We start from the raw sequence: 144,179 nt of genomic DNA, 5'->3' as shown, positions 1-144,179 counted from the left end.
GTTGTATTGCTGCTTTGTGGACTATCAGAAGGCTTTTGATAGTGTTAACAGACAAAATTATTTTTTTTAAATTAGTTCGCAATGGAATTGTCGGGAAAATGTATTCAGTGATCAGATATATTTATACTAGTATAAAAATATGTGTGAAGTATAATGGTAGTATTTCAAATTTATTGATGTGCAAAATGGTTTCATGCAGGGTGATTGATTAGCTCCATTTTTATTTTCTATGTACATAAACGATTTTGAAAACTACAGACTGTGGACAAAAGTATTCGCACGATCGCGTCATTTTTTAAACGTGTTTATCGAGTATCATACATTGCGGGTTATCTCTCTTTGCACACACATGAGTTATCCTTTCACTGATGATGTATTTAAAAAATTGAAGGTCAATTATGTGACGTAATGATGTTTGTGTTCGCCTGCAACTCTGTTTATACATACACGATAGTGATTAGAAAACATGGGTTGTAAACATCGGAACTCGGTATAGGCTTCTAAGAAAACACCGTAGAATTAGTTCAGGGCTGTAAAAGTTCCGGGGAAGTTGGACAATTATTAAGAATTCCTATATTAACTGTGCATAGTGCTTGGGATACGTTTCGAGTGCGAGGTACAACAGAAAATTAACAAAGAAGTGGACGAAAGACATTAATGAGTGCACGTGTTCAACGGAGACTTGTTAGACACAGTTGGATAGAAAAAGACCACTGTCAGGCGTTACAAAAATGTAATGAAAATAGCAATGCAAATATTTAAAAAAAAACTGTTTGGCGATGTTTAAGACAGAAATGGACACTAAATATGTGTTTGTATCAAGAAAATACGGTTCGAGTTGTGAATCGTGTAAAACATGTGCAATGATGTGCGGGTAAAATAAACCGGACCGTGGACAATGAACGGAAAATGGTAATTTCTTCTGACAAGTGCCAGATTGTCTTTGGAAAATACTGTCGAGTATATATATGGAGAAGAAGTGATTTAAATATTGACTGTCGGACTGTATTTCCCCCCGAAACTGGTAAATATTTAGGGATGCATTACGTGTCATGGCGTTATTACTCTTTGCAGAGTCAATACATATAGCAACATGAATAACTCTGAACAATCCGTAGATAACTTGTAGCCTGTATAGCAAAACTCTTTCAAGATGACAATTATCTGTTTATGGATGGCCATACACCTGTTCATTTATCCTGTCTTTCAACAAATTACAAAACTGACAAAGTCCAGCACTGAAGTGTCTCACACAATCACCTGATTTATGCCCCGTTGAAAATATATGGCTGGTAATTAAAAGAAAATTTCATATCACATTCGTACATTAAATTCTGGTGATGAACTGTATCACAAAATTCTGGAAATCAGGACTTCATTTAGAGTAAATTTTACAAAATATTCATGCACCCTTCCACAACGAGTGCGCCAAGTTCAAAGGGACCGAGGGTATATCACGGAAGTATTAAGGTACTTGGCATTCTTTCATTTATTTTTATTGATTATTGATAGAAACAAATTGTTTATTTACAATATGTTTGCATTTACAAGTTATTTGTTCTGTTCAGACACTCCAAAAATATGTTTGTTTACCGTCAAGCATGTTCGATAAACAAAATGGCCGCCATCGCCCGTGCGAATACTTCTGCCCACAGTCTGTACTTTATTGAAACCACATTAGAAAACGTTGAATTGAATGACTTGTCATTATTTCTGTTCCTTTATGCTGATGATACTGTATTAATTGCTGAAAGTAGAAACGCATTACAGAACATGTTGGATAAATCATATACGGCGGGTGTGACCGGTCAACAGGGGATGCTTACTCCTCCTAGGCACCTGATCTCACCTCTGGTGTGTCCAGGGGTCCGTGTTTGCCCAACTATCTATTTTGTATTGCTTATAGGCAGTATACCTTATGCTATTGAGTTCGTATTTCAAAATGGATATGTGTGAAGATATCCATGTAACCTATCTCCCATATGTATGCAACAGTGATATATGTATGTAACAGTGATATATGTATGTAACAGTGATATATGTATGTGACAGTGATATATGTATGTAACAGTGATATATGTATGCAACAGTGATATATGCGTGAAGTGAAAAATTCATAATTTTTTTTTGTAATCAACAGTACATATTTGAGAGCTTCTAAGTTTACCGATTATCGTATGCTGATATATGATGTTCATTTGTATGATATCACTTCCAAAGTGCATGGATATGTATTGTTGAGGATTATAATAATATAGATATGGTGAAGATATTATCTAATTAGATTTGCTTTACTACCAATACTCGATTTCTAGATCGAGTTGTGTAGAGTACATCCCATAGAAGTTATTGTCGAAATGATACACACCGAATTGTATTGTTGAGTAGATGCAGATTTTGCAAATGTTGAGGTTTAGGTTCAAACTTCTAAATACCGGTAAATAGACTTTCAGGTTAGAAAAAGTACTTTCAGGAACTTAAATTTAGAAGTGTTCATCAGTGCATGTTTGTATTAGAATGCTGAATTAATTTCTAATGTGTGAAACTTTGCATAGTATCAAACTGCACTGCATTAAATTCATATTATAAGATTTGCTGATTCCAAAATTAAATAGTCCTGAATTTTGTGAACAAGTACTATATGCTACAAATATCTGCATACAGTTTAGTGCCCGAATGTTACAAACATGGGAAGTAATTTAAAATTCATCTGCATAATCGAACACAAATAAGAATGTAAGTAAGTGTATAGTTTATTATAGTGGCATGTGTTTTATACATTACAGATTTGAAAAATACATTAAACAGAATGATAGGAATGTAAACACCAGGCCCATCGGGCCTTTATGCCACTTTTAACAGAACACCCCAGCCCCCCCCCCCCCCCCTCCCACATTAAATAATAAATACAGTGGTACATGTATTACGCATGACTTTTACTATTATGGTATATGATAGACTGTCTGTAAGTGTATGCAGGGAACAGAAATTTTGCAGTTTGTCTTGGGAAATTTAATAATAGAAATTTTGTTTTGTCTAAATCTGACATATTGATCACAGTTGGGTTAAATCCGATACTGGTAAAACAAATTACTCTAAGATTTGAATAACAGGAACAAAGAAGTAAAAAGTGACATTCATCTTCTACACTACCTGAAGAACATAAACTGCACATTCTATCAGATAACGCCTCCCCCTTATACCGTCCTGTTTCAATTATTATAGGTAAGACATCACATTTGAACTAGGCAAGTATAGAACGATGACTTTTTGGAATATCCATGATTACATATTTTTCTGTTTGAAAATCACTCATATTTTTTACGGTGCGGTAGGTTCTAAGTTTTAGAACGTTATGGACCTGTACATGCCAGTCATTCATAAAATCCCGACGAAGTTTTTCTTCCACTGTGTTCAAGTTAGAGACCATACGATTTAGGAAATATACTGTCATATCAAGAGATTCAAAAAGGATCTGACTGTATTTGACGAATTTATGTTGTGTGATTGTTTCATATCACACATGATTTTTTTTTTTTCGTAAGCCTGTCGTCCGGCACTGTAACGAGTCGATTCCATAGGCGTAAACTATTAATTTGATGTCGATAAAATAAAGGAAGCATTGCATTCTTACAGGCCAACTGCCTTTCTATTGGTATTAGAAATGCTCATTAAATCTCAAATTATAAGACATAAATAGAGCGGCAAGTTAAATCACCACTTATGGTGGTACATCTAGGTACTAGAGTTTGTCATAATTGTGTACTATGAACAATGATCTATTACTGCAACATCGTTATGTTCATGTGAATATTATAAGTAGAAGATGCATAGCATTATTTGTTTTCTTCTGTCCGAAATTTGCAAAGGCTAGGGAGGATTTCTTTGGTCATTTTTAAAGACTTGATAAAACTCAAACCGTTGACACCATATGTTTTATGAGACGATCATTCGTATAGTGTTAAATTATTTTGTATTTTTCAAAGATATATTAGAAAACCTGACAGAGTCAGCTAAGCTTTGAATTGAAATGTTCTTAAACAAATAATACTAATATTATTACACATGTACAATGTCCTAAAATGTGTTGTGACTGATAATGTGTATACACATCTGATAATCTCCATCTACACTGTATGTAGAGAGAGAGCAACATAAGTTTTCAGAAATAATCACATTGTATATCCTTGATACTATTATAGGACATGATAAAATCAACACTCATTGGCATACATGCATAATTATACATGTATGCAAATTACATATTGATTGCTAAATCAATCAATCAATTGAGCATATTCGAAAAAAAAGTCCAATTGGCATATTTCATGCAATTACTTGCATGTGCGAACGTATTTCACATGCAGACATAAGTGTCTAATTCTACCACCTGACTATATTATTAGTCATTGAAATCTTAATTTATAGTTTTCATAGTTTTGAAATTATGAAAATAAAAAAACCGACATTCTTAGTAATGCACATGCAACGTAAAATCTGCGTAAATAAATGACTGTATACAAATGTCCCAGTTAAGGTTTATGTTCAATTCAACCCCAACCCCTCATGCACTTATTTTTAATTACAATTAACTTCGATCTTTGTTTCTATGCGGTGACAAAGCTGGACATTATTCTTCCAGTTTACCTTGTGTATTTATCTCTATTGTTCCCATCACGGAGGAAAAACCTTGCAATTAACATGGAACTAACAAGAAATACACGGAGCAATTAACTGAAGTACACAGGCATGCTAGCTTGTCAAACGTAACAACACACGGAATATACTTTGTTTTCTGTATCTCATTTCATATCTGTTTTGTTTAACTGAAAAAACTCTTATAACAATATGATGTATATAAAGTGCTTACTATTTTTCTCTCACTTACATTTTTAAGTTGTTGTGTGTTTTTTAAATTCGCATTTGAATTATTTATTGCATATTATTATTTTAAAGACCTCCGAATTTCAGTTAAGTTCCAGCATTGCGGAAACCATTAGGAACCATAGCCTACAGTTTCAGGAGACTGAAACTCGACGGAAACTATATAATCGTTTACGCACGGCATAAACCATACGGGAAACCTCAACTTCAGGTTTCTGCAGACTGAAACTTGACGGAAACTTGCGGAAACTATATAATCGTTTATACACTGCGGAAATCATATAGGAAACCTCAAAGTCAGGTTTCTGCAAGGTTTCCATATGGTTTCAGTTTTGCGGAAACTAACGTTTTCATTCAGTGATTGCAAGCATTTTATTAATTATTGGGATTTAACTCATCGAAGTTAAATCGGTTGATCAAAGCTAAATATGATTATTTATAACTACTCTGTATTACCGCGATATTTCCGGATGCCAGCTATCCTCTATTTGGGTATTAGTGATGCCATAATTACGTCACCACCACCGTGCAAGATTTCCCAGCAGTTGGTACTTGGGAATTTATGTAACTCTCGGTGTATAAAAAAGAAAGAAAAGAAATAAATTAAAAACGTTGTAGCTACAACAAGACGTTAGGCCCTTAGCGTTAATTTGGTTATTTTTGTCTGTACCGATTTTGTATTTGTGTATTACGGTAAATTTGAAAAAAAAAAGGTTTTTAAAAAATGCATTTATATTACCTCAATTTCCTTTGCACTGTGATTGATTAAATTTAAATTGCTTACATATTGTTGAAGAACAAAATGCCAAAGAGAAAGGGAGAAGCGCAACCTTCGTCTACGGGAAGAAAGTGGAAAATCCCCGTTGTGACTGTGAGTGAGCCCGAGCGTATTAACGATCAGGGTCAGGCTGCGGGTGTTAATGAAAACCCTCCTCCACGCTTTACTGACGAACAGATGCAGCAAATCACATATGCTATCTCTGCGGGCATGACGGCCAGCTTAACCAAGGCCCCCATTCCAGTCCGGGCCACGGACGCAAGTGTGAATTGCAAGGCTACTCCGCCAGGTAATGCAGACTTGGACTTTATTTTCAATGAAACTGGGGATAATATTTACTCGCCTGAGGAAGCTCCTAGTTATAATCTCGAGGTGGGCTACAATGTGCCCAACAAAATAAAAGTGCAAATTTCTAATGAGCAATATGTCAATCTAGCCAAATTAATGCATAATTACTCTGACCCCGATGATGAAACCCAATATATAGCACTTCAAGATGGTAACTTAACAAGGGACAGAAAATCTAAGGTCAAATATATCACAGATACCCAAGTCTGGATAGATTTATTCCTTGTTTACGCTTCAATATTTGCCACTGTGAATCCAGAATACACCACTTCATTATTTAAGTATATGCACACAATTCGTTTGGGCGGTAGCAGGTCACCTGGTTTGGGCTGGCGTGATTATGATATTCAGTTTCGTTTAAAGAAAGAGCAAAACCCCGTTATGTAATTTGTTAGTGTCGATCAGGAACTGTGGTTGTTGTATATGCAAGCCCCATTAGTACCCCCCCAGTAACAAGAACAGGGACCAAATCAACAAGTGTTACGATTTCAATTTCCGGGGAAATTGTCAAAAGAAGCCCTGTCCATATAAACATCTCTGTATGCGATGTTCACGCAATCATCCCTGTATCAAGTGTTTTTCATCAACCCCCCATTCAAATCGTTTCAGTTCTGGACCCAACACGCCACATACATCTGAACGTGTCCCACAATCGACACCCAACAATCCAAAACCAGGCCAGTCATTTAGAAATTAATATCATAGCAACTACGCCAATACAAACTGCACATTTACAAAATTATTTAAAGCATTACCCGGATAAAAGTACAGCAGGGGAACTATTAAAAGGGTTTTCACTAGGTTTTTGACTTACTTACAATGGTCCAAGATATGCGACAGTTTGTCGTAACCTTCGATCATTGGAGGGGCTTGAAGATCAAGCAATTAAATTAATCAATAAGGAAATCCATCTAGGCAGAGTGGCGGGGCCATTCCCCATCCCGCTTTGTCTAACCTCAGGTTATCGCCAGTCGGGTTAGTCCCCAAGAAGGATGGATCATTTAGGCTTATTTGTCATCTATCATACCCCCACAGGATTCAGAGTTAACGACTACATTGATAAAGATTGTTACTCAGTAACTTATACGTCTTTTTACCAGGCCCTCAATATGTTGGCTAAATTAGGAAAGGGGGCCCTCGTAGCACGTCTTGATATTAAAAGTGCATTTAGACTTTTGCCAGTACACCCATCTGATTTTAACCTGTTTGGATTTAAAGTTCAAAGCAATGTCTACATTGATATGTGCTTACCATTTGGCTGTGCAATCAGTTGTGCTAAGTTTGAAAAAGTTTTCTACTTTTTTAGAGTGGACCCTAAAGGAAAAGTCTGCAAGTGACAATATGATACATTATTTGGATGACTTTTTGTTAGCAGGGAGACCTGGTACTACAGACTGTGTAAACCCCATGTTGTGTTTTTGTTCTATCTGCTCAGATATAGGTGTACCTTTGACACATGAAAAGACAATAGGTCCTACATCAGTCCTGACCTATCTGGGCTTAGAAATTGACACTATCAAAATGACTATTAAGATCCAACAAGACAAGTTAGGTCAGCTTAAGACTGAGTTGCTAGGTTTCTTGTCAAAAAGAGGATTCGGAACCAAACCGGAGCTCTGCGTGATGTGGACGTACGAAACAGGACCAACTCTCACCCTAATACTGACTGGAGATCATTACCATTATTTCAATTGCTCCTATTAAATATACCCAATCTTATTTCTGGGTCGACCTCGGTCACATTTTGACAAATTCTATGGATGAGTTATTCTGTAACATTGATATAACATCGTATACATTCTTCCTCCGTCTTTCTCAAAAAAAAATCTTATACTTTGAATGTTTCCGGAGAAGTTTTGGGATATACTCGTAGATGCACTAATGACATTAAGAGGAAATCCAATACCTATAGATGAAAAATAGATAATATAACAGCAATGTATTGCAATTTACTTATATAAAATATTTTGTCTAAATGCTGATTTAAAATCAGTATTTCTAACCTGTCATGACCCCTATGAAAATAATCAGGAACTCCAGACCTGTCGCTAGGAAACAAACACCAATTCCGATCGCTTATAACAGAGCACCACAACACCCGCATATCCTTGTTCCAAATTTTAAAACAAAAGTACCAGTCACAAAACCTGAAAAAAATTGTACGAAGAATGATATTGTTTGTACATCAATAGTCAGTCAGATTTTTCACCTCCAACACTCTTCTGATGAATTGCGGCGTTTGTCTTCTTCATTTAGTAGCTACAGAACCGTAGCTCTCTGAAAAAAAATATTGTGATGGAACAGAGAGCTACAGATCCACCCCTTCGATTTACGGCGCACAAAAAGTTGCGCACGGTTGAGGCCGGATATCGTTTTATTCTTGTGTTGTCTCATAGATTCAACATTAAAAAATTCCTAACATATTTTCCTACTATACTTGTGTCCACATATTCCTTAAAGCTCCATACGACCCGAAAACTCACAGGTTTTGATGATTTCGTTCGTTCGACCTAATGTTGATAGGGCGCTATATAAATCTTTTAATTACAACTGTCTGATTTTACCGTGATAATTTAATACCGTTTTTAACTTTAAAATGTAACAAGATTTAATTGTACGAAACTAGAACTAAAAGAGTAAAGGTCACTCCTCTGGCATTGGATGTTGTATTGTGCAATGTTAGAACGTCTTTGATGTGCATCTTATTTAGAAGATACTGCATCAAAAATTTCTTTTAACATCTGTCCTAAAACCAGATTTTGGTTTGGACAGATTTGTGAATTATGGTTTGGTTTTTTTTTTCAATTATGTTCAATGATTTTATTAACCCTATCAAACTAACAAGTGCTATGAAGATAATGCTAGTGCTAGAATTATGTATAAAATTATGATAAAAGGGCTGATATGTTCCAAAGTAGAGGTAGATGGTTAGAAAAAAGGCCGAGGTCAACCCTCGCCTCTGCTTTAATTAATCCAGTGTTACTCTGATTATTCGTAGTCATCCTGGTCTGAAAGTCCTTAGAAAACATACAAAAAACCTGAAAATCTTGCAGAATGAGATTATCAAATTTATTCTTAATCTAGAACCCAGGACCCATATTACTTGGGATATTTGTAATTCTTTAATTATGCTACCTGTATCCGAGAGAGAAAATCAGCTTAGACTGAATAATGTTTTCAATATATTTCAAGGACTTCCTCTTGTTTATGTTCAAATCAGCATTTTACATCAGAAGATAGGGTGGGTGGGTTTCAAATACGAATTTTCAGGTTCCTAGGGTTTGGACATATAACAAATCAAACTTTTATTACATACAAGGGCATCTTAGATTGAAACTCGCTCCCTGTTAACATCAAAGTCATTTGTTATAAGGTCAGTTTTAATGGCGGTAAAACCACATCTTTAAATGACTGCTAAAGGAAGACGGCCTGTTTATATATGAAGTGGTTTTATATTGTTCATCTCTTATATTGTTTTTAATACATCGCATGTTTCCAAAGTATACAAAATTATATGCATTTTGTCTTTTTTATGCTTATAGTAAATTATATAACATTTGTGAGCTTTGGTAAACCTGGTCTGTGTGAAATGCCTGTGATATACAGGTATTTAATATTCATTATACTTAAATCCAAATGTGATAAATAATCTAATTATGAAACATCCTTTATTTTTATAATGTAAATTGTTACACAATAATGTGTTGCCAGAATAAATATTATTTTGTTCAGGCTGATAGTTACAGACTAGGTAAATAATCTGAAACAGACTATAAACGGGGACACCTATATGTGAGAATCACAATTTTAGCGAAATGTTCCGGGTTACATTTGTGAAAAATATCTAAGTTTTGCCGGTATTTTGTTTTCCCAGTGGTGCAGGATCTGAACCCAGGGCGGGGCCAAACTTACCGAATAGTGTTTATGTGTAAAATAAAAAAAAAAACCCTTAAGTAACATCTTCTTTAGTGCTATTGATACTAAACTGAAACTAAATGGATATTTAGAAAGAGTAGGTAGTCCTTTTTCGAAATTGCAAATTTGATGATCAAAGGGGTAGGGGTTTTGGTATTATGGTGGAACCAAAATGGTCAGTTATTAAATGTGTGAACAAGAGAAATTGCTAACTTCTTGATAACTACCATTCAGTTTCTTTTGAAATTTGGTATGAAGCATCTATTGAATAAGGGGGACTTACATTGTAAATTTCAGGACACCTGCACCGCTGGGGCCATAGAGGCGGGGAAGAACTGCCCAAAATTGACCAGTTTTTTTAAAAAACTTTCTTTTCTACAACCGCACATGTGTAAGAAAAACTAAATGCATAGCGATGTAGAGTAGGAAGGCTTCTACCAAAATTGTAAATTTGATGATCCCTGATATAGGGGTTCTAACCCCAGGGTGAGGCCAAACTTAGTAAGCAGTATTTATTTGTAAACCATTTGAATAACATCTTCTTTAGTGTTATTGAAACAAAATGGATATTAAGAAGGAGAAGGTAGACTTTTACTAAATTTGTAAATGCCATGATCATAGGGGTAAGGGTTAACTTTGGTTTCAGAGTAGTGTCAAAATTATGATAACCATTTGAAGGACTTACATGTATATGAGTTTAGTGATACTATATAAAATATAAATGCATACTTAGAAATAGCAGAAAAGGATGTACACAAAATGATGAATTTCACAACCTAGGATTTTGACTCTAGGATGGGTCCAAATTAGTCATATCTTTTAATGTAAATGCGCATATTATATTATGTAAAGCCTTTCATCAGTGTGCGCACTTTTGAGGGCAGTGAAGATTTAAGAACACATCTTGTTTTGTTGCTGAACATTAGAATTTAGCTCAGAAATTCAGGACAGGGATTGTTATTCTTGATTTTATAGCCCTTGGGAGTAGTGATACTTTTAACTAGTACTCAGATGAACGATAAGTCCTGTGAGCCTCGATCTTGGTTTTACATATGTGCAGTTGTATGGAAGAAATTGTTTGAAAATTGGTCAAGTTTTGACAGTTCAGGTCCCAGGGGTGGGTGCAGGAGTCCTGAAATTTACAATTATGTTCCCTTTGTCCCAATGATGCTTCATACCAAATTTGAAAAAATAATTGGAATGTTAGTTATCAAGAAGTTAAAAATGTTCAATTGTTGACGCACGACAACGGAAGTAGACCAACTGCAATAGTGTGCGCATCTAAAAAGTGACAGTTAATAAATACGAAACCTTCTCTTCGAACCAAGCTCTAAGTCAAATTACTATCAAAGTTTCTGGAAATTAATACAGATTTAAGTTTTACCTCCAATGAAAAAGAATCATGTACATACATACTGTACCAATGACGTTTCTGGTTTGCTTCTCCCAAAAGCTCGTAAAAACTCCACAAACAGGACGGACATATTGAAAGGAAAACCGCCGGTAATTACCATATTAACGAAACTGCTGACCAACACAAACCATTTCCTGATTTCCACGTGAGGTTTCCTGCTTTCTCCTGGTAATGTAACGCTTTAATAAAAATGGGGGAAAATGAAACACACACACTCAAAACATTGCATTAAGATGATACAAGAATAAATATCTTAAGCGCTTGTATATTATTATTAGTATACTGACAGACTTCAGCTGGATTAGTCCGTCTATCTCTGACCTACTTTAGGACTGAAAGTAGGTCAAATGTTTTTCCGGATTATCGCCCTGAAATGTCACAAGCTTCTTCTCCGAAGACTCTAAGCTCATTTTGCATTTCAGTTGAATCGGTCTGTCCGTGGGTCAGTCCAATATCATGTTTTCCGGATTTTTTCCGTAACGAATGGATATACAGCGTTGAAATTTGGTCAGAATTTCTTCCTCAAGAAGCATAAGAGTGAGTTTGAATTTCAGCTTGCTTGGTACTCCGTGACCTACTTTACGGCTAAAAGTCAAACAGTATTCGGACATTTTTGTAACAAATACAGATGTTGTCCTGAAATTTAGTAACAAGCTTTCTCTCTGGGGAATACAAGTTCAGTTTGCATTTCAGCTGGATTGGGGTACCATGACCTGCATGTAATTAAAGGCTAAAAGTTGCTTTCAATTCAGAATGTGTGTCATATCAATTCAGAGTGCATAATATGCTCATAGGTTGAATTTCACTGTCCCACGGGCCTATGTTGTACCGTATGCTTTTGTTGATGATATTAATGATTCTTGACAAAAATTTGATATTAATGATTCTTTACAAAAATGTGATATTCTATAAATATTGCATGTATTTGAGGGTAACATTGAAATTTTCACCCCGAGAAAACCATTATCAACCGAGGCGTAGTTTATTGTACTGAATGTTATGTAAACTGGAAAGCAGAAAAACTTACGTCTGTTGACATTTGATCAATCACTGTCGTGCGATATTTCGTATTTCGATGCGGGTACTCGCGTTTATTACAAACGCTCAAACGACGTCGTCTAGCAATCTACGGCAAACCGTGCTCGCATAAATTTGACGCATGTGATATTTTTTTATAATATCACCCGTTGTCAAGTACTGTTACCCGTTGCTAGATACTATCTCACTGGGTCGCGTGTTTTCTGTTTTCAGAGGGTAATAATATATTTTTTCAAATGCTTCTCGACCAATCAGGTTCGAGTATTTTACATGAAAGTATAATAATAATGATTCTTTACAAAAATGTGATATTAATGATTCTTTACAAAAATGTATTTTGATTATTTTTCACAATTTTAAAACATCAGTAATTTTTTCATCCAATCCAAATCAAATACATTGTAGAGATGTTTCTATATTCGCTCCGTATATATTATACCTTAGGTGTTCTACATCATCTAAAACAAGGAAAGGTTCAAATAAATCCTTTAAAACTTGTTTACATTTTCATATTTATTTCAAACATGACCTGATATATGTTTTAGATAAAGGTTTTTTTTAAATGTTTAATTCAATTTTCATGAGACGGAATATTACGAGATAGTACTTTCAGCAAACATACATAAGTGGCATTTTACATGTATATCACGCTAAGGGATTAACCGTATTACAGTGTGTTTTTCTCTCTCGAGATAATCCAGTTTTCGCTTTCTGTGCGAGTATTTTTGAACTGCAAACTATCATATTCACATAAAATTTACACCTAGTGTGTACCATATCTTACAAGAGAAGAATAACTTAGTAGAAACTCATCGCCTCGGATGTAGTACTAATTATCTTAAACGGTGGTCAGGCGTTATCACTTTCCAATTATTAGGAATGTTTTGGATTTTTCCCTTGGATTGTACTTATTTTAGAATCAGGTAGGAAATATATATATATATATATATATATATATATATATATATATATATATATATATATATATATATATATATATATAAATGAATAAATAATGAAACAAAACTGATTCTGGAACTACTTGTTTTACAGTTCTAAATATATTCAGTCTAACCAAAGCATGTAATAATTGCATTTTTGTGCAAGTACTGAATATATATTTCTCATGAAATGATCGGAAATGTTACATCAATGCACGCAGCATTAACAATAGTAATGTTCTGTAACAATGAGATTGATATATTCTAATTTTTGATATGTAGGGTGATCTGCAGTTTTCCTTGAATTTTCAGTCGATATTCCAAGGCATAATTTAGGCAAAATACACATGCCTTGAAAAATAGCTAGTGTCCCCGTCGCTGTGCTGGGCACCACACCTTCACTAAAGTACCTGCAAAAGAAAGTAATATCTCTTAAGTTGCAATATACTATTTGAAACAGTCAATAACAGGTCAAAATAGTCAATGTGTGGTGGCAAATAGCTTCATAAACAAGTTATACCATGTTTTTCGAATGAGCTCTTTTTAAATTGATATCAAAATGGTAAAATTTACAGTTAATAAAAGTACCAACTAGGAGAAAATTTATAAAGATCTCCTTCGAAGATGTCTAAATGTTATGAAGCTACCTTCTTAAAAACGAGAACCTACAACCAAGCTATCTTTTCAGATCTAACTGACAAGGAAAACGGATTATGGCCAAGAGGAAAAAAAATCTCTATCAAACAGGGCAGAAAAAGCTTACGACAAGAACAGAGAGCGTCGAAAAAGAAATGAACCAAAGGACAAAATGTTATATGATCAAGTGAATAGATTGTGGAAAGAGAAACAAGCAGAGAAATACAATCTCAAACTGGAAACAATAAACATTCTAGATAATACGACGAAAAAGTCGAAAGAATTAGGACATCCTTCACTGTTCTATAAAACAAATCCAGACGGAAATTGTTTCTTCAATGCCCTTTCATATGTAATCACTGGTACAGTGATACTATTTGTGTACTTCTGTCATTGTACTGTTGTCTGTGTATTGTTAATTGTTTTTTACTGGCTGTGTACTGATCTCACTGTACAGTTGTCAGTGTTTTGTTATTTGTTTATTACTGTTTTGGGTACTGCTGTCATTGTACAGTTTTGTGTATTGTTATTTGTTTCTTACGGTTTGGGTACTGCTGTCATTGTACAATTGTCTGTGTATTGTTAATTGTCTATTACTGTTTAATGTTTATTACTGTTTATTTACTGCTATCTTTGTACAGTTTTATATGTATTGTTGATTGTTTATTCTTGTTTTTGTACGGCTGTCATTCTACAGTTGATTGTGTAAGGTGAAAATGACGAACGGTGATCAATCTCAAACTCGATTATTTATGATTAATTTTTGTTTTTGTACTGTTGTCTTTGTACAGTTGTATTTAGATTGTCAATTGTTTATTTATCTGTGTATTGTTTCAATTTGTTTATTACTGTTTGTGTACTGCTGTTATTTTACTGTTGTATGTTTAATGTCAATTGTTTATAAATGTTAGTTTGTGGATGTCATTGTACAGTTTTCTGTGTATTGTTAATTGTTTATTACTGTTTGTGCATTGCTGTCATTTTACAGTTGTCTGTGTATTGTTCATTGTTTATGACTGTTTGAGTACTGCTGTCATTGTACAGTTGTCTGTGTATTGTTAATTTTTATCACTGTTTGTGTACTGCTGTCATTGTACTGTTGTCTGTGTATTGTTAATTTTTATCACTGTTTGTGTACTGCTTTCATTGTACAGTTGTATGTGTATTGTGTATTGTTTATTACTGTTTGTGTACTGCTGTCATTGTACAGTTGTCGGTGTATTGTTGTTTATGACTGTTTGAGTACTGCTGTCATTGTACAGTTGTCGGTGTATTGTTGTTTATTACTGTTTATGTACTGCTGTCATTGTACAGTTGTTTGTGTATTGTTTATTGTTTTTTACTGTTTGTGTACAGTTGTCATTATACAGTTGTCTTTGCATTCTTAATTGCCTATTGCTGTTTGTGTACTGATGCCTTTGTACAAGTGTTTGTATATTGTTAATTGTATATTTCAGTTTTTGTACTCATGTCATTTTACAGTGTTACATGTATTGTTAATTGTTTATTATTTTTTGTGTACGATTGTCATTGTACAGTTGTTTGTGTATTGTTGATTTGTTATTACCCTTTGTGTACATCTGTCTTTGTACAGTTGTTTGTGTATTGTTAATTGTTAATCACTTTTTGTGTAATGCTGTCACTGCAAAATTGTGTGTGTATTTCTTCAAATTGTTTATTACTGTTTGTGTACGGTTGTCATTGTACAGTTGTTTATGTATTGTTGTTTATTAATGTTGTATATTGCTGTCGCTGTACAATTGTTTCAAATTGATTATAACGGTTTGTTTATTGTTGTCATTGTACAGTTGACTGTATATTGTTTCAAATTGTTTATCACCGTTCGTGTATTGCTGTCATTCTACAATTGTCTCAGTATTGTTAATTGTTTATTACTGTTTGTGCACTGCTCACATTGTACAGTTGTATGTGTATTGTTTATTATTTATTATTGTTTGTGTACTGCTATCATTCTATAGTTGTACGTGTATTGTCAATAGTTCATTTTTACTGATTTTGCACTGCTTTCATTTTAGAGTTGTCTGTGCATTGGAAATTGTTTATTACTGTTTGGGTACTGCTGTCATTGTACTGGCTTTTTTGTGTATTGTTAAATATTTATTACTTGGTTTCTACAGCTGTCATTGTACTGTTGTCTTTGTAGTGATGCTTTTCTTTTTTTTACCTTTTGTACTTTACTGTCTTTGTACAGTTGTCTATGTATTGTTAATTGTTGATGGGTTTTTGTATACTGTCATTGTACAGTTGTCTGTGTATTGTTAATTGTTTAATACTATTTGTGTACTTCTGTCATTGTACTGTTGTCTGTGTATTGTTAATTGTTTTTTACTGGCTGTGTACTGATCTTACTGTACAGTTGTCAGTGTTTTGTTATTTGTTTATTACTGTTTTGGGTACTGCTGTCATTGTACAGTTTTGTGTATTGTTATTTGTTTCTTACGGTTTGGGTACTGCTGTCATTGTACAGTTGTCTGTGTATTGTTAATTGTGCATTACTGTGTAATGTTTATTACTGTTTATGTACTGCTATCTTTGTACAGTTTTATATGTATTGTTGATTGTTTATTCTTGTTTTTGTACGGTTGTCATTCTACAGTTGATTGTGTAAGGTGAAAATGACGAACGGTGATCAATCTCAAACTCGATTATTTATGATTAATTTTTGTTTTTGTACTGCTGTCTTTGTACAGTTGCATTTAAATTGTCAATTGTTTATTTATCTGTGTATTGTTTCAATTTGTTTATTACTGTTTGTGTACTGCTGTTATTTTACTGTTGTATGTTTAATGTCAATTGTTTATAACTGTTAGTTTGTGAATGTCATTGTACAGTTTTCTGTGTATTGTTAATTGTTTATTACTGTTTGTGCATTGCTGTCATTTTACAGTTGTCTGTGTATTGTTCATTGTTTATGACTGTTTGAGTACTGCTGTCATTGTACAGTTGTCGGTGTATTGTTCTTTATTTCTGTTTGTGTACTGCTGTCATTGTACTGTTGTCTGTGTATTGTTAATTTTTATCACTGTTGGTGTACTGCTTTCATTATACAGTTCTCTGTGTGTTGTTAATTTTTTTATTACTGTTTGGGTACTGCTGTCATTGTACAGTTGTTTTATTGATAATTGTTTATAAGTGTTTGTGTACTGTTTTCATTGTACAGTTGTCTTTGCATTCTTAATTGCCTATTACTGTTTGTGTACTGATGCCTTTGTACATTTGTTTGTATATTGTTAATTGTTTATTTCAGTTTTTGTACTCATGTCATTTTACAGTTTTAAATGTATTGTTAATTGTTTATTATTTTTTGTGTACGATTGTCATTGTACAGTTGTTTGTGTATTGTTGATTTGTTATTACTCTTTGTGTACATCTGTCTTTGTACAGTTGTTTGTGTATTGTTAATTGTTAATCACTTTTTGTGTAATGCTGTCATTGCAAAATTGTGTGTGTATTTTTTTCAAATTGTTTATTACTGTTTGTGTACGGTTGTCATTGTACAGTTGTTTATGTATTGTTGTTTATTACTGTTGTATATTGCTGTCACTGTACAATTTTTTCAAATTGATTATAACGGTTTCTTTATTGTTGTCATTGTACAATTGACTGTATATTGTTTCAAATTGTTTATCACCGTTCGTGTATTGCTGTCATTCTACAATTGTCTCAGTATTGTTAATTGTTTATTACTGATTTTGTACTGCTGTCGTTGTACAGTTGTTTGTGTATTGTTTCAAATTGTTTATTACCGTGTGTGTACGGTTGTCATTGTATAGTTGTTCGTGTATTGGTGTTCTTTTACAGCTTGTATACTGATGTCATAGTACAGTTGTCTGTTTTTTTAATTATTTGTTTAATGGTTTTTGTACTGCTGTCTGTGTATTGTGAATTCTTTCTTACCTGTCTTTATACAATTTCTTGTGTATTTTTTTTCTTTATTACTGCTAGTATACTGTTGTCATTGTACAGTGTATTGTTCAATGTTTATTACTGTTAGTGTAATGGTGACTTAGTACAGTTTTCTGTGTATTGTTAATTGTTTATTGGTTTTTGAATGCTGTCATTGTGCAGGTGTCTGTATATTGTTAATTATTTTTTACTGTATGTTTTATGCTGTGTTTGTATAATTGTCTGTCTATATTCAACTATTTATTACTGTTTGTGTACTGCTTTCATTCTACAACTGTCTTTGTATGTTAGTTGTTTATTACTGTTTGTAGACTGCAGTCTTTGTACAGTTGTTTGTGAATTGTTAATTGTTTATTACTGATTATGTACTGCTGTCATTGTTCAGTTGTCTGCGCATTGCTAATTGTTTATTACAGATAGTGTACTGCTGTCATTGCACAGTTTTCTGTGTATTTTCTCAAATTCTTTATTATTGTTTGTGTACGGTTGTAATTGTACAGTTGTTTGTGTATTGTTATTTTTTATTACCATTTGTGTACTGATGTGATTGTACAGCTGTCTTTGTAAAGTTTTATGTTTATTATCAATTGTTCATAACTGTTTGTGTAATGCTGTCATTGTACAGTTGTGCATATATTGCTAATTGTTTATTACTATTTGTGTATTGCTGTCATTGTACATTTGTATGCAAGGTGAAGATAACGAACAGTGATCAATCTCATAACTCCTACAAACAATACAAAATAGATAGTTGGGCAAACACGGACCCCTGGACACACCAGAGGTGGGATCAGGTGCCTAGGAGGAGTAAGCATCCCCTGTTGACCGGTCACACCCGCCGTGAGCCCCATATCCTGATCAGGTAAACGAAGTTATCCGCAGTCAAATCAGTGTGCCAAGAACGGCTTAACAATCGGTCAAACTCCCCGTCGAGGCCTCGTTACGTCACCTACGAATATACCTCTCCTATGTGACGCACCACAATATACAGATTTGTATATTGTGAGTCCGCGATTATCACGCAGACAAATTACACTAAAGAAGTAGTTCGCAGTTAAGAGTTTGAAGATATTAATATTAAGAGCATTAATGTAAAAGTATGGATTTTAAAAAGTAGGGAGACTCTGTTCAAATTATTGTGGAAAGTAATGAACTTGATGTTTACGTTATTCTTTTGAAAGTTGTTTACGTTTGACGTTATGTGTTTTCGTCATTCTACAGTGACGTCACAGTATACACGGCCTAAGAAATCGCTATCCCATAATGCCTAAGTGGAAGAGTTTGGTTTGTGAGTAAACGAACTCTGGTGGAAGTTTGAACAATCGGTATGAAACACGTCAGACAGTATTTGACCCAATGCAAGGTTGTACTGACGAAATAGATCGTTATAACGGCCATATAATTTACGAAAGTAGTTCCGGTTGGGTAAGGTTTTCACGGGATAACTTCTTAACCTCATCCCCCATGATACATATTAATACAGATTTGAAGAGCTCTGACATGTAGCACTTTTTGCCATTAGAAGAAATATTTTTTGCCATTAGCCGTTAATTTTTGATTAAGCCTTAAAGTCGTTAATTATTTTTGTAGGATTTCTGATGCATAAACACTAAAATAGTTCCGGCTGGGTGAGGTTTTCACGGGATAACTTCTTAACCTCACCCACCATGATAAAAATTAATACAGATTTCAAGAGCTCTGATATGTAGCACTTTTTGTCATTAGAAGAAATATGTTTGCCATTAGCCGTTAATTTTTTATTAAGCCTTCAAGTCGTTAATTATTTTTATAGGATTTCTGATGCATAAACACGAAAGTAGTTCCGGCTGGGTGAGGTTTTCACGGGATAACTTCTTAACCTCACCCCCCATCATAAATATTAATACAGATTTCAAGAGGTCTGACATGTAGCACTTTTTGCCATTAGAAGAAATATTTCTGCCAATAGCCGTTAATTTTTTATTAAGCCTTCAAGTCGTTAATTATTTTTATAGGATTTCTGATGCATAAACACGAAAGTAGTTCCGGCTGAGTGAGGTTTTCACGGGATAACTTCTTAATCTCACCCACCATGATAAAAATTAATACAGATTTGAAGAGCTCTGATGTGTAGCACTTTTTGTCATTAGAAGAAATATTTTTGCCATTAGCCGTTAATTTTGTATTAAGCCTTCACGTCGTTAATTATTTTTATAGGATTTCTGATGCATAAACACGAAAGTAGTTCCGGCTGGGTGAGGTTTTCACGGGATAACTTCTTAACCTCACCCCCCATGATAAATATTAATACAGATTTCAAGAGGTTTGACATGTAGCACTTTTTGCATTTCGAAGAAATATTTTTTGCCATTAGCCGTTAATTTTTTATTAAGCCTTAAAGTCGTTAATTATTCTGATAGGATTTCTGATGCATAAACACGAAAGTAGTTCCGGCTGAGTGAGGTTTTCACGGGATAACTTCTTAACCATAACCCCATGATAAATATTAATACAGATTTGAAGAGCTCTGACATGTATCACATTTTGCCATTAGAAGAAATATTTTTGCCATTAGCTGTTAATTTTGTTTAAGCCTTAAAGTCGTTAATTATTTTTATAGGATTTCTGATGCATAAGCACGAAAGTAGTTCCGGCTGAGTGAGGTTTTCACGGGATAAGTTTTTAACCTCACCCCCCCATTATAGATATTAATACAGATGTGAAGAGCTCTAACATGTAGCACTTTTTGCCATTAGAAGAAATATTTTTGCCATTAGCCGTTAATTTTTTATTATGCCTTAAAGTCGTTAATTATTTTGATAGGATTTCTGATGCATTAACACGAAAGTAGTTCCGACTGGGTGAGGTTTTCACGGGATAACTTCTTAACCTCACCCCCCACGATAAATATTAATACATATTTGAAGAGCTCTGACATGTAGCACTTTTTGCCATTAGAAGAAATATTTTTTGCCATTAGCCGTTAATTTTTTATTAAACCTTAAAGTCGTTAATTATTTTAATAGGATTTCTGATGCATAACACGAAAGTAGTTCCGGCTGGGTGAGGTTTTCACGGGATAACTTCTTAACCTCACCCACCATGATAAAAATTAATACAGATTTGAAGAGCTCTGATATGTAGCACTTTTTGCCATTAGAAGAAATATTTTTGCCATTAGCCGTTAATTTTTTATTAAGCATTCAAGTTGTTAATTATTTTGATAGGATTTCTGATGCATAAACACGAAAGTAGTTCCGGCTAGGTGAGGTTTTCACGGAATAACTTCTTAACTTCACCCCCATATTAAATATTAATACAGATTTGAAGAGGTCTGACATGTAGCACTTTTTACCATCAGAAGAAATATTTTTTGGCATTAGCCGTTAATTTTTTATTAAACCTTAAAGTCGTTAATTATTTTGATAGGATTTCTGATGCATAAACACGAAAGTAGTTCCGGCTGAGTGAGGTTTTCACGGGATAACTTCTTAACCATACCTCCATGATAAATATTAATACAGATTTGAAGAGCTCTGACATGTAGCACATTTTGCCATTAGAAGAAATATTTTTGCCATTAGTCGTTAATTTTTTATTAAGCCTTAAAGTCGTTAATTATTTTGATAGGACTTCTGATGCATAAACACGAAAGTAGTTCCGGTTGGGTGAGGATTTCACGGGATGACTTCTTAACTTCATCCCCATGATAAAAATTAATACAGATTTCAAGTGCTCTAATATGTAGCACTTTTTGCCATTAGAAGAAATATGTTTGCCATTAGCCGTTAATTTGTTATTAAGCCTTCAAGTCGTTAATTATTTTTATAGGATTTCTGATGCATAAACACGAAAGTAGTTCCGGCTGGGTGAGGTTTTCACGGGATAACTTCTTAACCTCACCCCCCCATGATAAATATTAATACAGATTTCAAGGGGTCTGACATGTAGCACTTTTTGCCATTAGACGAAATATTTTTTGCCAATAGCCGTTAATTTTTTATTAAGCCTTAAAGTCGTTAATTATTTTTATAGGATTTCTGATGCATAAACACGAAAGTAGTTCCGGTTGGGTGAGGTTTTCACGGGATAACTTCTTAACCTCACCCCCCATGATAAATATTAATACAGATTTCAAGAGGTTTGACATGTAGCACTTTTTGCCATTAGAAGAAATATCTTTTGCCATTAGCCGTTAATTTTTTATTAAGCCTTAAAGTCGTTAATTATTCTGATAGGATTTCTGATGCATAAACACGAAAGTAGTTCCGGCTGAGTGAGGTTTTCACGGGATAACTTCTTAACCATACCCCCATGATAAATATTAATACAGATTTGAAGAGCTCTGACATGTAGCACATTTTGCCATTAGAAGAAATATTTTTGCCATTAGCTGTTAATTTTGTTTAAGCCTTAAAGTCGTTAATTATTTTTATAGGATTTCTGATGCATAAGCACGAAAGTAGTTCCGGCTGAGTGAGGTTTTCACGGGATAAGTTTTTAACCTCACCCCCCATTATAGATATTAATACAGATGTGAAGAGCTCTAACATGTAGCACTTTTTGCCATTAGAAGAAATATTTTTGCCATTAGCCGTTATTTTTATATTATGCCTTAAAGTCGTTAATTATTTTGATAGGATTTCTGATGCATAAAAACGAAAGTAGTTCCGGCTGGGTGAGGTTTTCACGGAATAACTTCTTAACCTCAACCCCCATGATAAATATTAAAACAGATTTGAAGAGGTCTGACATGTAGCACTTTTTGTCATTAGAAGAAATATTTTTGCCATTAGCCGTTAATTTTTCATTAAGCCTTAAAGTCGTTAATTATTTTTATAGGATTTCTGATGCATAAACACGAAAGTAGTTCCGGCTGGGTGAGGTTTTCACGGGATAAGTTCTTAACCTCACCCCCCATGATAAATATTAATACAGATTTCAAGAGGTCTGACATGTAGCAGTTTTTCCTATTACAAGAAATAGTTTTGCCATTAGCCTTTAATTTTCTATTAAGCCTTCAAGTCGTTAATTATTTTGATAGGATTTCTGATGCATTAACACGAAAGTAGTTCCGGCTGGGTGAGGTTTTCACGGGATAACTTCTTAACCTCACCCCCCATGATAAATATGAATACAGATTTCAAGAGGTCTGACATGTAGCAGTTTTTCCTATTACAAGAAATATTTTTGCCATTAGCCTTTAATTTTCTATTAAGCCTTCAATTCGTTAATTATTTTGATAGGATTTCTGATGCATAAACACGAAAGTAGTTCCGACTGGGTGAGGTTTTCACGGGATAACTTCTTAACCTCACCCCCCACGATAAATATTAATACAGATTTGAAGAGCTCTGACATGTAGCACTTTTTGCCATTAGAAGAAATATTTTTTGCCATTAGCCGTTAATTTTTTATTAAACCTTAAAGTCGTTAATTATTTTAATAGGATTTCTGATGCATAACACGAAAGTAGTTCCGGCTGGGTGAGGTTTTCACGGGATAACTTCTTAACCTCACCCACCATGATAAAAATTAATACAGATTTGAAGAGCTCTGATATGTAGCACTTTTTGCCATTACAAGAAATATTTTTGCCATTAGCCGTTAATTTTTTATTAAGCCTTCAAGTTGTTAATTATTTTGATAGGATTTCTGATGCATAAACACGAAAGTACTTCCGGCTGAGTGAGGTTTTCACGGGATAACTTCTTAACTTCACCCCCATATTAAATATTAATACAGATTTGAAGAGGTCTGACATGTAGCACTTTTTACCATCAGAAGAAATATTTTTTGGCATTAGCCGTTAATTTTTTATTAAGCCTTATATTCGTTAATTATTTTTATAGGATTTCTGATTTTTGCCATTAGCCGTTAATTTTTTATTAAGCCTTCAAGTCGTTAATTATTTTGATAGGATTTCTGATGCATAAACACGAAAGTAGTTCCGGCTGAGTGAGGTTTTCACGGGATAACTTCTTAACCATACCCCCATGATACATATTAATACAGATTTGAAGAGCTCTGACATGTAGCACATTTTGCCATTAGAAGAAATATTTTTGCCATTAGTCGTTAATTTTTTATTAAGCCTTAAAGTCGTTAATTATTTTGATAGGACTTCTGATGCATAAACACGAAAGTAGTTCCGGTTGGGTGAGGATTTCACGGGATGACTTCTTAACTTCATCCCCATGATAAAAATTAATACAGATTTCAAGTGCTCTAATATGTAGCACTTTTTGCCATTAGAAGAAATATTTTTGCCATTAGCCGTTAATTTGTTATTAAGCCTTCAAGTCGTTAATTATTTTTATAGGATTTCTGATGCATAAACACGAAAGTAGTTCCGGCTGGGTGAGGTTTTCACGGGATAACTTCTTAACCTCATCCCCCATGATAAATATTAATACAGATTTCAAGAGGTCTGACATGTAGCACTTTTTGCCATTAGACGAAATATTTTTTGCCAATAGCCGTTAATTTTTTATTAAGCCTTAAAGTCGTTAATTATTTTTATAGGATTTCTGATGCATAAACACGAAAGTAGTTCCGGTTGGGTGAGGTTTTCACGGGATAACTTCTTAATCTCACCCACCATGATAAAAATTAATACAGATTTCAAGAGCTCTGATGTGTAGCATTTTTTGCCATTAGAAGAAATATTTTTGCCATTAGCCGTTAATTTTTTATTAAGCCTTCAAATCGTTAATTATTTTTATAGGATTTCTGATGTATAAACACGAAAGTAGTTCCGGCTGGGTGAGGTTTTCACGGGATAACTTCTTAACCTCACCCCACATGATAAATATTAATACAGATTTCAAGAGGTTTGACATGTAGCACTTTTTGCCATTAGAAGAAATATTTTTTCCCATTAGCCGTTAATTTTTTATTAAGCCTTAAAGTCGTTAATTATTCTGATAGGATTTCTGATGCATAAACACGAAAGTAGTTCCGGCTGAGTGAGGTTTTCACGGGATAACTTCTTAACCATACCCCCATGATAAATATAAATACAGATTTGAAGAGCTCTGACATGTAGCACATTTTGCCATTAGAAGAAATATTTTTGCCATTAGCTGTTAATTTTGTTTAAGCCTTAAAGTCGTTAATTATTTTTATAGGATTTCTGATGAATAAGCACGAAAGTAGTTCCGGCTGAGTGAGGTTTTCACGGGATAACTTCTTAACCATACCTCCATGATAAATATTAATACAGATTTGAAGAGCTCTGACATGTAGCACATTTTGCCATTAGAAGAAATATTTTTGCCATTAGTCGTTAATTTTTTATTAAGCCTTAAAGTCGTTAATTATTTTGATAGGACTTCTGATACATAAACACGAAAGTAGTTCCGGTTGGGTGAGGATTTCACGGGATGACTTCTTAACTTCATCTCCATGATAAAAATTAATACAAATTTCAAGTGCTCTAATATGTAGCACTTTTTGCCATTAGAAGAAATATTTTTGCCATTAGCCGTTAATTTGTTATTAAGTCTTCAAGTCGTTAATTATTTTTATAGGATTTCTGATGCATAAACACGAAAGTAGTTCCGGCTGAGTGAGGTTTTCACGGGATAACTTCTTAACCTCACCCACCATGATAAAAATTAATACAGATTTGAAGAGGTCTGACATGTAGCACTTTTTGTCATTAGAAGAAATATTTTTGCCATTAGCCGTTAATTTTTCATTAAGCCTTAAAGTCGTTAATTATTTTTATAGGATTTCTGATGCATAAACACGAAAGTAGTTCCGGCTGGGTCAGGTTTTCACGGGATAATTTTTAACCTCACCCCCCATGATAAATATTAATACAGATTTCAAGAGGTCTGACATGTAGCAGTTTTTCCTATTACAAGAAATAGTTTTGCCATTAGCCTTTAATTTTCTATTAAGCCTTCAAGTCGTTAATTATTTTGATAGGATTTCTGATGCATTAACACGAAAGTAGTTCCGGCTGGGTGAGGTTTTCACGGGATAACTTCTTAACCTCACCCCCCATGATAAATATTAATACAGATTTCAAGAGGTCTGACATGTAGCAGTTTTTCCTATTACAAGAAATATTTTTGCCATTAGCCTTTAATTTTCTATTAAGCCTTCAAGTCGTTAATTATTTTGATAGGATTTCTGATGCATAAACACGAAAGTAGTTCCGACTGGGTGAGGTTTTCACGGGATAACTTCTTAACCTCACCCCCCACGATAAATATTAATACAGATTTGAAGAGCTCTGACATGTAGCACTTTTTGCCATTAGAAGAAATATTTTTTGCCATTAGCCGTTAATTTTTTATTAAACCTTAAAGTCGTTAATTATTTTAATAGGATTTCTGATGCATAACACGAAAGTAGTTCCGGCTGGGTGAGGTTTTCACGGGATAACTTCTTAACCTCACCCACCATGATAAAAATTAATACAGATTGGAAGAGCTCTGATATGTAGCACTTTTTGCCATTACAAGAAATATTTTTGCCATTAGCCGTTAATTTTTTATTAAGCCTTCAAGTTGTTAATTATTTTGATAGGATTTCTGATGCATAAACACGAAAGTACTTCCGGCTGAGTGAGGTTTTCACGGGATAACTTCTTAACTTCACCCCCATATTAAATATTAATACAGATTTGAAGAGGTCTGAGATGTAGCACTTTTTACCATCAGAAGAAATATTTTTTGATATTAGCCGTTAATTTTTTATTAAGCCTTATATTCGTTAATTATTTTTATAGGATTTCTGATTTTTGCCATTAGCCGTTAATTTTTTATTAAGCCTTCAAGTCGTTAATTATTTTGATAGGATTTCTGATGCATAAACACGAAAGTAGTTGCGGCTGAGTGAGGTTTTCACGGGATAACTTCTTAACCATACCCCCATGATACATATTAATACAGATTTGAAGAGCTCTGACATGTAGCACATTTTGCCATTAGAAGAAATATTTTTGCCATTAGTCGTTAATTTTTTATTAAGCCTTAAAGTCGTTAATTATTTTGATAGGACTTCTGATGCATAAACACGAAAGTAGTTCCGGTTGGGTGAGGATTTCACGGGATGACTTCTTAACTTCATCCCCATGATAAAAATTAATACAGATTTCAAGTGCTCTAATATGTAGCACTTTTTGCCATTAGAAGAAATATTTTTGCCATTAGCCGTTAATTTGTTATTAAGCCTTCAAGTCGTTAATTATTTTTATAGGATTTCTGATGCATAAACACGAAAGTAGTTCCGGTTGGGTGAGGTTTTCACGGGATAACTTCTTAACCTCACCCCCCATGATAAATATTAATACAGATTTCAAGAGGTCTGACATGTAGCACTTTTTGCCATTAGACGTAATATTTTTTGCCAATAGCCGTTAATTTTTTATTAAGCCTTAAAGTCGTTAATTATTTTTATAGGATTTCTGATGCATAAACACGAAAGTAGTTCCGGTTGGGTGAGGTTTTCACGGGATAACTTCTTAATCTCACCCACCATGATAAAAATTAATACAGATTTCAAGAGCTCTGATGTGTAGCATTTTTTGCCATTAGAAGAAATATTTTTGCCATTAGCCGTTAATTTTTTATTAAGCCTTCAAGTCGTTAATTATTTTTATAGGATTTCTGATGCATAAACACGAAAGTAGTTCCGGCTGGGTGAGGTTTTCACGGGATAACTTCTTAACCATACCCCCATGATAAATATAAATACAGATTTGAAGAGCTCTGACATGTAGCACATTTTGCCATTAGAAGAAATATTTTTGCCATTAGCTGTTAATTTTGTTTAAGCCTTAAAGTCGTTAATTATTTTTATAGGATTTCTGATGAATAAGCACGAAAGTAGTTCCGGCTGAGTGAGGTTTTCACGGGATAAGTTCTTAACCTCACCCCCCATTATAGATATTAATACAGATGTGAAGAGCTCTGACATGTAGCACTTTTTGCCATTAGAAGAAATATTTTTTGCCATTAGCCGTTAATTTTTTTTATTAAACCTTAAAGTCGTTAATTATTTTAATAGGATTTCTGATGCATAAACACGAAAGTAGTTCCGGCTGGGTGAGGTTTTCACGGGATAACTTCTTAACCTCACCCACCATGATAAAAATTAATACAGATTTGAAGAGCTCTGATATGTAGCACTTTTTGCCATTATAAGAAATATTTTTGCCATTAGCCGTTAATTTTTTATTAAGCCTTCAAGTTGTTAATTATTTTGATAGGATTTCTGATGCATAAACACGAAAGTAGTTCCGGCTAGGTGAGGTTTTCACGGGATAACTTCTTAACTTCACCCCCATATTAAATATTAATACAGATTTGAAGAGGTCTGACATGTAGCACTTTTTACCATCAGAAGAAATATTTTTTGGCATTAGCCGTTAATTTTTTATTAAGCCTTATATTCGTTAATTATTTTTATAGGATTTCTGATTTTTGCCATTAGCCGTTAATTTTTTATTAAGCCTTAAAGTCGTTAATTATTTTGATAGGATTTCTGATGCATAAACACGAAAGTAGTTCCGGCTGAGTGAGGTTTTCACGGGATAACTTCTTAACCATACCCCCATGATAAATATTAATACAGATTTGAAGAGCTCTGACATGTAGCACATTTTGCCATTAGAAGAAATATTTTTGCCATTAGTCGTTAATTTTTTATTAAGCCTTAAAATCGTTAATTATTTTGATATGATTTCTGATGCATAAACACGAAAGTAGTTCCGGCTGAGTGAGGTTTTCACGGGATAACTTCTTAACCATACCCCCATGATAAATATTAATACAGATTTGAAGAGCTCTGACATGTAGCACATTTTGCCATTAGAAGAAATATTTTTGCCATTAGCTGTTAATTTTGTATTAAGCCTTAAAGTCGTTAATTATTTTTATAGGATTTCTGATGCATAAACACGAAAATAGTTCCGGCTGAGTGAGGTTTTCACGGGATAAGTTCTTAACCTCACTCCCCATTATAGATATTAATACAGATGTGAAGATCTCTGACATGTAGCACTTTTTGCCATTAGAAGAAATATTTTTTGCCATTAACCGTTAATTTTTTATTAAACCTTAAAGTCGTTAATTATTTTAATAGGATTTCTGATGCATAACACGAAAGTAGTTCCGGCTGGGTGAGGTTTTCACGGGAAAACTTCTTAACCTCACCCACCATGATAAAAATTAATACAGATTTGAAGAGCTCTGATATGTAGCACTTTTTGCCATTAGAAGAAATATTTTTGCCATTAGCCGTTAATTTTTTATTAAGCCTTCAAGTTGTTAATTATTTTTATAGGATTTCTGATGCATAAACACGAAAGTAGTTCCGGCTAGGTGAGGTTTTCACGGGATAACTTCTTAACTTCACCCCCATATTAAATATTAATACAGATTTGAAGAGGTCTGACATGTAGCACTTTTTACCATCAGAAGAAATATTTTTTGGCATTAGCCGTTAATTTTTTATTAAGCCTTATATTCGTTAATTATTTTTATAGGATTTCTGATTTTTGCCATTAGCCGTTAATTTTTTATTAAGCCTTAAAGTCGTTAATTATTTTGATAGGATTTCTGATGCATAAACACGAAAGTAGTTCCGGCTGAGTGAGGTTTTCACGGGATAACTTCTTAACCATACCCCCATGATAAATATTAATACAGATTTGAAGAGCTCTGACATGTAGCACATTTTGCCATTAGAAGAAATATTTTTGCCATTAGTCGTTAATTTGTTATTAAGCCTTCAAGTCGTTAATTATTTTGATAGGACTTCTGATGCATAAACACGAAAGTAGTTCCGGTTGGGTGAGGATTTCACGGGATGACTTCTTAACTTCATCCCCATGATAAAAATTAATACAGATTTCAAGTGCTCTAATATGTAGCACTTTTTGCCATTAGAAGAAATATTTTTTGCCATTAGCCGTTAATTTGTTATTAAGCCTTCAAGTCGTTAATTATTTTTATAGGATTTCTGATGCATAAACACGAAAGTAGTTCCGGCTGGGTGAAGTTTTCACGGGATAACTTCTTAACCTCACCCCCCATGATAAATATTAATACAGATTTCAAGAGGTCTGACATGCAGCACTTTTTGCCATTAGACGAAATATTTTTTGCCAATAGCCGTTAATTTTTTATTAAGCCTTAAAGTCGTTAATTATTTTTATAGGATTTCTGATGCATAAACACGAAAGTAGTTCCGGCTGGGTGAGGTTTTCACGGGATAACTTCTTAATCTCACCCACCATGATAAAAATTAATACAGATTTCAAGAGCTCTGATGTGTAGCATTTTTTGCCATTAGAAGAAATATTTTTGCCATTAGCCGTTAATTTTTTATTAAGCCTTAAAGTCGTTAATTATTCTGATAGGATTTCTGATGCATAAACACGAAAGTAGTTCCGGCTGAGTGAGGTTTTCACGGGATAACTTCTTAACCATACCCCCATGATAAATATTAATACAGATTTGAAGAGCTCTGACATGTAGCACATTTTGCCATTAGAAGAAATACTTTTGCCATTAGCTGTTAATTTTGTTTAAGCCTTAAAGTCGTTAATTATTTTTATAGGATTTCTGATGCATAAGCACGAAAGTAGTTCCGGCTGAGTGAGGTTTTCACGGGATAAGTTTTTAACCTCACCCCCCATTATAGATATTAATACAGATGTGAAGAGCTCTAACATGTAGCACTTTTTGCCATTAGAAGAAATATTTTTGCCATTAGCCGTTATTTTTTTATTATGCCTTAAAGTCGTTAATTATTTTGATAGGATTTCTGATGCATAAACACGAAAGTAGTTCCGGCTGGGTGAGGTTTTCACGGGATAACTTCTTAACCTCAACCCCCATGATAAATATTAATACAGATTTGAAGAGGTCTGACATGTAGCACTTTTTGCCATTCGAAGAAATATTTTTGCCATTAGCCGTTAATTTTTCATTAAGCCTTAAAGTCGTTAATTATTTTTATAGGATTTCTGATGCATAAACACGAAAGTAGTTCCGGCTGGGTGAGGTTTTCACGGGATAACTTCTTAACCTCACCCCCCATGATAAATATTAATACAGATTTGAAGAGGTCTGAAATGTAGCAGTTTTTCCTATTACAAGAAATATTTTTGCCATTAGCCTTTAATTTTCTATTAAGCCTTCAAGTCGTTAATTATTTTGATAGGATTTCTGATGTATAAACACGAAAGTAGTTCCGGCTGAGTGAGGTTTTCACGGGATAACTTCTTAACCATACCCCCATGATAAATATTAATACAGATTTGAAGAGCTCTGACATGTAGCACATTTTGCCATTAGAAGAAATATTTTTGCCATTAGTCGTTAATTTTTTATTAAGCCTTAAAGTCATTAATTATTTTGATATGATTTCTGATGCATAAACACGAAAGTAGTTCCGGCTGAGTGAGGTTTTCACGGGATAAGTTCTTGACCTCACCCCCCATTATAGATATTAATACAGATGTGAAGAGCTCTGACATGTAGCACTTTTTGCCATTAGAAGAAATATTTTTTGCCATTAGCCGTTAATTTTTTATTAAACCTTAAAGTCGTTAATTATTTTAATAGGATTTCTGATGCATAACACGAAAGTAGTTCCGGCTGGGTGAGGTTTTCACGGGATAACTTCTTAACCTCACCCACCATGATAAAAATTAATACAGATTTGAAGAGCTCTGATATGTAGCACTTTTTGCCATTAGAAGAAATATTTTTGCCATTAGCCGTTAATTTTTTATTAAGCCTTCAAGTTGTTAATTATTTTGATAGGATTTCTGATGCATAAACACGAAAGTAGTTCCGGCTAGGTGAGGTTTTCACGGGATAACTTCTTAACTTCACCCCCATATTAAATATTAATACAGATTTGAAGAGGTCTGACATGTAGCACTTTTTACCATCAGAAGAAATATTTTTTGGCATTAGCCGTTAATTTTTTATTAAGCCCTATATTCGTTAATTATTTTTATAGGATTTCTGATTTTTGCCATTAGCCGTTAATTTTTTATTAAGCCTTAAAGTCGTTAATTATTTTGATAGGATTTCTGATGCATAAACATGAAAGTAGTTCCGGCTGAGTGAGGTTTTCACGGGATAACTTCTTAACCATACCCCCATGATAAATATTAATACAGATTTGAAGAGCTCTGACATGTAGCACATTTTGCCATTAGAAGAAATATTTTTGCCATTAGTCGTTAATTTTTTATTAAGCCTTAAAGTCGTTAATTATTTTGATAGGACTTCTGATGCATAAACACGAAAGTAGTTCCGGTTGGGTGAGGTTTTCACGGGATAACTTCTTAATCTCACCCACCATGATAAAAATTAATACAGATTTCAAGAGCTCTGATGTGTAGCATTTTTTGCCATTAGAAGAAATATTTTTGCCATTAGCCGTTAATTTTTTATTAAGCCTTAAAGTCGTTAATTATTTTGATAGGATTTCTGATGCATAAACACGAAAGTAGTTCCGGCTGGGTGAGGTTTTCACGGGATAACTTCTTAACCTCACCCCCCATGATAAATATTAATACAGATTTGAAGAGGTCTGAAATGTAGCAGTTTTTCCTATTACAAGAAATATTTTTGCCATTAGCCTTTAATTTTCTATTAAGCCTTCAAGTCGTTAATTATTTTGATAGGATTTCTGATGCATTAACACGAAAGTAGTTCCGACTGGGTGAGGTTTTCACGGGATAACTTTTTAACCTCACCCCCCACGATAAATATTAATACATATTTGAAGAGCTCTGACATGTAGCACTTTTTGCCATTAGAAGAAATATTTTTTGCCATTAGCCGTTAATTTTTTATTAAACCTTAAAGTCGTTAATTATTTTAATAGGATTTCTGATGCATAACACGAAAGTAGTTCCGGCTGGGTGAGGTTTTCACGGGATAACTTCTTAACCTCATCCACCATCATAAAAATTAATACAGATTTGAAGAGCTCTGATATGTAGCACTTTTTGCTATTAGAAGAAATATTTTTGCCATTAGCCGTTAATTTTTTATTAAGCCTTCAAGTCCTTAATTATTTTGATAGGATTTCTGATGCATAAACACGAAAGTAGTTCCGGCTAGGTGAGGTTTTCACGGGATAACTTCTTAACTTCACCCCCCATGATAAATATTAATACAGATTTGAAGAGGTCTGACATGTAGCACTTTTTGCCATCAGAAGAAATATTTTTTGGCATTAGCCGTTAATTTTTTATTAAGCCTTAAAGTTGTTAATTATTTTTATAGGATTTTTAATGCATAAACACGAAAGTAGTTCCGGCTGGGTGAGGTTTTCACGGGATAAGTTCTTAACCTCACCCCCCATGATAGATATTAATACAGATGTGAAGAGCTCTGACATGTAGCACTTTTTGCCATTAGAAGAAATATGTTTTGCCATTAGCCGTTAATTTTTTATTAAACTTTAAAGTCGTTAATTATTTTAATAGGATTTCTGATGCATAACACGAAAGTAGTTCCGGCTGAGTGAGGTTTTCACGGGATAACTTCTTAACCTCACCCACCATGATAAAAATTAATACAGATTTGAAGAGCTCTGATATGTAGCACTTTTTGCCATTAGAAGTAATATTTTTGCCATTAGCCGTTAATTTTTTATTAAACCTTCAAGTTGTTAATTATTTTGATAGGATTTCTGATGCATAAACACGAAAGTAGTTCCGGCTAGGTGAGGTTTTCACGGGATAACTTCTTAACTTCACCCCCATATTAAATATTAATACAGATTTGAAGAGGTCTGACATGTAGCACTTTTTACCATCAGAAGAAATATTTTTTGGCATTAGCCGTTAATTTTTTATTAAGCCCTATATTCGTTAATTATTTTTATAGGATTTCTGATTTTTGCCATTAGCCGTTAATTTTTTATTAAGCCTTAAAGTCGTTAATTATTTTGATAGGATTTCTGATGCATAAACACGAAAGTAGTTCCGGCTGAGTGAGGTTTTCACGGGATAACTTCTTAACCATACCCCCATGATAAATATTAATACAGATTTGAAGAGCTCTGACATGTAGCACATTTTGCCATTAGAAGAAATATTTTTGCCATTAGTCGTTAATTTTTTATTAAGCCTTAAAATCGTTAATTATTTTGATAGGACTTCTGATGCATAAACACGAAAGTAGTTCAGGTTGGGTGAGGATTTCACGGGATGACTTCTTAACTTCATCCCCATGATAAAAATTAATACAGATTTCAAGTGCTCTAATATGTAGCACTTTTTGCCATTAGAAGAAATATTTTTTGCCATTAGCCGTTAATTTGTTATTAAGCCTTAAAGTCGTTAATTATTTTTATAGGATTTCTGATGCATAAACACGAAAGTAGTTTCGGCTGGGTGAGGTTTTCACGGGATAACTTCTTAACCTCACCCCCCATGATAAATATTAATACAGATTTCAAGAGGTCTGACATGTAGCACTTTTTGCCATTAGACGAAATATTTTTTGCCAATAGCCGTCAATTTTTTATTAAGCCTTAAAGTCGTTAATTATTTTTATAGGATTTCTGATGCATAAACACGAAAGTAGTTCCGGTTGGGTGAGGTTTTCACGGGATAACTTCTTAATCTCACCCACCATGATAAAAATTAATACAGATTTCAAGAGCTCTGATGTGTAGCATTTTTTGCCATTAGAAGAAATATTTTTGCCATTAGCCGTTAATTTTTTATTAAGCCTTCAAGTCGTTAATTATTTTTATAGGATTTCTGATGCATAAACACGAAAGTAGTTCCGGCTGGGTGAGGTTTTCACGGGATAACTTCTTAACCTCACCCCCCATGATAAATATTAATACAGATTTCAAGAGGTTTGACATGCAGCACTTTTTGCCATTAGAAGAAATATTTTTTGCCATTAGCCGTTAATTTTTTATTAAGCCTTAAAGTCGTTAATTATTCTTATAGGATTTCTGATGCATAAACACGAAAGTAGTTCCGGCTGAGTGAGGTTTTCACGGGATAACTTCTTAACCATACCCCCATGATGAATATTAATACAGATTTGAAGAGCTCTGACATGTAGCACATTTTGCCATTAGAAGAAATACTTTTGCCATTAGCTGTTAATTTTGTTTAAGCCTTAAAGTCGTTAATTATTTTTATAGGATTTCTGATGCATAAGCACGAAAGTAGTTCCGGCTGAGTGAGGTTTTCACGGGATAAGTTTTTAACCTCACCCCCCATTATAGATATTAATACAGATGTGAAGAGCTCTAACATGTAGCACTTTTTGCCATTAGAAGAAATATTTTTGCCATTAGTCGTTAATTTTTTATTAAGCCTTAAAATCGTTAATTATTTTGATAGGACTTCTGATGCATAAACACGAAAGTAGTTCAGGTTGGGTGAGGATTTCACGGGATGACTTCTTAACTTCATCCCCATGATAAAAATTAATACAGATTTCAAGTGCTCTAATATGTAGCACTTTTTGCCATTAGAAGAAATATTTTTTGCCATTAGCCGTTAATTTGTTATTAAGCCTTAAAGTCGTTAATTATTTTTATAGGATTTCTGATGCATAAACACGAAAGTAGTTCCGGCTGGGTGAGGTTTTCACGGGATAACTTCTTAACCTCACCCCCCATGATAAATATTAATACAGATTTCAAGAGGTCTGACATGTAGCACTTTTTGCCATTAGACGAAATATTTTTTGCCAATAGCCGTCAATTTTTTATTAAGCCTTAAAGTCGTTAATTATTTTTATAGGATTTCTGATGCATAAACACGAAAGTAGTTCCGGTTGGGTGAGGTTTTCACGGGATAACTTCTTAATCTCACCCACCATGATAAAAATTAATACAGATTTCAAGAGCTCTGATGTGTAGCATTTTTTGCCATTCGAAGAAATATTTTTGCCATTAGCCGTTAATTTTTTATTAAGCCTTCAAGTCGTTAATTATTTTTATAGGATTTCTGATGCATAAACACGAAAGTAGTTCCGGCTGGGTGAGGTTTTCACGGGATAACTTCTTAACCTCACCCCCCATGATAAATATTAATACAAATTTCAAGAGGTTTGACATGTAGCACTTTTTGCCATTAGAAGAAATATTTTTTGCCATTAGCCGTTAATTTTTTATTAAGCCTTAAAGTCGTTAATTATTCTGATAGGATTTCTGATGCATAAACACGAAAGTAGTTCCGGCTGAGTGAGGTTTTCACGGGATAACTTCTTAACCATACCCCCATGATAAATATTAATACAGATTTGAAGAGCTCTGACATGTAGCACATTTTGCCATTAGAAGAAATACTTTTGCCATTAGCTGTTAATTTTGTTTAAGCCTTAAAGTCGTTAATTATTTTTATAGGATTTCTGATGCATAAGCACGAAAGTAGTTCCGGCTGAGTGAGGTTTTCACGGGATAAGTTTTTAACCTCACCCCCCATTATAGATATTAATACAGATGTGAAGAGCTCTAACATGTAGCACTTTTTGCCATTAGAAGAAATATTTTTGCCATTAGCCGTTATTTTTTTATTATGCCTTAAAGTCGTTAATTATTTTGATAGGATTTCTGATGCATAAACACGAAAGTAGTTCCGGCTGGGTGAGGTTTTCACGGGATAACTTCTTAACCTCAACCCCCATGATAAATATTAATACAGATTTGAAGAGGTCTGACATGTAGCACTTTTTGCCATTAGAAGAAATATTTTTGCCATTAGCCGTTAATTTTTCATTAAGCCTTAAAGTCGTTAATTATTTTTATAGGATTTCTGATGCATAAACACGAAAGTAGTTCCGGCTGGGTGAGGTTTTCACGGGATAAGTTCTTAACCTCACCCCCATGATAAATATTAATACAGATTTGAAGAGGTCTGAAATGTAGCAGTTTTTCCTATTACAAGAAATATTTTTGCCATTAGCCGTTAATTTTTTATTAAGCCTTCAAGTCGTTGATTATTTTGATAGGATTTCTGATGCATTAACACGAAAGTAGTTCCGACTGGGTGAGGTTTTCACGGGATAACTTCTTAACCTCACCCCCCACGATAAATATTAATACATATTTGAAGAGCTCTGACATGTAGCACTTTTTGTCATTAGAAGAAATATTTTTTGCCATTAGCCTTTAATTTTCTATTAAGCCTTCAAGTCGTTAATTATTTTGATAGGATTTCTGATGCATTAACACGAAAGTAGTTCCGACTGGGTGAGGTTTTCACGGGATAACTTCTTAACCTCACCCCCCACGATAAATATTAATACATATTTGAAGAGCTCTGACATGTAGCACTTTTTGCCATTAGAAGAAATATTTTTTGCCATTAGCCGTTAATTTTTTATTAAACCTTAAAGTCGTTAATTATTTTAATAGGATTTCTGATGCATAACACGAAAGTAGTTCCGGCTGGGTGAGGTTTTCACGGGATAACTTCTTAACCTCATCCACCATCATAAAAATTAATACAGATTTGAAGAGCTCTGATATGTAGCACTTTTTGCTATTAGAAGAAATATTTTTGCCATTAGCCGTTAATTTTTTATTAAGCCTTAAAGTCGTTAATTATTTTGATAGGATTTCTGATGCATAAGCACGAAAGTAGTTCCGGCTGAGTGAGGTTTTCACGGGATAAGTTTTTAACCTCACCCCCCATTATAGATATTAATACAGATGTAAAGAGCTCTAACATGTAGCACTTTTTGCCATTAGAAGAAATATTTTTGCCATTAGCCGTTATTTTTTTATTATGCCTTAAAGTCGTTAATTATTTTGATAGGATTTCTGATGCATAAACACGAAAGTAGTTCCGGCTGGGTGAGGTTTTCACGGGATAACTTCTTAACCTCAACCCCCATGATAAATATTAATACAGATTTGAAGAGGTCTGACATGTAGCACTTTTTGCCATTAGAAGAAATATTTTTGCCATTAGCCGTTAATTTTTCATTAAGCCTTAAAGTCGTTAATTATTTTTATAGGATTTCTGATGCATAAACACGAAAGTAGTTCCGGCTGGGTGAGGTTTTCACGGGATAACTTCTTAACCTCACCCCCCATGATAAATATTAATACAGATTTGAAGAGGTCTGAAATGTAGCAGTTTTTCCTATTACAAGAAATATTTTTGCCATTAGCCGTTAATTTTTTATTAAGCCTTCAAGTCGTTAATTATTTTGATAGGATTTCTGATGCATTAACACGAAAGTAGTTCCGACTGGGTGAGGTTTTCACGGGATAACTTCTTAACCTCACCCCCCACGATAAATATTAATACATATTTGAAGAGCTCTGACATGTAGCACTTTTTGCCATTAGAAGAAATATTTTTTGCCATTAGCCTTTAATTTTCTATTAAGCCTTCAAGTCGTTAATTATTTTGATAGGATTTCTGATGCATTAACACGAAAGTAGTTCCGGCTGGGTGAGGTTTTCACGGGATAACTTCTTAACCTCATCCACCATCATAAAAATTAATACAGATTTGAAGAGCTCTGATATGTAGCACTTTTTGCTATTAGAAGAAATATTTTTGCCATTAGCCGTTAATTTTTTATTAAGCCTTCAAGTCGTTAATTATTTTGATAGGATTTCTGATGCATAAACACGAAAGTAGTTCCGGCTAGGTGAGGTTTTCACGGGATGACTTCTTAACTTCACCCCATGATAAATATTAATACAGATTTGAAGAGGTCTGACATGTAGCACTTTTTGCCATCAGAAGAAATATTTTTTGGCATTAGCCGTTAATTTTTTATTAAGCCTTCAAGTTGTTAATTATTTTTATAGGATTTTTAATGCATAAACACGAAAGTAATTCCGGCTGGGTGAGGTTTTCACGGGATAACTTCTTAACCTCACCCCCCATGATAAATATTAATACAGATGTGAAGAGGTCTGACATGTAGCACTTTTTGCCATTAGAAGAAATATTTTTGCCATTAGCCGTTAATTTTTTATTAAGCCTTCAAGTCGTTAATTATTTTTTATAGGATTTCTGATGCATAAACACGAAAAGTAGTTCCGGCTGGGTGAGGTTTTCACGGGATAACTTCTTAATCTCACCCCCCATGATACATATTAATACATATTTCAAGAGGTCTGACATGTAGCACTTTCTGCCATTAGAAGAAATATTTTTGCCATTAGCCGTTGATTTTTTATTAAGCCTTAAAGTCGTTAATTATTCTGATAGGATTTCTGATGCATAAACACGAAAGTAGTTCCGGCTGGGTGAGGTTTTCACGGGATAACTTCTTAACCTCACCCCCCATGATAAATATTAATACAGATGTGAAGAGCTCTCACATGTAGCACTTTTTGCCATTAGAAGAAATATTTTTTGCCATTAGCCGTTAAATTTTTATTAAACCTTAAAGTCGTTAATTATTTTAATAGGATTTCTGATGCATAACACGAAAGTAGTTCCGGCTGGGTGAGGTTTTCACGGGATAACTTCTTAACCTCACCCACCATGATAAAAATTAATACAGATTTGAAGAGCTCTGATATGTAGCACTTTTTGCCATTACAAGAAATATTTTTGCCATTAGCCGTTAATTTTTTATTAAGCCTTCAAGTTGTTAATTATTTTGATAGGATTTCTGATGCATAAACACGAAAGTAGTTCCGGCTAGGTGAGGTTTTCACGGGATAACTTCTTATCTTCACCCCCATATTAAATATTAATACAGATTTGAAGAGGTCTGACATGTAGCACTTTTTACCATCAGAAGAAATATTTTTTGGCATTAGCCGTTAATTTTTTATTAAGCCTTATATTCGTTAATTATTTTTATAGGATTTCTGATTTTTGCCATTAGCCGTTAATTTTTTATTAAGCCTTAAAGTCGTTAATTATTTTGATAGGATTTCTGATGCATAAACACGAAAGTAGTTTCGGCTGAGTGAGGTTTTCACGGGATAACTTCTTAACCATACCCCCATGATAAATATTAATACAGATTTGAAGAGCTCTGACATGTAGCACATTTTGCCATTAGAAGAAATATTTTTGCCATTAGCCGTTAATTTTTTATTAAGCCTTAAAGTCGTTAATTATTTTGATAGGACTTCTGATGCATAAACACGAAAGTAGTTCCGGTTGGGTGAGGATTTCACGGGATGACTTCTTAACTTCATCCCCATGATAAAAATTAATACAGATTTCAAGTGCTCTAATATGTAGCACTTTTTGCCATTAGAAGAAATATTTTTTGCCATTAGCCGTTAATTTTTTATTAAGCCTTCAAGTCGTTAATTATTTTTATAGGATTTCTGATGCATAAACACGAAAGTAGTTCCGGCTGGGTGAGGTTTTCACGGGATAACTTCTTAACCTCACCCCCCATGATAAATATTAATACAGATTTCAAGAGGTCTGACATGTAGCACTTTTTGCCATTAGACGAAATATTTTTTGCCAATAGCTGTTAATTTTTTATTAAGCCTTAAAGTCGTTAATTATTTTTATAGGATTTCTGATGCATAAACACAAAAGTAGTTCCGGCTGAGTGAGGTTTTCACGGGATAACTTCTTAACCATACCCCCATGATAAATATTAATACATATTTGAAGAGCTCTGACATGTAGCACATTTTGCCATTAGAAGAAATATTTTTGCCATTAGCTGTTAATTTTGTTTAAGCCTTAAAGTCGTTAATTATTTTTATAGGATTTCTGATGCATAAGCACGAAAGTAGTTCCGGCTGAGTGAGGTTTTCACGGGATAAGTTTTTAACCTCAACCCCCTTTATAGATATTAATACAGATGTGAAGAGCTCTAAAATGTAGCACTTTTTGCCATTAGAAGAAATATTTTTGCCATTAGCCGTTATTTTTTTATTATGCCTTAAAGTCGTTAATTATTTTGATAGGATTTCTGATGCATAAACACGAAAGTAGTTCCGGCTGGGTGAGGTTTTCACGGGATAACTTCTTAACCTCAACCCCCATGATAAATATTAATACAGATTTGAAGAGGTCTGACATGTAGCACTTTTTGCCATAAGAAGAAATATTTTTGCCATTAGCCGTTAATTTTTCATTAAGCCTTGAAGTCGTTAATTATTTTGATAGGATTTCTGATGCATAAACACGAAAGTAGTTCCGGCTGGGTGAGGTTTTCACGGGATAACTTCTTAACCTCACCCCCATGATAAATATTAATACAGATTTGAAGAGGTCTGAAATGTAGCAGTTTTTCCTATTATAAGAAATAGTTTTGCCATTAGCCTTTAATTTTCTATTAAGCCTTCAAGTCGTTAATTATTTTGATAGGATTTCTGATGCATTAACACGAAAGTAGTTCCGACTGGGTGAGGTTTTCACGGGATAACTTCTTAACCTCACCCCCCACGATAAATAGTAATACATATTTGAAGAGCTCTGACATGTAGCACTTTTTGCCATTAGAAGAAATATTTTTTGCCATTAGCCGTTAATTTTTTATTAAACCTTAAAGTCGTTAATTATTTTAATAGGATTTCTGATGCATAACACGAAAGTAGTTCCGGCTGGGTGAGGTTTTCACGGGATAACTTCTTAACCTCATCCACCATCATAAAAATTAATACAGATTTGAAGAGCTCTGATATGTAGCACTTTTTGCTATTAGAAGAAATATTTTTGCCATTAGCCGTTAATTTTTTATTAAGCCTTCAAGTCGTTAATTATTTTGATAGGATTTCTGATGCATAAACAGGAAAGTAGTTCCGGCTAGGTGAGGTTTTCACGGGATAACTTCTTAACCTCATCCACCATCATAAAAATTAATACAGATTTGAAGAGGTCTGACATTTAGCACTTTTTGCCATCAGAAGAAATATTTTTTGGCATTAGCCGTTAATTTTTTATTAAGCCTTAAAGTTGTTAATTATTTTTATAGGATTTTTAATGCATAAACACGAAAGTAATTCCGGCTGGGTGAGGTTTTCACGGGATAACTTCTTAACCTCACCCCCCATGATAAATATTAATACAGATGTGAAGAGGTCTGACATGTAGCACTTTTTGCCATTAGAAGAAATATTTTTGCCATTAGCCGTTAATTTTTTATTAAGCCTTCAAGTCGTTAATTATTTTTTATAGGATTTCTGATGCATAAACACGAAAAGTAGTTCCGGCTGGGTGAGGTTTTCACGGGATAACTTCTTAATCTCACCCCCCATGATACATATTAATACATATTTGAAGAGGTCTGACATGTAGCACTTTTTGCCATTAGAAGAAATATTTTTGCCATTAGCCGTTAATTTTTCATTAAGCCTTAAAGTCGTTAATTATTTTTATAGGATTTCTAATGCATAAACACGAAAGTAGTTCCGGCTGGGTGAGGTTTTCACGGGATAACTTCTTAACCTCACCCCCATGATAAATATTAATACAGATTTGAAGAGGTCTGACATGTAGCAGTTTTTGCTATTACAAAAATATTTTTGCCATTAGAATTTAATTTTCTATTAAGCCTTCAAGTCGTTCATTATTTTGATAGGATTTCTGATGCATAAACACGAAAGTGGTTCCGGCTGAGTGAGGTTTTCACGGGATAACTTCTTAACCTCACCCCCCATTATAGATATTAATACAGATGTGAAGAGCTCTGACATGTAGCACTTTTTGCCATTAGAAGAAATATTTTTGCCATTAGCCGTTAATTTTTTATTATACCTTAAAGTTGTTAATTAATTTGATAGGATTTCTGATGCATAAACACGAAAGTAGTTCCGGCTGTGTGAGGTTTTCACGGGATAACTTCTTAACCTCAACCCCCATGATAAATATTAATACATATTTGAAGAGGTCTGACATGTAGCACTTTTTGCCATTAGAAGAAATATTTTTGCCATTAGCCGTTAATTTTTCGTTAAGCCTTAAAGTCGTTAATTATTTTTATAGGATTTCTGATGCATAAACACGAAAGTAGTTCCGGCTAGGTGAGGTTTTCACGGGATAACTTCTTAACCTCACCCCCATGATAAATATTAATACAGATTTGAAGAGGTCTGACATGTAGCAGTTTTTACTATTACAAAAATATTTTTGCCATTAGAATTTAATTTTCTATTAAGCCTTCAAGTCGTTAATTATTTTGATAGGATTTCTGATGCATAAACACGAAAGTAGTTCCGGCTGGGTGAGGTTTTTACGGGATAACTTCTTAACCTCACCCCCCATGATAAAAATTAATACAGATTTGAAGAGCTCTGATATGTAGCACTTTTTGCTTTTAGAAGAAATATTTTTGCCATTAGCCGTTAATTTCTTATTAAGCCATCAAGTCGTTAATTATTTTGATAGGATTTCTGATGCATAAACACGAAAGTAGTTCCGGCTAGGTGAGGTTTTCACGGGATAACTTCTTAACTTCACCCCCCATGATAAATATTAATACAGATTTGAAGAGGTCTGACATGTAGCCCTTTTTTTCCATCAGAAGAAATATTTTTTGGCATTAGCCGTTAATTTTTTATTAAGCCTTAAAGTTGTTAATTATTTTTATAGGATTTTTAATGCATAAACACGAAAGTAGTTCCGGTTGGGTGAGGTTTTCACGGGATAACTTCTTAACCTCACCCCCCATGATACATATTAATACAGATGTGAAGAGGTCTGACATGTAGCACTTTTTGCCATTAGAAGAAATATTTTTGCCATTAGCCGTTAATTTTTTATTAAGCCTTCAAGTCGTTAATTATTTTTTATAGGATTTCTGATGCATAAACACGAAAAGTAGTTCCGGCTGGGTGAGGTTTTCACGGGATAACTTCTTAATCTCACCCCCCATGATACATATTAATACATATTTCAAGAGGTCTGACATGTAGCAATTTTTGCCATTAGAAGAAATATTTTTGCCATTAGCCGTTAATTTTTCATTAAGCCTTAAAGTCGTTAATTATTTTTATAGGATTTTTTATGCATAAACACGAAAGTAGTTCCGCCTGAGTGAGGTTTTCACGGGTTAACTTCTTAACCTCACCCCCCATGATAAATATTAATACAGATTTGAAGAGGTCTGACATGTTACACTTTTTGCCATTAGAAGAAATATTTTTGCATTAGCCGTTAATTCTTCATTAAGCCTTAAAGTCGTTAATTATTTTGATATGATTTCTGATGCATAAACACGAAAGTAGTTCCGGCTGAGTGAGGTTTTCACGGGATAACTTCTTAACCATACCCCCATGATAAATATTAATACAGATTTGAAGAGCTCTGACATGTAGCACATTTTGCCATTAGAAGAAATATTTTTGCCATTAGCTGTTAATTTTGTATTAAGCCTTAAAGTCGTTAATTATTTTTATAGGATTTCTGATGCATAAACACGAAAGTAGTTCCGGCTGAGTGAGGTTTTCACGGCATAAGTTCTTAACCTCACCCCCATTATAGATATTAATACAGATGTCAAGAGCTCTGACATGTAGCACTTTTTGCCATTAGAAGAAATATTTTTCCCATTAGCCGTTAATTTTTCGTTAAGCCTTAAAGTCGTTAATTATTTTGATAGGATTTCTGATGCATAAACACGAAAGTAGTTAGGCTAGGTGAGGTTTTCACGGGATAACTTCTTAACCTCACCCCCATGATAAATATTAATACAGATTTGAAGAGGTCTGACATGTAGCAGTTTTTGCTATTACAAGAAATATTTTTGCCATTAGAATTTAATTTTCTATTAAGCCTTCAAGTCGTTAATTATTTTGATAGGATTTCTGATCCATAAACACGAAAGTAGTTCCGGCTGGGTGAGGTTTTTACGGGATAACTTCTTAACCTCACCCCCCATGATAAAAATTAATACAGATTTGAAGAGCTCTGATATGTAGCACTTTTTGCCTTTAGAAGAAATATTTTTGCCATTAGCCGTTAATTTTTTATTAAGCCTTAAAGTCGTTAATTATTTTTATAGGATTTCTGATGCATAAACACGAAAGTAGTTCCGGCTAGGTGAGGTTTTCACGAGATAACTTCTTAACTTCACCCCCATGATAAATATTAATACAGATTTGAAGAGGTCTGACACGTAGCACTTTTTGCCATCAGAAGAAATATTTTTTGGCATTAGCCGTTAATTTTTTATGAAGCATTAAAGTTGTTAATTATTCTGATAGGATTTTTAATGCATAAACACGAAAGTAGTTGCGGCTGGGTGAGGCTTTCACGGGATAACTTCTTAACCTCACCCCCCATGATACATATTAATACAGATTTGAAGAGGTCTGACATGTAGCACATTTTGCCATTAGAAGAAATATGTTTGCCATTAGCCGTTAATTTTGTATTAAGCCTTAAATTCGTTAATTATTTTTATAGGATTTCTGATGCATAAACACGAAAGTAGTTCCGGCTGAGTGAGGTTTTCACGGGATAACTTCTTAACCTCACCCCCATGATAAATATTAATACAGATTGGAAGAGCTTTGACATGTAGCACTTTTTACCATTAGAAGAAATATTTTTTGCCATTAGCCGTTAATTTTTTATTAAACCTTAAAGTCGTTAATTATTTTAATAGGATTTCTGATGCATAAACACGAAAGTAGTTCCGGCTGAGTGAGGTTTTCACGGGATAACTTCTTAACCTCACCCCCCATTATAGATATTAATACAGATGTGAAGAGCTCTGACATGTAGCACTTTTTGCCATTAGAAGAAATATTTTTGCCATTAGCCGTTAATTTTTTATTATACCTTAAAGTCGTTAATTAATTTGATAGGATTTCTGATGCATAAACACGAAAGTAGTTCCGGCTGTGTGAGGTTTTCACGGGATAACTTCTTAACCTCAACCCCCATGATAAATATTAATACATATTTGAAGAGGTCTGACATGTAGCACTTTTTGCCATTAGAAGAAATATTTTTGCCATTAGCCGTTAATTTTTCGTTAAGCCTTAAAGTCGTTAATTATTTTTATAGGATTTCTGATGCATAAACACGAAAGTAGTTCCGGCTAGGTGAGGTTTTCACGGGATAACTTCTTAACCTCACCCCCATGATAAATATTAATACAGATTTGAAGAGGTCTGACATGTAGCAGTTTTTGCTATTACAAAAATATTTTTGCCATTAGAATTTAATTTTCTATTAAGCCTTCAAGTCGTTAATTATTTTGATAGGATTTCTGATGCATAAACACGAAAGTAGTTCCGGCTGGGTGAGGTTTTTACGGGATAACTTCTTAACCTCACCCCCCATGATAAAAATTAATACAGATTTGAAGAGCTCTGATCTGTAGCACTTTTTGCTTTTAGAAGAAATATTTTTGCCATTAGCCGTTAATTTCTTATTAAGCCTTAAAGTCGTTAATTATTTTGATAGGATTTCTGATGCATAAACACGAAAGTAGTTCCGGCTAGGTGAGGTTTTCACGGGATAACTTCTTAACCTCACCCACCATGATATATATTACTACAGATGTGAAGAGCTCTGACATGTAGCACTTTTTGCCATTAGAAGAAATATTTTTGCCATTAGCCGTTGATTTTTTATTAAGCCTTAAAGTCGTTAATTATTCTGATAGGATTTCTGATGCATAAACACGAAAGTAGTTCCGGCTGGGTGAGGTTTTCACGGGATAACTTCTTAACCTCACCCCCCATGATAAATATTAATACAGATTTGAAGAGGTCTGACATGTAACACTTTTTGCCATTAGAAGAAATATTTTTGCCATTAGCCGTTAATTCTTCATTAAGCCTTAAAGTCGTTAATTATTTTTATATGATTTCTGATGCATAAACACGAAAGTAGTTCCGGCTGAGTGAGGTTTTCACGGGATAACTTCTTAACCATACCCCCATGATAAATATTAATACAGATTTGAAGAGCTCTGACATGTAGCACATTTTGCCATTAGAAGAAATATTTTTGCCATTAGCTGTTAATTTTGTATTAAGCCTTAAAGTCGTTAATTATTTTTATAGGATTTCTGATGCATAAACACGAAAGTAGTTCCGGCTGAGTGAGGTTTTCACGGCATAAGTTCTTAACCTCACCCCCCATTATAGATATTAATACAGATGTAAAGAGCTCTGACATGTAGCACTTTTTGCCATTGGAAGAAATATTTTTCCCATTAGCCGTTAATTTTTCGTTAAGCCTTAAAGTCGTTAATTATTTTTATAGGATTTCTGATGCATAAACACAAAAGTAGTTAGGCTAGGTGAGGTTTTCACGGGATAACTTCTTAACCTCACCCCCATGATAAATATTAATACAGATTTGAAGAGGTCTGACATGTAGCAGTTTTTGCTATTACAAGAAATATTTTTGCCATTAGAATTTAATTTTCTATTAAGCCTTCAAGTCGTTAATTATTTTGATAGGATTTCTGATCCATAAACACGAAAGTAGTTCCGGCTGGGTGAGGTTTTTACGGGATAACTTCTTAACCTCACCCCCCATGATAAAAATTAATACAGATTTGAAGAGCTCTGATATGTAGCACTTTTTGCCTTTAGAAGAAATAGTTTTGCCATTAGCCGTTAATTTTTTATTAAGCCTTCAAGTCGTTAATTATTTTGATAGGATTTCTGATGCATAAACACGAAAGTAGTTTCGGCTAGGTGAGGTTTTCACGAGATAACTTCTTAACTTCACCCCCATGATAAATATTAATACAGATTTGAAGAGGTCTGACACGTAGCACTTTTTGCCATCAGAAGAAATATTTTTTGACATTAGCCGTTAATTTTTTATGAAGCATTAAAGTTGTTAATTATTCTGATAGGATTTTTAATGCATAAACACGAAAGTAGTTGCGGCTGGGTGAGGCTTTCACGGGATAACTTCTTAACCTCACCCCCCATGATACATATTAATACAGATTTGAAGAGGTCTGACATGTAGCACATTTTGCCATTAGAAGAAATATGTTTGCCATTAGCCGTTAATTTTGTATTAAGCCTTAAATTCGTTAATTATTTTTATAGGATTTCTGATGCATAAACACGAAAGTAGTTCCGGCTGAGTGAGGTTTTCACGGGATAACTTCTTAACCTCACCCCCATGATAAATATTAATACAGATTGGAAGAGCTTTGACATGTAGCACTTTTTACCATTAGAAGAAATATTTTTTGCCATTAGCCGTTAATTTTTTATTAAACCTTAAAGTCGTTAATTATTTTAATAGGATTTCTGATGCATAAACACGAAAGTAGTTCCGGCTGAGTGAGGTTTTCACGGGATAACTTCTTAACCTCACCCCCCATTATAGATATTAATACAGATGTGAAGAGCTCTGACATGTAGCACTTTTTGCCATTAGAAGAAATATTTTTGCCATTAGCCGTTAATTTTTTATTATACCTTAAATTCGTTAATTAATTTGATAGGATTTCTGATGCATAAACACGAAAGTAGTTCCGGCTGTGTGAGGTTTTCACGGGATAACTTCTTAACCTCAACCCCCATGATAAATATTAATACATATTTGAAGAGGTCTGACATGTAGTACTTTTTGCCATTAGAAGAAATATTTTTGCCATTAGCCGTTAATTTTTCGTTAAGCCTTAAAGTCGTTAATTATTTTTATAGGATTTCTGATGCATAAACACGAAAGTAGTTCCGGCTAGGTGAGGTTTTCACGGGATAACTTCTTAACCTCACCCCCATGATAAATATTAATACAGATTTGAAGAGGTCTGACATGTAGCAATTTTTGCTATTACAAAAATATTTTTGCCATTAGAATTTAATTTTCTATTAAGCCTTCAAGTCGTTAATTATTTTGATAGGATTTCTGATGCATAAACACGAAAGTAGTTCCGGCTGGGTGAGGTTTTTACGGGATAACTTCTTAACCTCACCCCCCATGATAAAAATTAATACAGATTTGAAGAGCTCTGATATGTAGCACTTTTTGCTTTTAGAAGAAATATTTTTGCCATTAGCCGTTAATTTCTTATTAAGCCATCAAGTCGTTAATTATTTTGATAGGATTTCTGATGCATAAACACGAAAGTAGTTCCGGCTAGGTGAGGTTTTCACAGGATAACTTCTTAACTTCACCCCCCATGATAAATATTAATACAGATTTGAAGAGGTCTGACATGTAGCTCTTTTTGCCATTAGAAGAAATATGTTTTGGCATTAGCCGTTAATTTTTTATGAAGCCTTAAAGTTGTTAATTATTTTTATAGGAATTTTAATGCATAAACACGAAAGTAGTTCCGGTTGGGTGAGGTTTTCACGGGATAACTTCTTAACCTCACCCCCCATGATACATATTAATACAGATGTGAAGAGGTCTGACCTGTAGCACTTTTTGCCATTAGAAGAAATATTTTTGCCATTAGCCGTTAATTTTTTATTAAGCCTTCAAGTCGTTAATTATTTTTTATAGGATTTCTGATGCATAAACACGAAAAGTAGTTCCGGCTGGGTGAGGTTTTCACGGGATAACTTCTTAATCTCACCCCCCATGATACATATTAATACATATTTCAAGAGGTCTGACATGTAGCACTTTTTGCCATTAGAAGAAATATTTTTGCCATTAGCCGTTAATTTTTCATTAAGCCTTAAAGTCGTTAATTATTTTTATAGGATTTCTTATGCATAAACACGAAAGTAGTTCCGGCTAGGTGAGGTTTTCACGAGATAACTTCTTAACTTCACCCCCCATGATAAATATTAATACAGATTTGAAGAGGTCTGACACGTAGCACTTTTTGCCATCAGAAGAAATATTTTTTGGCATTAGCCGTTAATTTTTTATTAAGCATTAAAGTTGTTAATTATTCTGATAGGATTTTTAATGCATAAACACGAAAGTAGTTGCGGCTGGGTGAGGCTTTCACGGGATAACTTCTTAACCTCACCCCCCATGATACATATTAATACAGATTTGAAGAGGTCTGACATGTAGCACATTTTGCCATTAGAAGAAATATGTTTGCCATTAGCCGTTAATTTTGTATTAAACCTTAAATTCGTTAATTATTTTTATAGGATTTCTGATGCATAAACACGAAAGTAGTTCCGGCTGAGTGAGGTTTTCACGGGATAACTTCTTAACCTCACCCCCATGATAAATATTAATACAGATTGGAAGAGCTTTGACATGTAGCACTTTTTACCATTAGAAGAAATATTTTTTGCCATTAGCCGTTAATTTTTTATTAAACCTTAAAGTCGTTAATTATTTTAATAGGATTTCTGATGCATAAACACGAAAGTAGTTCCGGCTGAGTGAGGTTTTCACGGGATAACTTCTTAACCTCACCCCCCATTATAGATATTAATACAGATGTGAAGAGCTCTGACATGTAGCACTTTTTGCCATTAGAAGAAATATTTTTGCCATTAGCCGTTAATTTTTTATTATACCTTAAAGTCGTTAATTAATTTGATAGGATTTCTGATGCATAAACACGAAAGTAGTTCCGGCTGAGTGAGGTTTTCACGGGATAACTTCTTAACCTCAACCCCCATGATAAATATTAATACATATTTGAAGAGGTCTGACATGTAGCACTTTTTGCCATTAGAAGAAATATTTTTGCCATTAGCCGTTAATTTTTCGTTAAGCCTTAAAGTCGTTAATTATTTTTATAGGATTTCTGATGCATAAACACGAAAGTAGTTCCGGCTAGGTGAGGTTTTCACGGGATAACTTCTTAACCTCACCCCCATGATAAATATTAATACAGATTTGAAGAGGTCTGACATGTAGCAGTTTTTGCTATTACAAAAATATTGTTGCCATTAGAATTTAATTTTCTATTAAGCCTTCAAGTCGTTAATTATTTTTATAGGATTTCTGATGCATAAACACGAAAGTAGTTCCGGCTGGGTGAGGTTTTTACGGGATAACTTCTTAACCTCACCCCCCATGATAAAAATTAATACAGATTTGAAGAGCTCTGATATGTAGCACTTTTTGCTTTTAGAAGAAATATTTTTGCCATTAGCCGTTAATTTCTTATTAAGCCATCAAGTCGTTAATTATTTTGATAGGATTTCTGATGCATAAACACGAAAGTAGTTCCGGCTAGGTGAGGTTTTCACGGGATAACTTCTTAACTTCACCCCCCATGATAAATATTAATACAGATTTGAAGAGGTCTGACATGTAGCACTTTTTGCCATCAGAAGAAATATTTTTTGGCATTAGCCGTTAATTTTTTATTAAGCCTTAAAGTTGTTAATTATTTTTATAGGATTTTTAATGCATAAACACGAAAGTAGTTCCGGTTGGGTGAGGTTTTCACGGGATAACTTCTTAACCTCACCCCCCATGATACATATTAATACAGATGTGAAGAGGTCTGACCTGTAGCACTTTTTGCCATTAGAAGAAATATTTTTGCCATTAGCCGTTATTTTTTTATTAAGCCTTCAAGTCGTTAATTATTTTTTATAGGATTTCTGATGCATAAACACGAAAAGTAGTTCCGGCTGGGTGAGGTTTTCACGGGATAACTTCTTAATCTCACCCCCCATGATACATATTAATACATATTTCAAGAGGTCTGACATGTAGCACTTTTTGCCATTAGAAGAAATATTTTTGCCATTAGCCGTTAATTTTTCATTAAGCCTTAAAGTCGTTAATTATTTTTATAGGATTTCTTATGCATAAACACGAAAGTAGTTCCGGCTAGGTGAGGTTTTCACGAGATAACTTCTTAACTTCACCCCCCATGATAAATATTAATACAGATTTGAAGAGGTCTGACACGTAGCACTTTTTGCCATCAGAAGAAATATTTTTTGGCATTAGCCGTTAATTTTTTATTAAGCATTAAAGTTGTTAATTATTCTGATAGGATTTTTAATGCATAAACACGAAAGTAGTTGCGGCTGGGTGAGGCTTTCACGGGATAACTTCTTAACCTCACCCCCTTGATACATATTAATACAGATTTGAAGAGGTCTGACATGTAGCACATTTTGCCATTAGAAGAAATATGTTTGCCATTAGCCGTTAATTTTGTATTAAGCCTTAAATTCGTTAATTATTTTTATAGGATTTCTGATGCATAAACACGAAAGTAGTTCCGGCTGAGTGAGGTTTTCACGGGATAACTTCTTAACCTCACCCCCATGATAAATATTAATACAGATTGGAAGAGCTTTGACATGTAGCACTTTTTACCATTAGAAGAAATATTTTTTGCCATTAGCCGTTAATTTTTTATTAAACCTTAAAGTCGTTAATTATTTTAATAGGATTTCTGATGCATAAACACGAAAGTAGTTCCGGCTGAGTGAGGTTTTCACGGGATAACTTCTTAACCTCACCCCCCATTATAGATATTAATACAGATGTGAAGAGCTCTGACATGTAGCACTTTTTGCCATTAGAAGAAATATTTTTGCCATTAGCCGTTAATTTTTTATTATACCTTAAAGTCGTTAATTAATTTGATAGGATTTCTGATGCATAAACACGAAAGTAGTTCCGGCTGTGTGAGGTTTTCACGGGATAACTTCTTAACCTCAACCCCCATGATAAATATTAATACATATTTGAAGAGGTCTGACATGTAGCACTTTTTGCCATTAGAAGAAATATTTTTGCCATTAGCCGTTAATTTTTCGTTAAGCCTTAAAGTTGTTAATTATTTTTATAGGATTTCTGATGCATAAACACGAAAGTAGTTCCGGCTAGGTGAGGTTTTCACGGGATAACTTCTTAACCTCACCCCCATGATAAATATTAATACAGATTTGAATAGGTCTGACATGTAGCAGTTTTTGCTATTACAAAAATATTGTTGCCATTAGAATTTAATTTTCTATTAAGCCTTCAAGTCGTTAATTATTTTTATAGGATTTCTGATGCATAAACACGAAAGTAGTTCCGGCTGGGTGAGGTTTTTACGGGATAACTTCTTAACCTCACCCCCCATGATAAAAATTAATACAGATTTGAAGAGCTCTGATATGTAGCACTTTTTGCTTTTAGAAGAAATATTTTTGCCATTAGCCGTTAATTTCTTATTAAGCCATCAAGTCGTTAATTATTTTGATAGGATTTCTGATGCATAAACACGAAAGTAGTTCCGGCTAGGTGAGGTTTTCACGGGATAACTTCTTAACTTCACCCCCCATGATAAATATTAATACAGATTTGAAGAGGTCTGACATGTAGCACTTTTTGCCATCAGAAGAAATATTTTTTGGCATTAGCCGTTAATTTTTTATTAAGCCTTAAAGTTGTTAATTATTTTTATAGGATTTTTAATGCATAAACACGAAAGTAGTTCCGGTTGGGTGAGGTTTTCACGGGATAACTTCTTAACCTCACCCCCCATGATACATATTAATACAGATGTGAAGAGGTCTGACCTGTAGCACTTTTTGCCATTAGAAGAAATATTTTTGCCATTAGCCGTTAATTTTTTATTAAGCCTTCAAGTCGTTAATTATTTTTTATAGGATTTCTGATGCATAAACACGAAAAGTAGTTCCGGCTGGGTGAGGTTTTCACGGGATAACTTCTTAATCTCACCCCCCATGATACATATTAATACATATTTCAAGAGGTCTGACATGTAGCACTTTTTGCCATTAGAAGAAATATTTTTGCCATTAGCCGTTAATTTTTCATTAAGCCTTAAAGTCGTTAATTATTTTTATAGGATTTCTTATGCATAAACACGAAAGTAGTTCCGCCTGAGTGAGGTTTTCACGGGATAACTTCTTAACCTCACCCCCCATGATAAATATTAATACAGATTTGAAGAGCTCTGACATGTAGCACTTTTTGCCATTAGAAGAAATCTTTTTTGCCATTAGCCGTTAATTTTTTATTAAGCCTTAAAGTCGTTAATTATTTTTATAGGATTTCTGATGCATAAACACGAAAGTAGTTCCGGCTGGGTGAGGTTTTCACGGGATAACTTCTTAACCTCACCCACCATGATATATATTACTACAGATGTGAAGAGCTCTGACATGTAGCACTTTTTGCCATTAGAAGAAATATTTTTGCCATTAGCCGTTGATTTTTTATTAAGCCTTAAAGTCGTTAATTATTCTGATAGGATTTCTGATGCATAAACACGAAAGTAATTCCGGCTGGGTGAGGTTTTCACGGGATAACTTCTTAACCTCACCCCCCATGATAAATATTAATACAGATTTGAAGAGGTCTGACATGTAACACTTTTTGCCATTAGAAGAAATATTTTTGCCATTAGTAGTTAATTCTTCATTAAGCCTTAAAGTCGTTAATTATTTTTATACCATTTCTGATGCATAAACACGAAAGTAGTTCCGGCTGAGTGAGGTTTTCACGGGATAACTTCTTAACCATACCCCCATGATAAATATTAATACAGATTTGAAAAGCTCTGACATGTAGCACATATTGCCATTAGAAGAAATATTTTTGCCATTAGCTGTTAATTTTGTATTAAGCCTTAAAGTCGTTAATTATTTTTATAGGATTTCTGATGCATCAACACGAAAGTAGTTCCGGCTGAGTGAGGTTTTCACGGCATAAGTTCTTAACCTCACCCTCCATTATAGATATTAATACAGATGTGAAGAGCTCTGACATGTAGCACTTTTTGCCATTAAAAGAAATATTTTTCCCATTAGCCGTTAATTTTTCGTTAAGCCTTAAAGTCGTTAATTATTTTTATAGGATTTCTGATGCATAAACACGAAAGTAGTTAGGCTAGGTGAGGTTTTCACGGGATAACTTCTTAACCTCACCCCCATGATAAATATTAATACAGATTTGAAGAGGTCTGACATGTAGCAGTTTTTGCTATTACAAGAAATATTTTTGCCATTAGAATTTAATTTTCTATTAAGCCTTCAAGTCGTTAATTATTTTGATAGGATTTCTGATCCATAAACACGAAAGTAGTTCCGGCTGGGTGAGGTTTTTACGGGATAACTTCTTAACCTCACCCCCCATGATAAAAATTAATACAGATTTGAAGAGCTCTGATATGTAGCACTTTTTGCCTTTAGAAGAAATATTTTTGCCATTAGCCGTTAATTTTTTATTAAGCCTTCAAGTCGTTAATTATTTTGATAGGATTTCTGATGCATAAACACGAAAGTAGTTCCGGCTAGGTGAGGTTTTCACGAGATAACTTCTTAACTTCACCCCCCATGATAAATATTAATACAGATTTGAAGAGGTCTGACACGTAGCACTTTTTGCCATCAGAAGAAATATTTTTTGGCATTAGCCGTTAATTTTTTATTAAGCATTAAAGTTGTTAATTATTCTGATAGGATTTTTAATGCATAAACACGAAAGTAGTTGCGGCTGGGTGAGGCTTTCACGGGATAACTTCTTAACCTCACCCCCCATGATACATATTAATACAGATTGGAAGAGGTCTGACATGTAGCACATTTTGCCATTAGAAGAAATATGTTTGCCATTAGCCGTTAATTTTGTATTAAGCCTTAAATTCGTTAATTATTTTAATAGGATTTCTGATGCATAAACACGAAAGTAGTTCCGGCTGAGTGAGGTTTTCACGGGATAACTTCTTAACCTCACCCCCCATTATAGATATTAATACAGATGTGAAGAGCTCTGACATGTAGCACTTTTTGCCATTAGAAGAAATATTTTTGCCATTAGCCGTTAATGTTTTATTATACCTTAAAGTCGTTAATTAATTTGATAGGATTTCTGATGCATAAACACGAAAGTAGTTCCGGCTGTGTGAGGTTTTCACGGGATAACTTCTTAACCTCAACCCCCATGATAAATATTAATACATATTTGAAGAGGTCTGACATGTAGCACTTTTTGCCATTAGAAGAAATATTTTTGCCATTAGCCGTTAATTTTTCGTTAAGCCTTAAAGTCGTTAATTATTTTTATAGGATTTCTGATGCATAAACAAGAAAGTAGTTCCGGCTAGGTGAGGTTTTCACGGGATAACTTCTTAACCTCACCCCCATGATAAATATTAATACAGATTTGAAGAGGTCTGACATGTAGCAGTTTTTGCTATTACAAAAATATTTTTGCCATTAGAATTTAATTTTCTATTAAGCCTTCAAGTCGTTCATTATTTTGATAGGATTTCTGATGCATAAACACGAAAGTAGTTCCGGCTGAGTGAGGTTTTCACGGGATAACTTCTTAACCTCACCCCCCATTATAGATATTAATACAGATGTGAAGAGCTCTGACATGTAGCACTTTTTGCCATTAGAAGAAATATTTTTGCCATTAGAATTTAATTTTCTATTAAGCCTTCAAGTCGTTAATTATTTTGATAGGATTTCTGATGCATAAACACGAAAGTAGTTCCGGCTGGGTGAGGTTTTTACGGGATAACTTCTTAACCTCACCCCCCATGATAAAAATTAATACAGATTTGAAGAGCTCTGATATGTAGCACTTTTTGCCTTTAGAAGAAATATTTTTGCCATTAGCCGTTAATTTTTTATTAAGCCTTCAAGTCGTTAATTATTTTGATAGGATTTCTGATGCATAAACACGAAAGTAGTTCCGGCTAGGTGAGGTTTTCACGGGATAACTTCTTTACTTCACCCCCCATGATACATATTAATACAGATTTGAAGAGGTCTGACATGTAGCACTTTTTGCCATCAGAAGAAATATTTTTTGTCATTAGCCGTTAATTTTTTATTAAGCCTTAAAGTTGTTAATTATTTTTATAGGATTTTTAATGCATAAACACGAAAGTAGTTCCGGTTGGGTGAGGTTTTCACGGGATAACTTCTTAACCTCACCCCCCATGATACAGATTAATACAGATTTGAAGAGGTCTGACATGTAGCACATTTTGCCATTAGAAGAAATATGTTTGCCATTAACCGTTAATTTTGTATTAAGCCTTAAATTCGTTAATTATTTTTATAGGATTTCTGATGCATAAACACGAAAGTAGTTCCGGCTGAGTGAGGTTTTAACGGGATAAGTTCTTAACCTCACCCCCCATGATAAATATTAATACAGATTTGAAGAGCTTTGACATGTAGCACTTTTTACCATTAGAAGAAATATTTTTTGCCATTAGCCGTTAATTTTTTATTAAACCTTAAAGTCGTTAATTATTTTGATAGGATTTCTGATGCATAAACACGAAAGTAGTTCCGGCTGGGTGAGGTTTTCACGGGATAACTTCTTAACCTCACCCCCCATGATAAATATTAATACAGATGTGAAGAGGTCTGACAAGTAGCACTTTTTGGCATTAGAAGAAATATTTTTGCCATTAGCCGTTCATTTTTTATTAAGCCTTCAAGTTGTTAATTATTTTTTATAGGATTTATGATGCATAAACACGAAAGTAGTTCCGGCTGGGTGAGGTTTACACGGGATAACTTCTTAACCTCACCCCCCATGATAAATATTAATACAGATGTGAAGAGGTCTGACATGTAGCACTTTTTGCCATTAGAAGAAATAGTTTTGCCATTAGCCGTTCATTTTTTATTAAGCCTTCAAGTCGTTAATTGTTTTTATAGGATTTCTGATGCATAAACACGAAAGTAGTTCCGGCTGAGTGAGGTTTTCACGGAATAACTTCTTAACCATACCCCCATGATAAATATTAATACAGATTTGAAGAGCTCTGACATGTAACAGTTTTTGCTATTACAAGAAATATTTTTGCCATTAGCCTTTAATTTTCTATTAAGCCTTCAAGTCGTTAATTATTTTGATAGGATTTCTGATGCATAAACACGAAAGTAGTTCCGGCTGGGTGAGGTTTTCACGGGATAACTTCTTAACCTCACCCCCCATGATAAATATTAATACAGATTTGAAGAGCTCTGACATGTAGCACTTTTTACCATTAGAAGATTTATTTTTTGCCATTAGCCGTTAATTTTTTATTAAACCTTAAAGTCGTTAATTATTTTAATAGGATTTCTGATGCATAAACACGAAAGTAGTTCCGGCTGGGTGAGGTTTTCACGGGATAACTTCTTAACCTCACCCACCATGATACAAATTAATACAGATTTGAAGAGCTCTGATATGTAGCACTTTTTGCCATTAGAAGAAATATTTTTGCCATTAGCCGTTAATTGTTTATTAAGCCTTCAAGTCGTTTATTATTTTGATAGGATTTCTGATGCATAAACACGAAAGTAGTTCCGGCTAGGTGAGGTTTTCACGGGATAACTTCTTAACTTCACCCCTCATGATACATATTAATACAGATTTGAAGAGGTCTGACATGTAGTACATTTTGCCATTAGAAGAAATATGTTTGCCATTAGCCGTTAATTTTGTATTAAGCCTTAAATTCGTTAATTATTTTTATAGGATTTCTGATGCATAAACACGAAAGTGGTTCCGGCTGAGTGAGGTTTTCACGGGATAACTTCTTAACCTCACCCCCCATTATAGATATTAATACAGATGTGAAGAGCTCTGACATGTAGCACTTTTTGCCATTAGAAGAAATATTTTTGCCATTAGCCGTTAATTTTTTATTAAGCCTTAAAGTCGTTAATTATTCTGATAGGATTTCTGATGCATAAACACGAAAGTGGATACGGCTGGGTGAGGTTTTCACGGGATAACTTCTTAACCTCACCCCCCCCCCCCCCCATGATAAATATTAATACAGATTTGAAGAGGTCTGACATGTAGCACTTTTTGCCATTAGAAGAAATATTTTTGCCATTAGCCGTTAATTTTTCATTAAGCCTTCAAGTCGTTAATTATTTTGATAGGATTTCTGATGCATAAACACGAAAGTAGTTCCGGCTGAGTGAGGTTTTCACGGGATAACTTCTTAACCTCACCCCCCATGATAAATATTAATACAGATTTCAAGAGCTCTGACATGTAGCACTTTTTGCCATTAGAAGAAATATTTTTTGCCATTAGCCGTTATTTTTTTTATTAAGCCTTAAAGTCGTTAATTATTTTGATATGATTTCTGATGAATAAACACGAAAGTAGTCCCGGCTGGGTGAGGTTTTCACGGGATAACTTCTTAACCTCACCCCCCATGATAGATATTAATACAGATGTGAAGAGGTCTGACATGTAGCACTTTTTGCCATTCGAAGAAATATTTTTGCCGTTAGCCGTTAATTTTTTATTAAGCCTTAAAGTCGTTAATTATTCTGATAGGATTTCTGATGCATAAACACGAAAGTGGATCCGGCTGGGTGAGGTTTTCACGGGATAACTTCTTAACCTCACCCCCCCCCCCTGATAAATATTAATACAGATTTGAAGAGGTCTGACATGTAGCACTTTTTGCCATTAGAAGAAATATTTTTGCCATTAGCCGTTAATTTTTCATTAAGTCTTAAAGTCGTTAATTATTTTTATAGGATTTCTGATGCATAAACACGAAAGTAGTTCCGGCTGAGTGAGGTTTTCACGGGATAACTTCTTAACCTCACCCCCCATGATAAATATTAATACAGATTTCAAGAGCTCTGACCTGTAGCACTTTTTGCCATTAGAAGAAATATTTTTTGCCATTAGCCGTTACTTTTTTATTAAGCCTTAAAGTCGTTAATTATTTTGATATGATTTCTGATGAATAAACACGAAAGTAGTTCCGGCTGGGTGAGGTTTTCACGGGATAACTTCTTAACCTCACCCCCCATGATAGATATTAATACAGATGTGAAGAGGTCTGACATGTAGCACTTTTTGCCATTAGAAGAAATATTTTTGCCATTAGTCTTTAATTTTTTATTAAGCCTTAAAGTCGTTAATTATTTTTATAGGATTTCTGATGCATAAACACGAAAGTAGTTCCGGCTGAGTGAGGTTTTCACGGGATAACTTCTTAACCATACCCCCATGATAAATATTAATACAGATTTGAAGAGCTCTGACATGTAGCACATTTTGCCATTAGAAGAAATATTTTTGCCATTAGCTGTTAATTTTGTATTAAGCCTTAAAGTCGTTAATTATTTTTATAGGATTTCTGATGCATAAACACGAAAGTATTTCCGGCTGAGTGAGGTTTTCACGGGATAAGTTTTTAACCTCACCCCCCATTATAGATATTAATACAGATGTGAAGAGCTCTGACATGTAGCACTTTTTGCCATTCGAAGAAATATTTTTGCCATTAGCCGTTAATTGTTTATTAAGCCTTAAAGTCGTTACTTATTTTGATAGGATTTCTGATGCATAAACACGAAAGTAGTTCCGGCTGGGTGAGGTTTTCACGGGATAACTTCTTAACCTCACCCCCATGATAAATATTAATACAGATTTGAAGAGCTCTGACATGTAGCACTTTTTGCCATTAGAAGAAATATTTTTGCCGTTAGCCGTTAATTTTTTATTAAGCCTTAAAGTCGTTAATTATTCTGATAGGATTTCTGATGCATAAACACTAAAGTGGATCCGGCTGGGTGAGGTTTTCACGGGATAACTTCTTAACCTCACCCCCCCCCCTGATAAATATTAATACAGATTTGAAGAGGTCTGACATGTAGCACTTTTTGCCATTAGAAGAAATATTTTTGCCATTAGCCGTTAATTTTTGATTAAGCCTTAAAGTCGTTAATTATTTTTATAGGATTTCTGATGCATAAACACGAAAGTAGTTCCGGCTGAGTGAGGTTTTCACGGGATAACTTCTTAACCTCACCCCCCATGATAAATATTAATACAGATTTCAAGAGCTCTGACCTGTAGCACTTTTTGCCATTAGAAGAAATATTTTTTGCCATTAGCCGTTATTTTTTTATTAAGCCTTAAAGTCGTTAATTATTTTGATATGATTTCTGATAAATAAACACGAAAGTAGTTCCGGCTGGGTGAGGTTTTCACGGGATAACTTCTTAACCTCACCCCCCATGATAGATATTAATACAGATGTGAAGAGGTCTGACATGTAGCACTTTTTGCCATTAGAAGAAATATTTTTGCCATTAGCTGTTAATTTTGTATTAAGCCTTAAAGTCGTTAATTATTTTTATAGGATTTCTGATGCATAAACACGAAAGTATTTCCGGCTGAGTGAGGTTTTCACGGGATAAGTTTTTAACCTCACCCCCCATTATAGATATTAATACAGATGTGAAGAGCTCTGACATGTAGCACTTTTTGCCATTAGAAGAAATATTTTTGCTATTAGCCGTTAATTTTTTATTAAGCCTTAAAGTCGTTAATTATTCTGATAGAATTTCTGATGCATAAACACGAAAGTAGTTCCGGCTGTGTGAGGTTTTCACGGGATAACTTCTTAACCTCAACCCCCATGATAAATATTAATACAGATTTGAAGAGGTCTGACATGTAGCACTTTTTGCCATTAGAAGAAATATTTTTGCCATTAGCCGTTAATTTTTCATTAAGCCTTAAATTCGTTAATTATTTTTATAGGATTTCTGATGCATAAACACGAAAGTAGTTCCGGCTAGGTGAGGTTTTCACGGGATAACTTTTTAACCTCACCCCCATGATAAATATTAATACAGATTTGAAGAGGTCTGACATGTAGCACTTTTTGTTATTACAAGAAATATTTTTGCCATTAGAATTTAATTTTCTATTAAGCCTTCAAGTCGTTAATTATTTTGATAGGATTTCTGATGCATAAACACGAAAGTAGTTCCGACTTGGTGAGGTTTTCACGGGATAACTTCTTAACCTCACCCCCCATGATAAATATTAATACAGATTTGAAGAGCTCTGACATGTAGCACTTTTTGCCATTAGAAGAAATATTTGTTGCCATTAGCCGTTAATTTTTTATTAAACCTTAAAGTCGTTAATTATTTTAATAGGATTTCTGATGCATAAACACGAAAGTAGTTCCGGCTGGGTGAGGTTTTTACGGGATAACTTCTTAACCTCACCCCCTATGATAAAAATTAATGCAGATTTGAAGAGCACTGATATGTAGCACTTTTTGCCTTTAGAAGAAATATTTTTGCCATTAGCCGTTAATTTTTTATTAAGCCTTCAAGTCGTTAATTATTTTGATAGGATTTCTGATGCATAAACACGAAAGTAGTTCCGGCTAGGTTAGGTTTTCACGGGATAACTTCTTAACTTCACCCCCCATGATAAATATTAATACAGATTTCAAGAGGTCTGACATGTAGCACTTTTTGCCATTAGAAGAAATATTTTTTGGCATTAGCCGTTAATTTTTTATTAAGCCTTAAAGTTGTTAATTATTTTTATAGAATTTTTAATGCATAAACACGAAAGTAGTTCCGGCTGGGTGAGGTTTTCACGGGATAACTTCTTAACCTCACCCCCCATGATAAATATTAATACAGATGTAAAGAGGTCTGACATGTAGCACTTTTTGCCATTAGAAGAAATATTTTTGCCATTAGCCGTTCATCTTTTATTAAGCCTTCAAGTCGTTAATTATTTTTTATAGGATTTCTGATGCATAAACACGAAAGTAGTTCCGGCTGGGTGAGGTTTACACGGGATAACTTCTTAACCTCACCCCCCATGATAAATATTAATACAGATGTGAAGAGGTCTGACATGTAGCACTTTTTGCCATTAGAAGAAATAGTTTTGCCATTAGCCGTTCATTTTTTATTAAGCCTTCAAGTCGTTAATTGTTTTTTATTGATTTCTGATGCATAAACACGAAAGTAGTTCCGGCTGGGTGAGGTTTTCACGTTATAACTTCTTAACCTCACCCCCATGATACATATTAATACAGATTTGAAGAGGTCTGACATGTAGCACATTTTGCCATTAGAAGAAATATGTTTGCCATTAGCCGTTAATTTTGTATTAAGCCTTAAATTCGTTAATTATTTTTATAGGATTTCTGATGCATAAACACGAAAGTAGTTCCGGCTGAGTGAGGTTTTCACGGGATAACTTCTTAACCTCACCCCCCATTATAGATATTAATACAGATGTGAAGAGCTCTGACATGTAGCACTTTTTGCCATTAGAAAAAATATTTTTGCCATTAGCCCTTAATTTTTTATCAAGCCTTAAAGTCGTTAATTATTTTGATATGATTTCTGATGCATAAACACGAAAGTAGTTCCGGCTGGGTGAGGTTTTCACGGGATAACTTCTTAACCTCACCCCCCATGATAAATATTAATACAGATTTCAAGAGCTCTGACATGTAGCAAATTTTGCCATTAGAAGAAATATTTTTGCAATTAGCCATTAATTTTTTATTAAGCCTTAAAGTCGTTAATTATTCTGATAGGATTTCTGATGCATAAACACGAAAGTAGTTCCGGCTGGGTGAGGTTTTCACGGGATAACTTCTTAACCTCACCCCCCATGATAAATATTAATACAGATTTGAAGAAGTCTGACATGTAACACTTTTTGCCATTACAAGAAATATTTTTGCCATTAGCCGTTAATTTTTCATTAAACCTTAAAGTCGTTAATTATTTTTATAGGATTTCTGATGCATAAACACGAAAGTAGTTCCGGCTGAGTGAGGTTTTCACGGGACAACTTCTTAACCATACCCCCATGATAAATATTAATACAGATTTGAAGAGCTCTGACATGTAACAGTTTTTGCTATTACAAGAAATATTTTTGCCATTAGCCTTTAATTTTCTATTAAGCCTTCAAGTCGTTAATTATTTTGATAGGATTTCTGATGCATAAACACGAAAGTAGTTCCGGCTGGGTGAGGTTTTCACGGGATAACTTCTTAACCTCACCCCCATGATAAATATTAATACAGATTTGAAGAGCTCTGACATGTAGCACTTTTTACCATTAGAAGAAATATTTTTTGCCATTAGCCGTTAATTTTTTATTAAACCTTAAAGTCGTTAATTATTTTAATAGGATTTCTGATGCATAAACACGAAAGTAGTTCCGGCTGGGTGAGGTTTTCACGGGATAACTTCTTAACCTCACCCACCATGATACAAATTAATACAGATTTGAAGAGCTCTGATATGTAGCACTTTTTGCCTTTAGAAGAAATATTTTTGCCATTAGCCGTTAATTGTTTATTAAGCCTTCAAGTCGTTAATTATTTTGATAGGATTTCTGATGCATAAACACGAAAGTAGTTCCGGCTAGGTGAGGTTTTCACGGGATAACTTCTTAACTTCACCCCTCATGATACATATTAATACAGATTTGAAGAGGTCTGACATGTAGTACATTTTGCCATTAGAAGAAATATGTTTGCCATTAGCCGTTAATTTTGTATTAAGCCTTAAATTCGTTAATTATTTTTATAGGATTTCTGATGCATAAACACGAAAGTGGTTCCGGCTGAGTGAGGTTTTCACGGGATAACTTCTTAACCTCACCCCCCATTATAGATATTAATACAGATGTGAAGAGCTCTGACATGTAGCACTTTTTGCCATTAGAAGAAATATTTTTGCCATTAGCCGTTAATTTTTCATTAAGCCTTCAAGTCGTTAATTATTTTGATAGGATTTCTGATGCATAAACACGAAAGTAGTTCCGGCTGAGTGAGGTTTTCACGGGATAACTTCTTAACCTCACCCCCCATGATAAATATTAATACAGATTTCATGAGCTCTGACATGTAGCACTTTTTGCCATTAGAAGAAATATTTTTTGCCATTAGCCGTTATTTTTTTTATTAAGCCTTAAAGTCGTTAATTATTTTGATATGATTTCTGATGAATAAACACGAAAGTAGTTCCGGCTGGGTGAGGTTTTCACGGGATAACTTCTTAACCTCACCCCCCATGATAGATATTAATACAGATGTGAAGAGGTCTGACATGTAGCACTTTTTGCCATTAGAAGAAATATTTTTGCCATTAGTCGTTAATTTTTTTATTAAGCCTTAAAGTCGTTAATTATTTTTATAGGATTTCTGATGCATAAACACGAAAGTAGTTCCGGCTGAGTGAGGTTTTCACGGGATAACTTCTTAACCATACCCCCATGATAAATATTAATACAGATTTGAAGAGCTCTGACATGTAGCACATTTTGCCATTAGAAGAAATATTTTGCCATTAGCTGTTAATTTTGTATTAAGCCTTAAAGTCGTTAATTATTTTTATAGGATTTCTGATGCATAAACACGAAAGTATTTCCGGCTAAGTGAGGTTTTCACGGGATAAGTTTTTAACCTCACCCCCATTATATATATTAATAGAGATGTGAAGAGGTCTGACATGTAGGACTTTTTGCCATTAGAATAAATATTTTTGCCATTAACCGTTAATTTTTCATTAAGCCTTAAAGTCGTTAATTATTTTTATAGGATTTCTGATGCATAAACACGAAAGTATTTCCGGCTGGGTGAGGTTTTCACGGGATAACTTCTTAACCTCACCCCCATGATAAATATTAATACAGATTTGAAGAGGTCTGACATGTAGCAGTTTTTGCTATTACAAGAAATATTTTTGCCATTAGCCTTTAATTTTCTATTAAGCCTTCAAGTCGTTAATTATTTTAATAGGATTTCTGATGCATAAACACGAAAGTAGTTCCGACTGGGTGAGGTTTTCACGGGATAAGTTCTTAACCTCACCCCCCATGATAAATATTAATACAGATTTGAAGAGCTCTGACATGTAGCACTTTTTGCCATTAGAAGAAATATTTTTTGCCATTAGCCGTTAATTTTTTATTAAACCTTAAAGTCGTTAATTATTTTAATAGGATATCTGATGCATAAACACGAAAGTAGTTCCGGCTGGGTGAGGTTTTCACGGGATAACTTCTTAACCTCACCCACCATGATAAATATTAATACAGATTTGAAGAGGTCTTACATGTAGCACTTTTTGCCATGAGAAGAAATATTTTTTGGCACTAGCCGTTAATTTTTAATAAGCCTTAAAGTTGTTAATTATTTTTATAGGATTTTTAATGCATATACACGAAAGTAGTTCCGGCTGGGTGAGGTTTTCACGGGATAACTTCTTAACCTCACCCCCCATGATAAATATTAATACAGATGTGAAGAGGTCGGACATGTAGCACTTTTTGCCATTAGAAGAAATATTTTTGCCATTAGCCGTTCATTTTTTATTAAGCCTTCAAGTCGTTAATTATTTTTTATAGGATTTCTGATGCATAAACACGAAAGTAGTTCCGGCTGGGTGAGGTTTACACGGGATAACTTCTTAACCTCACCCCCCATGATAAATATTAATACAGATGTGAAGAGGTCTGACATGTAGCACTTTTTGCCATTAGAAGAAATAGTTTTGCCATTAGCCGTTCATTTTTTATTAAGCCTTCAAGTCGTTAATTGTTTTTTATTGATTTCTGATGCATAAACACGAAAGTAGTTCCGGCTGGGTGAGGTTTTCACGGGATAACTTCTTAACCTCACCCCCATGATACATATTAATACAGATTTGAAGAGGTCTGACATGTAGCACATTTTGCCATTAGAAGAAATATGTTTGCCATTAGCCGTTAATTTTGTATTAAGCCTTAAATTCGTTAATTATTTTTATAGGATTTCTGATGCATAAACACGAAAGTAGTTCCGGCTGAGTGAGGTTTTCACGGGATAACTTCTTAACCTCACCCCCCATTATAGATATTAATACAGATGTGAAGAGCTCTGACATGTAGCACTTTTTGCCATTAGAAAAAATATTTTTGCCATTAGCCCTTAATTTTTTATCAAGCCTTAAAGTCGTTAATTATTTTGATATGATTTCTGATGCATAAACACGAAAGTAGTTCCGGCTGGGTGAGGTTTTCACGGGATAACTTCTTAACCTCACCCCCCATGATAAATATTAATACAGATTTCAAGAGCTCTGACATGTAGCAAATTTTGCCATTAGAAGAAATATTTTTGCAATTAGCCGTTAATTTTTTATTAAGCCTTAAAGTCGTTAATTATTCTGATAGGATTTCTGATGCATAAACACGAAAGTAGTTCCGGCTGGGTGAGGTTTTCACGGGATAACTTCTTAACCTCACCCCCCATGATAAATATTAATACAGATTTGAAGAGCTCTGACATGTAACACTTTTTGCCATTACAAGAAATATTTTTGCCATTAGCCGTTAATTTTTCATTAAACCTTAAAGTCGTTAATTATTTTTATAGGATTTCTGATGCATAAACACGAAAGTAGTTCCGGCTGAGTGAGGTTTTCACGGGATAACTTCTTAACCATACCCCCATGATAAATATTAATACAGATTTGAAGAGCTCTGACATGTAACAGTTTTTGCTATTACAAGAAATATTTTTGCCATTAGCCTTTAATTTTCTATTAAGCCTTCAAGTCGTTAATTATTTTGATAGGATTTCTGATGCATAAACACGAAAGTAGTTCCGGCTGGGTGAGGTTTTCACGGGATAACTTCTTAACCTCACCCCCCATGATAAATATTAATACAGATTTGAAGAGCTCTGACATGTAGCACTTTTTGCCATTAGAAGAAATATTTTTTGCCATTAGCCGTTAATTTTTTATTAAACCTTAAAGTCGTTAATTATTTTAATAGGATATCTGATGCATAAACACGAAAGTAGTTCCGGCTGGGTGAGGTTTTCACGGGATAACTTCTTAACCTCACCCACCATGATAAATATTAATACAGATTTGAAGAGGTCTTACATGTAGCACTTTTTGCCATGAGAAGAAATATTTTTTGGCACTAGCCGTTAATTTTTTATTAAGCCTTAAAGTTGTTAATTATTTTTATAGGATTTTTAATGCATATACACGAAAGTAGTTCCGGCTGGGTGAGGTTTTCACGGGATAACTTCTTAACCTCACCCCCCATGATAAATATTAATACAGATGTGAAGAGGTCTGACATGTAGCACTTTTTGCCATTAGAAGAAATATTTTTGCCATTAGCCGTTCATTTTTTATTAAGCCTTCAAGTCGTTAATTATTTTTTATAGGATTTCTGATGCATAAACACGAAAGTAGTTCCGGCTGGGTGAGGTTTACACGGGATAACTTCTTAACCTCACCCCCCATGATAAATATTAATACAGATGTGAAGAGGTCTGACATGTAGCACTTTTTGCCATTAGAAGAAATAGTTTTGCCATTAGCCGTTCATTTTTTATTAAGCCTTCAAGTCGTTAATTGTTTTTTATTGATTTCTGATGCATAAACACGAAAGTAGTTCCGGCTGGGTGAGGTTTTCACGGGATAACTTCTTAACCTCACCCCCATGATACATATTAATACAGATTTGAAGAGGTCTGACATGTAGCACATTTTGCCATTAGAAGAAATATGTTTGCCATTAGCCGTTAATTTTGTATTAAGCCTTAAATTCGTTAATTATTTTTTATAGGATTTCTGATGCATAAACACGAAAGTAGTTCCGGCTGAGTGAGGTTTTCACGGGATAACTTCTTAACCTCACCCCCCATTATAGATATTAATACAGATGTGAAGAGCTCTGACATGTAGCACTTTTTGCCATTAGAAAAAATATTTTTGCCATTAGCCCTTAATTTTTTATCAAGCCTTAAAGTCGTTAATTATTTTGATATGATTTCTGATGCATAAACACGAAAGTAGTTCCGGCTGGGTGAGGTTTTCACGGGATAACTTCTTAACCTCACCCCCCATGATAAATATTAATACAGATTTCAAGAGCTCTGACATGTAGCAAATTTTGCCATTAGAAGAAATATTTTTGCAATTAGCCGTTAATTTTTTATTAAGCCTTAAAGTCGTTAATTATTCTGATAGGATTTCTGATGCATAAACACGAAAGTAGTTCCGGCTGGGTGAGGTTTTCACGGGATAACTTCTTAACCTCACCCCCAATGATAAATATTAATACAGATTAGAAGAGGTCTGACATGTAACACTTTTTGCCATTACAAGAAATATTTTTGCCATTAGCCGTTAATTTTTCATTAAACCTTAAAGTCGTTAATTATTTCTATAGGATTTCTGATGCATAAACACGAAAGTAGTTCCGGCTGAGTGAGGTTTTCACGGGATAACTTCTTAACCATACCCCCATGATAAATATTAATACAGATTTGAAGAGCTCTGACATGTAACAGTTTTTGCTATTCCAAGAAATATTTTTGCCATTAGCCTTTAATTTTCTATTAAGCCTTCAAGTCGTTAATTATTTTGATAGGATTTCTGATGCATAAACACGAAAGTAGTTCCGGCTGGGTGAGGTTTTCACGGGATAACTTCTTAACCTCACCCCCATGATAAATATTAATACAGATTTGAAGAGCTCTGACATGTAGCACTTTTTACCATTAGAAGAAACATTTTTTGCCATTAGCCGTTAATTTTTTATTAAACCTTAAAGTCGTTAATTATTTTAATAGGATTTCTGATGCATAAACACGAAAGTAGTTCCGGCTGGGTGAGGTTTTCACGGGATAACTTCTTAACCTCACCCACCATGATACAAATTAATACAGATTTGAAGAGCTCTGATATGTAGCACTTTTTGCCATTAGAAGAAATATTTTTGCCATTAGCCGTTAATTGTTTATTAAGCCTTCAAGTCGTTAATTATTTTGATAGGATTTCTGATGCATAAACACGAAAGTAGTTCTGGCTAGGTGAGGTTTTCACGGGATAACTTCTTAACTTCACCCCTCATGATACATATTAATACAGATTTGAAGAGGTCTGACATGTAGTACATTTTGCCATTAGAAGAAATATGTTTGCCATTAGCCGTTAATTTTGTATTAAGCCTTAAATTCGTTAATTATTTTTATAGGATTTCTGATGCATAAACACGAAAGTGGTTCCGGCTGAGTGAGGTTTTCACGGGATAACTTCTTAACCTCACCCCCCATTATAGATATTAATACAGATGTGAAGAGCTCTGACATGTAGCACTTTTTGCCATTAGAAGAAATATTTTTGCCATTGGCCGTTAATTTTTTATTAAGCCTTAAAGTCGTTAATTATTCTGATAGGATTTCTGATGCATAAACACGAAAGTATTTCCGGCTGAGTGAGGTTTTCACGGGATAAGTTTTTAACCTCACCCCCATTATATATATTAATACAGATGTGAAGAGGTCTGACATGTAGCACTTTTTGCCATTAGAATAAATATTTTTGCCATTAACCGTTAATTTTTCATTAAGCCTTAAAGTCGTTAATTATTTTTATAGGATTTCTGATGCATAAACACGAAAGTATTTCCGGCTGGGTGAGGTTTTCACGGGATAACTTCTTAACCTCACCCCCATGATAAATATTAATACAGATTTGAAGAGGTCTGACATGTAGCAGTTTTTGCTATTACAAGAAATATTTTTGCCATTAGCCTTTAATTTTCTATTAAGCCTTCAAGTCGTTAATTATTTTAATAGGATTTCTGATGCATAAACACGAAAGTAGTTCCGACTGGGTGAGGTTTTCACGGGATAACTTCTTAACCTCACCCCCCATGATAAATATTAATACAGATTTGAAGAGCTCTGACATGTAGCACTTTTTGCCATTAGAAGAAATATTTTTTGCCATTAGCCGTTAATTTTTTATTAAACCTTAAAGTCGTTAATTATTTTAATAGGATATCTGATGCATAAACACGAAAGTAGTTCCGGCTGGGTGAGGTTTTCACGGGATAACTTCTTAACCTCACCCACCATGATAAATATTAATACAGATTTGAAGAGGTCTTACATGTAGCACTTTTTGCCATCAGAAGAAATATTTTTTGGCACTAGCCGTTAATTTTTTATTAAGCCTTAAAGTGATTAATTATTCTGATAGGATTTCTGATGCATAAACACGAAAGTAGTTCCGGCTGGGTGAGGTTTTCACGGGATAACTTTTTAACCTCACCCCCCATGATAAATATTAATACAGATTTGAAGAGGTCTGACATGTAGCACTTTTTGCTATTACAAAAAATATTTTTGCCATTAGCCGTTAATTTTTCATTAAGCCTTAAAGTCGTTAATTATTTTTATAGGATTTCTGATGCATAAACACGAAAGTAGTTCCGGCTGGGTGAGATTTTCAAGGGATAACTTCTTAACCTCACCCCCCATGATAAATATTAATACAGATTTGAAGAGGTCTGACATGTAGCAGTTTTTGCTATTACAAGAAATATTTTTGCCATTAGCCTTTAATTTTCTATTAAGCCTTCAAGTCGTTAATTATTTTGATAGGATTTCTGATGCATAAACACGAAAGTAGTTCTGACTGGGTGAGGTTTTCACGGGATAACTTCTTAACCTCACCCCCCATGATAAATATTAATACAGATTTGAAGAGCTCTGACATGTAGCACTTTTTGCCATTAGAAGAAATATTTTTGCCATTAGCCCTTAATTTTTTATTAAACCTTAAAGTCGTTAATTATTTTAATAGGATATCTGATGCATAAACACGAAAGTAGTTCCGGCTGGGTGAGGTTTTCACGGGATAACTTCTTAACCTCACCCCCCATGATAAAAATTACTACAGATTTGAAGAGCTCTGATATGTAGCACTTTTTGCCATTAGAAGAAATATTTTTGCCATTAGCCGTTAATTGTTTATTAAGCCTTCAAGTCGTTAATTATTTTGATAGGATTTCTGATGCATAAACACGAAAGTAGTTCCGGCTAGGTGAGGTTTTCACGGGATAACTTCTTAACTTCACCCCCATGATAAATATTAATAGAGATTTGAAGAGGTCTGACATGTAGCACTTTTTGTCATCAGAAGAAATATATTTTGGCATTAACCGTTAATTTTTTATTAAGCCTTAAATTCGTTAATTATTTTTATAGGATTTCGGATTTTTGCCATTAGCCGTTAATTTTTTATTAAGCCTTAAAGTCGTTAATTATTTTGATAGGATTTCTGATGCATAAACACGAAAGCAGTTCCGGCTGAGTGAGGTTTTAACGTGATCAATTCTTAACCATACCCCCATGATAAATATTAATACAGATTTGAAGAGCTCTGACATGTAGCACTTTTTGCCATTAGAAGAAATATTTTTGCCATTAGCCGTTAATTTTTTATTAAGCCTTAAAGTGATTAATTATTCTGATAGGATTTCTGATGCATAAACACGAAAGTAGTTCCGGCTGGGTGAGGTTTTAACGGGATAACTTCTTAACCTCACCCCCCATGATAAATATTAATACAGATTTGAAGAGGTCTGACATGTAACACTTTTTGCCATTAGAAGAAATAGTTTTGCCATTAGCCGTTAATTTTTCATTAAGCCTTAAAGTCGTTAATTATTTTCATAGGATTTCTGATGCATAAACACGAAAGTAGTTCCGGCTGAGTGAGGTTTTCACGGGATAACTTCTTAACCATACCCCCATGATAAATATTAATACAGATTTGAAGAGCTCTGACATGTAGCACATTTTGCCATTAGAAGAAATATTTTTGCCATTAGCTGTTAATTTTGTATTAAGCCTTCAAGTCGTTAATTATTTTGATAGGATTTCTGATGCATAAACACGAAAGTAGTTCCGGCTGGGTGAGGTTTTCACGGGATAACTTCTTAACTTCACCCCCATGATAAATATTAATAGAGATTTGAAGAGGTCTGACATGTAGCACTTTTTGTCATCAGAAGAAATATTTTTTGGCATTAGAAGTTAATTTTTTATTAAGCCTTAAATTCGTTAATTATTTTTATAGGATTTCGGATTTTTGCCATTAGCCGTTAATTTTTTATTAAGCCTTAAAGTCGTTAATTATTTTGATAGGATTTCTGATGCATAAACACGAAAGTAGTTCCGGCTGAGTGAGGTTTTAACGGGATAACTTCTTAACCATACCCCCATGATAAATATTAATAAAGATTTGAAGAGCTCTGACATGTAGCACATTTTGCCATTAGAAGAAATATTTTTGCCATTAGTCGTAAATTTTTTATTAAGCCTTAAAGTCGTTAATTATTTTGATAGGACTTCTGATGCATAAACACGAAAGTAGTTCCGGTTGGGTGAGGTTTTCACGGGATAACTTCTTAACTTCATCCCCATGATAAATATTAATACAAATTTGAAGAGGTCTGACATGTAGCACTTTTTGCCATTCGAAGAAATATTTTTTGCCATTAGCCGTTAATTTTTTATTAAGCCTTAAAGTTGTTAATTATTTTTATAGGATTTCTGATGCATAAACACGAAAGTAGTTCCGGCTGGGTGAGGTTTTCACGGGATAACTTCTTAACCTCACCCACCATGATATATATTACTACAGATGTGAAGAGCTCTGACATGTAGCACTTTTTGCCATTAGAAGAAATATTTTTGCCATTAGCCGTTAATTTTTCTATTAAGCCTTAAAGTGATTAATTATTCTGATAGGATTTCTGATGCATAAACACGAAAGTAGTTCCGGCTGGGTGAGGTTTTCACGGGATAACTTCTTAACCTCACCCTCCATGATAAATATTAATACAGATTTGAAGAGGTCTGACATGTAACACTTTTTGCCATTAGAAGAAATAGTTTTGCCATTAGCCGTTAATTTTTCATTAAGCCTTAAAGTCGTTAATTATTTTTATAGGATTTCTGATGCATAAACACGAAAGTAGTTCCGGCTGAGTGAGGTTTTCACGGGATAAGTTCTTAACCTCACCCCCCCATTATAGATATTAATACAGATGTGAAGAGCTCTGACATGTAGCACTTTTTGCCATTAGAAGAAATATTTTTGCCATTAGTCGTTAATTTTTTATTATGGCTTAAAGTCGTTAATTATTTTGATAGGATTTCTGATGCATAAACACGAAAGTAGTTCCGGCTGGGTAAGGTTTTCACGGGATAACTTCTTAACCTCAACCACCATGATAGATATTACTACAGATTTGAAGAGGTCTGACATGTAGCACTTTTTGCCATTAGAAGAAATATTTTTGCCATTAGCCGTTAATTTTTTATTAAGCCTTAAAGTGATTAATTATTCTGATAGGATATCTGATGCATAAAAACGAAAGTAGTTCCGGCTGGGTGAGGTTTTCACAGGATAACTTCTTAACCTCACCCCCCATGATAAATATTAATACAGATTTGAAGAGGTCTGACATGTAACACCTTTTGCCATTAGAAGAAATAGTTTTGCCATTAGCCGTTAATTTTTCATTAAGCCTTCAAGTCGTTAATTATTTTTATAGGATTTCTGATGCATAAACACGAAAGTAGTTCCGGCTGGGTGAGGTTTTTCACGGGATAACTTCTTAACCTCACCCACCATGATAAATATTAATACAGATTTGAAGAGGTCTGACATGTAGCACTTTTAGCCATCAGAAGAAATATTTTTTGGCATTAGCCGTTAATTTTTTATTAAGCCTTAAAGTTGTTAATTATTTTTATAGGATTTTTAATGCATATACACGAAAGTAGTTCCGGCTGGGTGAGGTTTTCACGGGATAACTTCTTAACCTCACCCCCCATGATAAATTTTAATACAGATTTGAAGAGCTCTGACATGTAGCACATTTTGCCATTAGAAGAACTATGTTTGCCATTAGCCGTTAATTTTGTATTAAGCCTTAAATTCGTTAATTATTTTGATAGGATTTCTGATGCATAAACAGGAAAGTAGTTCCGGATGAGTGAGGTTTTCACGGGATAACTTCTTAACCATACCCCCATGATAAATATTAATACAGATTTGAAGATCTCTGACATGTAGCACATTTTGCCATTAGAAGAAATATTTTTGCCATTAGCTGTTAATTTTGTATTAAGCCTTAAGTCGTTAATTATTTTTATAGGATTTCTGATGCATAAACACGAAAGTAGTTCCGGTTGAGTGAGGTTTTCACGGGATAACTTCTTAATCTCACCCCCCATTATAGATATTAATACAGATGTGAAGAGCTCTGACATGTAGCACTTTTTGACATTAGAAGAAATTTTTTTGCCATTAGCTCTTAATTTTTTATTATGCCTTAAAGTCGTTAATTATTTTTATAGGATTTCTGATGCATAAACACGAAAGTAGTTCCGGCTGGGTGAGGTTTTCACGGGATAACTTCTTAACCTCACCCCCCATGATAAATATTAATACAGATTTGAAGAGGTCTGACATGTAGCAGTTTTTGCTATTACAAGAAATATTTTTGCCATTAGCCGTTAATTTTTCATTAAGCCTTAAAGTCGTTAATTATTTTTATAGGATTTCTGATGCATAAACACGAAAGTAGTTCCGGCTGGGTGAGATTTTCACGGGATAACTTCTTAACCTCACCCCCATGATAAATATTAATACAGATTTGAAGAGGTCTGACATGTAGCAGTTTTTGCTATTACAAGAAATATTTTTGCCATTAGCCTTTAATTTTCTATTAAGCCTTCAAGTCGTTAATTATTTTGATAGGATTTCTGATGCATAAACACGAAAGTAATTCCGACTGGGTGAGGTTTTCACGGGATAAATTCTTAACCTCACCCCCCATGATAAATGTTAATACAGATTTGAAGAGCTCTGACATGTAGCACTTTTTGACATTAGAAGAAATATTTTTTGTCATTAGCCGTTAATTTTTTATTAAACCTTAAAGTCGTTAATTATTTTAATAGGATATCTGATGCATAAACACGAAAGTAGTTCCGGCTGGGTGAGGTTTTCACGGGAAACTTCTTAACCTCACCCCCCATGATAAAAATTACTACAGATTTGAAGAGCTCTGATATGTAGCACTTTTTGCCATTAGAAGAAATATTTTTGCCATTAGCCGTTAATTGTTTATTAAGCCTTCAAGTCGTTAATTATTTTGATAGGATTTCTGATGCATAAACACAAAAGTAGTTCCGGCTAGGTGAGGTTTTCACGGGATAACTTCTTAACTTCACCCCCATGATAAATATTAATAGAGATTTGAAGAGGTCTGACATGTAGCACTTTTTGTCATCAGAAGAAATATTTTTTGGCATTAGCCGTTAATTTTTTATTAAGCCTTAAATTCGTTAATTATTTTTATAGGATTTCGGATTTTAGCCATTAGCCGTTAATTTTTTATTAAGCCTTAAAGTCGTTAATTATTTTGATAGGATTTCTGATGCATAAACACGAAAGTAGTTCGGCTGAGTGAGGTTTTAACGGGATAACTTCTTAACCATACCCCCATGATAAATATTAATACAGATGTGAAGAGGTCTGACATGTAGCACTTTTTGCCATTCGAAGAAATATTTTTTGCCATTAGCCGTTAATTTTTTATTAAGCCTTAAAGTGATTGATTATTCTGATAGGATTTCTGATGCATAAACACGAAAGTAGTTGCGGCTGGGTGAGGTTTTCACGGGATAACTTCTTAACCTCACCCTCCATGAAAAATATTAATACAGATTTGAAGAGGTCTGACATGTAACACTTTTTGCCATTAGAAGAAATATTTTTGCCATTAGCCGTTAATTTTTTATTATGGCTTAAAGTCGTTAATTATTTTGATAGGATTTCTGATGCATAAACACGAAAGTAATTCCGGCTGTGTGAGGTTTTCACGGGATAACATCTTAACCTCAACCCGCATGATAAATATTAATACAGATTTGAAGAGGTCTGACATGTACCACTTTTTGCCATTAGAAGAAATATTTTTGCCATTAGCCGTTAATTTTTCATTAAGCCTTAAAGTCGTTAATTATTTTTATAGGATTTCTGATGCATAAACACGAAAGTAGTTCCGCCTAGGTGATGTGAAGAGCTCTGACATGTAGCACTTTTTGCCCTTAGTAGAAATATTTTTGCCATTAGCCGTTAATTTTTTATTAAACCTTTAAGTCGTTAATTATTTTGATATGATTTCTGATGCATAAACACTAAAGTAGTTCCGGCTGGGTGAGGTTTTCACGGGATAACTTCTTAACCTCACCCCCCCATGATAAATATTAATACAGATTTCAAGAGCTCTGACATGTAGCACTTTTTGCCATTAGAAGAAATATCTTTGCCATTAGCCGTTAATTTTTTATTAAGCCTCAAAGTCGTTAATTATTTTGATAGGATTTCTGATGCATAAACACGAAAGTAGTTCCGCCTGGGTGAGGTTTTCACGGGATAACTTCTTAGCCATACCCCCATGATAAATATTAATACAGATTTGAAGAGGTCTGACATGTAGCACTTTTTGCCATTAGAAGAAATATTTTTGCCATTAGCCGTTATTTTTTTATTAAGCCTTAAAGTCGTTAATTATTCTGATAGGATTTCTGATGCATAAACACGAAAGTGGTTCCGGCTGGGTGAGGTTTTCACGGGATAACTTCTTAACCTCACCCCCCCATGATAAATATTAATACAGATTTGAAGAGGTCTGACATGTAGCACTTTTTGCCATTAAAAGAAATATTTTTGCCATTAGCAGTTAATTTTTTCATTAAGCCTTAAAGTCGTTAATTATTTTTATAGGATTTCTGATGCATAAACACGAAAGTTGTTCCGGCTGAGTGAGGTTTTCACGGGATAACTTCTTAGCCATACCCCCATGATAAATATTAATACAGATTTGAAGAGGTCTGACATGTAGCACTTTTTGCCATTAGAAGAAATATTTTTTGCCATTAGCTGTTAATTTTTTATTAAGCCTTAAAGTTGTTAATTATTTTTATAGGATTTATAATGCATAAACACGAAAGTAGTTCCGGCTGGGTGAGGTTTTCACGGGAAACTTCTTAACCTCACCCCCCATGATAAAAATTACTACAGATTTGAAGAGCTCTGATATGTAGCACTTTTTGCCATTAGAAGAAATATTTTTGCCATTAGCCGTTAATTGTTTATTAAGCCTTCAAGTCGTTAATTATTTTGATAGGATTTCTGATGCATAAACACAAAAGTAGTTCCGGCTAGGTGAGGTTTTCACGGGATAACTTCTTAACTTCACCCCCATGATAAATATTAATAGAGATTTGAAGAGGTCTGACATGTAGCACTTTTTGTCATCAGAAGAAATATTTTTTGGCATTAGCCGTTAATTTTTTATTAAGCCTTAAATTCGTTAATTATTTTTATAGGATTTCGGATTTTAGCCATTAGCCGTTAATTTTTTATTAAGCCTTAAAGTCGTTAATTATTTTGATAGGATTTCTGATGCATAAACACGAAAGTAGTTCGGCTGAGTGAGGTTTTAACGGGATAACTTCTTAACCATACCCCCATGATAAATATTAATACAGATGTGAAGAGGTCTGACATGTAGCACTTTTTGCCATTCGAAGAAATATTTTTTGCCATTAGCCGTTAATTTTTTATTAAGCCTTAAAGTGATTGATTATTCTGATAGGATTTCTGATGCATAAACACGAAAGTAGTTGCGGCTGGGTGAGGTTTTCACGGGATAACTTCTTAACCTCACCCTCCATGAAAAATATTAATACAGATTTGAAGAGGTCTGACATGTAACACTTTTTGCCATTAGAAGAAATATTTTTGCCATTAGCCGTTAATTTTTTATTATGGCTTAAAGTCGTTAATTATTTTGATAGGATTTCTGATGCATAAACACGAAAGTAATTCCGGCTGTGTGAGGTTTTCACGGGATAACATCTTAACCTCAACCCGCATGATAAATATTAATACAGATTTGAAGAGGTCTGACATGTACCACTTTTTGCCATTAGAAGAAATATTTTTGCCATTAGCCGTTAATTTTTCATTAAGCCTTAAAGTCGTTAATTATTTTTATAGGATTTCTGATGCATAAACACGAAAGTAGTTCCGCCTAGGTGATGTGAAGAGCTCTGACATGTAGCACTTTTTGCCATTAGTAGAAATATTTTTGCCATTAGCCGTTAATTTTTTATTAAGCCTTAAAGTCGTTAATTATTCTGATAGGATTTCTGATGCATAAACACGAAAGTGGTTCCGGCTGGGTGAGGTTTTCACGGGATAACTTCTTAACCTCACCCCCCATGATAAATATTAATACAGATTTGAAGAGGTCTGACATGTAGCACTTTTTGCTATTAGAAGAAATAATTTTGAAATAGCCGTTAATTTTTCATTAAGCCTTAAAGTCGTTAATTATTTTTATAGGATTTCTTATGCATAAACACGAAAGTAGTTCCGCCTGAGTGAGGTTTTCACGGGATAACTTCTTAACCTCACCCCCATGATAAATATTAATACAGATTTCAAGAGGTCTGACATGTAGCACTTTTTGCCATTAGAAGAAATATTTTTTGCCATTAGCCGTTAATTTTTTATTAAACCTTTAAGTCGTTAATTATTTTGATATGATTTCTGATGCATAAACACTAAAGTAGTTCCGGCTGGGTGAGGTTTTCACGGGATAACTTCTTAACCTCACCCCCCCATGATAAATATTAATACAGATTTCAAGAGCTCTGACATGTAGCACTTTTTGCCATTAGAAGAAATATCTTTGCCATTAGCCGTTAATTTTTTATTAAGCCTCAAAGTCGTTAATTATTTTGATAGGATTTCTGATGCATAAACACGAAAGTAGTTCCGCCTGGGTGAGGTTTTCACGGGATAACTTCTTAGCCATACCCCCATGATAAATATTAATACAGATTTGAAGAGGTCTGACATGTAGCACTTTTTGCCATTAGAAGAAATATTTTTGCCATTAGCCGTTATTTTTTTATTAAGCCTTAAAGTCGTTAATTATTCTGATAGGATTTCTGATGCATAAACACGAAAGTGGTTCCGGCTGGGTGAGGTTTTCACGGGATAACTTCTTAACCTCACCCCCCCATGATAAATATTAATACAGATTTGAAGAGGTCTGACATGTAGCACTTTTTGCCATTAAAAGAAATATTTTTGCCATTAGCAGTTAATTTTTTCATTAAGCCTTAAAGTCGTTAATTATTTTTATAGGATTTCTGATGCATAAACACGAAAGTTGTTCCGGCTGAGTGAGGTTTTCACGGGATAACTTCTTAGCCATACCCCCATGATAAATATTAATACAGATTTGAAGAGGTCTGACATGTAGCACTTTTTGCCATTAGAAGAAATATTTTTTGCCATTAGCTGTTAATTTTTTATTAAGCCTTAAAGTTGTTAATTATTTTTATAGGATTTATAATGCATAAACACGAAAGTAGTTCCGGCTGGGTGAGGTTTTCACGGGATAACTTCTTAACCTCACCCCCCCATGATAAATATTAATACAGATGTGAAGAGGTCTGACATGTAGCACTTTTTGCCATTACAAGAAATAGTTTTGCCATTAGCCGTTAATTTTTTATTAAGCCTTAAAGTCGTTAATTATTTTTTATAGGATTTCTGATGCATAAACACGAAAGTAGTTCCGGCTGGGTGAGGTTTTCACGGGATAACTTCTTAACCCCACCCCCCATGATACATATTAATACAGATTTGAAGAGGTCTGACATGTAGCACTTTTTGACATTAGAAGAAATATTTTTGCCATTTGCCGTTAATTGTTTATTAAGCCTTCAAGTCGTTAATTATTTTGATAGGATTTCTGATGCATAAACACGAAAGTAGTTCCGGCTAGGTGAGGTTTTCACAGGATAACTTCTTAACTTCACCCCCATGATAAATATTAATAGAGATTTGAAGAGGTCTGACATGTAGCACTTTTTGTCATCAGAAGAAATATTTTTTGGCATTAGCCGTTAATTTTTTATTAAGCCTTAAATTCGTTAATTATTTTTATAGGATTTCGGATTTTTGCCATTAGCCGTTAATTTTTTATTAAGCCTTAAAGTCGTTAATTATTTTGATAGGATTTCTGATGCATAAACACGAAAGTAGTTCCGGCTGAGTGAGGTTTTAACGGGATAACTTCTTAACCATACCCCCATGATAAATATTAATACAGATGTGAAGAGGTCTGACATGTAGCACTTTTTGCCATTCGAAGAAATATTTTTTGCCATTAGCCGTTAATTTTTTATTAAGCCTTAAAGTGATTGATTATTCTGATAGGATTTCTGATGCATAAACACGAAAGTAGTTCCGGCTGGGTGAGGTTTTCACGGGATAACTTCTTAACCTCACCCTCCATGAAAAATATTAATACAGATTTGAAGAGGTCTGACATGTAACACTTTTTGCCATTAGAAGAAATATTTTTGCCATTAGCCGTTAATTTTTTATTATGGCTTAAAGTCGTTAATTATTTTGATAGGATTTCTGATGCATAAACACGAAAGTAATTCCGGCTGTGTGAGGTTTTCACGGGATAACATCTTAACCTCAACCCGCATGATAAATATTAATACAGATTTGAAGAGGTCTGACATGTACCACTTTTTGCCATTAGAAGAAATATTTTTGCCATTAGCCGTTAATTTTTCATTAAGCCTTAAAGTCGTTAATTATTTTTATAGGATTTCTGATGCATAAACACGAAAGTAGTTCCGCCTAGGTGATGTGAAGAGCTCTGACATGTAGCACTTTTTGCCATTAGTAGAAATATTTTTGCCATTAGCCGTTAATTTTTTATTAAGCCTTAAAGTCGTTAATTATTCTGATAGGATTTCTGATGCATAAACACGAAAGTGGTTCCGGCTGGGTGAGGTTTTCACGGGATAACTTCTTAACCTCACCCCCCATGATAAATATTAATACAGATTTGAAGAGGTCTGACATGTAGCACTTTTTGCTATTAGAAGAAATAATTTTGCCATTAGCCGTTAATTTTTCATTAAGCCTTAAAGTCGTTAATTATTTTTATAGGATTTCTTATGCATAAACACGAAAGTAGTTCCGCCTGAGTGAGGTTTTCACGGGATAACTTCTTAACCTCACCCCCATGATAAATATTAATACAGATTTCAAGAGGTCTGACATGTAGCACTTTTTGCCATTAGAAGAAATATTTTTTGCCATTAGCCGTTAATTTTTTATTAAGCCTTTAAGTCGTTAATTATTTTGATATGATTTCTGATGCATAAACACTAAAGTAGTTCCGGCTGGGTGAGGTTTTCACGGGATAACTTCTTAACCTCACCCCCCATGATAAATATTAATACAGATTTCAAGAGCTCTGACATGTAGCACATTTTGCCATTAGAAGAAATATTTTTGCCATTAGCCGTTAATTTTTTATTAAGCCTCAAAGTCGTTAATTATTTTGATAGGATTTCTGATGCATAAACACGAAAGTAGTTCCGCCTGGGTGAGGTTTTCACGGGATAACTTCTTAGCCATACCCCCATGATAAATATTAATACAGATTTGAAGAGGTCTGACATGTAGCACTTTTTGCCATTAGAAGAAATATTTTTGCCATTAGCCGTTATTTTTTTATTAAGCCTTAAAGTCGTTAATTATTCTGATAGGATTTCTGATGCATAAACACGAAAGTGGTTCCGGCTGGGTGAGGTTTTCACGGGATAACTTCTTAACCTCACCCCCCCATGATAAATATTAATACAGATTTGAAGAGGTCTGACATGTAGCACTTTTTGCCATTAAAAGAAATATTTTTGCCATTAGCAGTTAATTTTTTCATTAAGCCTTAAAGTCGTTAATTATTTTTATAGGATTTCTGATGCATAAACACGAAAGTTGTTCCGGCTGAGTGAGGTTTTCACGGGATAACTTCTTAGCCATACCCCCATGATAAATATTAATACAGATTTGAAGAGGTCTGACATGTAGCACTTTTTGCCATTAGAAGAAATATTTTTTGCCATTAGCTGTTAATTTTTTATTAAGCCTTAAAGTTGTTAATTATTTTTATAGGATTTATAATGCATAAACACGAAAGTAGTTCCGGCTGGGTGAGGTTTTCACGGGATAACTTCTTAACCTCACCCCCCCATGATAAATATTAATACAGATGTGAAGAGGTCTGACATGTAGCACTTTTTGCCATTACAAGAAATAGTTTTGCCATTAGCCGTTAATTTTTTATTAAGCCTTAAAGTCGTTAATTATTTTTTATAGGATTTCTGATGCATAAACACGAAAGTAGTTCCGGCTGGGTGAGGTTTTCACGGGATAACTTCTTAACCCCACCCCCCATGATACATATTAATACAGATTTGAAGAGGTCTGACATGTAGCACTTTTTGACATTAGAAGAAATATTTTTGCCATTTGCCGTTAATTGTTTATTAAGCCTTCAAGTCGTTAATTATTTTGATAGGATTTCTGATGCATAAACACGAAAGTAGTTCCGGCTAGGTGAGGTTTTCACAGGATAACTTCTTAACTTCACCCCCATGATAAATATTAATAGAGATTTGAAGAGGTCTGACATGTAGCACTTTTTGTCATCAGAAGAAATATTTTTTGGCATTAGCCGTTAATTTTTTATTAAGCCTTAAATTCGTTAATTATTTTTATAGGATTTCGGATTTTTGCCATTAGCCGTTAATTTTTTATTAAGCCTTAAAGTCGTTAATTATTTTGATAGGATTTCTGATGCATAAACACGAAAGTAGTTCCGGCTGAGTGAGGTTTTAACGGGATAACTTCTTAACCATACCCCCATGATAAATATTAATACAGATGTGAAGAGGTCTGACATGTAGCACTTTTTGCCATTCGAAGAAATATTTTTTGCCATTAGCCGTTAATTTTTTATTAAGCCTTAAAGTGATTGATTATTCTGATAGGATTTCTGATGCATAAACACGAAAGTAGTTCCGGCTGGGTGAGGTTTTCACGGGATAACTTCTTAACCTCACCCTCCATGAAAAATATTAATACAGATTTGAAGAGGTCTGACATGTAACACTTTTTGCCATTAGAAGAAATATTTTTGCCATTAGCCGTTAATTTTTTATTATGGCTTAAAGTCGTTAATTATTTTGATAGGATTTCTGATGCATAAACACGAAAGTAATTCCGGCTGTGTGAGGTTTTCACGGGATAACATCTTAACCTCAACCCGCATGATAAATATTAATACAGATTTGAAGAGGTCTGACATGTACCACTTTTTGCCATTAGAAGAAATATTTTTGCCATTAGCCGTTAATTTTTCATTAAGCCTTAAAGTCGTTAATTATTTTTATAGGATTTCTGATGCATAAACACGAAAGTAGTTCCGCCTAGGTGATGTGAAGAGCTCTGACATGTAGCACTTTTTGCCATTAGTAGAAATATTTTTGCCATTAGCCGTTAATTTTTTATTAAGCCTTAAAGTCGTTAATTATTCTGATAGGATTTCTGATGCATAAACACGAAAGTGGTTCCGGCTGGGTGAGGTTTTCACGGGATAACTTCTTAACCTCACCCCCCATGATAAATATTAATACAGATTTGAAGAGGTCTGACATGTAGCACTTTTTGCTATTAGAAGAAATAATTTTGCCATTAGCCGTTAATTTTTCATTAAGCCTTAAAGTCGTTAATTATTTTTATAGGATTTCTTATGCATAAACACGAAAGTAGTTCCGCCTGAGTGAGGTTTTCACGGGATAACTTCTTAACCTCACCCCCATGATAAATATTAATACAGATTTCAAGAGGTCTGACATGTAGCACTTTTTGCCATTAGAAGAAATATTTTTTGCCATTAGCCGTTAATTTTTTATTAAGCCTTTAAGTCGTTAATTATTTTGATATGATTTCTGATGCATAAACACTAAAGTAGTTCCGGCTGGGTGAGGTTTTCACGGGATAACTTCTTAACCTCACCCCCCATGATAAATATTAATACAGATTTCAAGAGCTCTGACATGTAGCACTTTTTGCCATTAGAAGAAATATTTTTGCCATTAGCCGTTAATTTTTTATTAAGCCTCAAAGTCGTTAATTATTTTGATAGGATTTCTGATGCATAAACACGAAAGTAGTTCCGCCTGGGTGAGGTTTTCACGGGATAACTTCTTAGCCATACCCCCATGATAAATATTAATACAGATTTGAAGAGGTCTGACATGTAGCACTTTTTGCCATTAGAAGAAATATTTTTGCCATTAGCCGTTAATTTTTTATTAAGCCTTAAAGTCGTTAATTATTCTGATAGGATTTCTGATGCATAAACACGAAAGTGGTTCCGGCTGGGTGAGGTTTTCACGGGATAACTTCTTAACCTCACCCCCCCATGATAAATATTAATACAGATTTGAAGAGGTCTGACATGTAGCACTTTTTGCCATTAAAAGAAATATTTTTGCCATTAGCAGTTAATTTTTTCATTAAGCCTTAAAGTCGTTAATTATTTTTATAGGATTTCTGATGCATAAACACGAAAGTTGTTCCGGCTGGGTGAGGTTTTCACGGGATAACTTCTTAGCCATACCCCCATGATAAATATTAATACAGATTTGAAGAGGTCTGACATGTAGCACTTTTTGCCATTAGAAGAAATATTTTTTGCCATTAGCTGTTAATTTTTTATTAAGCCTTAAAGTTGTTAATTATTTTTATAGGATTTATAATGCATAAACACGAAAGTAGTTCCGGCTGGGTGAGGTTTTCACGGGATAACTTCTTAACCTCACCCCCCCCCCCCCATGATAAATATTAATACAGATGTGAAGAGGTCTGACATGTAGCACTTTTTGCCATTACAAGAAATAGTTTTGCCATTAGCCGTTAATTTTTTATTAAGCCTTAAAGTCGTTAATTATTTTTTATAGGATTTCTGATGCATAAACACGAAAGTAGTTCCGGCTGGGTGAGGTTTTCACGGGATAACTTCTTAACCCCACCCCCCATGATACATATTAATACAGATTTGAAGAGGTCTGACATGTAGCACTTTTTGACATTAGAAGAAATATTTTTGCCATTAGCCGTTAATTGTTTATTAAGCCTTCAAGTCGTTAATTATTTTGATAAGATTTCTGATGCATAAACACGAAAGTAGTTCCGGCTAGGTGAGGTTTTCACAGGATAACTTCTTAACTTCACCCCCATGATAAATATTAATAGAGATTTGAAGAGGTCTGACATGTAGCACTTTTTGTCATCAGAAGAAATATTTTTTGGCATTAGCCGTTAATTTTTTATTAAGCCTTAAATTCGTTAATTATTTTTATAGGATTTCGGATTTTTGCCATTAGCCGTTAATTTTTTATTAAGCCTTAAAGTCGTTAATTATTTTGATAGGATTTCTGATGCATAAACACGAAAGTAGTTCCGCCTGAGTGAGGTTTTAACGGGATAACTTCTTAACCATACCCCCATGATAAATATTAATACAGATGTGAAGAGGTCTGACATGTAGCACTTTTTGCCATTCGAAGAAATATTTTTTGCCATTAGCCGTTAATTTTTTATTAAGCCTTAAAGTGATTGATTATTCTGATAGGATTTCTGATGCATAAACACGAAAGTAGTTCCGGCTGGGTGAGGTTTTCACGGGATAACTTCTTAACCTCACCCTCCATGAAAAATATTAATACAGATTTGAAGAGGTCTGACATGTAACACTTTTTGCCATTAGAAGAAATATTTTTGCCATTAGCCGTTAATTTTTTATTATGGCTTAAAGTCGTTAATTATTTTGATAGGATTTCTGATGCATCAACACGAAAGTAATTCCGGCTGTGTGAGGTTTTCACGGGATAACATCTTAACCTCAACCCGCATGATAAATATTAATACAGATTTGAAGAGGTCTGACATGTACCACTTTTTGCCATTAGAAGAAATATTTTTGCCATTAGTCGTTAATTTTTCATTAAGCCTTAAAGTCGTTAATTATTTTTATAGGATTTCTGATGCATAAACACGAAAGTAGTTCCGCCTAGGTGATGTGAAGAGCTCTGACATGTAGCACTTTTTGCCATTAGTAGAAATATTTTTGCTATTAGCCGTTAATTTTTTATTAAGCCTTAAAGTCGTTAATTATTCTGATAGGATTTCTGATGCATAAACACGAAAGTAGTTCCGCCTGAGTGAGGTTTTCACGGGATAACTTCTTAACCTCACCCCCATGATAAATATTAATACAGATTTCAAGAGGTCTGACATGTAGCACTTTTTGCCATTAGAAGAAATATTTTTTGCCATTAGCCGTTAATTTCTTATTAAGCCTTTAAGTCGTTAATTATTTTGATATGATTTCTGATGCATAAACACTAAAGTAGTTCCGGCTGGGTGAGGTTTTCACGGGATAACTTCTTAACCTCACCCCCCATGATAAATATTAATACAGATTTCAAGAGCTCTGACATGTAGCACTTTTTGCCATTAGAAGAAATATTTTTGCCATTAGCCGTTAATTTTTTATTAAACCTCAAAGTCGTTAATTATTTTGATAGGATTTCTGATGCATAAACACGAAAGTAGTTCCGCCTGGGTGAGGTTTTCACGGGATAACTTCTTAGCCATACCCCCATGATAAATATTAATACAGATTTGAAGAGGTCTGACATGTAGCACTTTTTGCCATTAGAAGAAATATTTTTGCCATTAGCCGTTAATTTTTTATTATGCTTTAAAGTCGTTAATTATTCTGATAGGATTTCTGATGCATAAACACGAAAGTGGTTCCGGCTGGGTGAGGTTTTCACGGGATAACTTCTTAACCTCACCCCCCCCCATGATAAATATTAATACAGATTTGAAGAGGTCTGACATGTAGCACTTTTTGCCATTAAAAGAAATATTTTTGCCATTAGCAGTTAATTTTTTCATTAAGCCTTAAAGTCGTTAATTATTTTTATAGGATTTCTGATGCATTAACACGAAAGTTGTTCCGGCTGAGTGAGGTTTTCACGGGATAACTTCTTACCCATACCCCCATGATAAATATTAATACAGATTTGAAGAGGTCTGACATGTAGCACTTTTTGCCATTAGAAGAAATATTTTTTGCCATTAGCTGTTAATTTTTTATTAAGCCTTAAAGTTGTTAATTATTTTTATAGGATTTATAATGCATAAACACGAAAGTAGTTCCGGCTGGGTGAGGTTTTCACGGGATAACTTCTTAACCTCACCCCCCCATGATAAATATTAATACAGATGTGAAGAGGTCTGACATGTAGCACTTTTTGCCATTACAAGAAATAGTTTTGCCATTAGCCGTTAATTTTTTATTAAGCCTTAAAGTCGTTAATTATTTTTTATAGGATTTCTGATGCATAAACACGAAAGTAGTTCCGGCTGGGTGAGGTTTTCACGGGATAACTTCTTAACCCCACCCCCCATGATACATATTAATACAGATTTGAAGAGGTCTGACATGTAGCACTTTTTGACATTAGAAGAAATATTTTTGCCATTAGCCGTTACTTTTTTATTAGGCCTTAAAGTCGTTAATTATTTTGATAGGACTTCTGATGCATAAACACGAAAGTAGTTCCGGCTTGGTGAGGTTTTCACGGGATAACTTCTTAACCTCACCCCCCCCCCATGATAAATATTAATACAGATTTGAAGAGCTCTGACATGTAGCACTTTTTGCCATTCGAAGAAATATTTTTTGTCATTAGCAGTTAATTTTTTATTAAGCCTTAAAGTCGTGAATTATTTTAATAGGATTTCTGATGCATAAACACGAAAGTAGTTCCAGCTGGGTGAGGTTTTCACGGGATAACTTCTTAACCTCACCCCCCATGATAAATATTAATACAGATTTGAAGAGGTCTGACATGTAGCACTATTTGCCATTAGAAGAAATATTTTTGCCATTAGCCGTTAATTTTTTATTAAGCCTTCAAGTCGTTAATTATTTTGATATGATTTCTGATGCATAAACACGAAAGTAGTTCCGGCTGGGTGAGGTTTTCACGGGATAACTTCTTAACCTCACCCCCCCCCCATGATAAATATTAATACAGATTGGAAGAGCTCTGACATGTAGCACTTTTGCCATTAGAAGGAATATTTATTGCCATTAGCCGTTACTTTTTTATTAGGCCTTAAAGTCGTTAATTATTTTGATAGGATTTCTGATGCATAAACACGAAAGTAGTTCCGGCTGGGTGAGGTTTTCACGGGATAACTTCTTAACCTCAACCACCATGATAAAAATTAATACAGAATTGAAGAGTTCTGATATGTAGCACTTTTTGCCATTAGAAGAAATATTTTTGCCGTTAGCCGTTAATTTTTTATTAAGCCTTCAATTCGTTAATTATTTTGATAGGATTTATGATGCATAAACACGAAAGTAGTTCCGGCTGGGTGAGGTTTTCACGGGATGACTTCTTAACCTCACCCCCATGATAAATATTAATACAGGTTTGAAGAAGGCTGACATGTAGCACTTTTTGCCATTAGAAGAAATATGTTTGCCATTAGCGGTTAATTTTTATTAAGCCTTAAAGTCGTTAATTCTTTTTATAGGATTTCTGATGCATAAACACGAAAGTAGTTCCGGCTGAGTGAGGTTTTCAGGGGATAACTTCTTAACCTCAACCCCCATGATAAATATTAATACAGATCTGAAGAGGTCTGACATGTAGCACTTTTTGCCATTAGAAGAAATAGTTTTGCCATTAGCCGTTAATTTTTTATTAAGCCTTCAAGTCGTTAATTCTTTTTATAGGATTTCTGATGCATAAACACGAAAGTAGTTCCGGCTGAGTGAGGTTTTCACGGGATAAGTTCTTAACCTCACCCCCATGATATATATTAATACAGATTTGAAGAGGTCTGACATGTAGCACTTTTTGCCATTAGAAGAAATATTTTTGCCATTATCCGTTAATTTTGTATTAAGCCTTAAAGTCGTTAATTATTTTTATTGGATTTCTGATGCATAAACACGAAAGTAGTTCCGGCTGGGTGAGGTTTTCACGGGATAACTTCTTAACCTCACCCCCCATGATAAATATTAATACAGATGTGAAGAGGTCTGACATGTAGAACTTTTTGCCATTAGAAGAAATATTTTTGCCATTAGCCGTTAATTTTTTATTAAGCCTTCATGTCGTTAATTATTTTTTATAGGATTTCTGATGCATAAACACGAAAGTGGTTCCGGCTGGGTGAGGTTTTCACGGGATAACTTCTTAACCTCACCCCCCATGATACATATTGATACAGATTTGAAGAGGTCTGACATGTAGCACATTTTGCCATTCGAAGTAATATTTTTTGCCATTAGCCGTTAATTTTGTATTAAGCCTTAAATTCGTTAATTATTTTTATAGGATTTCTGATGCATAAACACGAAAGTAGTTCCGGCTGAGTGAGGTTTTCACGGGATAACTTCTTAACAATACCACCATGAAAAATATTAATACAGATTTGAAGAGCTTTGACATGTAGCACATTTTGCCATTAGAAGAAATATTTTTGCCATTAGTCGTTAATTTTTTATCAAGCCTTCAAGTCGTTAATTATTTTGATAGGACTTCTGATGCATAAACACGAAAGTAGTTCCGGCTTGGTGAGGTTTTCACATGATAACTTCTTAACCTAACCCCCCCCCCCCCCCCCATGATAAATATTAATACAGATTTGAAGAGCTCTGACATGTAGCACTTTTTGCCATTCGAAGAAATATTTTTTGTCATTAGCCGTTAATTTTTTATTAAGCCTTAAAGTCGTTAATTATTTTTATAGGATTTCTGATGCATAAACACGAAAGTAGTTCCGGCTGGGTGAGGTTTTCACGGGATAACTTCTTAACCTCACCCCCCATGATAGATATTAATACAGATGTGAAGAAGTCTGACATGTAGCACTTTTTGCCATTAGAAGAAATGTTTTTGCCATTAGCCGTTAATGTTTTATTAAACCTTCAAGTCGTTAATTATTTTGATAGGATTTCTGATGCATAAACACGAAAGTAGTTCCAGCTGGGTGAGGTTTTCACGGGATAACTTCTTAACCTCACCCCCCATGATAAATATTAATACAGATTTGAAGAGGTCTGACATGTAGCACTGTTTGCCATTAGAAGAAATATTTTTGCCATTAGCCGTTAATTTTTTATTAAGCCTTCAAGTCTTTAATTATTTTGATATGATTTCTGATGCATAAACACGAAAGTAGTTCCGGCTGGGTGAGGTTTTCACGGGATAACTTCTTAACCTCACCCCCCATGATAGATATTAATACAGATGTGAAGAGCTCTGACATGTAGCACTTTTTGCCATTGGAAGAAATATTTTTGCCATTAGCCGTTAATCTTTTGATAAGCCTTAAAGTAGTTAATTATTCTGATAGGATTTCTGATGCATAAACACGAAAGTAGTTCCGGCTGGGTGAGGTTTTCACAGGATAACTTCTTAACCTCACCCCCAAATGATAAATATTAATACAGATCTGAAGAGCTCTGACATGTAGCACTTTTTGCCATTAGAAGGAATATTTTTTGCCATTAGCCGTTACTTTTTTATTGGGCCTTAAAGTCGTTAATTATTTTGATAGGATTTCTGATGCATAAACACGAAAGTAGTTCCGGCTGGGTGAGGTTTTCACGGGATAACTTCTTAACCTCAACCACCATGATAAAAATTAATACAGAATTGAAGAGTTCTGATATGTAGCACTTTTTGCCATTAGAAGAAATATTTTTGCCGTTAGCCGTTAATTTTTTATTAAGCCTTCAATTCGTTAATTATTTTGATAGGATTTATGATGCATAAACACGAAAGTAGTTCCGGCTGGGTGAGGTTTTCACGGGATGACTTCTTAACCTCACCCCCCATGATAAATATTAATTCAGGTTTGAAGAAGGCTGACATGTAGCACTTTTTGCCATTTGAAGAAATATTTTTGCCATTAGCCGTTATTTTTTTTATGAAGCCTTCAAGTCGTTAATTATTTTGATAGGATTTCTGATCCATAAACACGAAAGTAGTTCCGGCTGGGTGAGGTTTTCACGGGATAACTTCTTAACCTCACCCCCCATGATAAATATTAATACAGATCTGAAGAGGTCTGACATGTAGAACTTTTTGCCATTAGAAGAAATATGTTTGCCATTAGCCGTTAATTTTTTATTAAGCCTTCAAGTCGTTAATTATTTTTTATAGGATTTCTGATGCATAAACACGAAAGTAGTTCTGGCTGGGTGAGGTTTTCACGGGATAACTTCTGAACCTCACCCCCCATGATAAAAATTAATACAGATTTGAAGAGGTCTGACATGTAGCACATTTTGCCATTAGAAGAAATATGTTTGCTATTAGCCGTGAATTTTGTATTAAGCCTTCAAGTCGTTAATTATTTTTATAGGATTTCTGATGCATAAACACGAAAGTAGTTCCGGCTGAGTGAGGTTTTCACGGGATAACTTCTTAGCCATACCCCCATGATAAATATTAATACAGATTTGAAGAGGTCTGACATGTAACACTTTTTGTCATTAGAAGAAATATTTTTTGCCATTAGCTGTTATTTTTTTATTAAGCCTTAAAGTTGTTAATTATTTTTATAGGATTTATAATGCATAAACACGAAAGTAGTTCCGGCTGGGTGAGGTTTTCACGGGATAACTTCTTAACCTCACCCCCCCATGATAAATATTAATACAGATGTGAAGAGGTTTGACATGTAGCACTTTTTGCCATGACAAGAAATAGTTTTGCCATTAGCCGTTAATTTTTTATTAAGCCTTAAAGTCGTTAATTATTTTTTATAGGATTTCTGATGCATAAACACGAAAGTAGTTCCGGCTGGGTGAGGTTTTCACGGGATAACTTCTTAACCTCACCCCCCATGATACATATTAATACAGATTTCAAGAGGTCTGACATGTAGCACTTTTTGCCATTAGAAGAATTATTTTTGCCATTAGCCGTTAATTTTTTATTAAGCCTTAAAGTCGTTAATTATTCTGATAGGATTTCTGATGCATAAACACAAAAGTATTTCCGGCTGGGTGAGGTTTTCACAGGATAACTTCTTAACCTCACCCCCCATGATAAATATTAATACAGATTTGAAGAGGTCTGACATGTAGCACTTTTTGCCATTAGAAGAAATATTTTTGCCAGTAGTCGTTAATTTTTTATTAAGCCTTCAAGTCGTTAATTCTTTTTATAGGATTTCTGATGCATAAACACGAAAGTAGTTCCGGCTGAGTGAGGTTTTCACGGGATAACTTCTTAACCTCACCCCCCATGATAAATATTAATACAGATTTGAAGAGGTCTGACATGTAGCACTTTTTGCCATTAGAAGAAATATTTTTGCCATTATCGGTTAATTTTGTATTAAGCCTTAAAGTCGTTAATTATTTTTATTGGATTTCTGATGCATAAACACGAAAGTAGTTCCGGCTGAGTGAGGTTTTCACGGGATAACTTCTTAACCTCACCCCCCATTATAGATATTAATACAGATGTGAAGAGCTCTGACATGTACCACTTTTTGCCATTAGAAGAAATATTTTTGCCATTAGCTGTTAATTTTTTATTAAGCCTTAAAGTCGTTAATTATTCTGATAGGATTTCTGATGCATAAACACGAAAGTAGTTCCGGCTGACTGAGGTTTTCACGGGATAACTTCTTAACCTCACCCCCCATGATAAATATTAATACAGATTTGAAGAGGTCTGACATGTAGCACTTTTTGCCATTAGAAGAAATATTTTTGCCATTAGCAGTTACTTTTTCATTAAGCCTTAAAGTCGTTAATTATTTTTATAGGATTTCTGATGCATAAACACGAAAGTAGTTCCGGCTGAGTGAGGTTTTCACGGGATAACTTCTTAGCCATACCCCCATGATAAATATTAATACAGATTTGAAGAGGTCTGACATGTAGCACTTTTTGCCATTAGAAGAAATATTGTTTGCCATTAGCCGTTAATTTTTTATTAAGCCTTCAAGTCGTTAATTCTTTTGATAGGATTTCTGATGCATAAACACGAAAGTAGTTCCGGCTGAGTGAGGTTTTTACGGGATAACTTCTTAACCTCACCCCCCATGATAAATATTAATACAGATTTGAAGAGGTCTGACATGTAGCACTTTTTGCCAATAGAAGAAATAGTTTTGCCATTAGCAGTTAATTTTTTCATTAAGCCTTAAAGTCGTTAATTCTTTTGATAGGATTTCTGATGCATAAACACGAAAGTAGTTCCGGCTGAGTGAGGTTTTCACGGGATAACTTCTTAACCATACCCCCATGATAAATATTAATACAGATTTGAAGAGGTCTGACATGTAGCACTTTTTGCCATTAGAAGAAATATTTTTTGCCATTAGCTGTTAATTTTTTATTAAGCCTTAAAGTTGTTAATTATTTTTATAGGATTTATAATGCATAAACACGAAAGTAGTTCCGGCTGGGTGAGGTTTTCACGGGATAACTTCTTAACCTCACCCCCCCATGATAAATATTAATACATATCTGAAGAGCTCTGACATGTAGCACTTTTTGCCATTAGAAGGAATATTTTTTGCCATTAGCCGTTACTTTTTCATTAGGCCTTAAAGTCGTTAATTATTTTGATAGGATTTCTGATGCATAAACACGAAAGTAGTTCCGGCTGGGTGAGGTTTTCACGGGATAACTTCTTAACCTCAACCACCATGATAAAAATTAATACAGAATTGAAGAGTTCTGATATGTAGCACTTTTTGCCATTAGAAGAAATATTTTTGCCGTTAGCCGTTAATTTTTTATTAAGCCTTCAATTCGTTAATTATTTTGATAGGATTTATGATGCATAAACACGAAAGTAGTTCCGGCTGGGTGAGGTTTTCACGGGATGACTTCTTAACCTCACCCCCCATGATGAATATTAATACAGGTTTGAAAAAGGCTGACATGTAGCACTTTTTGCCATTAGAAGAAATATTTTTGCCATTAGCCGTTATTTTTTTTTATTAAGCCTTCAAGTCGTTAATTATTTTGATAGGATTTCTGATCCATAAACACGAAAGTAGTTCCGGCTGGGTGAGGTTTTCACGGGATAACTTCTTAACCTCACCCCCCATGATAAATATTAATACAGATCTGAAGAGGTCTGACATGTAGAACTTTTTGCCATTAGAAGAAATATGTTTGCCATTAGCCGTTAATTTTTTATTAAGCCTTCAAGTCGTTAATTATTTTTTATAGGATTTCTGATGCATAAACACGAAAGTAGTTCTGGCTGGGTGAGGTTTTCACGGGATAACTTCTGAACCTCACCCCCCATGATAAAAATTAATACAGATTTGAAGAGGTCTGACATGTAGCACATTTTGCCATTAGAAGAAATATGTTTGCCATTAGCCGTTAATTTTGTATTAAGCCTTCAAGTCGTTAATTATTTTGATATGATTTCTGATGCATAAACACGAAAGTAGTTCCGGCTGGGTGAGGTTTTCACGGGATAACTTCTTAACCTCACCCCCCCCCCCCATGATAAATATTAATACAGATTGGAAGAGCTCTGACATGTAGCACTTTTGCCATTAGAAGGAATATTTATTGCCATTAGCCGTTACTTTTTTATTAGGCCTTAAAGTCGTTAATTATTTTGATAGGATTTCTGATGCATAAACACGAAAGTAGTTCCGGCTGGGTGAGGTTTTCACGGGATAACTTCTTAACCTCAACCACCATGATAAAAATTAATACAGAATTGAAGAGTTCTGATATGTAGCACTTTTTGCCATTAGAAGAAATATTTTTGCCGTTAGCCGTTAATTTTTTATTAAGCCTTCAATTCGTTAATTATTTTGATAGGATTTCTGATGCATAAACACGAAAGTAGTTCCGGCTGGGTGAGGTTTTCACGGGATGACTTCTTAACCTCACCCCCATGATAAATATTAATACAGGTTTGAAGAAGGCTGACATGTAGCACTTTTTGCCATTAGAAGAAATATGTTTGCCATTAGCGGTTAATTTTTATTAAGCCTTAAAGTCGTTAATTCTTTTTATAGGATTTCTGATGCATAAACACGAAAGTAGTTCCGGCTGAGTGAGGTTTTCAGGGGATAACTTCTTAACCTCAACCCCCATGATAAATATTAATACAGATCTGAAGAGGTCTGACATGTAGCACTTTTTGCCATTAGAAGAAATAGTTTTGCCATTAGCCGTTAATTTTTTATTAAGCCTTCAAGTCGTTAATTCTTTTTATAGGATTTCTGATGCATAAACACGAAAGTAGTTCCGGCTGAGTGAGGTTTTCACGGGATAAGTTCTTAACCTCACCCCCATGATATATATTAATACAGATTTGAAGAGGTCTGACATGTAGCACTTTTTGCCATTAGAAGAAATATTTTTGCCATTATCCGTTAATTTTGTATTAAGCCTTAAAGTCGTTAATTATTTTTATTGGATTTCTGATGCATAAACACGAAAGTAGTTCCGGCTGGGTGAGGTTTTCACGGGATAACTTCTTAACCTCACCCCCCATGATAAATATTAATACAGATGTGAAGAGGTCTGACATGTAGAACTTTTTGCCATTAGAAGAAATATTTTTGCCATTAGCCGTTAATTTTTTATTAAGCCTTCATGTCGTTAATTATTTTTTATAGGATTTCTGATGCATAAACACGAAAGTGGTTCCGGCTGGGTGAGGTTTTCACGGGATAACTTCTTAACCTCACCCCCCATGATACATATTGATACAGATTTGAAGAGGTCTGACATGTAGCACATTTTGCCATTCGAAGAAATATTTTTTGCCATTAGCCGTTAATTTTGTATTAAGCCTTAAATTCGTTAATTATTTTTATAGGATTTCTGATGCATAAACACGAAAGTAGTTCCGGCTGAGTGAGGTTTTCACGGGATAACTTCTTAACAATACCACCATGAAAAATATTAATACAGATTTGAAGAGCTTTGACATGTAGCACATTTTGCCATTAGAAGAAATATTTTTGCCATTAGTCGTTAATTTTTTATCAAGCCTTCAAGTCGTTAATTATTTTGATAGGACTTCTGATGCATAAACACGAAAGTAGTTCCGGCTTGGTGAGGTTTTCACATGATAACTTCTTAACCTAACCCCCCCCCCCCATGATAAATATTAATACAGATTTGAAGAGCTCTGACATGTAGCACTTTTTGCCATTCGAAGAAATATTTTTTGTCATTAGCCGTTAATTTTTTATTAAGCCTTAAAGTCGTTAATTATTTTTATAGGATTTCTGATGCATAAACACGAAAGTAGTTCCGGCTGGGTGAGGTTTTCACGGGATAACTTCTTAACCTCACCCCCCATGATAGATATTAATACAGATGTGAAGAAGTCTGACATGTAGCACTTTTTGCCATTAGAAGAAATGTTTTTGCCATTAGCCGTTAATTTTTTATTAAACCTTCAAGTCGTTAATTATTTTGATAGGATTTCTGATGCATAAACACGAAAGTAGTTCCAGCTGGGTGAGGTTTTCACGGGATAACTTCTTAACCTCACCCCCCATGATAAATATTAATACAGATTTGAAGAGGTCTGACATGTAGCACTGTTTGCCATTAGAAGAAATATTTTTGCCATTAGCCGTTAATTTTTTATTAAGCCTTCAAGTCTTTAATTATTTTGATATGATTTCTGATGCATAAACACGAAAGTAGTTCCGGCTGGGTGAGGTTTTCACGGGATAACTTCTTAACCTCACCCCCCATGATAGATATTAATACAGATGTGAAGAGCTCTGACATGTAGCACTTTTTGCCATTGGAAGAAATATTTTTGCCATTAGCCGTTAATCTTTTGATAAGCCTTAAAGTAGTTAATTATTCTGATAGGATTTCTGATGCATAAACACGAAAGTAGTTCCGGCTGGGTGAGGTTTTCACAGGATAACTTCTTAACCTCACCCCCAAATGATAAATATTAATACAGATCTGAAGAGCTCTGACATGTAGCACTTTTTGCCATTAGAAGGAATATTTTTTGCCATTAGCCGTTACTTTTTTATTGGGCCTTAAAGTCGTTAATTATTTTGATAGGATTTCTGATGCATAAACACGAAAGTAGTTCCGGCTGGGTGAGGTTTTCACGGGATAACTTCTTAACCTCAACCACCATGATAAAAATTAATACAGAATTGAAGAGTTCTGATATGTAGCACTTTTTGCCATTAGAAGAAATATTTTTGCCGTTAGCCGTTAATTTTTTATTAAGCCTTCAATTCGTTAATTATTTTGATAGGATTTATGATGCATAAACACGAAAGTAGTTCCGGCTGGGTGAGGTTTTCACGGGATGACTTCTTAACCTCACCCCCCATGATAAATATTAATTCAGGTTTGAAGAAGGCTGACATGTAGCACTTTTTGCCATTTGAAGAAATATTTTTGCCATTAGCCGTTATTTTTTTTATGAAGCCTTCAAGTCGTTAATTATTTTGATAGGATTTCTGATCCATAAACACGAAAGTAGTTCCGGCTGGGTGAGGTTTTCACGGGATAACTTCTTAACCTCACCCCCCATGATAAATATTAATACAGATCTGAAGAGGTCTGACATGTAGAACTTTTTGCCATTAGAAGAAATATGTTTGCCATTAGCCGTTAATTTTTTATTAAGCCTTCAAGTCGTTAATTATTTTTTATAGGATTTCTGATGCATAAACACGAAAGTAGTTCTGGCTGGGTGAGGTTTTCACGGGATAACTTCTGAACCTCACCCCCCATGATAAAAATTAATACAGATTTGAAGAGGTCTGACATGTAGCACATTTTGCCATTAGAAGAAATATGTTTGCTATTAGCCGTGAATTTTGTATTAAGCCTTCAAGTCGTTAATTATTTTTATAGGATTTCTGATGCATAAACACGAAAGTAGTTCCGGCTGAGTGAGGTTTTCACGGGATAACTTCTTAGCCATACCCCCATGATAAATATTAATACAGATTTGAAGAGGTCTGACATGTAACACTTTTTGTCATTAGAAGAAATATTTTTTGCCATTAGCTGTTATTTTTTTATTAAGCCTTAAAGTTGTTAATTATTTTTATAGGATTTATAATGCATAAACACGAAAGTAGTTCCGGCTGGGTGAGGTTTTCACGGGATAACTTCTTAACCTCACCCCCCCATGATAAATATTAATACAGATGTGAAGAGGTTTGACATGTAGCACTTTTTGCCATGACAAGAAATAGTTTTGCCATTAGCCGTTAATTTTTTATTAAGCCTTAAAGTCGTTAATTATTTTTTATAGGATTTCTGATGCATAAACACGAAAGTAGTTCCGGCTGAGTGAGGTTTTCACGGGATAACTTCTTAACCTCACCCCCCATGATAAATATTAATACAGATTTGAAGAGGTCTGACATGTAGCACTTTTTGCCATTAGAAGAAATATTTTTGCCATTATCGGTTAATTTTGTATTAAGCCTTAAAGTCGTTAATTATTTTTATTGGATTTCTGATGCATAAACACGAAAGTAGTTCCGGCTGAGTGAGGTTTTCACGGGATAACTTCTTAACCTCACCCCCCATTATAGATATTAATACAGATGTGAAGAGCTCTGACATGTACCACTTTTTGCCATTAGAAGAAATATTTTTGCCATTAGCTGTTAATTTTTTATTAAGCCTTAAAGTCGTTAATTATTCTGATAGGATTTCTGATGCATAAACACGAAAGTAGTTCCGGCTGAGTGAGGTTTTCACGGGATAACTTCTTAACCTCACCCCCCATGATAAATATTAATACAGATTTGAAGAGGTCTGACATGTAGCACTTTTTGCCATTAGAAGAAATATTTTTGCCATTAGCAGTTACTTTTTCATTAAGCCTTAAAGTCGTTAATTATTTTTATAGGATTTCTGATGCATAAACACGAAAGTAGTTCCGGCTGAGTGAGGTTTTCACGGGATAACTTCTTAGCCATACCCCCATGATAAATATTAATACAGATTTGAAGAGGTCTGACATGTAGCACTTTTTGCCATTAGAAGAAATATTGTTTGCCATTAGCCGTTAATTTTTTATTAAGCCTTCAAGTCGTTAATTCTTTTGATAGGATTTCTGATGCATAAACACGAAAGTAGTTCCGGCTGAGTGAGGTTTTTACGGGATAACTTCTTAACCTCACCCCCCATGATAAATATTAATACAGATGTGAAGAGGTCTGACATGTAGCACTTTTTGCCAATAGAAGAAATAGTTTTGCCATTAGCAGTTAATTTTTTCATTAAGCCTTAAAGTCGTTAATTATTTTTATAGGATTTCTGATGCATAAACACGAAAGTAGTTCCGGCTGAGTGAGGTTTTCACGGGATAACTTCTTAACCATACCCCCATGATAAATATTAATACAGATTTGAAGAGGTCTGACATGTAGCACTTTTTGCCATTAGAAGAAATATTTTTTGCCATTAGCTGTTAATTTTTTATTAAGCCTTAAAGTTGTTAATTATTTTTATAGGATTTATAATGCATAAACACGAAAGTAGTTCCGGCTGGGTGAGGTTTTCACGGGATAACTTCTTAACCTCACCCCCCCATGATAAATATTAATACAGATTTGAAGAGGTCTGACATGTAGCACTTTTTGCCATTAGAAGAAATATTTTTGCCATTAGCAGTTACTTTTTCATTAAGCCTTAAAGTCGTTAATTATTTTTATAGGATTTCTGATGCATAAACACGAAAGTAGTTCCGGCTGAGTGAGGTTTTCACGGGATAACTTCTTAGCCATACCCCCATGATAAATATTAATACAGATTTGAAGAGGTCTGACATGTAGCACTTTTTGCCATTAGAAGAAATATTGTTTGCCATTAGCCGTTAATTTTTTATTAAGCCTTCAAGTCGTTAATTCTTTTGATAGGATTTCTGATGCATAAACACGAAAGTAGTTCCGGCTGAGTGAGGTTTTTACGGGATAACTTCTTAACCTCACCCCCCATGATAAATATTAATACAGATTTGAAGAGGTCTGACATGTAGCACTTTTTGCCAATAGAAGAAATAGTTTTGCCATTAGCAGTTAATTTTTTCATTAAGCCTTAAAGTCGTTAATTATTTTTATAGGATTTCTGATGCATAAACACGAAAGTAGTTCCGGCTGAGTGAGGTTTTCACGGGATAACTTCTTAACCATACCCCCATGATAAATATTAATACAGATTTGAAGAGGTCTGACATGTAGCACTTTTTGCCATTAGAAGAAATATTTTTTGCCATTAGCTGTTAATTTTTTATTAAGCCTTAAAGTTGTTAATTATTTTTATAGGATTTATAATGCATAAACACGAAAGTAGTTCCGGCTGGGTGAGGTTTTCACGGGATAACTTCTTAACCTCACCCCCCCATGATAAATATTAATACATACCTGAAGAGCTCTGACATGTAGCACTTTTTGCCATTAGAAGGAATATTTTTTGCCATTAGCCGTTACTTTTTTATTAGGCCTTAAAGTCGTTAATTATTTTGATAGGATTTCTGATGCATAAACACGAAAGTAGTTCCGGCTGGGTGAGGTTTTCACGGGATAACTTCTTAACCTCAACCACCATGATAAAAATTAATACAGAATTGAAGAGTTCTGATATGTAGCACTTTTTGCCATTAGAAGAAATATTTTTGCCGTTAGCCGTTAATTTTTTATTAAGCCTTCAATTCGTTAATTATTTTGATAGGATTTATGATGCATAAACACGAAAGTAGTTCCGGCTGGGTGAGGTTTTCACGGGATGACTTCTTAACCTCACCCCCCATGATGAATATTAATACAGGTTTGAAGAAGGCTGACATGTAGCACTTTTTGCCATTAGAAGAAATATTTTTGCCATTAGCCGTTATTTTTTTTTATTAAGCCTTCAAGTCGTTAATTATTTTGATAGGATTTCTGATCCATAAACACGAAAGTAGTTCCGGCTGGGTGAGGTTTTCACGGGATAACTTCTTAACCTCACCCCCCATGATAAATATTAATACAGATCTGAAGAGGTCTGACATGTAGAACTTTTTGCCATTAGAAGAAATATGTTTGCCATTAGCCGTTAATTTTTTATTAAGCCTTCAAGTCGTTAATTATTTTTTATAGGATTTCTGATGCATAAACACGAAAGTAGTTCTGGCTGGGTGAGGTTTTCACGGGATAACTTCTGAACCTCACCCCCCATGATAAAAATTAATACAGATTTGAAGAGGTCTGACATGTAGCACATTTTGCCATTAGAAGAAATATGTTTGCCATTAGCCGTTAATTTTGTATTAAGCCTTCAAGTCGTTAATTATTTTGATAGGATTTCTGATGCATAAACACGAAAGTAGTTCCGGCTGAGTGAGGTTTTCACGGGATAACTTCTTAACCTCACCCCCCATTATAGATATTAATACAGATTTGAAGAGGTCTGACATGTAGCACTGTTTGCCATTAGAAGAAATATTTTTGCTATTAGCAGTTAATTTTTCATTAAGCCTTAAAGTCGTTAATTATTTTTATAGGATTTCTGATGCATAAACACGAAAGTAGATCTGGCTGGGTGAGGTTTTCACGGGATAACTTCTTAACCTCACCCCCAATGATAAAAATTAATACAGATTTGAAGAGGTCTGACATGTAGCACATTTTGCCATTAGAAGAAATATGTTTGCCATTAGCCGTAAATTTTGTATTAAGCCTTAAAGTCGTTAATTATTTTGATAGGATTTCTGATGCATAAACACGAAAGTAGTTCCGGCTGAGTGAGGTTTTCACGGGATAACTTCTTAACCTCACCCCCCATTATAGATATTAATACAGATGTGAAGAGCTCTGACATGTACCACTTTTTGCCATTAGAAGAAATATTTTTGCCATTAGCCGTTAATTTTTTATTAAGCCTTAAAGTCGTTAATTATTTTTATAGGATTCCTGATGCATAAACACGAAAGTAGTTCCGGCTGAGTGAGGTTTTCACGGGATAACTTCTTAGCCATACCCCCATGATAAATATTAATACAGATTTGAAGAGGTCTGACATGTAACACTTTTTGTCATTAGAAGAAATATTTTTTGCCATTAGCTGTTAATTTTTTATTAAGCCTTAAAGTTGTTAATTATTTTTATAGGATTTATAATGCATAAACACGAAAGTAGTTCCGGCTGGGTGAGGTTTTCACGGGATAACTTCTTAACCTCACCCCCCCATGATAAATATTAATACAGATGTGAAGAGGTCTGACATGTAGCACTTTTTGCTATTAGAAGAAATATTTTTGTCATTAACCGTTAATTTTTCATTAAGCCTTAAAATCGTTAATTATTTTTATAGGATTTCTGATGCATAAACACGAAAGTAGTTCCGGCTGAGTGAGGTTTTCACGGGATAACTTCTTAACTTCATCCCCCATGATAAATATTAATACAGATTTGAAGAGGTCTGACATGTAGCACTTTTTGCCATTAGAAGAAATATTTTTGCCATTAGCAGTTAATTTTTTCATTAAGCCTTAAAGTCGTTAATTATTTTTATAGGATTTCTGATGCATAAACACGAAAGTAGTTCCGGCTGAGTGAGGTTTTCACGGGATAACTTCTTAGCCATACCCCCATGATAAATATTAATACAGATTTGAAGAGGTCTGACATGTAGCACTTTTTGCCATTAGAAGAAATATTTTTTGCCATTAGCTGTTAATTTTTTATTAAGCCTTAAAGTTGTTAATTATTTTTATAGGATTTATAATGCATAAACAAGAAAGTAGTTCCGGCTGGGTGAGGTTTTCACGGGATAACTTCTTAACCTCACCCCCCATGATAAATATTAATACAGATGTGAAGAGGTCTGACATGTAGCACTTTTTGCCATTACAAGAAATAGTTTTGCCATTAGCCGTTAATTTTTTCTTAAGCCTTAAAGTCGTTAATTATTTTTTATAGGATTTCTGATGCATAAACACGAAAGTAGTTCCGGCTGGGTGAGGTTTTCACGGGATAACTTCTTAACTCCACCCCCCATGATACATATTAATACAGATTTGAAGAGGTCTGACATGTAGCACTTTTTGACATTAGAAGAAATATTTTTGCCATTAGCCGTTAATTTTTTATTAAGCCTTAACGTCGTTAATTATTTTGATAGGACTTCTGATGCATAAACACGAAAGTAGTTCAGGCTTGGTGAGGTTTTCACGGGATAACTTCTTAACCTCACCCCCCCCCCCCCATGATAAATATTAATACAGATTTGAAGAGCTCTGACATGTAGCACTTTTTGCCATTCGAAGAAATATTTTTTGTCATTAGCAGTTAATTTTTTATTAAGCCTTAAAGTCGTGAATTATTTTAATAGGATTTCTGATGCATAAACACGAAAGTAGTTCCAGCTGGGTGAGGTTTTCACGTGATAACTTCTTAACCTCACCCCCCATGATAGATATTAATACAGATGTGAAGAGCTCTGACATGTAGCACTTTTTGCCATTAGAAGAAATATTTTTGCCATTAGCCGTTAATTTTTTATTAAGCCTTCAAGTCGTTAATTATTCTGATAGGATTTCTGATGCATAAACACGAAAGTAGTTCCGGCTGGGTGAGGTTTTCACGGGATAACTTCTTAACCTCACCCCCCATGATAAATATTAATACAGATTTGAAGAGGTCTGACATGTAGCACTTTTTGCTATTAGAAGAAATATTTTTGTCATTAACCGTTAATTTTTCATTAAGCCTTAAAATCGTTAATTATATTTATAGGATTTCTGATGCATAAACACGAAAGTAGTTCCGGCTGAGTGAGGTTTTCACGGGATAACTTCTTAACTTCATCCCCCATGATAAATATTAATACAGATTTGAAGAGGTCTGACATGTACCACTTTTTGCCATTCGAAGAAATATTTTTTGGCATTAGCCGTTAATGTTTTATTAAGCCTTAAAGTAGTTAATTATTTTGATAGGATTTCTGATGCATAAACACGAAAGTAGTTCCGGCTGGGTGAGGTTTTCACGGGATAATTTCTTAACCTCACCCCCCATGATAAATATTAATACAAATTTGAAGTGCTCTGACATGTAGCACTTTTTGCCATTAGAAGAAATATTTTTTGCCATTAGCCGTTACTTTTTTATTAGGCCTTAAAGTCGTTAATTATTTTGATAGGATTTCTGATGCATAAACACGAAAGTAGTTCCGGCTGGGTGAGGTTTTCACGGGATAACTTCTTAACCTCACCCACCATGATAAAAATTAATACAGATTTGAAGAGCTCTGAAATGTAGCACTTTTTGCCATTAGAAGAAATATGTTTGCCGTTAGCCTGTAATTGTTTATTAAGCCTTCAAGTCGTTAATTATTTTGATAGGATTTCTGATGCATAAACACGAAAGTAGTTCCGTCTGGGTGAGGTTTTCACGGGATGACTTCTTAACCTCACCCCCCCCCCCATGATAAATATTAATACAGATTGGAAGAGCTCTGACATGTAGCACTTTTGCCATTAGAAGGAATATTTATTGCCATGAGCCGTTACTTTTTTATTAGGCCTTAAAGTCGTTAATTATTTTGATAGGATTTCTGATGCATAAACACGAAAGTAGTTCCGGCTGGGTGAGGTTTTCACGGGATAACTTCTTAACCTCAACCACCATGATAAAAATTAATACAGAATTGAAGAGTTCTGATATGTAGCACTTTTTGCCATTAGAAGAAATATTTTTGCCGTTAGCCGTTACTTTTTTATTAAGCCTTCAATTTGTTAATTATTTTGATAGGATTTATGATGCATAAACACGAAAGTAGTTCCGGCTGGGTGAGGTTTTCACGGGATGACTTCTTAACCTCACCCCCCATGATAAATATTAATACAGGTTTGAAGAAGGCTGACATGTAGCACTTTTTGCCATTAGAAGAAATAGTTTTGCCATTAGCAGTTAATTTTTTCATTAAGCCTTAAAGTCGTTAATTATTTTTATAGGATTTCTGATGCATAAACACGAAAGTAGTTCCGGCTGAGTGAGGTTTTCACGGGATAACTTCTTAGCCATACCCCCATGATAAATATTAATACAGATTTGAAGAGGTCTGACATGTAGCACTTTTTGCCATTAGAAGAAATATTTTTTGCCATTAGCTGTTAATTTTTTATTAAGCCTTAAAGTTGTTAATTATTTTTATAGGATTTATAATGCATAAACACGAAAGTAGTTCCGGCTGGGTGAGGTTTTCACGGGATAACTTCTTAACCTCACCCCCTCATGATAAATATTAATACAGATTTGAAGAGGTCTGACATGTAGCACTTTTTGCCATTAGAAGAAATATTGTTTGCCATTAGCCGTTAATTTTTTATTAAGCCTTCAAGTCGTTAATTCTTTTGATAGGATTTCTGATGCATAAACACGAAAGTAGTTCCGGCTGAGTGAGGTTTTTACGGGATAACTTCTTAACCTCACCCCCCATGATAAATATTAATACAGATTTGAAGAGGTCTGACATGTAGCACTTTTTGCCATTAGAAGAAATATTTTTGCCATTAGCAGTTAATTTTTTCATTAAGCCTTAAAGTCGTTAATTATTTTTATAGGATTTCTGATGCATAAACACGAAAGTAGTTCCGGCTGAGTGAGGTTTTCACGGGATAACTTCTTAGCCATACCCCCATGATAAATATTAATACAGATTTGAAGAGGTCTGACATGTAGCACTTTTTGCCATTAGAAGAAATATTTTTTCCCATTAGCTGTTAATTTTTTATTAAGCCTTAAAGTTGTTAATTATTTTTATAGGATTTATAATGCATAAACACGAAAGTAGTTCCGGCTGGGTGAGGTTTTCACGGGATAACTTCTTAACCTCACCCCCCCCATGATAAATATTAATACAGATGTGAAGAGGTCTGACATGTAGCACTTTTTGCCATTACAAGAAATAGTTTTGCCATTAGCCGTTAATTTTTTATTAAGCCTTAAAGTCGTTAATTATTTTTTATAGGATTTCTGATGCATAAACACGAAAGTAGTTCCGGCTGGGTGAGGTTTTCACGGGATAACTTCTTAACTCCACCCCCCATGATACATATTAATACAGATTTGAAGAGGTCTGACATGTAGCACTTTTTGACATTAGAAGAAATATTTTTGCCATTAGCCGTTCATTTTTTATTAAGCCTTAAAGTCGTTAATTATTTTGATAGGACTTCTGATGCATAAACACGAAAGTAGTTCCGGCTTGGTGAGGTTTTCACGGGATAACTTCTTAACCTCACCCCCCCCCCATGATAAATATTAATACAGATTTGAAGAGCTCTGACATGTAGCACTTTTTGCCATTCGAAGAAATATTTTTTGTCATTAGCAGTTAATTTTTCATTAAGTCTTAAAGTCGTGAATTATTTTAATAGGATTTCTGATGCATAAACACGAAAGTAGTTCCAGCTGGGTGAGGTTTTCACGGGATAACTTCTTAACCTCACCCCCCATGATAGATATTAATACAGATGTGAAGACCTCTGACATGTAGCACTTTTTGCCATTAGAAGAAATACTTTTGCCATTAGCCGTTAATTTTTTATTAAGCCTTCAAGTCGTTAATTATTCTGATAGGATTTCTGATGCATAAACACGAAAGTAGTTCCGGCTGGGTGAGGTTTTCACGGGATAACTTCTTAACCTCACCCCCCATGATAAATATTAATACAGATTTGAAGAGGTCTGACATGTAGCACTTTTTGCTATTAGAAGAAATATTTTTGTCATTAACCGTTAATTTTTCATTAAGCCTTAAAATCGTTAATTATTTTTATAGGATTTCTGATGCATAAACACGAAAGTAGTTCCGGCTGAGTGAGGTTTTCACGGGATAACTTCTTAACTTCATCCCCCATGATAAATATTAATACAGATTTGAAGAGGTCTGACATGTAGCACTTTTTGCCATTAGAAGAAATATTTTTGCCATTAGCAGTTAATTTTTTCATTAAGCCTTAAAGTCGTTAATTATTTTTATAGGATTTCTGATGCATAAACACGAAAGTAGTTCCGGCTGAGTGAGGTTTTCACGGGATAACTTCTTAGCCATACCCCCATGATAAATATTAATACAGATTTGAAGAGGTCTGACATGTAGCACTTTTTGCCATTAGAAGAAATATTTTTTGCCATTAGCTGTTAATTTTTTATTAAGCCTTCAAGTTGTTAATTATTTTTATAGGATTTATAATGCATAAACAAGAAAGTAGTTCCGGCTGGGTGAGGTTTTCACGGGATAACTTCTTAACCTCACCCCCCATGATAAATATTAATACAGATGTGAAGAGGTCTGACATGTAGCACTTTTTGCCATTACAAGAAATAGTTTTGCCATTAGCCGTTAATTTTTTATTAAGCCTTAAAGTCGTTAATTATTTTTTATAGGATTTCTGATGCATAAACACGAAAGTAGTTCCGGGTGGGTGAGGTTTTCACGGGATAACTTCTTAACTCCACCCCCCATGATACATATTAATACAGATTTGAAGAGGTCTGACATGTAGCACTTTTTGACATTAGAAGAAATATTTTTGCCATTAGCCGTTAATTTTTTATTAAGCCTTAACGTCGTTAATTATTTTGATAGGACTTCTGATGCATAAACACGAAAGTAGTTCAGGCTTGGTGAGGTTTTCACGGGATAACTTCTTAACCTCACCCCCCCCCCCCATGATAAATATTAATACAGATTTGAAGAGCTCTGACATGTAGCACTTTTTGCCATTCGAAGAAATATTTTTTGTCATTAGCAGTTAATTTTTTATTAAGCCTTAAAGTCGTTAATTATTTTAATAGGATTTCTGATGCATAAACACGAAAGTAGTTCCAGCTGGGTGAGGTTTTCACGGGATAACTTCTTAACCTCACCCCCCATGATATATATTAATACAGATGTGAAGAGCTCTGACATGTAGCACTTTTTGCCATTAGAAGAAATATTTTTGCCATTAGCCGTTAATTTTTTATTAAGCCTTCAAGTCGTTAATTATTCTGATAGGATTTCTGATGCATAAACACGAAAGTAGTTCCGGCTGGGTGAGGTTTTCACGGGATAACTTCTTAACCTCACCCCCCATGATAAATATTAATACAGATTTGAAGAGGTCTGACATGTAGCACTTTTTGCCATTAGAAGAAATATTTTTTGCCATTAACCGTTAATTTTTCATTAAGCCTTAAAATCGTTAATTATTTTTATAGGATTTCTGATGCATAAACACGAAAGTAGTTCCGGCTGAGTGAGGTTTTCACGGGATAACTTCTTAACTTCATCCCCCATGATAAATATTAATACAGATTTGAAGAGGTCTGACATGTACCACTTTTTGCCATTCGAAGAAATATTTTTTGGCATTAGCCGTTAATGTTTTAATAAGCCTTAAAGTCGTTAATTATTTTGATAGGATTTCTGATGCATAAACACGAAAGTAGTTCCGGCTGGGTGAGGTTTTCACGGGATAATTTCTTAACCTCACCCCCCATGATAAATATTAATACAAATTTGAAGTGCTCTGACATGTAGCACTTTTTGCCATTAGAAGAAATATTTTTTGCCATTAGCCGTTACTTTTTTATTAGGCCTTAAAGTCGTTAATTATTTTGATAGGATTTCTGATGCATAAACACGAAAGTAGTTCCGGCTGGGTGAGGTTTTCACGGGATAACTTCTTAACCTCACCCACCATGATAAAAATTAATACAGATTTGAAGAGCTCTGAAATGTAGCACTTTTTGCCATTAGAAGAAATATGTTTGCCGTTAGCCTGTAATTGTTTATTAAGCCTTCAAGTCGTTAATTATTTTGATAGGATTTCTGATGCATAAACACGAAAGTAGTTCCGGCTTGGTGAGGTTTTCACGGGATGACTTCTTAACCTCACCCCCCCCCCATGATAAATATTAATACAGATTGGAAGAGCTCTGACATGTAGCACTTTTGCCATTAGAAGGAATATTTATTGCCATGAGCCGTTACTTTTTTATTAGGCCTTAAAGTCGTTAATTATTTTGATAGGATTTCTGATGCATAAACACGAAAGTAGTTCCGGCTGGGTGAGGTTTTCACGGGATAACTTCTTAACCTCAACCACCATGATAAAAATTAATACAGAATTGAAGAGTTCTGATATGTAGCACTTTTTGCCATTAGAAGAAATATTTTTGCCGTTAGCCGTTACTTTTTTATTAAGCCTTCAATTTGTTAATTATTTTGATAGGATTTATGATGCATAAACACGAAAGTAGTTCCGGCTGGGTGAGGTTTTCACGGGATGACTTCTTAACCTCACCCCCCATGATAAATATTAATACAGGTTTGAAGAAGGCTGACATGTAGCACTTTTTGCCATTAGAAGAAATAGTTTTGCCATTAGCAGTTAATTTTTTCATTAAGCCTTAAAGTCGTTAATTATTTTTATAGGATTTCTGATGCATAAACACGAAAGTAGTTCCGGCTGAGTGAGGTTTTCACGGGATAACTTCTTAGCCATACCCCCATGATAAATATTAATACAGATTTGAAGAGGTCTGACATGTAGCACTTTTTGCCATTAGAAGAAATATTTTTTGCCATTAGCTGTTAATTTTTTATTAAGCCTTAAAGTTGTTAATTATTTTTATAGGATTTATAATGCATAAACACGAAAGTAGTTCCGGCTGGGTGAGGTTTTCACGGGATAACTTCTTAACCTCACCCCCTCATGATAAATATTAATACAGATTTGAAGAGGTCTGACATGTAGCACTTTTTGCCATTAGAAGAAATATTGTTTGCCATTAGCCGTTAATTTTTTATTAAGCCTTCAAGTCGTTAATTCTTTTGATAGGATTTCTGATGCATAAACACGAAAGTAGTTCCGGCTGAGTGAGGTTTTTACGGGATAACTTCTTAACCTCACCCCCCATGATAAATATTAATACAGATTTGAAGAGGTCTGACATGTAGCACTTTTTGCCATTAGAAGAAATATTTTTGCCATTAGCAGTTAATTTTTTCATTAAGCCTTAAAGTCGTTAATTATTTTTATAGGATTTCTGATGCATAAACACGAAAGTAGTTCCGGCTGAGTGAGGTTTTCACGGGATAACTTCTTAGCCATACCCCCATGATAAATATTAATACAGATTTGAAGAGGTCTGACATGTAGCACTTTTTGCCATTGGAAGAAATATTTTTTGCCATTAGCTGTTAATTTTTTATTAAGCCTTAAAGTTGTTAATTATTTTTATAGGATTTATAATGCATAAACACGAAAGTAGTTCCGGCTGGGTGAGGTTTTCACGGGATAACTTCTTAACCTCACCCCCCATGATAAATATTAATACAGATGTGAAGAGGTCTGACATGTAGCACTTTTTGCCATTACAAGAAATAGTTTTGCCATTAGCCGTTAATTTTTTATTAAGCCTTAAAGTCGTTAATTATTTTTTATAGGATTTCTGATGCATAAACACGAAAGTAGTTCCGGCTGGGTGAGGTTTTCACGGGATAACTTCTTAACTCCACCCCCCATGATACATATTAATACAGATTTGAAGAGGTCTGACATGTAGCACTTTTTGACATTAGAAGAAATATTTTTGCCATTAGCCGTTCATTTTTTATTAAGCCTTAAAGTCGTTAATTATTTTGATAGGACTTCTGATGCATAAACACGAAAGTAGTTCCGGCTTGGTGAGGTTTTCACGGGATAACTTCTTAACCTCACCCCCCCCCCATGATAAATATTAATACAGATTTGAAGAGCTCTGACATGTAGCACTTTTTGCCATTCGAAGAAATATTTTTTGTCATTAGCAGTTAATTTTTCATTAAGTCTTAAAGTCGTGAATTATTTTAATAGGATTTCTGATGCATAAACACGAAAGTAGTTCCAGCTGGGTGAGGTTTTCACGGGATAACTTCTTAACCTCACCCCCCATGATAGATATTAATACAGATGTGAAGACCTCTGACATGTAGCACTTTTTGCCATTAGAAGAAATACTTTTGCCATTAGCCGTTAATTTTTTATTAAGCCTTCAAGTCGTTAATTATTCTGATAGGATTTCTGATGCATAAACACGAAAGTAGTTCCGGCTGGGTGAGGTTTTCACGGGATAACTTCTTAACCTCACCCCCCATGATAAATATTAATACAGATTTGAAGAGGTCTGACATGTAGCACTTTTTGCTATTAGAAGAAATATTTTTGTCATTAACCGTTAATTTTTCATTAAGCCTTAAAATCGTTAATTATTTTTATAGGATTTCTGATGCATAAACACGAAAGTAGTTCCGGCTGAGTGAGGTTTTCACGGGATAACTTCTTAACTTCATCCCCCATGATAAATATTAATACAGATTTGAAGAGGTCTGACATGTAGCACTTTTTGCCATTAGAAGAAATATTTTTGCCATTAGCAGTTAATTTTTTCATTAAGCCTTAAAGTCGTTAATTATTTTTATAGGATTTCTGATGCATAAACACGAAAGTAGTTCCGGCTGAGTGAGGTTTTCACGGGATAACTTCTTAGCCATACCCCCATGATAAATATTAATACAGATTTGAAGAGGTCTGACATGTAGCACTTTTTGCCATTAGAAGAAATATTTTTTGCCATTAGCTGTTAATTTTTTATTAAGCCTTCAAGTTGTTAATTATTTTTATAGGATTTATAATGCATAAACACGAAAGTAGTTCCGGCTGGGTGAGGTTTTCACGGGATAACTTCTTAACCTCACCCCCCCATGATAAATATTAATACAGATGTGAAGAGGTCTGACATGTAGCACTTTTTGCCATTACAAGAAATAGTTTTGCCATTAGCCGTTAATTTTTTATTAAGCCTTAAAGTCGTTAATTATTTTTTATAGGATTTCTGATGCATAAACACGAAAGTAGTTCCGGCTGGGTGAGGTTTTCACGGGATAACTTCTTAACTCCACCCCCCATGATACATATTAATACAGATTTGAAGAGGTCTGACATGTAGCACTTTTTGACATTAGAAGAAATATTTTTGCCATTAGCCGTTAATTTTTTATTAAGCCTTAACGTCGTTAATTATTTTGATAGGACTTCTGATGCATAAACACGAAAGTAGTTCAGGCTTGGTGAGGTTTTCACGGGATAACTTCTTAACCTCACCCCCCCCCCCCCCCCATGATAAATATTAATACAGATTTGAAGAGCTCTGACATGTAGCACTTTTTGCCATTCGAAGAAATATTTTTTGTCATTAGCAGTTAATTTTTTATTAAGCCTTAAAGTCGTGAATTATTTTAATAGGATTTCTGATGCATAAACACGAAAGTAGTTCCAGCTGGGTGAGGTTTTCACGGGATAACTTCTTAACCTCACCCCCCATGATATATATTAATACAGATGTGAAGAGCTCTGACATGTAGCACTTTTTGCCATTAGAAGAAATATTTTTGCCATTAGCCGTTAATTTTTTATTAAGCCTTCAAGTCGTTAATTATTCTGATAGGATTTCTGATGCATAAACACGAAAGTAGTTCCGGCTGGGTGAGGTTTTCACGGGATAACTTCTTAACCTCACCCCCCATGATAAATATTAATACAGATTTGAAGAGGTCTGACATGTAGCACTTTTTGCTATTAGAAGAAATATTTTTGTCATTAACCGTTAATTTTTCATTAAGCCTTAAAATCGTTAATTATTTTTATAGGATTTCTGATGCATAAACACGAAAGTAGTTCCGGCTGAGTGAGATTTTCACGGGATAACTTCTTAACTTCATCCCCCATGATAAATATTAATACAGATTTCAAGAGGTCTGACATGTACCACTTTTTGCCATTCGAAGAAATATTTTTTGGCATTAGCCGTTAATGTTTTATTAAGCCTTAAAGTCGTTAATTATTTTGATAGGATTTCTGATGCATAAACACGAAAGTAGTTCCGGCTGGGTGAGGTTTTCACGGGATAATTTCTTAACCTCACCCCCCATGATAAATATTAATACAAATTTGAAGTGCTCTGACATGTAGCACTTTTTGCCATTAGAAGAAATATTTTTTGCCATTAGCCGTTACTTTTTTATTAGGCCTTAAAGTCGTTAATTATTTTGATAGGATTTCTGATGCATAAACACGAAAGTAGTTCCGGCTGGGTGAGGTTTTCACGGGATAACTTCTTAACCTCACCCACCATGATAAAAATTAATACAGATTTGAAGAGCTCTGAAATGTAGCACTTTTTGCCATTAGAAGAAATATGTTTGCCGTTAGCCTGTAATTGTTTATTAAGCCTTCAAGTCGTTAATTATTTTGATAGGATTTCTGATGCATAAACACGAAAGTAGTTCCGGCTTGGTGAGGTTTTCACGGGATGACTTCTTAACCTCACCCCCCCCCCCATGATAAATATTAATACAGATTGGAAGAGCTCTGACATGTAGCACTTTTGCCATTAGAAGGAATATTTATTGCCATTAGCCGTTACTTTTTTATTAGGCCTTAAAGTCGTTAATTATTTTGATAGGATTTCTGATGCATAAACACGAAAGTAGTTCCGGCTGGGTGAGGTTTTCACGGGATAACTTCTTAACCTCAACCACCATGATAAAAATTAATACAGAATTGAAGAGTTCTGATATGTAGCACTTTTTGCCATTAGAAGAAATATTTTTGCCGTTAGCCGTTAATTTTTTATTAAGCCTTCAATTTGTTAATTATTTTGATAGGATTTATGATGCATAAACACGAAAGTAGTTCCGGCTGGGTGAGGTTTTCACGGGATGACTTCTTAACCTCACCCCCCATGATAAATATTAATACAGGTTTGAAGAAGGCTGACATGTAGCACTTTTTGCCATTAGAAGAAATAGTTTTGCCATTAGCAGTTAATTTTTTCATTAAGCCTTAAAGTCGTTAATTATTTTTATAGGATTTCTGATGCATAAACACGAAAGTAGTTCCGGCTGAGTGAGGTTTTCACGGGATAACTTCTTAGCCATACCCCCATGATAAATATTAATACAGATTTGAAGAGGTCTGACATGTAGCACTTTTTGCCATTAGAAGAAATATTTTTTGCCATTAGCTGTTAATTTTTTATTAAGCCTTAAAGTTGTTAATTATTTTTATAGGATTTATAATGCATAAACACGAAAGTAGTTCCGGCTGGGTGAGGTTTTCACGGGATAACTTCTTAACCTCACCCCCCCATGATAAATATTAATACAGATGTGAAGAGGTCTGACATGTAGCACTTTTTGCCATTACAAGAAATAGTTTTGCCATTAGCCGTTAATTTTTTATTAAGCCTTAAAGTCGTTAATTATTTTTTATAGGATTTCTGATGCATAAACACGAAAGTAGTTCCGGCTGGGTGAGGTTTTCACGGGATAACTTCTTAACTCCACCCCCCATGATACATATTAATACAGATTTGAAGAGGTCTGACATGTAGCACTTTTTGACATTAGAAGAAATAGTTTTGCCATTAGCTGTTAATTTTTTATTAAGCCTTCAATTTGTTAATTATTTTGATAGGATTTATGATGCATAAACACGAAAGTAGTTCCGGCTGGGTGAGGTTTTCACGGGATGACTTCTTAACCTCACCCCCCATGATAAATATTAATACAGGTTTGAAGAAGGCTGACATGTAGCACTTTTTGCCATTAGAAGAAATAGTTTTGCCATTAGCAGTTAATTTTTTCATTAAGCCTTAAAGTCGTTAATTATTTTTATAGGATTTCTGATGCATAAACACGAAAGTAGTTCCGGCTGAGTGAGGTTTTCACGGGATAACTTCTTAGCCATACCCCCATGATAAATATTAATACAGATTTGAAGAGGTCTGACATGTAGCACTTTTTGCCATTAGAAGAAATATTTTTTGCCATTAGCTGTTAATTTTTTATTAAGCCTTAAAGTTGTTAATTATTTTTATAGGATTTATAATGCATAAACACGAAAGTAGTTCCGGCTGGGTGAGGTTTTCACGGGATAACTTCTTAACCTCACCCCCCCATGATAAATATTAATACAGATGTGAAGAGGTCTGACATGTAGCACTTTTTGCCATTACAAGAAATAGTTTTGCCATTAGCCGTTAATTTTTTATTAAGCCTTAAAGTCGTTAATTATTTTATATAGGATTTCTGATGCATAAACACGAAAGTAGTTCCGGCTGAGTGAGGTTTTCACGGGATAACTTCTTAACTCCACCCCCCATGATACATATTAATACAGATTTGAAGAGGTCTGACATGTAGCACTTTTTGACATTAGAAGAAATATTTTTGCCATTAGCCGTTAATTTTTTATTAAGCCTTAAAGTCGTTAATTATTTTGATAGGACTTCTGATGCATAAACACGAAAGTAGTTCCGGCTTGGTGAGGTTTTCACGGGATAACTTCTTAACCTCACCCCCCCCCCATGATAAATATTAATACAGATTTGAAGAAATCTGACATGTAGCACTTTTTGCCATTCGAAGAAATATTTTTTGTCATTAGCAGTTAATTTTTTATTAAGCCTTAAAGTCGTGAATTATTTTAATAGGATTTCTGATGCATAAACACGAAAGTAGTTCCAGCTGGGTGAGGTTTTCACGGGATAACTTCTTAACCTCACCCCCCATGATAGATATTAATACAGATGTGAAGAGCTCTGACATGTAGCACTTTTTGCCATTAGAAGAAATATTTTTGCCATTAGCCGTTAATTTTTTATTAAGCCTTCAAGTCGTTAATTATTCTGATAGGATTTCTGATGCATAAACACGAAAGTAGTTCCGGCTGGGTGAGGTTTTCACGGGATAACTTCTTAACCTCACCCCCCATGATAAATATTAATACAGATTTGAAGAGGTCTGACATGTAGCACTTTTTGCTATTAGAAGAAATATTTTTGTCATTAACCGTTAATTTTTCATTAAGCCTTAAAATCGTTAATTATTTTTATAGGATTTCTGATGCATAAACACGAAAGTAGTTCCGGCTGAGTGAGGTTTTCACGGGATAACTTCTTAACTTCATCCCCCATGATAAATATTAATACAGATTTGAAGAGGTCTGACATGTAGCACTTTTTGCCATTAGAAGAAATATTTTTGCCATTAGCAGTTAATTTTTTCATTAAGCCTTAAAGTCGTTAATTATTTTTATAGGATTTCTGATGCATAAACACGAAAGTAGTTCCGGCTGAGTGAGGTTTTCACGGGATAACTTCTTAGCCATACCCCCATGATAAATATTAATACAGATTTGAAGAGGTCTGACATGTAGCACTTTTTGCCATTAGAAGAAATATTTTTTGCCATTAGCTGTTAATTTTTTATTAAGCCTTAAAGTTGTTAATTATTTTTATAGGATTTATAATGCATAAACACGAAAGTAGTTCCGGCTGGGTGAGGTTTTCACGGGATAACTTCTTAACCTCACCCCCCCATGATAAATATTAATACAGATGTGAAGAGGTCTGACATGTAGCACTTTTTGCCATTACAAGAAATAGTTTTGCCATTAGCCGTTAATTTTTTATTAAGCCTTAAAGTCGTTAATTATTTTTTATAGGATTTCTGATGCATAAACACGAAAGTAGTTCCGGCTGGGTGAGGTTTTCACGGGATAACTTCTTAACTCCACCCCCCATGATACATATTAATACAGATTTGAAGAGGTCTGACATGTAGCACTTTTTGACATTAGAAGAAATATTTTTGCCATTAGCCGTTCATTTTTTATTAAGCCTTAAAGTCGTTAATTATTTTGATAGGATTTCTGATGCATAAACACGAAAGTAGTTCCGGCTGGGTGAGGTTTTCACGGGATAATTTCTTAACCTCACCCCCCATGATAAATATTAATACAAATTTGAAGTGCTCTGACATGTAGCACTTTTTGCCATTAGAAGAAATATTTTTTGCCATTAGCCGTTACTTTTTTATTAGGCCTTAAAGTCGTTAATTATTTTGATAGGATTTCTGATGCATAAACACGAAAGTAGTTCCGGCTGGGTGAGGTTTTCACGGGATAACTTCTTAACCTCACCCACCATGATAAAAATTAATACAGATTTGAAGAGCTCTGAAATGTAGCACTTTTTGCCATTAGAAGAAATATGTTTGCCGTTAGCCTGTAATTGTTTATTAAGCCTTCAAGTCGTTAATTATTTTGATAGGATTTCTGATGCATAAACACGAAAGTAGTTCCGTCTGGGTGAGGTTTTCACGGGATGACTTCTTAACCTCACCCCCCCCCCCATGATAAATATTAATACAGATTGGAAGAGCTCTGACATGTAGCACTTTTGCCATTAGAAGGAATATTTATTGCCATGAGCCGTTACTTTTTTATTAGGCCTTAAAGTCGTTAATTATTTTGATAGGATTTCTGATGCATAAACACGAAAGTAGTTCCGGCTGGGTGAGGTTTTCACGGGATAACTTCTTAACCTCAACCACCATGATAAAAATTAATACAGAATTGAAGAGTTCTGATATGTAGCACTTTTTGCCATTAGAAGAAATATTTTTGCCGTTAGCCGTTACTTTTTTATTAAGCCTTCAATTTGTTAATTATTTTGATAGGATTTATGATGCATAAACACGAAAGTAGTTCCGGCTGGGTGAGGTTTTCACGGGATGACTTTCTTAACCTCACCCCCCATGATAAATATTAATACAAATTTGAAGTGCTCTGACATGTAGCACTTTTTGCCATTAGAAGAAATATTTTTTGCCATTAGCCGTTACTTTTTTATTAGGCCTTAAAGTCGTTAATTATTTTGATAGGATTTCTGATGCATAAACACGAAAGTAGTTCCGGCTGGGTGAGGTTTTCACGGGATAACTTCTTAACCTCACCCACCATGATAAAAATTAATACAGATTTGAAGAGCTCTGAAATGTAGCACTTTTTGCCATTAGAAGAAATATGTTTGCCGTTAGCCTGTAATTGTTTATTAAGCCTTCAAGTCGTTAATTATTTTGATAGGATTTCTGATGCATAAACACGAAAGTAGTTCCGTCTGGGTGAGGTTTTCACGGGATGACTTCTTAACCTCACCCCCCCCCCCATGATAAATATTAATACAGATTGGAAGAGCTCTGACATGTAGCACTTTTGCCATTAGAAGGAATATTTATTGCCATGAGCCGTTACTTTTTTATTAGGCCTTAAAGTCGTTAATTATTTTGATAGGATTTCTGATGCATAAACACGAAAGTAGTTCCGGCTGGGTGAGGTTTTCACGGGATAACTTCTTAACCTCAACCACCATGATAAAAATTAATACAGAATTGAAGAGTTCTGATATGTAGCACTTTTTGCCATTAGAAGAAATATTTTTGCCGTTAGCCGTTACTTTTTTATTAAGCCTTCAATTTGTTAATTATTTTGATAGGATTTATGATGCATAAACACGAAAGTAGTTCCGGCTGGGTGAGGTTTTCACGGGATGACTTTCTTAACCTCACCCCCCATGATAAATATTAATACAGGTTTGAAGAAGGCTGACATGTAGCACTTTTTGCCATTAGAAGAAATAGTTTTGCCATTAGCAGTTAATTTTTTCATTAAGCCTTAAAGTCGTTAATTATTTTTATAGGATTTCTGATGCATAAACACGAAAGTAGTTCCGGCTGAGTGAGGTTTTCACGGGATAACTTCTTAGCCATACCCCCATGATAAATATTAATACAGATTTGAAGAGGTCTGACATGTAGCACTTTTTGCCATTAGAAGAAATATTTTTTGCCATTAGCTGTTAATTTTTTATTAAGCCTTAAAGTTGTTAATTATTTTTATAGGATTTATAATGCATAAACACGAAAGTAGTTCCGGCTGGGTGAGGTTTTCACGGGATAACTTCTTAACCTCACCCCCTCATGATAAATATTAATACAGATTTGAAGAGGTCTGACATGTAGCACTTTTTGCCATTAGAAGAAATATTGTTTGCCATTAGCCGTTAATTTTTTATTAAGCCTTCAAGTCGTTAATTCTTTTGATAGGATTTCTGATGCATAAACACGAAAGTAGTTCCGGCTGAGTGAGGTTTTTACGGGATAACTTCTTAACCTCACCCCCCATGATAAATATTAATACAGATTTGAAGAGGTCTGACATGTAGCACTTTTTGCCATTAGAAGAAATATTTTTGCCATTAGCAGTTAATTTTTTCATTAAGCCTTAAAGTCGTTAATTATTTTTATAGGATTTCTGATGCATAAACACGAAAGTAGTTCCGGCTGAGTGAGGTTTTCACGGGATAACTTCTTAGCCATACCCCCATGATAAATATTAATACAGATTTGAAGAGGTCTGACATGTAGCACTTTTTGCCATTAGAAGAAATATTTTTTGCCATTAGCTGTTAATTTTTTATTAAGCCTTAAAGTTGTTAATTATTTTTATAGGATTTATAATGCATAAACACGAAAGTAGTTCCGGCTGGGTGAGGTTTTCACGGGATAACTTCTTAACCTCACCCCCCCATGATAAATATTAATACAGATGTGAAGAGGTCTGACATGTAGCACTTTTTGCCATTACAAGAAATAGTTTTGCCATTAGCCGTTAATTTTTTATTAAGCCTTAAAGTCGTTAATTATTTTTTATAGGATTTCTGATGCATAAACACGAAAGTAGTTCCGGCTGGGTGAGGTTTTCACGGGATAACTTCTTAACTCCACCCCCCATGATACATATTAATACAGATTTGAAGAGGTCTGACATGTAGCACTTTTTGACATTAGAAGAAATATTTTTGCCATTAGCCGTTCATTTTTTATTAAGCCTTAAAGTCGTTAATTATTTTGATAGGATTTCTGATGCATAAACACGAAAGTAGTTCCGGCTGGGTGAGGTTTTCACGGGATAATTTCTTAACCTCACCCCCCATGATAAATATTAATACAAATTTGAAGTGCTCTGACATGTAGCACTTTTTGCCATTAGAAGAAATATTTTTTGCCATTAGCCGTTACTTTTTTATTAGGCCTTAAAGTCGTTAATTATTTTGATAGGATTTCTGATGCATAAACACGAAAGTAGTTCCGGCTGGGTGAGGTTTTCACGGGATAACTTCTTAACCTCACCCACCATGATAAAAATTAATACAGATTTGAAGAGCTCTGAAATGTAGCACTTTTTGCCATTAGAAGAAATATGTTTGCCGTTAGCCTGTAATTGTTTATTAAGCCTTCAAGTCGTTAATTATTTTGATAGGATTTATGATGCATAAACACGAAAGTAGTTCCGTCTGGGTGAGGTTTTCACGGGATGACTTCTTAACCTCACCCCCCCCCCCATGATAAATATTAATACAGATTGGAAGAGCTCTGACATGTAGCACTTTTGCCATTAGAAGGAATATTTATTGCCATGAGCCGTTACTTTTTTATTAGGCCTTAAAGTCGTTAATTATTTTGATAGGATTTCTGATGCATAAACACGAAAGTAGTTCCGGCTGGGTGAGGTTTTCACGGGATAACTTCTTAACCTCAACCACCATGATAAAAATTAATACAGAATTGAAGAGTTCTGATATGTAGCACTTTTTGCCATTAGAAGAAATATTTTTGCCGTTAGCCGTTACTTTTTTATTAAGCCTTCAATTTGTTAATTATTTTGATAGGATTTATGATGCATAAACACGAAAGTAGTTCCGGCTGGGTGAGGTTTTCACGGGATGACTTTCTTAACCTCACCCCCCATGATAAATATTAATACAGGTTTGAAGAAGGCTGACATGTAGCACTTTTTGCCATTAGAAGAAATAGTTTTGCCATTAGCAGTTAATTTTTTCATTAAGCCTTAAAGTCGTTAATTATTTTTATAGGATTTCTGATGCATAAACACGAAAGTAGTTCCGGCTGAGTGAGGTTTTCACGGGATAACTTCTTAGCCATACCCCCATGATAAATATTAATACAGATTTGAAGAGGTCTGACATGTAGCACTTTTTGCCATTAGAAGAAATATTTTTTGCCATTAGCTGTTAATTTTTTATTAAGCCTTAAAGTTGTTAATTATTTTTATAGGATTTATAATGCATAAACACGAAAGTAGTTCCGGCTGGGTGAGGTTTTCACGGGATAACTTCTTAACCTCACCCCCTCATGATAAATATTAATACAGATTTGAAGAGGTCTGACATGTAGCACTTTTTGCCATTAGAAGAAATATTGTTTGCCATTAGCCGTTAATTTTTTATTAAGCCTTCAAGTCGTTAATTCTTTTGATAGGATTTCTGATGCATAAACACGAAAGTAGTTCCGGCTGAGTGAGGTTTTTACGGGATAACTTCTTAACCTCACCCCCCATGATAAATATTAATACAGATTTGAAGAGGTCTGACATGTAGCACTTTTTGCCATTAGAAGAAATATTTTTGCCATTAGCAGTTAATTTTTTCATTAAGCCTTAAAGTCGTTAATTATTTTTATAGGATTTCTGATGCATAAACACGAAAGTAGTTCCGGCTGAGTGAGGTTTTCACGGGATAACTTCTTAGCCATACCCCCATGATAAATATTAATACAGATTTGAAGAGGTCTGACATGTAGCACTTTTTGCCATTAGAAGAAATATTTTTTCCCATTAGCTGTTAATTTTTTATTAAGCCTTAAAGTTGTTAATTATTTTTATAGGATTTATAATGCATAAACACGAAAGTAGTTCCGGCTGGGTGAGGTTTTCACGGGATAACTTCTTAACCTCACCCCCCCATGATAAATATTAATACAGATGTGAAGAGGTCTGACATGTAGCACTTTTTGCCATTACAAGAAATAGTTTTGCCATTAGCCGTTAATTTTTTATTAAGCCTTAAAGTCGTTAATTATTTTTTATAGGATTTCTGATGCATAAACACGAAAGTAGTTCCGGCTGGGTGAGGTTTTCACGGGATAACTTCTTAACTCCACCCCCCATGATACATATTAATACAGATTTGAAGAGGTCTGACATGTAGCACTTTTTGACATTAGAAGAAATATTTTTGCCATTAGCCGTTCATTTTTTATTAAGCCTTAAAGTCGTTAATTATTTTGATAGGACTTCTGATGCATAAACACGAAAGTAGTTCCGGCTTGGTGAGGTTTTCACGGGATAACTTCTTAACCTCACCCCCCCCCCCCCATGATAAATATTAATACAGATTTGAAGAGCTCTGACATGTAGCACTTTTTGCCATTCGAAGAAATATTTTTTGTCATTAGCAGTTAATTTTTCATTAAGTCTTAAAGTCGTGAATTATTTTAATAGGATTTCTGATGCATAAACACGAAAGTAGTTCCAGCTGGGTGAGGTTTTCACGGGATAACTTCTTAACCTCACCCCCCATGATAGATATTAATACAGATGTGAAGACCTCTGACATGTAGCACTTTTTGCCATTAGAAGAAATACTTTTGCCATTAGCCGTTAATTTTTTATTAAGCCTTCAAGTCGTTAATTATTCTGATAGGATTTCTGATGCATAAACACGAAAGTAGTTCCGGCTGGGTGAGGTTTTCACGGGATAACTTCTTAACCTCACCCCCCATGATAAATATTAATACAGATTTGAAGAGGTCTGACATGTAGCACTTTTTGCTATTAGAAGAAATATTTTTGTCATTAACCGTTAATTTTTCATTAAGCCTTAAAATCGTTAATTATTTTTATAGGATTTCTGATGCATAAACACGAAAGTAGTTCCGGCTGAGTGAGGTTTTCACGGGATAACTTCTTAACTTCATCCCCCATGATAAATATTAAAACAGATTTGAAGAGGTCTGACATGTAGCACTTTTTGCCATTAGAAGAAATATTTTTGCCATTAGCAGTTAATTTTTTCATTAAGCCTTAAAGTCGTTAATTATTTTTATAGGATTTCTGATGCATAAACACGAAAGTAGTTCCGGCTGAGTGAGGTTTTCACGGGATAACTTCTTAGCCATACCCCCATGATAAATATTAATACAGATTTGAAGAGGTCTGACATGTAGCACTTTTTGCCATTAGAAGAAATATTTTTTGCCATTAGCTGTTAATTTTTTATTAAGCCTTCAAGTTGTTAATTATTTTTATAGGATTTATAATGCATAAACACGAAAGTAGTTCCGGCTGGGTGAGGTTTTCACGGGATAACTTCTTAACCTCACCCCCCCATGATAAATATTAATACAGATGTGAAGAGGTCTGACATGTAGCACTTTTTGCCATTACAAGAAATAGTTTTGCCATTAGCCGTTAATTTTTTATTAAGCCTTAAAGTCGTTAATTATTTTTTATAGGATTTCTGATGCATAAACACGAAAGTAGTTCCGGCTGGGTGAGGTTTTCACGGGATAACTTCTTAACTCCACCCCCCATGATACATATTAATACAGATTTGAAGAGGTCTGACATGTAGCACTTTTTGACATTAGAAGAAATATTTTTGCCATTAGCCGTTAATTTTTTATTAAGCCTTAACGTCGTTAATTATTTTGATAGGACTTCTGATGCATAAACACGAAAGTAGTTCAGGCTTGGTGAGGTTTTCACGGGATAACTTCTTAACCTCACCCCCCCCATGATAAATATTAATACAGATTTGAAGAGCTCTGACATGTAGCACTTTTTGCCATTCGAAGAAATATTTTTTGTCATTAGCAGTTAATTTTTTATTAAGCCTTAAAGTCGTGAATTATTTTAATAGGATTTCTGATGCATAAACACGAAAGTAGTTCCAGCTGGGTGAGGTTTTCACGGGATAACTTCTTAACCTCACCCCCATGATATATATTAATACAGATGTGAAGAGCTCTGACATGTAGCACTTTTTGCCATTAGAAGAAATATTTTTGCCATTAGCCGTTAATTTTTTATTAAGCCTTCAAGTCGTTAATTATTCTGATAGGATTTCTGATGCATAAACACGAAAGTAGTTCCGGCTGGGTGAGGTTTTCACGGGATAACTTCTTAACCTCACCCCCCATGATAAATATTAATACAGATTTGAAGAGGTCTGACATGTAGCACTTTTTGCTATTAGAAGAAATATTTTTGTCATTAACCGTTAATTTTTCATTAAGCCTTAAAATCGTTAATTATTTTTATAGGATTTCTGATGCATAAACACGAAAGTAGTTCCGGCTGAGTGAGGTTTTCACGGGATAACTTCTTAACTTCATCCCCCATGATAAATATTAATACAGATTTGAAGAGGTCTGACATGTACCACTTTTTGCCATTCGAAGAAATATTTTTTGGCATTAGCCGTTAATGTTTTATTAAGCCTTAAAGTCGTTAATTATTTTGATAGGATTTCTGATGCATAAACACGAAAGTAGTTCCGGCTGGGTGAGGTTTTCACGGGATAATTTCTTAACCTCACCCCCCATGATAAATATTAATACAAATTTGAAGTGCTCTGACATGTAGCACTTTTTGCCATTAGAAGAAATATTTTTTGCCATTAGCCGTTACTTTTTTATTAGGCCTTAAAGTCGTTAATTATTTTGATAGGATTTCTGATGCATAAACACGAAAGTAGTTCCGGCTGGGTGAGGTTTTCACGGGATAACTTCTTAACCTCACCCACCATGATAAAAATTAATACAGATTTGAAGAGCTCTGAAATGTAGCACTTTTTGCCATTAGAAGAAATATGTTTGCCGTTAGCCTGTAATTGTTTATTAAGCCTTCAAGTCGTTAATTATTTTGATAGGATTTCTGATGCATAAACACGAAAGTAGTTCCGGCTTGGTGAGGTTTTCACGGGATGACTTCTTAACCTCACCCCCCCCCCATGATAAATATTAATACAGATTGGAAGAGCTCTGACATGTAGCACTTTTGCCATTAGAAGGAATATTTATTGCCATTAGCCGTTACTTTTTTATTAGGCCTTAAAGTCGTTAATTATTTTGATAGGATTTCTGATGCATAAACACGAAAGTAGTTCCGGCTGGGTGAGGTTTTCACGGGATAACTTCTTAACCTCAACCACCATGATAAAAATTAATACAGAATTGAAGAGTTCTGATATGTAGCACTTTTTGCCATTAGAAGAAATATTTTTGCCGTTAGCCGTTAATTTTTTATTAAGCCTTCAATTTGTTAATTATTTTGATAGGATTTATGATGCATAAACACGAAAGTAGTTCCGGCTGGGTGAGGTTTTCACGGGATGACTTCTTAACCTCACCCCCCATGATAAATATTAATACAGGTTTGAAGAAGGCTGACATGTAGCACTTTTTGCCATTAGAAGAAATAGTTTTGCCATTAGCAGTTAATTTTTTCATTAAGCCTTAAAGTCGTTAATTATTTTTATAGGATTTCTGATGCATAAACACGAAAGTAGTTCCGGCTGAGTGAGGTTTTCACGGGATAACTTCTTAGCCATACCCCCATGATAAATATTAATACAGATTTGAAGAGGTCTGACATGTAGCACTTTTTGCCATTAGAAGAAATATTTTTTGCCATTAGCTGTTAATTTTTTATTAAGCCTTAAAGTTGTTAATTATTTTTATAGGATTTATAATGCATAAACACGAAAGTAGTTCCGGCTGGGTGAGGTTTTCACGGGATAACTTCTTAACCTCACCCCCCCATGATAAATATTAATACAGATGTGAAGAGGTCTGACATGTAGCACTTTTTGCCATTACAAGAAATAGTTTTGCCATTAGCCGTTAATTTTTTATTAAGCCTTAAAGTCGTTAATTATTTTTTATAGGATTTCTGATGCATAAACACGAAAGTAGTTCCGGCTGGGTGAGGTTTTCACGGGATAACTTCTTAACTCCACCCCCCATGATACATATTAATACAGATTTGAAGAGGTCTGACATGTAGCACTTTTTGACATTAGAAGAAATAGTTTTGCCATTAGCTGTTAATTTTTTATTAAGCCTTCAATTTGTTAATTATTTTGATAGGATTTATGATGCATAAACACGAAAGTAGTTCCGGCTGGGTGAGGTTTTCACGGGATGACTTCTTAACCTCACCCCCCATGATAAATATTAATACAGGTTTGAAGAAGGCTGACATGTAGCACTTTTTGCCATTAGAAGAAATAGTTTTGCCATTAGCAGTTAATTTTTTCATTAAGCCTTAAAGTCGTTAATTATTTTTATAGGATTTCTGATGCATAAACACGAAAGTAGTTCCGGCTGAGTGAGGTTTTCACGGGATAACTTCTTAGCCATACCCCCATGATAAATATTAATACAGATTTGAAGAGGTCTGACATGTAGCACTTTTTGCCATTAGAAGAAATATTTTTTGCCATTAGCTGTTAATTTTTTATTAAGCCTTAAAGTTGTTAATTATTTTTATAGGATTTATAATGCATAAACACGAAAGTAGTTCCGGCTGGGTGAGGTTTTCACGGGATAACTTCTTAACCTCACCCCCCCATGATAAATATTAATACAGATGTGAAGAGGTCTGACATGTAGCACTTTTTGCCATTACAAGAAATAGTTTTGCCATTAGCCGTTAATTTTTTATTAAGCCTTAAAGTCGTTAATTATTTTATATAGGATTTCTGATGCATAAACACGAAAGTAGTTCCGGCTGAGTGAGGTTTTCACGGGATAACTTCTTAACTCCACCCCCCATGATACATATTAATACAGATTTGAAGAGGTCTGACATGTAGCACTTTTTGACATTAGAAGAAATATTTTTGCCATTAGCCGTTAATTTTTTATTAAGCCTTAAAGTCGTTAATTATTTTGATAGGACTTCTGATGCATAAACACGAAAGTAGTTCCGGCTTGGTGAGGTTTTCACGGGATAACTTCTTAACCTCACCCCCCCCCCCCATGATAAATATTAATACAGATTTGAAGAGCTCTGACATGTAGCACTTTTTGCCATTCGAAGAAATATTTTTTGTCATTAGCAGTTAATTTTTTATTAAGCCTTAAAGTCGTGAATTATTTTAATAGGATTTCTGATGCATAAACACGAAAGTAGTTCCGGCTGGGTGAGGTTTTCACGGGATAACTTCTTAACCTCAACCACCATGATAAAAATTAATACAGAATTGAAGAGTTCTGATATGTAGCACTTTTTGCCATTAGAAGAAATATTTTTGCCGTTAGCCGTTAATTTTTTATTAAGCCTTCAATTTGTTAATTATTTTGATAGGATTTATGATGCATAAACACGAAAGTAGTTCCGGCTGGGTGAGGTTTTCACGGGATGACTTCTTAACCTCACCCCCCATGATAAATATTAATACAGGTTTGAAGAAGGCTGACATGTAGCACTTTTTGCCATTAGAAGAAATAGTTTTGCCATTATCCGTTAATTTTGTATTAAGCCTTAAAGTCGTTAATTATTTTGATAGGATTTTTGATGCATAAACACGAACGTAGTTCCGGCTGGGTGAGGTTTTCACGGGATAACTTCTTAACCTCACCCCCCATGATACATATTGATACAGATTTGAAGAGGTCTGACATGTAGCACATTTTGCCATTCGAAGAAATATTTTTTGCCATTAGCCGTAAATTTTGTATTAAGCCTTAAATTCGTTAATTATTTTGATAGGATTTATGATGCATAAACACGAAAGTAGTTCCGGCTGAGTGAGGTTTTCACGGGATAACTTCTTAACAATACCACCATGAAAAATATTAATACAGATTTGAAGAGCTCTGACATGTAGCACATTTTGCCATTAGAAGAAATTTTTTTGCCATTAGTCGTTAATTTTTTATTAAGCCTTGAAGTCGTTAATTATTTTGATAGGACTTCTGATGCATAAACACGAAAGTAGTTCCGGCTTGGTGAGGTTTTCACGGGATAACTTCTTAACCTCACCCCCCCCCCCATGATAAATATTAATACAGATTTGAAGAGCTCTGACATGTAGCACTTTTTGCCATTCGAAGAAATATTTTTTGTCATTAGCCGTTAATTTTTTATTAAGCCTTAAAGTCGTTAATTATTTTAATAGGATTTCTGATGCATAAACACGAAAGTAGTTCCAGCTGGGTGAGGTTTTCACGGGATAACTTCTTAACCTCACCCCCCATGATAAATATTAATACAGATTTGAAGAGGTCTGACATGTAGCACTATTTGCCATTAGAAGAAATATGTTTGCCGTTAGCCTGTAATTGTTTATTAAGCCTTCAAGTCGTTAATTATTTTGATAGGATTTCTGATGCATAAACACGAAAGTAGTTCCGTCTGGGTGAGGTTTTCACGGGATGACTTCTTAACCTCACCCCCATGATAAATATTAATACAGGTTTGAAGAAGTCTGACATGTAGCACTTTTTGCCATTAGAAGAAATATTTTTGCCATTAGCCGTTAATTTTTTATTAAGCCTTCAATTTGTTAATTATTTTGATAGGATTTATGATGCATAAACACGAAAGTAGTTCCGGCTAGGTGAGGTTTTCACGGGATGACTTCTTAACCTCACCCCCCATGATAAATATTAATACAGGTTTGAAGAAGGCTGACATGTAGCACTTTTTGCCATTAGAAGAAATATTTTTGCCATTAGCGGTTAATTTTTATTAAGCCTTAAAGTCGTTAATTCTTTTTATAGGATTTCTGATGCATAAACACGAAAGTAGTTCCGGCTGGGTGAGGTTTTCACGGGATAACTTCTTAACCTCACCCCCCATGATAAATATTAATACAGATTTGAAGAGGTCTGACATGTAGCACTTTTTGCTATTAGAAGAAATATTTTTGTCATTAACCGTTAATTTTTCATTAAGCCTTAAAATCGTTAATTATTTTTATAGGATTTCTGATGCATAAAAACGAAAGTAGTTCCGGCTGAGTGAGGTTTTCACGGGATAACTTCTTAACTTCATCCCCCATGATAAATATTAATACAGATTTGAAGAGGTCTGACATGTAGCACTTTTTGCCATTAGAAGAAATATTTTTGCCATTAGCAGTTAATTTTTTCATTAAGCCTTAAAGTTGTTAATTATTTTTATAGGATTTCTGATGCATAAACACGAAAGTAGTTCCGGCTGAGTGAGGTTTTCACGGGATAACTTCTTAGCCATACCCCCATGATAAATATTAATACAGATTTGAAGAGGTCTGACATGTAGCACTTTTTGCCATTAGAAGAAATATTTTTTGCCATTAGCTGTTAATTTTTTATTAAGCCTTAAAGTTGTTAATTATTTTTATAGGATTTATAATGCATAAACACGAAAGTAGTTCCGGCTGGGTGAGGTTTTCACGGGATAACTTCTTAACCTCACCCCCCCATGATAAATATTAATACAGATGTGAAGAGGTCTGACATGTAGCACTTTTTGCCATTACAAGAAATAGTTTTGCCATTAGCCGTTAATTTTTTATTAAGCCTTAAAGTCGTTAATTATTTTTTATAGGATTTCTGATGCATAAACACGAAAGTAGTTCCGGCTGGGTGAGGTTTTCACGGGATAACTTCTTAACTCCACCCCCCATGATACATATTAATACAGATTTGAAGAGGTCTGACATGTAGCACTTTTTGACATTAGAAGAAATATTTTTGCCATTAGCCGTTAATTTTTTATTAAGCCTTAACGTCGTTAATTATTTTGATAGGACTTCTGATGCATAAACACGAAAGTAGTTCAGGCTTGGTGAGGTTTTCACGGGATAACTTCTTAACCTCACCCCCCCCCCATGATAAATATTAATACAGATTTGAAGAGCTCTGACATGTAGCACTTTTTGCCATTCGAAGAAATATTTTTTGTCATTAGCAGTTAATTTTTTATTAAGCCTTAAAGTCGTGAATTATTTTAATAGGATTTCTGATGCATAAACACGAAAGTAGTTCCAGCTGGGTGAGGTTTTCACGGGATAACTTCTTAACCTCACCCCCCATAATAGATATTAATACAGATGTGAAGAGCTCTGACATGTAGCACTTTTTGCCATTAGAAGAAATATTTTTGCCATTAGCCGTTAATTTTTTATTAAGCCTTCAAGTCGTTAATTATTCTGATAGGATTTCTGATGCATAAACACGAAAGTAGTTCCGGATGGGTGAGGTTTTCACGGGATAACTTCTTAACCTCACCCCCCATTATAAATATTAATACAGATTTGAAGAGGTCTGACATGTAGCACTTTTTGCTATTAGAAGAAATATTTTTGTCATTAACCGTTAATTTTTCATTAAGCCTTAAAATCGTTAATTATTTTTATAGGATTTCTGATGCATAAACACGAAAGTAGTTCCGGCTGAGTGAGGTTTTCACGGGATAACTTCTTAACTTCATCCCCCATGATAAATATTAATACAGATTTGAAGAGGTCTGACATGTACCACTTTTTGCCATTCGAAGAAATATTTTTTGGCATTAGCCGTTAATGTTTTATTAAGCCTTAAAGTCGTTAATTATTTTGATAGGATTTCTGATGCATAAACACGAAAGTAGTTCCGGCTGGGTGAGGTTTTCACGGGATAATTTCTTAACCTCACCCCCCATGATAAATATTAATACAAATTTGAAGTGCTCTGACATGTAGCACTTTTTGCCATTAGAAGAAATATTTTTTGCCATTAGCCGTTACTTTTTTATTAGGCCTTAAAGTCGTTAATTATTTTGATAGGATTTCTGATGCATAAACACGAAAGTAGTTCCGGCTGGGTGAGGTTTTCACGGGATAACTTCTTAACCTCACCCACCATGATAAAAATTAATACAGATTTGAAGAGCTCTGAAATGTAGCACTTTTTGCCATTAGAAGAAATATGTTTGCCGTTAGCCTGTAATTGTTTATTAAGCCTTCAAGTCGTTAATTATTTTGATAGGATTTCTGATGCATAAACACGAAAGTAGTTCCGTCTGGGTGAGGTTTTCACGGGATGACTTCTTAACCTCACCCCCCCCCCATGATAAATATTAATACAGATTGGAAGAGCTCTGACATGTAGCACTTTTGCCATTAGAAGGAATATTTATTGCCATTAGCCGTTACTTTTTTATTAGGCCTTAAAGTCGTTAATTATTTTGATAGGATTTCTGATGCATAAACACGAAAGTAGTTCCGGCTGGGTGAGGTTTTCACGGGATAACTTCTTAACCTCAACCACCATGATAAAAATTAATACAGAATTGAAGAGTTCTGATATGTAGCACTTTTTGCCATTAGAAGAAATATTTTTGCCGTTAGCCGTTAATTTTTTATTAAGCCTTCAATTTGTTAATTATTTTGATAGGATTTATGATGCATAAACACGAAAGTAGTTCCGGCTGGGTGAGGTTTTCACGGGATGACTTCTTAACCTCACCCCCCATGATAAATATTAATACAGGTTTGAAGAAGGCTGACATGTAGCACTTTTTGCCATTAGAAGAAATAGTTTTGCCATTATCCGTTAATTTTGTATTAAGCCTTAAAGTCGTTAATTATTTTGATAGGATTTTTGATGCATAAACACGAACGTAGTTCCGGCTGGGTGAGGTTTTCACGGGATAACTTCTTAACCTCACCCCCCATGATACATATTGATACAGATTTGAAGAGGTCTGACATGTAGCACATTTTGCCATTCAAAGAAATATTTTTTGCCATTAGCCGTAAATTTTGTATTAAGCCTTAAATTCGTTAATTATTTTGATAGGATTTATGATGCATAAACACGAAAGTAGTTCCGGCTGAGTGAGGTTTTCACGGGATAACTTCTTAACAATACCACCATGAAAAATATTAATACAGATTTGAAGAGCTCTGACATGTAGCACATTTTGCCATTAGAAGAAATTTTTTTGCCATTAGTCGTTAATTTTTTATTAAGCCTTGAAGTCGTTAATTATTTTGATAGGACTTCTGATGCATAAACACGAAAGTAGTTCCGGCTTGGTGAGGTTTTCACGGGATAACTTCTTAACCTCACCCCCCCCCCCATGATAAATATTAATACAGATTTGAAGAGCTCTGACATGTAGCACTTTTTGCCATTCGAAGAAATATTTTTTGTCATTAGCCGTTAATTTTTTATTAAGCCTTAAAGTCGTTAATTATTTTAATAGGATTTCTGATGCATAAACACGAAAGTAGTTCCAGCTGGGTGAGGTTTTCACGGGATAACTTCTTAACCTCACCCCCCATGATAAATATTAATACAGATTTGAAGAGGTCTGACATGTAGCACTATTTGCCATTAGAAGAAATATGTTTGCCGTTAGCCTGTAATTGTTTATTAAGCCTTCAAGTCGTTAATTATTTTGATAGGATTTCTGATGCATAAACACGAAAGTAGTTCCGTCTGGGTGAGGTTTTCACGGGATGACTTCTTAACCTCACCCCCCATGATAAATATTAATACAGGTTTGAAGAAGTCTGACATGTAGCACTTTTTGCCATTAGAAGAAATATATTTGCCATTAGCCGTTAATTTTTTATTAAGCCTTCAATTTGTTAATTATTTTGATAGGATTTATGATGCATAAACACGAAAGTAGTTCCGGCTAGGTGAGGTTTTCACGGGATGACTTCTTAACCTCACCCCCCATGATAAATATTAATACAGGTTTGAAGAAGGCTGACATGTAGCACTTTTTGCCATTAGAAGAAATATTTTTGCCATTAGCGGTTAATTTTTATTAAGCCTTAAAGTCGTTAATTCTTTTTATAGGATTTCTGATGCATAAACACGAAAGTAGTTCCGGCTGAGTGAGGTTTTCACGGGATAACTTCTTAACCTCACCCCCCATGATAAATATTAATACAGATCTGAAGAGCTCTGACATGTAGCACTTTTTGCCATTAGAAGAAATATTTTTGCCATTAGTCGTTAATTTTTTATTAAGCCTTAAAGTCGTTAATTATTTTGATAGGATTTCTGATGCATAAACACGAAAGTAGTTCCGGCTGGGTGAGGTTTTCACGGGATAACTTCTTAACCTCACCCCCCCATGATAAATATTAATACAGATTTGAAGAGCTCTGACATGTAGCACTTTTTGCCATTAGAAGGAATATTTTTTGCCATTAGCCGTTACTTTTTTATTAGGCCTTAAAGTCGTTAATTATTTTGATAGGATTTCTGATGCATAAACACGAAAGTAGTTCCGGCTGGGTGAGGTTTTCACGGGATAACTTCTTAACCTCAACCACCATGATAAATATTAATACAGATTTGAAGAGGTCTGACATGTAGCACTTTTTGCCATTAGAAGAAATAGTTTTGCCATTATCCGTTAATTTTGTATTAAGCCTTAAAGTCGTTAATTATTTTGATAGGATTTTTGATGCATAAACACGAACGTAGTTCCAGCTGGGTGAGGTTTTCACGGGATAACTTCTTAACCTCACCCCCATGATAAATATTAATACAGATGTGAAGAGGTCTGACATGTAGAACTTTTTGCCATTAGAAGAAATATTTTTGCCATTAGGCGTTAATTTTTTATTAAGCCTTCAAGTCGTTAATTAATTTTTATAGGATTTCTGATGCATAAACACGAAAGTGGTTCCGGCTGGGTGAGGTTTTCACGGGATAACTTCTTAACCTCACCCCCCATGATACATATTGATACAGATTTGAAGAGGTCTGACATGTAGCACATTTTGCCATTCGAAGAAAAAATTTTTGCCATTAGCCGTAAATTTTGTATTAAGCCTTAAATTCGTTAATTATTTTGAGAGGATTTCTGATGCATAAACACGAAAGTAGTTCCGGCTGAGTGAGGTTTTCACGGGATAACTTCTTAACAATACCACCATGAAAAATATTAATACAGATTTGAAGAGCTCTGACATGTAGCACATTTTGCCATTAGAAGAAATTTTTTTGCCATTAGTCGTTAATTTTTTATTAAGCCTTGAAGTCGTTAATTATTTTGATAGGACTTCTGATGCATAAACACGAAAGTAGTTCCGGCTTGGTGAGGTTTTCACGGGATAACTTCTTAACCTCACCCCCCCCCCCCCCATGATAAATATTAATACAGATTTGAAGAGCTCTGACATGTAGCACTTTTTGCCATTCGAAGAAATATTTTTTGTCATTAGCCGTTAATTTTTTACTAAGCCTTAAAGTCGTTAATTATTTTAATAGGATTTCTGATGCATAAACACGAAAGTAGTTCCAGCTGGGTGAGGTTTTCACGGGATAACTTCTTAACCTCACCCCCCATGATAAATATTAATACAGATTTGAAGAGGTCTGACATGTAGCACTATTTGCCATTAGAAGAAATATTTTTGCCATTAGCCGTTAATTTTTTATTAAGCCTTCAAGTCGTTAATTATTTTGATATGATTTCTGATGCATAAACACGAAAGTAGTTCCGGCTGGGTGAGGTTTTCACGGGATAACTTCTTAACCTCACCCCCCATGATAGATAGTAATACAGATGTGAAGAGCTCTGACATGTAGCACTTTTTGCCATTAGAAGAAATATTTTTGCCATTAGCCGTTAATTTTTTATTAAGCCTTAAAGTCGTTAATTATTCTGATAGGATTTCTGATGCATAAACACGAAAGTAGTTCCGGCTGGGTGAGGTTTTCACGGGATAACTTCTTAACCTCACCCCCCATGATAAATATTAATACAGATTTGAAGAGGTCTGACATGTAGCACTTTTTGCTATTAGAAGAAATATTTTTGTCATTAACCGTTAATTTTTCATTAAGCCTTAAAATCGTTAATTATTTTTATAGGATTTCTGATGCATAAACACGAAAGTAGTTCCAGCTGAGTGAGGTTTTCACGGGATAACTTCTTAACCTCACCCCCCATGATAAATATTAATACAAATTTGAAGTGCTCTGACATGTAGCACTTTTTGTCATTAGAAGAAATATTTTTTGCCATTAGCCGTTACTTTTTTATTAGGCCTAAAAGTCGTTAATTATTTTGATAGGATTTCTGATGCATAAACACGAAAGTAGTTCCGGCTGGGTGAGGTTTTCACGGGATAACTTCTTAACCTCACCCACCATGATAAAAATTAATACAGATTTGAAGAGCTCTGAAATGTAGCACTTTTTGCCATTAGAAGAAATATGTTTGCCGTTAGCCTGTAATTGTTTATTAAGCCTTCAAGTCGTTAATTATTTTGATAGGATTTCTGATGCATAAACACGAAAGTAGTTCCGTCTGGGTGAGGTTTTCACGGGATGACTTCTTAACCTCACCCCCCCATGATAAATATTAATACAGATTTGAAGAGCTCTGACATGTAGCACTTTTTGCCATTAGAAGGAATATTTTTTGCCATTAGCCGTTACTTTTTTATTAGGCCTTAAAGTCGTTAATTATTTTGATAGGATTTCTGATGCATAAACACGAAAGTAGTTCCGGCTGGGTGAGGTTTTCACGGGATAACTTCTTAACCTCAACCACCATGATAAATATTAATACAGATTTGAAGAGGTCTGACATGTAGCACTTTTTGCCATTAGAAGAAATAGTTTTGCCATTATCCGTTAATTTTGTATTAAGCCTTAAAGTCGTTAATTATTTTGATAGGATTTTTGATGCATAAACACGAACGTAGTTCCAGCTGGGTGAGGTTTTCACGGGATAACTTCTTAACCTCACCCCCATGATAAATATTAATACAGATGTGAAGAGGTCTGACATGTAGAACTTTTTGCCATTAGAAGAAATATTTTTGCCATTAGGCGTTAATTTTTTATTAAGCCTTCAAGTCGTTAATTAATTTTTATAGGATTTCTGATGCATAAACACGAAAGTGGTTCCGGCTGGGTGAGGTTTTCACGGGATAACTTCTTAACCTCACCCCCCATGATACATATTGATACAGATTTGAAGAGGTCTGACATGTAGCACATTTTGCCATTCGAAGAAAAAATTTTTGCCATTAGCCGTAAATTTTGTATTAAGCCTTAAATTCGTTAATTATTTTGAGAGGATTTCTGATGCATAAACACGAAAGTAGTTCCGGCTGAGTGAGGTTTTCACGGGATAACTTCTTAACAATACCACCATGAAAAATATTAATACAGATTTGAAGAGCTCTGACATGTAGCACATTTTGCCATTAGAAGAAATTTTTTTGCCATTAGTCGTTAATTTTTTATTAAGCCTTGAAGTCGTTAATTATTTTGATAGGACTTCTGATGCATAAACACGAAAGTAGTTCCGGCTTGGTGAGGTTTTCACGGGATAACTTCTTAACCTCACCCCCCCCCCCATGATAAATATTAATACAGATTTGAAGAGCTCTGACATGTAGCACTTTTTGCCATTCGAAGAAATATTTTTTGTCATTAGCCGTTAATTTTTTACTAAGCCTTAAAGTCGTTAATTATTTTAATAGGATTTCTGATGCATAAACACGAAAGTAGTTCCAGCTGGGTGAGGTTTTCACGGGATAACTTCTTAACCTCACCCCCCATGATAAATATTAATACAGATTTGAAGAGGTCTGACATGTAGCACTATTTGCCATTAGAAGAAATATTTTTGCCATTAGCCGTTAATTTTTTATTAAGCCTTCAAGTCGTTAATTATTTTGATATGATTTCTGATGCATAAACACGAAAGTAGTTCCGGCTGGGTGAGGTTTTCACGGGATAACTTCTTAACCTCACCCCCCATGATAGATAGTAATACAGATGTGAAGAGCTCTGACATGTAGCACTTTTTGCCATTAGAAGAAATATTTTTGCCATTAGCCGTTAATTTTTTATTAAGCCTTAAAGTCGTTAATTATTCTGATAGGATTTCTGATGCATAAACACGAAAGTAGTTCCGGCTGGGTGAGGTTTTCACGGGATAACTTCTTAACCTCACCCCCCATGATAAATATTAATACAGATTTGAAGAGGTCTGACATGTAGCACTTTTTGCTATTAGAAGAAATATTTTTGTCATTAACCGTTAATTTTTCATTAAGCCTTAAAATCGTTAATTATTTTTATAGGATTTCTGATGCATAAACACGAAAGTAGTTCCAGCTGAGTGAGGTTTTCACGGGATAACTTCTTAACCTCACCCCCCATGATAAATATTAATACAAATTTGAAGTGCTCTGACATGTAGCACTTTTTGTCATTAGAAGAAATATTTTTTGCCATTAGCCGTTACTTTTTTATTAGGCCTAAAAGTCGTTAATTATTTTGATAGGATTTCTGATGCATAAACACGAAAGTAGTTCCGGCTGGGTGAGGTTTTCACGGGATAACTTCTTAACCTCACCCACCATGATAAAAATTAATACAGATTTGAAGAGCTCTGAAATGTAGCACTTTTTGCCATTAGAAGAAATATGTTTGCCGTTAGCCTGTAATTGTTTATTAAGCCTTCAAGTCGTTAATTATTTTGATAGGATTTCTGATGCATAAACACGAAAGTAGTTCCGTCTGGGTGAGGTTTTCACGGGATGACTTCTTAACCTCACCCCCCATGATAAATATTAATACAGGTTTGAAGAAGTCTGACATGTAGCACTTTTTGCCATTAGAAGAAATATTTTTGCCATTAGCCGTTAATTTTTTATTAAGCCTTCAATTTGTTAATTATTTTGATAGGATTTATGATGCATAAACACGAAAGTAGTTCCGGCTGGGTGAGGTTTTCACGGGATGACTTCTTAACCTCACCCCCCATGATAAATATTAATACAGGTTTGAAGAGCTCTGACATGTAGCACTTTTTGCCATTAGAAGGAATATTTTTTGCCATTAGCCGTTACTTTTTTATTAGGCCTTAAAGTCGTTAATTATTTTGATAGGATTTCTGATGCATAAACACGAAAGTAGTTCCGGCTGGGTGAGGTTTTCACGGGATAACTTCTTTACCTCAACCACCATGATAAATATTAATACAGATTTGAAGAGGTCTGACATGTAGCACTTTTTGCCATTAGAAGAAATAGTTTTGCCATTATCCGTTAATTTTGTATTAAGCCTTAAAGTCGTTAATTATTTTGATAGGATTTTTGATGCATAAACACGAACGTAGTTCCGGCTGGGTGAGGTTTTCACGGGATAACTTCTTAACCTCACCCCCATGATAAATATTAATACAGATGTGAAGAGGTCTGACATGTAGAACTTTTTGCCATTAGAAGAAATATTTTTGCCATTAGCCGTTAATTTTTTATTAAGCCTTCAAGTCGTTAATTAATTTTTATAGGATTTCTGATGCATAAACACGAAAGTGGTTCCGGCTGGGTGAGGTTTTCACGGGATAACTTCTTAACCTCACCCCCCATGATACATATTGATACAGATTTGAAGAGGTCTGACATGTAGCACATTTTGCCATTCGAAGAAAAATTTTTTGCCATTAGCCGTAAATTTTGTATTAAGCCTTAAATTCGTTAATTATTTTGATAGGATTTCTGATGCATAAACACGAAAGTAGTTCCGGCTGAGTGAGGTTTTCACGGGATAACTTCTTAACAATACCACCATGAAAAATATTAATACAGATTTGAAGAGCTCTGACATGTAGCACATTTTGCCATTAGAAGAATTTTTTTTGCCATTAGTCGTTAATTTTTTATTAAGCCTTGAAGTCGTTAATTATTTTGATAGGACTTCTGATGCATAAACACGAAAGTAGTTCCGGCTTGGTGAGGTTTTCACGGGATAACTTCTTAACCTCACCCCCCCCCCATGATAAATATTAATACAGATTTGAAGAGGTCTGACATGTAGCACTTTTTGCCATTCGAAGAAATATTTTTTGTCATTAGCCGTTAATTTTTTATTAAGCCTTAAAGTCGTGAATTATTTTAATAGGATTTCTGATGCATAAACACGAAAGTAGTTCCAGCTGGGTGAGGTTTTCACGGGATAACTTCTTAACCTCACCCCCCATGATAAATATTAATACAGATTTGAAGAGGTCTGACATGTAGCACTATTTGCCATTAGAAGAAATATTTTTGCCATTAGCCGTTAATTTTTTATTAAGCCTTCAAGTCGTTAATTATTTTGATATGATTTCTGATGCATAAACACGAAAGTAGTTCCGGCTGGGTGAGGTTTTCACGGGATAACTTCTTAACCTCACCCCCCATGATAGATATTAATACAGATGTGAAGAGCTCTGACATGTAGCACTTTTTGCCATTAGAAGAAATATTTTTGTCATTAGCCGTTAATTTTTTATTAAGCCTTAAAGTCGTTAATTATTCTGATAGGATTTCTGATGCATAAACACGAAAGTAGTTCCGGCTGGGTGAGGTTTTCACAGGATAACTTCTTAACCTCACCCCCCATGATAAATATTAATACAGATTTGAAGAGGTCTGACATGTAGCACTTTTTGCCATTAGAAGAAATATTTTTGCCATTAACCGTTATTTTTTCATTAAGCCTTAAAATCGTTAATTATTTTTATAGGATTTCTGATGCATAAACACGAAAGTAGTTCCGGCTGAGTGAGGTTTTCACGGGATAACTTCTTAACTTCATCCCCCATGATAAATATTAATACAGATTTGAAGAGGTCTGACATGTACCACTTTTTGCCATTCGAAGAAATATTTTTTGGCATTAGCCGTTAATGTTTTATTAAGCCTTAAAGTCGTTAATTATTTTGATAGGATTTCTGATGCATAAACACGAAAGTAGTTCCGGCTGGGTGAGGTTTTCACGGGATAACTTCTTAACCTCTCCCCCCATGATAAATATTAATACAAATTTGAAGTGCTCTGACATGTAGCACTTTTTGCCATTAGAAGAAATATTTTTTGCCATTAGCCGTTACTTTTTTATTAGGCCTTAAAGTCGTTAATTTTTTTTATAGGATTTCTGATGCATAAACACGAAAGTAGTTCCGGCTGGGTGAGGTTTTCACGGGATAACTTCTTAACCTCACCCACCATGATAAAAATTAATACAGATTTGAAGAGCTCTGAAATGTAGCACTTTTTGCCATTAGAAGAAATATGTTTGCCGTTAGCCTGTAATTGTTTATTAAGCCTTCAAGTCGTTAATTATTTTGATAGGATTTCTGATGCATAAACACGAAAGTAGTTCCGTCTGGGTGAGGTTTTCACGGGATGACTTCTTAACCTCACCCCCCATGATAAATATTAATACAGGTTTGAAGAAGGCTGACATGTAGCACTTTTTGCCATTAGAAGAAATATGTTTGCCATTAGCCGTTAATTTTTTATTAAGCCTTAAAGTCGTTAATTATTTTGATAGGATTTCTGATCCATAAACACGAAAGTAGTTCCGGCTGGGTGAGATTTTCACAGGATAACTTTTTAACCTCACCCCCATGATAAATATTAATACAGATTTGAAGAGCTCTGACATGTAGCACTTTTTGCCATTAGAAGAAATATTTTTGCCATTAGTCGTTAATTTTTTATTAAGCCTTAAAGTCGTTAATTATTTTGATAGGATTTCTGATGCATAAACACGAAAGTAGTTCCGGCTGGGTGAGGTTTTCACGGGATAACTTCTTAACCTCAACCACCATGACAAAAATTAATACAGAATTGAAGAGTTCTGATATGTAGCACTTTTTGCCATTAGAAGAAATATTTTTGCCGTTAGCCGTTAATTTTTTATTAAGCCTTCAATTCGTTAATTATTTTGATAGGATTTATGATGCATAAACACGAAAGTAGTTCCGGCTGGGTGAGGTTTTCACGGGATGACTTCTTAACCTCACCCCCATGATAAATATTAATACAGGTTTGAAGAAGGCTGACATGTAGCACTTTTTGCCATTAGAAGAAATATGTTTGCCATTAGCGGTTAATTTTTATTAAGCCTTAAAGTCGTTAATTCTTTTTATAGGATTTCTGATGCATAAACACGAAAGTAGTTCCGGCTGAGTGAGGTTTTCACGGGATAACTTCTTAACCTCACCCCCCATGATAAATATTAATACAGATCTGAAGAGGTCTGACATGTAGCACTTTTTGCCATTAGAAGAAATAGTTTTGCCATTAGCCGTTAATTTTTTATTAAGCCTTCAAGTCGTTAATTCTTTTTATAGGATTTCTGATGCATAAACACGAAAGTAGTTCCGGCTGAGTGAGGTTTTCACGGGATAAGTTCTTAACCTCACCCCCCATGATAAATATTAATACAGATTTGAAGAGGTCTGTCATGTAGCACTTTTTGCCATTAGAAGAAATATTTTTGCCATTATCCGTTAATTTTGTATTAAGCCTTAAAGTCGTTAATTATTTTGATAGGATTTCTGATGCATAAACACGAAAGTAGTTCCGGCTGGGTGAGGTTTTCACGGGATAACTTCTTAACCTCACCCCCCATGATAAATATTAATACAGATGTGAAGAGGTCTGGCATGTAGAACTTTTTGCCATTAGAAGAAATATTTTTGCCATTAGCCGTTAATTTTTTATTAAGCCTTCAAGTCGTTAATTATTTTTTATAGGATTTCTGATGCATAAACACGAAAGTGGTTCCGGCTGGGTGAGGTTTTCACGGGATAACTTCTTAACCTCACCCCCCATGATACATATTGATACAGATTTGAAGAGGTCTGACATGTAGCACATTTTGCCATTCGAAGAAATATTTTTTGCCATTAGCCGTTAATTTTGTATTAAGCCTTAAATTCGTTAATTATTTTTATAGGATTTCTGATGCATAAACACGAAAGTAGTTCCGGCTGAGTGAGGTTTTCACGGGATAACTTCTTAACAATACCACCATGAAAAATATTAATACAGATTTGAAGAGCTTTGACATGTAGCACATTTTGCCATTAGAAGAAATATTTTTGCCATTAGTCGTTAATTTTTTATTAAGCCTTCAAGTCGTTAATTATTTTGATAGGACTTCTGATGTATAAACACGAAAGTAGTTCCGGCTTGGTGAGGTTTTCACATGATAACTTCTTAACCTCACCCCCCATGATAAATATTAATACAGATTTGAAGAGTTCTGACATGTAGCACTTTTTGCCATTCGAAGAAATATTTTTTGTCATTAGCCGTTAATTTTTTATTAAGCCTTAAAGTCGTTAATTATTTTGTTAGGATTTCTGATGCATAAACACGAAAGTAGTTCCGGCTGGGTGAGGTTTTCACGGGAAAACTTCTTAACCTCACCCTCCATGATAGATATTAATACAGATGTGAAGAAGTCTGACATGTAGCACTTTTTGCCATTAGAAGAAATATTTTTGCCATTAGCCGTTAATTTTTTATTAAACCTTCAAGTCGTTAATTATTTTGATAGGATTTCTGATGCATAAACACGAAAGTAGTTCCAGCTGGGTGAGGTTTTCACGGGATAACTTCTTAACCTCACCCCCCATGATAAATATTAATACAGATTTGAAGAGGTCTGACATGTAGCACTGTTTGCCATTAGAAGAAATATTTTTGCCATTAGCCGTTAATTTTTTATTAAGCCTTCAAGTCTTTAATTATTTTGATATGATTTCTGATGCATAAACACGAAAGTAGTTCCGGCTGGGTGAGGTTTTCACGGGATAACTTCTTAACCTCACCCCCCATGATAGATATTAATACAGATGTGAAGAGCTCTGACATGTAGCACTTTTTGCCATTGGAAGAAATATTTTTGCCATTAGCCGTTAATCTTTTATTAAGCCTTAAAGTAGTTAATTATTCTGATAGGATTTCTGATGCATAAACACGAAATTAGTTCCGGCTGGGTGAGGTTTTCACAGGATAACTTCTTAACCTCACCCCCAAATGATAAATATTAATACAGATCTGAAGAGCTCTGACATGTAGCACTTTTTGCCATTAGAAGGAATATTTTTTGCCATTAGCCGTTACTTTTTTATTAGGCCTTAAAGTCGTTAATTATTTTGATAGGATTTCTGATGCATAAACACGAAAGTAGTTCCGGCTGGGTGAGGTTTTCACGGGATGACTTCTTAACCTCACCCCCCATGATAAATATTAATACAGGTTTGAAGAAGGCTGACATGTAGCACTTTTTGCCATTAGAAGAAATATTTTTGCCATTAGCCGTTATTTTTTTTATGAAGCCTTCAAGTCGTTAATTATTTTGATAGGATTTCTGATCCATAAACACGAAAGTGGTTCCGGCTGGGTGAGGTTTTCACGGGATAACTTCTTAACCTCACCCCCCATGATACATATTGATACAGATTTGAAGAGGTCTGACATGTAGCACATTTTGCCATTCGAAGAAATATTTTTTGCCATTAGCCGTTAATTTTGTATTAAGCCTTAAATTCGTTAATTATTTTTATAGGATTTCTGATGCATAAACACGAAAGTAGTTCCGGCTGAGTGAGGTTTTCACGGGATAACTTCTTAACAATACCACCATGAAAAATATTAATACAGATTTGAAGAGCTTTGACATGTAGCACATTTTGCCATTAGAAGAAATATTTTTGCCATTAGTCGTTAATTTTTTATTAAGCCTTCAAGTCGTTAATTATTTTGATAGGACTTCTGATGTATAAACACGAAAGTAGTTCCGGCTTGGTGAGGTTTTCACATGATAACTTCTTAACCTCACCCCCCATGATAAATATTAATACAGATTTGAAGAGTTCTGACATGTAGCACTTTTTGCCATTCGAAGAAATATTTTTTGTCATTAGCCGTTAATTTTTTATTAAGCCTTAAAGTCGTTAATTATTTTGTTAGGATTTCTGATGCATAAACACGAAAGTAGTTCCGGCTGGGTGAGGTTTTCACGGGAAAACTTCTTAACCTCACCCTCCATGATAGATATTAATACAGATGTGAAGAAGTCTGACATGTAGCACTTTTTGCCATTAGAAGAAATATTTTTGCCATTAGCCGTTAATTTTTTATTAAACCTTCAAGTCGTTAATTATTTTGATAGGATTTCTGATGCATAAACACGAAAGTAGTTCCAGCTGGGTGAGGTTTTCACGGGATAACTTCTTAACCTCACCCCCCATGATAAATATTAATACAGATTTGAAGAGGTCTGACATGTAGC

Source organism: Ostrea edulis, chromosome 8, assembly GCF_947568905.1.
Source record: "Ostrea edulis chromosome 8, xbOstEdul1.1, whole genome shotgun sequence".
NCBI classification, from domain to species: Eukaryota; Metazoa; Mollusca; class Bivalvia; order Ostreida; family Ostreidae; genus Ostrea; species Ostrea edulis.
This window is presented reverse-complemented; position numbering follows the sequence as displayed.